The sequence below is a fragment of the Aythya fuligula genome, chromosome 4, assembly GCF_009819795.1.
Source record: "Aythya fuligula isolate bAytFul2 chromosome 4, bAytFul2.pri, whole genome shotgun sequence".
Taxonomy (NCBI): Eukaryota; Metazoa; Chordata; class Aves; order Anseriformes; family Anatidae; genus Aythya; species Aythya fuligula.
In genome coordinates, this window is record NC_045562.1 from 58,916,038 (window position 1) to 59,060,216 (window position 144,179).

At 37.8% G+C, this 144,179-nt stretch overlaps 2 protein-coding genes across 2 annotated transcripts; one reads left to right on the forward strand and one right to left on the reverse strand.

The window, feature by feature from the left end:
• Positions 1-20,990: 20,990 nt before the first annotated feature.
• On the forward strand, positions 20,991-74,101 carry ADGRA3 (adhesion G protein-coupled receptor A3). The gene is made up of 19 exons (XM_032186922.1): positions 20,991-21,286; positions 35,038-35,109; positions 42,797-42,868; positions 44,229-44,300; positions 45,231-45,302; positions 46,537-46,697; positions 48,078-48,291; positions 49,165-49,329; positions 55,868-56,069; positions 59,000-59,149; positions 61,737-61,898; positions 62,165-62,368; positions 62,700-62,913; positions 63,061-63,269; positions 67,602-67,726; positions 68,245-68,368; positions 69,235-69,380; positions 72,229-72,324; positions 72,520-74,101. The coding sequence occupies exons 1-19, from the start codon at positions 20,991-20,993 to the stop codon at positions 73,757-73,759; spliced, it is 3,996 nt and encodes a 1,331-aa protein (XP_032042813.1). The 3' UTR covers positions 73,760-74,101.
• A 23,872-nt stretch (positions 74,102-97,973) lies between these two features.
• On the reverse strand, positions 97,974-111,136 carry LOC116488922 (DNA primase large subunit-like). Its single transcript, XM_032186924.1, has 2 exons — positions 110,538-111,136; positions 97,974-98,130 (listed from the first exon to the last, which is right to left on the reverse strand). The coding sequence occupies exons 1-2, from the start codon at positions 111,134-111,136 to the stop codon at positions 97,974-97,976; spliced, it is 756 nt and encodes a 251-aa protein (XP_032042815.1).
• Positions 111,137-144,179: the final 33,043 nt, after the last annotated feature.

The following is a 144,179-nucleotide window of genomic DNA, read 5'->3' on the forward strand; positions in this document are numbered from 1 at the left end:
GGGACCCCACAGCACAGGGGACGAGAGTGACCGAGAAGGAGCGGCAGAGAAGAAGTGCTGTAGACTGACCATAACCCCCATTCCCCGTTCCCCTGCGCCGCTCGGGGGGAGGAGGTGGAAAAGGGTGGATGGGGGGGGAAGGTGCTTTTGTTTTTTTTTTTTCCTTTGTTTTCTCACTTCTCTCGCTTGTTAGTTGTAGGCAATAAATCTTACTATCTCCTTATGCCGAGTCTGTTTTGCCCGTTACAATAATTATTGCGTGATTTTCTCATCCTTATCTCAATCCTTGAGCCCTTTTCACATATTTTCTCCCCATTCCTCTTTGAGGAGGGGGAGTGAGAGAGCGGCTGTGGTGGAGCTCGGCTGCCCACTCGAGCGGAACCACGACACCTACATTCCTGATCTTAGCGCCTGTTGGTTTTTTTGAAACAACCTTTGGCAGCAGTAGGAAAATGGCAGGGAATGTTTTGTTTGGCCTCTGAACTCTAGAGTGGAGCCTGCTCAGTCTCTGCAGCACTGGCCCAATCCAGGTAATTCAAAGAAGCTGAGAAGGGCTGAGGCATTCTCAAAGTGGACTGAATCTTTGGCAAATTATACAATCAAACTCTAACAAGCTCTCCACTGGGCTTCTGTAAAGAGTTTTTCTTCCAAGGCTTATACTGGTTCCAAATTTTAATAAATATAGCCAGATATGGCAAGATGCTTATAGTAATATGCATTTGTGTCCAAATTTCAACTTCCTCCTTCAGTGTCTGGAGATGCTAAAGTAACCTTGCTTTCTTCCTGTGAAAATCTCATGTTTCAGACACCTCTGATCTACACCAGGACAAATTTGAGACCAGAAAGAAAAAGGCAAGTGCACTTATACACCAAAACAATGAATAGGTGCAAGATAGAGCTGTTAGCTGAAATATTTGCAAGAAAAGAGTCCAGTTCTTACATTGCCCCAGTAAAGTTAACATTAGAACTAGATGAGTGTCCTAATAATCAGCATGTGTTTTCTATCCTACATTGAACTTGAATTCCCCCCCCTTTTTTTTTTTTTTCTTATTGACAAAAAGCACACCACGATGCTACATTCTGACAAAATATATCACAGTTCTACTGGTTCCAACAGTAAAAAAGTCATAATCATTGCTACTTTTTAAAATCTTTTTTTTCCAATTTTACTGTTTTCTTCCTTTTATACATACCATTGTAGAATTCCTCAGAGTGCAGTGAAAAAATGCAAATTCTATCACGGTTTTGACAAGTACATTACAAAAAAAAAAATCCCATTTCAGACTCTATAAGGGAAGAAACAGCCTCTATGATCAAAATCAGCACAAGCTTTCCATTGGAAGTTGGATGAGGTCTTAGCTTTCACCAAAATGTGCTGTATGCATTCAGGTTAACTAAATTTAAGGAGAAGAAAATATGACACATGATGGTATCCAAATTTTTTCTACCCACAAAACATTTTTTTTTTCACACGGCTGTAGCTGATATTTTAAAAGCTATTTTCTCAGTCTTCTTTTAACCTGGCTGCACTGCCACTATTGCAATGGGTTGTTAAATGGGTATTGCAAAGAGGATTGGGATTTTTTCTTTCACTCTCTCCCTCCCAATCAAGATTAGCCAACTCCTAGTCAACATATGCTATATATAATATTTCTTAGGGCTTTCTAAAAACTGCAGGTTGTGTATACTCAAAAAATCAGTATTTCTCTTGCAGTTCCAGCATAAAGTCTTGGACTGATGCCTAGAACAGACCCAAGATGTGTATCTCTCAGCATGCTCTGTCATGTGCTATTGGTTATAAAGCTTGCAATTGTTATACAGCTGGAGTAGTGCCTTAAGCATACCTTTACCTTTCAAGGAGAAGGTTCAAACAAAACAAAACTTTTGTTCTCCCAGGAAAGTTCAATGAGAATGTCAGCATGACAAAGCAAGCTGGGAATATTTTCTTAAGAGAAGATCTTGTGATTAGTATAACTTTTGTTTCTGGCAATATCTAGCTATTTGCTACAGACATTACTTTATGTAGGCATTGGTTTATTCTCTTCCTAAATTCTTATTTTTTATTTAAAAGGGGGTGACATGCATTTTTGAACTTTTTTTGGGTATTTTTTCCTTCCATGTGATGAATTTTCCAATAAGAAGAGTTCCCAGATGGAACGAGAACACAGTAAGTTGGGAATAACATTGTCAAAAGGCAAAGTACTGTAAAACAAAAACAAAACAACACCAGTTGTTTACAATACAGTAAACAATTCCCAGTGCAAAAAGATTCCAGTGCTGTTATGCTCAGAGGTTCTTTCTCTATGCCTGAAAAGGTGCTATGAAGGAGAATAGAGTCCCTAGAGAAAAGATAAATGATTTCTTAAAATCCATATAAAAGCTCAATATCAGGATTAGGAAAACATTTAGATCTTTCATCAAGCAAATGTCCTTTTCAGGGGACAATACCTACCTCTACATTCTCGCCTCTACTGTAAAATTATTATCTCTCACTATGCACATTTCTGAAATGTTAGGAAAATGTGCAGATATATGTTTTGTTCTACCATACACAATTAGAAAAATGGAAATCTGGAAGTTTTTTGTTAGATTTAATTAAAGTAAGTTACTGTGCTGCTTTGTCCTGGAAAGCACATGTGTAGAAATGCTCAACAGAATATGAAGCTCAGAATAGCCCTTCCAAAATAGACATTAACAGAGCTTTATAACTTAGATGTTAAAATTTCAGAAAGAAGACCTTAAACTCAATATCACGTACCCCAGCTCTCCCGTACTGAATATTTTGTATGCAGTAACTTCTATGTACTGCCAAGTGGATGCTGAAACGTATCTTTTCATCCGTAACTTTGCAATGGCAAGTCTTCTGTACTAAATTTACTTTGCATTTTAAAAGTTAAAAAGTTGAATGATTGCCTATTAAATTCAATACTACCATATCTCAGCTCCTGTGGAGAAGTAAATCTTAAAGGCTTGTGTTCAGTATACAACCAATTCAAACACGAACACTGTAAATGATGTTAGAGATTACCTTTTTATCATTCAAATTTCTCCTGTGAATCTGTCAGGGAAAGAGGTGGTTTTATAAAAGAAATAATTAGAATTGCCTTTGAAGTGAGTTGTGATCACAATCTAATAAGAAGGTAGATAAGTATTTGACAGTAGGACTAGAATTTTAACAGATGCAGCAAATCTATCTGCAAACAATAGCTTTTTCATTGGACAGCATCAGAAAACTGCTATGCTTTTCTGTTGTGGTTTCTCTCTGCTGTTGTCCACCTATCACTTTAAAATTTATCCCCTTAACAATCATTAAAACTCGAATACAAACTCTTCTCAAACTATGTTTGTGTATACATAGTGTAGATATTCATCACTATGATAAATGAAGGGAAGTTTCTGTTGAAAGCTGGAAATAGCCCAATTTTTTATTTATTTATTTATTTTTATTTTTTTTTAAGCTATTTGAGCCTAAATCAAAGAAATCTATGGAATAATGCCATTACTCAACCCACTGCAACCTTCCATGAGATCACTTCTGCCACTCGCTTTTTCAGGCACAATGCCTCTTATAATTCTTTGACCACTGTGGAGTCTCTCCTAGGTGCTTATTTCCTAAGCGAAGTCACTGCATCACTTAGTGAGATAAATGTTTGTGTGCACTTATTCTGAAACATGAACCTCTCCAAGAGGAGAGGAAGTAATTCAAGTTTCTAAATAATGGCAAACACATAATTTTCATTAGTTTCTTGAAGTTCTATTTCTTTCTGCACATGGTCCATACTAATGAAAAATAAAAATAGCTTGGATAATCTGTATAACTCTATCAAATAGGAATAGACTGTTAACAAAGCACTGAAAAGAACATGGTTAAACTAAGTACATGCCAAGCTAAATTTCAGTCTTCAGATATGCTCAAAATTGTGCAGGCAAAAACACAATCCTTCACAAGAAAAAAAGGAAACAGTTACATGACATATGATCACAAAGCTGGATGAAATGAATTTTGTCAAAACTTAAAATAGTAAGTGACCAGGATAAAACTGACCTTTGGTCAGTAATCATATCTAACAAATTTCAGCTGTAAAGGTGAAAGCTTGGCAAAGTTATAAATAACCGAAAAGGACAGAAAGAAAACATTACGAAAATTACAGCTGTCGATATGGTCTCTATCTGGAATACTATTACTGGTAGTTTTTCAATATAGCACAGACAGCAGAGTAAGGTGATCTATGGAAAAACAATCTGTCATTAATTAAGAGGAAATGAAGACTGTAGCAGGGATGAGATCATGGACCATCCAGAAAACCAACCACTGAAAAAAAAAAAAAAAAAAAAGGAAAAATAAAGGTCTGTTTTAGCCAACTTCAGTGTTTTACTGAATTGACCTTTGAACCACTAAGTCATCAGTTTCCAAATATCCAGTTTCACTGGCAAATTACTCAGCAGAATATGACATGATCAATGATCTGAAAGTTTTCAGCTGGTTGTATTGATCAAACATATAAACAAAACACAACTGTCAGCTGCTCCGAGTTCACTACTGATTAAGTGATGTTTAAAACAATTAATGAATAAATGCTTGAACACAGAAGAAAAAAGCCTAAGTGATATAAAGGGGTAAAGATGTTTATTGCTCACTTAATTAATAATTTGCTTTATAATTGATTTTTTTAATCATTTGACTGACAAACCTTAGGGTTTGAACTATAATTACTAGCTACCTACAATTACTCATTTTTAGATTTCCATTATACACACCTAAAGTTCAGAAAGCAGAATCACTGTGGCTGCCAAACTCTCTTCTAAATATTGGTGACAAAAAATAAATCTCAGACAATGCCAATTATTACAAGAATGTGAAGGTTGATTACTTCTTGTACGAAAAGGCACATAAGTAAATGCTGTGGAACGCTGAGGCAGGGCTTGGGCACACAAAGGAATTATCGTAAACTAATGAGCTTCCAGGTGTCGGCCGAGCTTGGGTAACTAACGATATTCACACTCCTAGCCTGAAGCAAATCTGAAGCAAAACACATTAGATTAATCTTCAGGGAGAGCACCCTCTGTTAGCAAAACCACCAACCCCAAACAAGAGTCTAGTTTGCAATGATGCACTACCTCATGAAGAACATCTACCTGATTCTCCCTTGTCCTGATCTGACAATAGGAATGATTGAAATTTTAATTTGGGATTTAATTTTCCTTAGACATCAATAGAGTGATCCAAGACTCAGTTCTATCTTGCCTTTGCAGAGGAAGAGCCGATAAAACAAGGGCTACTATAAAAGAGAGACCTGGAATCAAATTCCACATTGGTCTCACTAGAAAACTGAATTTATGTCTTTCTTAGACAGATAAGATGGGAGACAATCTAGCTGTTAGAAAATAAGGACCTGAGTTAAAGAAAATGGAGGGGGAGAGAATCTACCGTGGAAAGAATGCTGTTTAAAGAAAGGGTGAAAACTGAAAGATTAGCTTACTGTTACTCTAGTTTTATCTCTTGTAAGTACATTTTTTAATTCTTTAAATCAAAGTTCTTCTGCTTTATGTCTGCTGCTATTATTTCCCTGGAATTTAAAGTGCCTGTTTTGTTCGGCAAGTGGCTGTTAGAAATCTCGGGCTATTAAAAGATGGTGCCAATGTTAACTATTACATGAAGGATTAAATCTTAACTAAGTAGTATTAAAAAGTGACTGTATAAACCTTTAGGTTATTGGTACTTCCAAGATTTTTCAAAGAAAAGAAGACCAATATGAAGGATTAATAGTTAAGGTTATGCAAAATCCACTTAATCAGCATGGCTAATTTTAGCTTAAACTAAAGCTGCTGGCAACTCTATGCATTTTGCTTTGGGGCTTTACTTTTGAAGAGAGGGATGGATGCATTTTTGAGGTAAATCTATTTTAACTATTTAATTGCAGAAAAGGTGATTTTAATAGCATTTGCATGTAGGAAAGGAATCTGTAAGATCCTAAAATAAGCATTATATTTTTCACATTTTTATAATATATTGGTTGTAGAATAGGTAAGTTTTATAAACAATACAGTCATCAACATGGGCATTAATTATAAAGATAGAATTGTTATAGGTTAATATATCATATATAATATATATATATATTATATTAGATATAATATGTAATAAATAATAATAATAAATATCTAATGACATTATGTGTGTGTGTGTGTGTGTGTTATATATATCTGATATTAAATACCCGATTCAGAAAAGAGCCTAGGAAAATTGGAGCACACTCTGAAGATATGAATATAATGACTTGCCAGGCTATCTGGGGTGCAAATACTGAAGGTGGGTGTGTTTCACTGACAAATGCTACCTAAGCAAGACAGATCATGTACAGAGCATTGGCTCAAGCACTCCAAGCATTTTAAGCCAAAAAGATGAATTTACTAAGACTTACAGGTCTTTTGTCCACCTCCAAAATCACAAAGGATTAGATTATTCAATGCGAAGTGGTTATGATATGGTTATGCTCTTAGTCAAAATACAGTGATATGAGTGCTAAGTTTCCTAACCACTGAGAGTCAGACAAAATCTGGCTGCATTTCAGATTAGTAGGGTAAAATGTGGAGAAAGAAGGGGGATGGGTATTTGGTGGGATTACATAGGGCTTCTTCATGTGGCTAAAGTAGGTAAGATTGGTAAAGTATGACTTGATTTACAATGAAGTTACTGCAATTGGAGCCGTGAGTGAAATCCAGCCATGCTATTATTTATAGACCTAATGTAATTATGTTGAAATGTATGTCTAGATCCTAGTGCACTTATACAGTATAATTTATTTTGAAGTCTTTTTAGGCACCTTCAGATTTTTTTTTTCCTGTGTCATGAATAAATTAATTGTAATTCATAGAGCTTCACCTCCCTATGCCTGCTGTCATGCCCTGAGAAGGTCATCCCAACTTTCCATCTCTCTTAGGTTTTTCACTACTGTTATTTTTTTCACTGAAACCTGTTTATCAGTTAGGAGCATAAGGGGTGATATACTGGACTGAAATCAATGCATACAGCATTGTGTGTGTGGAAGTGCTTTAGAAGATACTTCAGAAGGACTGTGAACCCCCACTGAGCTAATGAACTTTCTCTCAGTCTAAACTAATGCTTGGAGAACGCTTAGGCCCTGTGGACCAAAGCTGAAAATTGTATGTAATTAGGTCTCCTCACCATGTGTAAAATTAGGTAAAGTCAATAACAGAAATAATAGAACCACTTCAAGAAAATGGGGAATCTCAACAGCATGTCAGGAGTGATGTTCTTCCTTCTTGCAGTAAATCTACGCTGTTTATGTTAAATCTATGCAGGTTATGTTTAACTCAGTCTGTCTGCTTACAGAGGTTAGAGTTTCAGCTAACTGAAGTGCTGTTAGTCATGATGCTGTACCAGCAATAGTGCTTACCAATCTACTAAGGATTTGCATAAACACTTAGATGGCAAGCCTGGACTGATTTTGGTGTTGGCCATTTAGCCATAGACATACAGCTATTCGCAGCTTTGTTATGGGTTGCCTCTGCTATAGATAGTATGTGTGAGAGCTAGTGTTCTGTTTTTTGTTTTGTTTTAAGTGCAGCATAGATATTTTGAGAGTCTTGCATGTCTTGGATATATGTCCCACACGAGGATCAAATCATGGCTGTTAGAAACTCCTTCTTCCAGATTGCAAATGGAATATACTCAATGAAACAGATATGTATATTGTAGTATTTCCCTTGGCTAAATATCATTCAGTATTACAGTTCCGCCTGTTTAGAATCTTCCTGCTCCTGACACCTGTTCTTAGTCAGATATGGCCTTCGATTTTTGGTTTAGACCATTGTGTAATGGATCACTGTGCAATACTCTTTACTGCACCTCAGAAGAAACTGTACCTCTTTGATGGAAAAAAATATTGGTGGAGATTTGTGAGAGGTGTCTTTGAAAGACGAGGAGTGGCTGAGGGAGCTGGGCTTGTTCAGCCTGGAGAAAAGGAGGCTCAGGGGCGACCTTATTGCTCTCTACAGGTACCTTAAAGGAGGCTGTAGTGAGGTGGGGGTTGGTCTGTTCTCCCATGTGCCTGGTGACAGGACGAGGGGGAATGGGCTAAAGTTGTGCCAGGGGAGTTTTAGGTTAGATGTTAGGAAGAACTTCTTTACCAAAAGGGTTGTTAGACATTGGAATGGGCTGGCCAGGGAAGTGGTGGAGTCACTAGCCCTGGAGGTCTTTAAAAGATGTTTAGATGTAGAGCTTAGGGATATGGTTTAGTGGGGACTGTTAGTGTTAGGTCAGAGGTTGGACTCGATGATCTTGAGGTCTCTTCCAACCTAGAAATTCTGTGATTCTGTGAAAATAAATTATGCTGATGGCTCACTTAAGAATCTTCAGATTCTGGCCTCTCCATTTCTCACTGTAAACTGGCACTTGGAGAATAGTAATTATGAGCAATGAGAATTTGAGCCTGATTTTTTTTTTTTACTAGAAGCATTCAGAAAGAACATACCTATAACCATCTTAATACCATCTTCTTTTAAATTCTTACATATGCTTAAGTGTCAAATGCATTTCTATGGGGTTAAAACAATTAAAACAATTTAAAGCTCTTGGAGAACTATTTATCTCTGTGTGTTTGTACATACACAGTTACACTACAGATTCTCATTTAAAAAGGAAAAATGTACCCTTCTAAATCTTCTAGGAATCATTCTTTAAAATATATTTTGAGTTACAGTCTCTTACCAGACCTCCTGAAGTGAGATGCTGTATGGTTCTTTTAAGTAAAAATATTGTTACTTAAGAATAAATCTGTCTAGGCATGCTATAACAAATTACTTTAATTCTAGAATAGAAAGTCAAGTATTTAAATACATTATAATTTATAAGGAAGAACAGTAAATTTAAGAGTACAGAGGTTTACACAATCTCTACCTTGTGTTAGCTGCTTCAAACCATCAGTGTGTAAAGCAAGATGGTAAATAGCTGTCATGTCAATATACATTAAAATAAGCACTACTGAAGTCTGTATGGACAGACAAAATCATCTGTTAACATTTAATTTTGTTAAATTTGCTTCTTCTTGTGTAAAACACTTTTTTTAAAATTGTATCTCCTTATTCTCTGTGCTCTGGATTCTTCTAGTTTTTTTCTGGATTCTTCACCTTTTGCACATGATGTCTCCTTTCAACACTACATTTCTATTCTAATATCTAAAATACATTTGTTGTCTTCTATTGTTAGAGCTGATTAGTGCACACTCTGTTCAGGTTTGTGCTACCCTTCTTACTTGGGAAGATTGTTTCATAAGAATCTCGAAAACTAACCTGATAATCATTCTTTAAGATTTCTTAAAAAAAAAAAAAAAAAAAAAAAAAAAAAGTTTATTTCCCTTAAAAGCTATGAAAAATCTTGACAATGTTGATGAAGCTGATGTGCTTGCTACAATTGCTGTCTATAAAGCTTACAAAGAATTCTCACTGATATCTTGGGCTCTCGCATGTCTAGCAAATGTTGTCTCCCGTCACATCTCAGTGATCAGCTTTTGGGACAAGAACAAGATTTTGTTCTATTTTCCAAAATATTCTCTTGCGTGTCAAAATGCGTAGGCAGCTAACTACCAACAGTGTGCCTATTTACTGTGGTAAAACAAATGAATAAACATACGAATTTTTATTATGTCTTCTATAAAGAAGACAGAGCAAAAGTTATCAGAGATGTGATGCTACTAGACATTTTTCTCACTCAGTCACAACAACAAGGCATAAACATTTCATGAATCATGCAATTTTTAGATGGACAGAAATATCAGTCAACAGAAGCCACGTCAATAAATAAATTTGAGATAATCCTGCAGTAATCAAAGCTCTATTTAGATATGCTCTGGAGTATTTAATATGTCTAAATAAAGAAACTCAGCTGTGTAGCAGAAAAACGATGCTGATGTAAGCTATTTGGTGCTGGCATGGAACCAAAATGGATGACATTTCTGCTGTTCTGCTCAGTTTCTTTATTTAGGTGTTTCTTACACTAGATGCTGCTTTATGATAGTTTTCTTCCCCCACCCCCCTCCTTTTTTTTTTTTTTTTTTTTTTTTTTCTTAAAAAAGGCAAGCAAAACACCCTTCACGTCTAAATTGATCTATGTAGGATGTCTGATAATCTAAAATGTTTTTGATCACTTCCTGGCTACCAGCGCAACTGTTCATTAAGATTCTCAGTGTTAGATTTATTTACCTGTGTAGTCAATTTATGGTGGTTCAACCTAATCTAATTTTATTTGGCTTCTTTCTAAGAATGCAATGAGCAACCATTATCAGTGTCTTACTAATATTAAGAAGTTCTGTGTCTACCACTTTTCCTTTATGCATTCATTATTCCATCAAAGAAACCAATTAGTTTGTTTTCACTTGATTTGTGCTTTTTACAAATGTGTTACCAATTTATCACTGTATTTTCTTCAAGCTGTTTACATACTGATTGCTCTTGCTTTGCTAATTGTTTTAGTTATTTGTCAGGTATTGAAGTCAAATTTAGTGGCCTATAATTCTTCATCTTTCCTTATCCCTCACTTATTCTCTTTAAAATTTTAATATAAATTTAACTCCCATCCCCCTTGGTCTCCAGAGGCAAAGAAATAAGTGGAGACAGATTTTAAATTAAACAGTAAACACTAAGTAAGACTTGACTAATAAAACCTAGTTTGAGCAATAAATGACTTCAGTGGGCAAAGGAGAAAGTTGTACAGAAATTGGATGAGAGGAATGGATTCTGTCTTTGGCCTACAAGGCCATACCCTCTCTTGTTGCCCATACTTGTTCTCCATAACTGTGCGTATCTGCAGCAAGGTAAAATGTTGGCACTGCCGTCTGCATATTATTTTTGGATCATGAATCAACAAATTAAAGATCACTGCTCTAGCCAAACTAGAGCTAAGGCTACAACATCAGTGTTACAGCACTACAGGAAGAAATAGCATGGCAAGAGCCAGAAATGATGTAATATTTGGCTTTATATGAGAAAGAAAAATTAAGTCCTATCAAGACAAGAAAATAGGTACTGTTTGAAAAGGGCAGAGTAATATAAAATATCTGGTTCTTAAGTAGCTGAGGACTGATTCACAAAGACATTTATTTCTTAAATCTCATCAGCTCTTTGGATGTTGGCCTTAAACTCAATGTTCAGCTGCAAACAGCTAAACATTTTAAAGGATAGTAAATCTGTCTATTATTCCTTTAGCTAACACAATTTAACTCTTTTTAAACACTCCCTGTTTTCACAGACTGGACAAGATTATGAGGCCTGTGCTCTTTCAAGGCAGTTACTGTCATCAGCTCCCTCAATATTCAGCTTTCAAGGAAAAGAGTTCACAGGATAATCACGACATGAGAGAGAACTATGGAAGAGCCCTTACCAATGCTATTTTATTTCTGCAGCGAATTTTAAGATCTATTAAGTTTCTATTAGATTTGAAGCTAGCCAGCAACGGGCACATCTGACATGCAGTGGGTGCAAAAACTACAACGCAGCATTGCAGACTTACAGGAACACAGCCTGGCTGCAAGATGCTGCACAATAGGAACTAATGGACAAATACAGTTCAAAACTACAAATTTCGTATTTGGAAGTCTTGTAAAAAATAACACACTTGATTTTGAGTCATCACTGTGACCATGAAGAATGTCATACATCTATGAAGGATGCAATTTTTTTTGCAGTGCTCAATTAACTTGTGGCTGAGACTCCAAGGAGAGTCTGCTAAACACAGCTCTTACTCAGAGATGTTCGCTTTAATGTGTCTTGTAAAGCTGAGTGAATTTCAGGGAACAGAAGTGATAGTACTGTTGTGACAATATTCAGAGCATAATGACTTGTACAAATTTTTAATCTGGAAAAGTATAGCAAAAGTCAACACAGGATTTAATTGTTCAACAGAGAAAAATTATAATTTACCATCTGCCATTTTTAAGTACACCTCTTAAATGTATTTGAGCTTTTTCTTTCTTGACACAAAGTTTGAACAATTCAGGTAACTTCATAGATGTAATTTCTCTCCGAGAACTATAACACCATACCAAACAGCATTCTGGTTTAAAAGAAATCGGTGCTATACATTTACATTAGGATATATGTTATCTGGGTTAAACGTTCAATAATTAATACACCTAAAGTCTCCTTATGATGAGATGTTTCTCATGTGTCTCATTACAGATTTAGTTCTGGTACTATGAAAAATGTTAACGTTAAGTCTGGAAAAAGTAACGATGCATGATAGTGATGGATAATATGTACAGGGTAATAATACAATTTCCTTAGGATTGTAGCACAGCAACTTGCATGGGACTTAGATCAGGTTGTTTGGGACCTTATCCCATTCTTTACAGCACAGAAGTCGGTCCTGCTTTGAGCTGGAGTTCAACCAAATGACCAAAAGAGGTCCTTTCCAACCTAAATTACACCATGGTTGTAATCTGAAAATTGCAGGTTTCAAGTGGGAACTGTATTGGGAGGAAGAGCTGGAGCACTGTTCTGTTGTGCTTGTGGTTTGCCTGTTAGATGTTATAGCACCAATGCAACAGAACTCTCAGACATAAAAAGCTTTATTTCAGAAATAAGGAGTCTTTCATGCAAAAACAGCATGCACTCTGGAAGCAGCCTGCTGTGCTCTTTCTATTTAAAAATTTACATGCATCTTCATATTGCCACATACACAGATATACACAGGTATTCTACCTAGACAGGACAAAGAACTCAAAGCAGATCTACAAAACCAAAGACTGCTCAGTGGGCTCCTGAACAGATTCTCAAAGGACAGTGGCAGGAAAACAAAACTCAGGCAGTGGAAAGATAGAAGGAATGATGACAAAGAAGTCATATGGCCTTGATGAGACTAGTATTGGAATACCATATATAGTTTTGGTGACTGTGTTTTTTGTAAGATATGTTGAGTAACTGTAGTAGAGAGTGAATAAAAGATCTACAAAAGGGCTGGCAAGCCTTTTGTACGGCAGAGACTGGCTTTAAAAAGACTGAGAGGTGATATAATCATGGTGTATGTATAGGATAATGAGAATAAAATACAGGATGCTGAATAATGCCTTTATAGTTACACAATCTTCTAAAAATAGCAAAAATGCAGTTCAAACTTCATTTGTTTCCTATTCCAGAATGTTTTCTATAAAACTGAAGGTGAATGCATTCTGAAGAGAAGCAATGGATTTGCTAGCTCTGGATGTTCTCAGAAATATTTTTTCTAGAGAGCTTGATTTCGATATAATTTACTGAGGTCAGTACAGGCTTTTGATGGTTTCTTGTAGTATATGTTAGGTAGCATGACTCAACAGTTCTTTCTGGCATTTGTTTTAATGAATCTTGTCCCTTTCTCCAATGACACAACCTGGTTCACAGATCAAAACACTCTGATGCCAGTTATTGCTCATTGCTATGCAGTCTTTATCAAATAATAATAATAAAAAAATCTAAAGTCTAAATCTAGCATTATGCTAGCTTCTCACATTTGTTATTCATAAGATTGCAAGAGATACAGTTACTATTAAATCAATTCTGTGGTGATCTTGATTCATTTAGAGAAGAAATGTATTCTGTAAATTTTCAGTCTTACATCTCGTCCTGAGAGATGGTCATTTTGTAAACTCACAATGTGCAAATCCCACAGCTGAATTTTTACTCAACGATTTTAATGAACTGCTGAATGTCAGTTCTTGCAGGCAAAAGGGTTTACCTTTCCTAAACAAACACGTGATATTTTATTATCTTCAGGTAATGCTAATGACACTGAAAGGAAATGGGAGAGAATCTTTAATATTGCTATTAGAGAAGCTTGGTAGAACGTGATTCACAGATATTCAGAGCACCTAGTAACTATATTCTAAATGAAACAAGTTTACTCAGTCTTTAAGACTAATTTTAATGAAAAAATATGAAACAAAGATCAGATCTGCTGGGAAAATAGGTAACCTTTTAAATTAATGTTCCCTGAGCCACAATTAATTTAGATTTAATAGGACAGTTAATGTATGTTATTTGAATACTGATTATTAAACATTCACAAAGGATTAAAAGTTATGTAATAGATTCATAACTGTGAAATTGATATGGACCTATTGCATAGCCATAATACTCTGCAAATATGTTTGAGTATGTAGTTGCTATTTATTTAATATATATTAACTGTTTTATGAAGTCTAAATTAAATACTTAAATCTCAATTGAAAATGTTTCTGGGAAATACAAAAGAGAATGTGGGATATGTTTAATGTGCTGTGTTTATCTAGATAAAATCCCGTTGCTTCAGAAACAACAAAAACTTGAGTAGTCTGTGGGGCCTGCTTGAGTAAAAAGTTTTCAATGGATAGTTTCACTGCTGAAATGCCTATGAAAGTAAGTAGACGTCAGGATGATGAAGTATCCAAAATGCAGGATCCAGAAATTTTGCTAATGTTGACATCAAAATCCTTTGTTTTCCCAATCTCCTTCCTCCTCAAGAAGCAAACCTATAATGATGTATTAATTGCTGTTTATTATGCTTCCTATTGCTTCATTTTTGATGGCTTGTGGTTGCTTAACAGAAGTAAAAGTAATCCTATGGATAAAACGTAGTGAGATAAAAGACCGCTACAAGTCTTACTGCAGATTTCTTGGATGTTTTTATTGTAATTGAAGGTGGCACAAAGATCACTTCTCTAATGACAGGAGCGCTAGCTCTGCGACCAGACAAGCATGCTATACCTACTGCTGTGGCTCCACCTGCTGAAAGGTATGGGTTTGAGTTCAGAAGGAGTACCACGGTAAAACACATTGCATCTCCTATCCACTCACTGTTTTTTTTGCATCTCTGCATGGTACTGTGTCTACGTAGCATATAGGGTGTAGATGTATCTTGATTACTTGACAAGAACACAGCCTCTGTTTCAAAGGCAACTTGTACCTCTTGCCACCAACAGGCCTGTGACTCCTGCCTGCTCCATCAGCTGCATCTCAATGTAGGTACACCTCCGAGCCCAGATGTGTGGCTGGGCTGGCACAGTCCTGTAGGACATTGTCTGAGTTACAGTCCCATGTCAGTAATGGTACTCTGAAATCACTTGCCTCCTTTGGCCAGCATAGCCTTTTTTATTCCAACTACCATATGAACCTTTCTCTTTTTTTTTTTTTTTCTTCAGAGTTTTCTGCCTCAGTTTGAGGCACTTTGCAGGGGAAGAAAAAGAATCTCTTGCTTCAGGCACCATTACACAGCCAATAAAGTTGGGACTTTTCTAGAGTTAATGTTCTATAAAATCTAAGGTGATAAGATTTGGGAATGCAGGAAATTCTTCAAAGTATTCATGTCAAGGAAGTTTAACTTCTGAACCATTTGAATGCTTAAGCATCAGACAGCTTTTCTTTCGTATGCATTGTTCACACAACAGTGCAAATCCCCATCTATCTGGCTAGATATAATCACTACCATCTTGGAATACCATTTCCTTCTTTTCAGCCATAAGCACTGATGTGTTAGTAATGAAGTAGTTCAGCTTGTATTTTCCCTGCTAATTCTACTCCCTCCCCTAAATCTGTGTCTTTGGATCCTACTTACATTATAACATCTTTTAGAGTATTTAATGAAATATGATGAGGAATAGAAGGAAAACTACTTTATTTCCATTTTTATTAGTAGTTATTGCTTAGAAGTCTATTAATGCTGAGTAATGTGCCTAACAGATGCTAATCTTTTCAGAAGGGGTTAAAGTGAGTTACACATTTTAGCAACATTTTCAGTGTAAGGTCTTACAAGAACCATATTTACTTCTTCCCCTTTCACGCAGATATATATTTCTATAACTTTTTATTGAAAATTCACATTGGATATATAAAAATCTAAGAGGTTTCAAAGTTACATGAAACATTTATTTGGAGGCCAAATACTAAAGAAGTGGTGATTGGATTGCATGTCAATAAGAAACCTGGCACAATATATTTTACACATTTCTGTGCGGTGTGCATTGCTTTCAAAAATTTACCAATGAGACTGTATTTCATAGTCAGTCTTCCACCTACAATTATAGACTAGAACAGCAGAGGAGGAATGAGATCCCTGCATGAGTCTGCTGAATCCACATGATACTTTTTTTCCCCTTTGCTTAAGGCAAAGAAAAATCAAGCATGGAAATCTTCCGGGCCGACTGTTCTTTCTGCAGAAGTGCATCTGGTGATATTTCAGGTTTTAACATACAAAATTTCACTGTCTAATTCTGGCTTAATTTGGGATTTACTGAAAACCAAAACCAGAGACTTCTAAATAAACAACTTAGAGAGCAGTCTCCTTTTAAGCATTTCCAAAAAGTTTTCCATAAGAAGTTCACAAACTAAGCCAACTAATGTTTGGGGTTCTGCCAAAGCATTCTTGAAATACTCACATCTACTTAAAGGAACAACCAGGTAAAGGGAAGTAGTGTTCCTCCTCAGTTTTCCCCACTGAGTCTGAAAACTATAATTTCACCCAGTTATTTCACCCAGTTATACTACTGATACTGAAGATCCTGACCCTTGAATACAGCAGTGCCCAAGCTTGTTGTGTGCAACATGACAAACGTCAGCTACGCATCTGGGAATGCCTGTGTTTGTCACAAACCAACAGCAGAGCTCGGATTAAGTAAGTGAACTGACAGAGGCAGAGATGTAATACTACAACCTACAGTTGTGCAAGATGTACTTGTATAAAGGTGACTCTGTGCCTGCTTGGATTTAGTGGTTAATAGCAAGCCAGTGTGTGCCAGCAGTTATCATCACCTCTGTCTACTTGGAATAGCAAATAACCACAGTATTGCAGACATAGCTAAGAGCAACCAAATGCTTCCTCTTCCTTGGTGATTGCTGTAGCAAACAAAACATATGTCCCAATCCATTAAGGAAAGAGATGAAATGTGGTAGGTAGAAGACTCCAAGGCAGTGAGAACTAGGGGCAGTATGATGGTCCCTTGTGAGGAAAATTAGGGAACAATCATTTTGATGAAGGTGATGATAGCTCAAGAAAAATGTGGAGGGATGTGAAATCTGAACTGATAAAAGCAATGGACAGAAGTAAGCAAAGTAAAGAATCAGAATGAAAGACAGACAAAAAATCACTTAAGAGCTCCTATTTATCTCTCTACCCTGAGGACACATGAAGGATTTGAAGTGCTGCCAAAACTATCTTTGTTTACACATAAATGCTGATAAGAATTTCCTTCATCCTCCCCTATTTCCCACCCCCTTCTTCCTAATTTCTTGGATACAAAAATTTTGTAATTAGTAAACTAGAATGAACAGAGAAAAAAATAATTTTGAAAATTGAATGTGTTAGTGGTAAATTTTATGAAGGGAAGGAAAACAGCAAAAAAGGACAAAGGATACTCGTTTGCAAACTGGAAACAAAAAACATTTTTAAAAGTTCAAGTCTCACCTCAAGTAAGGCATTACCAACACTGGCATAGGATTGCAGGACTGAGGGAAAGAGAGGTTAGGGTTTTTTTGTTTGTTTGTTTGTTTTAATCCATTGTTTAAGAAAAAGAAGTATAGACTGCAGAAAGAGAGAGTATTTTTGAGTAGTTGCTACTCCTACTATGTCCTGTAAATTTTGGGTACAGTTTTCCATCTTTTTTGCAGCCACATCACCTACTATAGCCTTCCCCTACAGATCTTGTCTTTCTTTAAGGTATATATTCTGGCTTACTTTACTGCTAAGACAGGAGGTTGTGCTCCCTTTGCTAGTGTTCTTGTCTTGTTCCGACACTGGTAATCTGTTAGTTTTTCCCTGAGCTGATTCAACTCCACAACCTGTCAGAAAACAAAAAACAAACAAAAAAAAGAGAGAGAAAAAAGAGGGAAAAAGAGGGTAGGTTAATTGTTGAGTTGAATGGGTCTATTGTACAATCAGATTACTACCACAGGTAGGCCAAGAGACAGGGTATATAACCTAAAAAGTAGAACGGTTGTGGGAAATCTAGGAGGAACAGGACTTTCTGGTTTTTGAAGCAGCTGCAGAACATAGTTTCATCCTTATAGCTTTAGACCACCACAACTACAATACAGGTAGTGATCTAATGAATGTGAAAAAAAAAATTACATTTCAAAAGAACAAAAAACAAAACAAACCTTGAAATATGTTAAGTGATTCCTGTGAGACACATGTTTTGGATTAAAAGCTTTTCTGAGTCAACGTAAAAAATACTTTTTCAAATCTTTAGCAGAAAATAGAAGTTGCAGTTTTTGCACAATGGAGGAAAGATGAAGGTAAAAAGCACAAGCCTTCAAGAACAGCCTTTTGCTTAAAGCTTTCAAGCCTTTTGAAAACAGGTGAGGAACAATATAATTTGGAATTAGATTCATTGCAGAAGCAGAGTAACTAAGAGAAGACAACAAAATAAAAATCAACAAATCACTCTGAGGTTTCAATAATACCAGTTTAAACAGAGGCATCGCTTAAGATGGTAGGTGCTTTGCAGCTGGGAAATATAGTTAGAGACCTTAGTAGGGGTGATCTCAGAGAAGTGGTGAGAACAGCAGATTGTTGAGAAATACCGAGGTCAAGAAACATGTGTATCTATAAAATACAAGGAATGAAAGTGGACAGGACATTAATATGAAAAGTAGTGGTGAGAATTTGTCTCTTCAGGATTATGGGAAAATCAAGAGTTAAAATGGTCTGTGACTGCAGTCACCAGAAGAAATAGTTCCTCGTCACCACTTCCGTCATCACCTCTGTGTTATGTGACAATGTTGATCACCTCCCTGATGCAACTGGAGACTAATGTGGTCTAAACAACACATTACCACAAATGCAAGGCAAGGAAGAAGAATAAGTAGCTGCAGAAAAAAAATGGGAATGTTCCCTTCAGTAGCACTGAAGTGCAATCTTGATTAGCAACACTGAAACTGAGGTGATGCTAAGCCAAAAAGCTCTGGTGGTGCCAATGGTTTGAAGTGACATATTCTGCCAGAAGAAGCAGCTCTGTGCCCTGTCTCCATGTTGACCTTCACATGTTGTGTTTCAGCCAGCTTTATGTAGCTGTGCTGTGAACCACACTGTGGAACTGACATAGGTGAAGGTAGGAAGAAAGTAGAAAACATGAAGAGCTGCTTAACTCCAGACCAATTCTTGGGCCATGTTTTGATACAGTAAATCCAGATATAAAACTGCTGGTGCCAGATCAAAAATAATGGGGCTCCATGATACAAAGCACTGATCCAACAGAAATTCACTTTCCAGTTTGAATTTGTTTAAAACAAAGCCCCAAACTGAAGAATTGACTTTATACTGCTGAGCTGTATGCTGATCAGATATATATTTTCTTATGGGTGCCACAATAGCATCATAAGAGCACAGACATTGTCATTTTGTATTTCGTGTCCTGACCTAATTTGGGTCAAGTATAATTGTGACTTCGCATCTCATCCAGATCAGGCTGGTCCTGCTGAGTGACTCTGTGACTAATATTAAAGTTCAAGGAACAATGGTCTCTTTGTACTCTGGTCAACAATTCCATTAAGTGAGACAGGCTCCATTTTGATTTGTCGGAGTCCATAAAACAGAGGAGAGAAAGCATGGTGATAGATAAAGAGTATCCACAACACGCCCAAGTAATTTTGATGCTGTTCTTGAAACCTTGGTCCACCTGCCACAATCCACAACTCCAGTAGTCCACCTGTATCTTTTATTAGGTTGCATCTAACACTGGGCTGCAACCTGAGGTGTTCCAGATCATTTCAAGGAAACAGTATGTTAAAGATTTTCTTAGCCTCATTTTGGAAGCTGTTAGTGCCAATCCTTAGCATCGAATTTCTGTGTAACAATAGGTATTTTGAAGGGTGTTACTTGCCAGTGCTCTTCCGTAAGGATGTGGCTTTGTGAGTTCTTAGTTAGGGACCAACAACTTCCCATGGGTTCTGGAAAGTCTTCCTTAAACTTCTAAAGTAGGTGCTGCCAGTTCTTGTAATTTGATTGCAAGTTAGGTGGCAGTTATTTTACTAGTCTCACACATGCTGGAGGCAAAGAACATACTGAGAACTTCTACTGTCATCGGCACAAAGGTGTTTGGGTCTGGCCAGCCTGGCTGCTTAGAAAACTGCAAAAATGACCCAACGACACCCAGAAAAGCAGTCCCAAGAGTATAATGAAAAGACTCATATTACAGGTAACATGTTTTTGTTTGTTTAACATGTAAGTTTAATGATATTGAAATGACTTTTTCCATCTTCTGGCTCGTTGGCCGTGAAGTGGGAATAACAGTTGCTTGTTTTTACAGGGATGACCTGAGGAGGACAGATGAATTACGAGTGCAAGACGCCATGGCAACAAAGGCCATTTAGCACCTATGCACAGGATGACCCTTTTTCCATGAGGCACGACTGGAAACATCCCCTTGTGGACAACCGATGATTCAGAGCAGGGGACTGAGAGATGAGGCACACATGCAACCCAACGAGAGGAACGGCGCCCACAGAGCACCACCACGCCCCAGAGTGCTGGGAGGGGGGCACTCCCCCAGACTGGGCGCTGGCAGGAGGAAGGCCCCGACGACAGGCAGTGCCCCCACAGCGGCAGAAGGGTGGCCGGGGGTTCCCCGGGGAGGCACCACGGCTCTCCCCAGTCCCCGGGGCAGCAGCACCTCCCCGCCCCGGCCCCCTCAGCCGGCGAGGCGCAGGCGCGCTGGAGGCCGCCCAGGCGGCGGCGCTTGCGCGGTCAGGCCGAGGCCCGGCGGGGGGCTCCGGCCGCGGGGTTCCGACACCGGCGGAAGGCGGCGCTGCTGCCGCCGCCGCCGCTCGGAGCCCGCCCGGCCCCGACACAAAGACGAGGGCGGGTGCGGCAGCGGCGGCGGCTCCTGCCCGCCCGCGGCCCCCCCCAACACTCCCCGGCGCCACATGGCGGCAGCGCCCCCGCGGAGCTAGGCCACGGCGAGGCGCGGCGCCCAGCTCGCTGCTCTCCCCCCGGCTCCTGCGGGAGGAGCGGGGCCCTGAGCGCCCCCGCCATGCTGCCCCCGGGCCGCCGCGCAGCCTGCCGCCCGCCTCGGCCCCACCGCCACCGGCGGCCGGCCCGGCTGCTGGCCGCGCTGCTGCTGCTGCTGCTCCCGGCGGCGCTGGGGGGCGGCGGCGGCGGCGGCACGGCGCTGCCCACGGGCTGTAAGTACGACGGGCGCCCCAAGAGCGCCGGGAAGGCGGCCGTGGCGGCGGGCGGCGGCCCCGTGGAGGTGAAGGTGGTGTGCAGCAACCTGCAGCTCGCCCGGGTGCTGCCTCCCGAGGCGCTGCCCAACCGCACGGTCACGCTGTGAGTACGGGCGGTGGCGGGGGGGGGAGGACCGGACCGGGGAGGGGGAAAGGGATCCGTGCTGGGGCTGCCCGGGGACTCCGGCGTCGCTTTATCCCGCGAAGTCGCCTTTAAACTTCTAAAGAGCGCCCTGGTGTATTTCTTTCTGTGTTTTGGACTTTCTCTCAGGGGAAAGCCAGCCTCGGAGTGCCGTGCCGTGAGGTAGCTGTGTCCACCGGGCGTGAGCCGCTCGGTGCGTGGCAGGCAAGGAGCTTGGCGGTAGCAAATATTGTCACGCAGCCAAAGGGACTTAGTTTGTCTCTTAGGAAAACGTCAGTTTACTTTCAGGTAACAGTAGGCGTGTTGTTTTTACCTGGACTTAATCCTGGCTCGTCCGTTTGAATAACAAGTTCAAACTGGGTGTGCAGCTTACTCCAGAGCAAGAAGTGTATTGCTGCTCGCCTAAAGAGCACGCACATGCAAACGAAGCATTTGCAAGTTGTTTTTTTCTTCTCCTTGAGATGTTCACAGGTCTATGTAGCAAAGAAGATATGCAGCAATACTGAATCTTATCAGTGGATGGCCCAAAAAGTGCAACCTGTGTTCATTTTATTAGGGAGCCACTGCGATTTTGGGGGTGCAACAAAGTAGCATGCAAAGAAGGTTATGAAAAGAAACTCTATTATGAGGTCTAGCTTAAGATACTTATTATTTGACAGGAAATCACAGGTTTGAAAGATCTAGAGATAATTGGAGTTTATTATACTTCTGTTATGAGAATAACAGTTTGCCTTGTCTTTGTGAACTTTGGCAGCACTGAACACGAAGGAAGGGCTTCTTTGGGAAGTTACAGTGAGATGTATATGCCAGTCCCGTGAACGTGGACCTATGAGAAAGGGGGAAAAACAAAAAAGGGAGATGATTGAGGCCAAACTAGTTGTGCTCAGCTTGTCAGTATGCAAGGGCTCAGAGAATATTTCTAAATGACCTGTGAGAACTGACCAGAAATATTGATGTGTGAAGTTTCTGAAGTAGACAAGAAAGCAAAAGGTGGAAGGTGACAGCTGTTTGATCAACAAACTCATTTTAGTCTTTGTTAGCTGGAAGTGCTTTGCAGATGATTAACTCTTGAGCATATAGTATTCACACAAAAAAAGATAAAAGTATTTGTTAGTCTGGGTGATATGCTGAAGTTGGCAGTGGGGATCTTTTGATTCAAAAAGTTTGGAGTCACAGCTGTGATTGCAGTGAAAGACAAGCAGATATCAAACACAGCAGCCTTGCTGTGAATGGACCTTTGTTCATAATTGTAGTCACAGAAGAATTTGGAAGAATGGCTCATCTTTCATCTTGATTCTTCATACTCCTTCATTATCTAGAGTGTATCTAGAGCATATCTACATACAGTAATTAGTTGTTTTCACTTTTAACTGGCCTTTGAAGATTATGATAACTTCTGAAACATTTTTTCTCTTAAATTCTCTTAAACTTTTAATAGACTTAGCAAGAACATGCTTTTCCATTGTTTACTCTAGTAAGTATCATAACTATGTTGATACAATCAATGTGAACACATACTTTGAAATTTTACTTAAATATAAGGCAAAGGTTATTAAACCAATACACTTTTCTAAGAGACTGGACACAGTAAGTGTTGTGGTTTGGGATCTTTCAAGTTTGTTCACTTCTGAGGAGTGACTTTCCGTATCATTTTCCTGAATCAGTGTTAACCTGGTTAGAAGATTTTGGTAGTTTATGAGGTGGGTTGCCATGTGCCATTTCACTACCATGTGGATCAACTGGGTTAATTGTTATGTAATTGTTTGCCAAAATTTCTTGTCTTTTTTTTTTTTTCCTCCAAGCTGATACTTAGAACTGCAATACTTGGTGGGAAAGGTTGTCTGATTAGAGTCAAACTGCCCTAAGTTATCTTGAATCTTGATTCTTGTGGGATCCTTCTATTAAGATAACTACTAGTTCTATTATAGCTTTTTGGATTAGTGGATTGCTGTAGAGATAAGTAGCTGAAAATAGGTTACTGTTGTGTAGATCAGCTGCGATTTAATTCAGTTAATTTCCTTTTATGTTGACTCTTAATTTGCAGAAAGCAATCTTAAATATAAAGACTTTATAAAAAGTTTTATAATTTATTATGCTTCTGGAAGTGAGCTAGGAAGGACTCAAATTTAGTAATTATATTCTTCTTGGAGATCCTGGTTCCATCTTCATCACTGCTCAAACTCTTATTAGACACTCAGTAGATGAGCTGCTGTGCATTTAGCATGTATATTTCTGTATTTTTCCTCCAGTGAAATATTTTTGAGGATAAAACTCACTAAAAAGTAGGGACAGAAGAAAAATAGTGGAAATAAGGATAAATGAGTAGCATCTGAGGATGTTGGCTAGGCTTTTGTAGTTGGCGGTTAACACTGGTGTTGGTAAGTTTGGCAAGGTCACTTAAATCATGAAATGCTTGACGTTTGTTTGCCACAAAAGCTTTCATTGCTTGTAATTTAGGTCTGTACTAGTTACGGTTGGTTAGAATATTTAGTTACAATTCAGGAAGAAATATCCTAACTTGATGTCAATTAATAAAGGACAAAGTAATTTTGCTTTATGTTTGAAGAAGGAAAGCAACCACTGAAGGAAGAACCATAAAGTATGGAGAGGTGTGTACATGAGACTAAGTAGTGTTTAGGATTTAAAGCTGTACTGTAAATTGAGATTCCTTTAGAATCTAATTAGAATTAGCTAGTGCTTTATTGAGCAGTAACTCAAATTCAGTATGGAATTTGACCTCTAGTTATGGTTATAGTTAGTCCCTAAGGAAGGGGCTGAGTATTTTGTAGCCTTATACAATAAAAAATGATTGGGATGCAAATGAAGGGTGGTGTACCTACTCTAAAATCCAGAGATGGCTTTGACCTCTGTAGTTTAACCGGCCAGATGAGATGCTTTTGGTGTGAAGATAATATAACTGGGTGAATGTAGCTATGTGCTTTTGTCTGCTGTGTTTCTCTAGATACTGAAGTCACTGCCATGATTCACATTTAAGTAAGGAGCACGCTATATTCACATGTACTCATGAGATAAGATAACTATTGCTGTGCTTCCTTTGATGCAAGCTCAAATGATGATCTCATAGCTTGTTCTGTGAAAGAGAATGTGTAATCCCACTGAAGACACGCCAGTGAAGTCATAATCCTTGTTGTTGAGAATTTTGGTTACTGGTTACATATAGGTTATGTTATAGGAATATAAATAAACAGAGGAAAAGCATGTGTGCTCAGTAAAGAAGTGTTACTGAAATAGGAATCTTACTGGTCTGCAACTTTGCTTACCCACATACTCTGATAGGAACATGAGTATCAGTGTTGGCACTTACAAGCATTAAGGTTTACAAGCCAGAACATTAGTCTGGATTTGCGTTCAGAACAGTCCAAAGATATGGCTAATTGGATTGCTGTTGAGAAACATCTTAAAACGTCACACTTTTTGCCCAGCTTCTAAATATAACCATATTGAACTGTATCCATTAAGCGTCTGAAAGGTGTATTTTTTTGGCCTTTCGGGTACTTCCAAAGCCTTTCAATTTTTGTAACACAAGTTCTTATACTCCCAGATTTTCAAAGCAAAAGGTCATTCATATCACAAGGAGTCATTCCTATCACGGTGCGTGATGGCATTGTAATTCCATTAATTATGTGTAGTTACATGAGTAATTTTTTCCTACTTGCAGTAAAAGGACTTCCAAGTTTTAAAAATAAATACATTAGTATTATGTAGTGACTTTATATTCAGAATTTTTATACTCCTTTTTTTTTGAGGCATTGTCTAATGCTTTGCTAAACTGTTTTATTTCATTTGCTTTACTTAGTTGGGCATTTCTTTAGTATGTGTTAGAAAAAGATGTTCATAACCCAAAAATTGACAAACAGGAAATACAGGCATAGTAAGTGTATTCTGTGGAAATATGGCTCTTTTGAATTATTTTTGAATTAATAATTTCTGTTATTAATTTGAATGGTTCTCTTGACAGCTAATCCCTCTTTTGTTGAAGTATCTGCCAGGGACTTCTAAATACTCTGTACTAATAACTGATAACTTTTTTTTTTTTTTTTGAAGACACAAAGGGCTAATAACTCCTACGGAAACGTATCTTAACATTTTCTTCAGTTGGTGGGTACATGGACTGTGCAAAAATGTTTTCCTCAAGAACATGTGGCAGAACAGAGACAGTACAGTGCTTGAGAACTGTTGTATCCACAGTTGAGTCATTTGCAAGTACTTGTGCATGCCCACCTACCAGTGGCATCCAACCTGTAAAAATCGGTAGTGATGCTTCATTTTCTGTTAGACTTTTATTCTGATAGACCTCTTCAGTATTCAGCTGTTGTTTTGTGTACATCTTTGTTGAGAAGATAGCAATCCACGTTCAAAATAAAATTAACATTTTGCTGTATACCATGTTTCAAAACTGATTTATTATTGTGCAGTTGTTATTATTAGACATTGAATATATACAATATACTTTTATGACCACGTATGCCTATATGTTTGTAAGAGCATTGCAAAAAAACAAAGGTCACAATTTGAACAGCTTTTTCATCTAATTTGTAGTATTTTGTTCTGCCTAAATAACTACTGAACTTCAGAAGGCATCATCATGTAATTATGTGCACACTAGGACACCCACTCAGTTTTGCATAGTGTGTTGTTGTTTATTATGTAGTAGTAATGTCTTCAACATAGATGGTGGGTTGTAATTGGTAATAATCTTCATGTGAAAATGATTATTATTACTACTGATTTTTTTTGAGATTCTTACATACAAATGTGTTTGAATTGTTTTAGGTGACTTTCAAACAGAGGTCATTGTACTTTTAAATAAATACAAATACACGAAGTACTTAGAAATATGGCTTTTTATCATAAATACAACTGTAGTCAATTGTTACACGTCTGAGGCTCAGAGTTTGAGAGCAACACGTTGGTTACTGCTGAGTTTAAAAAGAAAAAAGGACAGGTAAGTTATGCAAAATTCTGCAGAGCAAATTTAAAATTTTGTAATGAGACCAAATTCAATTTTTTGATTTCTGGAGCAAAAGTATTTATACAGAATTGCCCAGAACCTTTTATTGCCCATGAGGTTATCCATGAAAGCAACATCTTTTATATGTTCCATAACCTTTCAGTGAATGTTAGATGTTCATTGTGTTGTGCAGTGTTTAACCTCAAGAAGTGGTATTTTTATCTTAAGGATTAATACTTTTGTATTCTTTTATTGTGGACTTTATTGATCAGTAGTATGCCTGGTTTTGCTGGTTCTGCAAATCTGCAAAACCGTAGAACTTTACATTTGAAAGTTAAATGAATATAAATAGGTGTTGTACTGCATTGTTGAATGAAGAATGAACAACTGCATGTCTTGTTCCTTCTTGCTTGCAGTTTGTTCATGTTTCAAACATTAGTGTTGCAATTTTAAATAAATATGGAGATGTAAGATTCAATTTATTTAGTCTTTATCTTGACTGTTATAGTCTCTATAATTTTAAATCTATACGGTTTAAGTGCTTTCATTGTGCTAATAGTTAATCCGTGGAGATTAAAACCAGTTGAGCATTTCTTCTCATTATTAATAAAATTTATTATTAAATTTTAAATTTAAGAACTTCAGAGAAGATAAGTATGTTTTCATTATATTTTGCTTTCTGTGGTGAAATAATTGACGAATTCAAAAAAATACTAAGTTGTAAAATCAGAGAGAAATCATCTGTTAAATATCTGAAATCTTTAACAGCAAATAAGTGAGAGAAATTTATTTTCACCCTTGGATTTCACTGTGCGGCTGTTTAGCAGTGAAAGCTACCATGTCTTGCTGCTCCTAGAGTGCTGCAGTGGCCATTAATTGCTGTTTCCATGCATTGCCCTGTTGTGGCTCCTCCAGTGATGTCCAGTGCTCAGCGTGGTGCTGCCCTGCAGGTACCCACACAGCCCCAGAGTGAAGGGGAAGGAAGGGCTGTAGGAACAGAGGCAGATAGCTATGGCTGGCAGCTGGGGAGGACCTGAGGTGGCAGGACAGGGGGAGTTCATTGGGATGGATTTGCTCATTATGGAGATGGAAAATCAGAAAGACTTCGGAGGGAAAGAAAGTAGAATAAGTTAATGTTCTGAAGTGGAGGATACAACTGGTTACTGAAAGTGAGCAAGAATTTTGGGAAATTTAGCAGATACAGAGGAAATCTGGGTAGGATTAGTAACAGGTTGCCAGTAGGATGTGGATCATACAGCAGCATCTCACAAAACTCTTATGGTATTGTCCTCATGATGTATTTCCATCTGAGGAGATGAATGTAGACTTTTTCTGTTAGAAAAGAAAGCTCATGAGTTAACACTTGTTTTTAAAGAACAGGTTTTACCATGAAACCTAGCATCAGGCAGGTTTTGTAAGTTGTGCTCTGATTTCTAAATCGTCCTGTAAGATATCTGGAGGATCTTAGCCCATCTAATAATACCTCAGTCTTGTTTTAGGGTGACAGCCTCACCTGTTGACAGGCATTTACGTGAACCCTCAAAACTGTGCCGACGGTCATGTTAAAGCTGCCTGCTTCTGCGAGCCGGCATTCCAGCTCCATGCTGCAGACTGGGGGGTCCCTTTCCTGCTCCTCTCCCTGCTTTTGGCCTGGGGATGGTGTGGTGTGAGGGAGAGGAGAGCGGGATCTCCTTGCTGCTAGCAGGCAGTGACACCCCCATTCAGCTGCCTCTCGGGCACAGGCCGGGCCGCGCTGGGGTCTTCCTCACTGCTGTGCTGTGTGTCCAGCTCCATGTGGAGTCAGTTCGGGGAGCTAAACTATCCAAAAGCTGCCGACTTCTGCAGCGTTAGGATATAAATTTTTGTGGAAATGTGTCTTCGTGTGTTAGGAGTTGACAGGAAGTACTTGCTAACGTGTCTAGACAAATCATGTCTAGACAAAGCACTTTCTTATCAGGTAATATGTGCGTGCTGGAAATATAAATACATGACTGTGGGCTTGACGGCATGGGCTATAATTACTGCTTCTGCGATAGGGCGTACAGAACATATTGCCTGTAACAGCTTAAGCTGGTTAAGGGTCTGGCTAGACTTGTGTGTCTGCAGTATTTCCCATGAAGCGAGCTCTTCTCGTGCATGTTTTTGTGGAGCTTGGAAGTGTAGGGTATGCTTGCACTAAACTGCAAGGGAGAATCCTAAAAAGTGTATAGCTGCTGGGTAAGAAGTGGAAAAGCTAGGAAAAGGGAGAGGAATAAGACAAGAGGCCACAGAAAAAGCCAGTCATCTCTTAAACTGATGCGGTTGCTACAGATATGGGGAGGGGAGGAGAGAATTTGGAGGAAACTGGGAACATTGTGGTCACAAGGGTTAGGTTGCCAGTACTTTTGGTTAGCTTTAGGACTGGAAATGTGGAGTGTTTGGAAAAAAAAATAGATGTCACTGTGTTCTCTTGAACCTTTTTTCCATCTTATCCTAGGTTGAAAAACTGAAGTACTAGAAAGAGAGGTTTGGTTGTTAAGCTTATAATTTCACAAGCATTTCTCTTCATGGTAGTGTGATTTTTCAGCAATATTGTTTCTCATTATTGCATTCTGCTTTGTCCCTCATTGCTTCCTTTTCCCAATATCTCTTTCATTTAGCATTTTTGATTAGAAAATTAATTGAGGTAGTCCAGTGATGGGCACTGTATTTCATTGGAAATCAAGAATAATGCCCTTAAAGATGATAAAGACTGTGGCAGCACACTGAGTATCAGGAAGAAGTCTTGAATAGCATTGCAGAAAATGAGCATCATTCCTTTTGTAAATTAATGATACAGGGATTGTGCAGAAAAAAAAAATAATTGGTCTGTCATTACATTGTATAAAGTTAGTATGTTTCTGGTTTTAAAAAAAAAAGGAAAGATAGATACAGGTGTAATTCCTCACTAGTAACCTCATTAGTTTTGTTTACAATGTTAATATTGCCTAACGTGCATAATAGTGAGATAGAACAGATCTTTTTACCTGTTACAAACCTGTATTTTTGGAATACAAAAACATTTGGAAATGTTTCATTGCTAAATTTCCTCATATTTTTATATATTGGAAAACGCTCTCTCCTTTAGTAAAGGCTTTAGAAAGATTCACCATTCTATTTCTGTATAATAGTTTGTAGAATGTTTTCATTTCAGGGATTACTTTTAAGCAAGTACTGTTCAAGTTCTGCTCAGTGTATTACTTAATGTTTCTTTACCTTTGACACCAGTAATTCGCTAGAAGGCAAAGTACTAACTGTGCAAAATTCAGTTTTTATGTCCTTGTTAAATCATAGTTTCTACAAGATAAACTTTGATAAATATATTTATTTTTGCACATTCACTGCTTTCAGCAGAAAGCATTTTTCTTGGTTGTACCAATGGTTATTTTAGTCCATTTTTTGCTGGTGGTCACTTTTCCTAGTCCTTAAGAATATACAGCCATCACTGTGAAATGATCAGATCTATTTTCTGCTTCCTAGCTCACTGCTGAGCTCTCCTAAATTTTGTTCTGGAAGCTACTTAAGTGTTCAGCTACAAGTTACTGTCTCCCAGTCTTGATACTTCTTGGAGGCTATTTTGACTATTTTGTAATAGCGTTAATGGATGTTAATGTGTAATTTAGTAATACCCCATTAAAGGGATTCATTTGTGAAGTTTGGAGATGTATTCTAAATTCCTGATTAGTTGACTTCTGTCATAATAATGGTTGTTTTATTGCTGACAAGCCAAAATTGTTTTACAGCACAAAACCTTTTTCACTTAGTGTTTTATTACCTCATTATAAAGGTAAATATAAGCCTTTTTTTTTTTAAATTTTCTTCTCTGTCATAAAGACATGGCTGATTACATCACATTTAATGGCTGCTGTTAAGTAATTGCATAAAGTAGATCCACATCTCAGTTTGTGTTCTTACGCAAGGGTTGGACAATGGAAAATCAAAATGCATTTCTTCCAAGCAGGTACTGTTGATCCTTTAAAAACAAAACAAAAAACACGCCCCAAATCTAAACCAGAAAAAAAACAACCCAACCAACAGGAAAACAATGAGTCTAAACTGGAACTTATGAGATGTATGGCGTAGCAGTGACACTGGCTTATGGAAACCAGCATCATTTATGTGTCAGGTCACTTCTTAAAGAAGAGTTGAACAAGATGGGGTTGAGTGGAGTGTGCACTCATGCTCATTTTCCCACTCACTTTCTTAATGATGTGCAGGTTCGGGTATTTTTGCCTCTTAGGAAGAATTATGGTCTTAAACTAATAAATTAAAATTATTATTGATCACAAAATAATCGTCTGTGTCTAAGTGGTACATAATAGCTCATTTCACTGCACATTAATGGACAGGAATTGTAAAATTGGATATAAAATATCTACTTTGAGGTGAATGCTTTATTGTGTTTTGTCGTCTTATGCTACATCCCTAAACACTTCTAATAACATATAGACTAAATATATTAATAGCAAGTTTAAGCTGCATTTTTTAAAGATTACACTTACAACATTAAGTGTGATGAAATGTCTTACGTTATATGGAGTGTTATAAAATCTATCATTTATTGTACTAAACCTTTATGGTTAAGCAACTAACAGCCTCTGCAGGAAAAAATACTAAATCAGACGGACTATAATTTGTACATCACACTCTAGAGAGAAATTTACCTAGTGAACAGATATTCAGAGGCTTCTACTTCAGGCCTTTTTGTTTTATAGGCAATGTCAGAAAACTGATTATTTATTTACAGAATTGTAATTTTTTATTTCATTTAAATTTAGTTCAGTCAGTTATACCTACTTCTGAAGAGGTTTCTGCTCCTCTTTGAGTAGCTATTTTTTTTCTGGAAAAAGTACAGGTTAAATCAATATTTCATGAAATGAAGTCAGTTATAACTAAAACAAAAAAGATTTCTGTGCCACTGAAGATGGTAGTTTGTTTGCTTGTGTTTTCACTTCAATGTTTTATATCTGACCTTCAGGTTTTTTCTTTGCATTTTATTTGTAAACCTGTTTTTTTTTTTTTTTTTTTTTTTAAGCTGCTGTTATACCTTATGCTCAGTTTGCATTAAGTAATAATTAGTTTTTTATAAGCTCCTTCATTCATTTATTTTTATTCCGTTTTTTTCTGCATTTTCCTGGAATCAGGAAAAATGTTGAAATAAAGATGTACTTCCTGTAGATTTAGCTAGATGGTTTGAGGTTTGTAAAAATGAGTCCTGTACTGTCTAGGTTGAACCCCTACTCTCTTTTAATAGAAGTAAAAGTAGTTTCAAAGGTTTTAGGGTATGTGCTTTTAACACTTCAGTTAAGTATTAATAGTTTTGCCGGCATTCTCTGTTGAAGATAGATTTAAAAAAATAAATTCATTTTACTATTAAAATGTCTGCATTCTGCCTTGCCAAATTTCAGCCTTTCAAATGTGTGCTCTGTTTTTCTGTTCTGCGTTGGATCTTCCTTGAAATACCTGCTGATCTCTGAAAAGATTACCCTTGTTTCCTTGATTTGTTTGTCTGTCTTTAAAAAAACTCTCTGTGGTTTCATTTGTTTGGTCAACTAGATTATCATAGATGCAGCCAAGGATAATTTTCCTTTTTCTGGAACTGTATTTTTGCAAGAGCAGACTTTCTTAGCTGACACTCTAGTGAATATTACAGACATAGACAAACATACCAGCATATTTTTGGTATACTTGTAAAAGTAAATATTTTTCTTATCCTTTCACCTTTCCACTGTTCCTCTGATCAGTTTCCACACAGGACTGGCTGACTGTGTAGAGCACTATGTTGATCACAGTTCTGCAATTAACATGTAATTGTTCATGTAATTGACATGACACCTTGAAAGTTCCCTGGGGTGTTTGTGCAGTTTAACATTGCTTATGGAGCAGTGGGCACCGGGGTTGGCTTTGGATGAGCTGCTGAAATACGTGGTATGGGTGGAAGAGCAGGAAAAAGAACGGGATCTCCTTTTAGCATCAGAACTGTTACCTTGGTTGAATGATTCAATATTAACTTCAAGAGTTTTCAAACCTTCTGCCTGTCAGATTGGGAATGGAAAGATTTTCACAAAAATTGTTCAGCTGTCTCAATTCTCTGCATGTGTGTGATCGAGAGAGATTGACTCAAAGCCAAAGCTTTGAGATGAAAATTGCCTTCACTGTTTGTCTAAACCATAGACGCTTGAGGCAATCATTGAGAAACCCAGAGAAGAAAACTGCTTAATGTAATATATGGCTGTGTCAAAAAGGTGCTGTTTTCATAGACGGTATTTCTGTATTTTAGTTTTGTCTTATTCATGATGAGCTTTGAAGTACTAATGCTTGTCATTGGATAATAAATTTTATGCATTGGAGGAAAGGTGTGTGTGTTTGTTTTTACTGCTACTATAAAGGATATCTGAAAGATGTAGCAGACTGGAAAAAAAAATCTCCTAGTGGCAGTCGTTAATGCTGAAGTAGTGTGATCCAGTCTGAAGATATAATTGGTGTAAGTGAAGAAGGGCATGGACATGCTGGATCTGCGAGACACGTTTGATAGAGGATCTGACAGAAATTGAAGTGACTGTAGCAGAAGTTATGGAACAAGCTGACAGCGAATAAATTTACAGGATGAGCTGGTTTTCACTGGAGAGCTTTTTAGAAGAACTTGGGGATGAAAAAGTCAAATGATGAATGTCTGAAGTCTTGCTCAGAATGAACTTGATTTCTGAAGGCTGGAGGGTGGCAAATACACTGCTGATTTTAGAAGTGCACCAGGAGTTTTGTGGAACTACATGCTTCCAAGTCTGATGTTTGCACTGAACAGTAGAAGTAATGTTTGTTGGAAAAAGTGAGAGATGTACACTTTGGAAAACTTGTATCTGCTGTAAGTCAATGATCAGTCCTCTCAATGGAGTGGGATCTTACAGACCTGTGATGTATGGTGTTAATGACCTGTAAATGAGGGTTTTGGGTTGTGACAATTTGAGAATGAGGGTAAATCGAAGAATTTCGGAAGAAGTCTATGAAACTACTAACTGGGCAACAAAATGGCAGAAGCAGCACATTAGAGAAGTGAGAATTGTGCTGGGAACAACAATGACAACAATTCTGTCTTCATATGTGAGATGATGGACACTGAGCTGACCAGAAAACTTCAGTTTTCAGTACAAGTAGTGAAGGCAGATCAGATGTTATGAATTGTTAAGAAAACCATAGGAAACAATAAAACAGCATCCTTATATCACCGTCTGAATCTGTGACTTGTCCATGTGTTGAATACCGCTTCTGTTTTGGTACTTTAGTCTCAAAATTTTTTGAGTTTAATGAAGCTGGAGGGAGCTCAGAAAAAGTTAAGAAGGCAAAAATTTACCTTTTGTGTGAAAAGTAATTAGTGAAAATGAGTCTTCCACCTGGCAAGAGACAATCTAAGATTCTACAAAATTGTGGGTGGTAAAGAGAGGGTAGACGGGGAGTTTCAATATAAAAAGCAGGGAGCACCAGCTGAAGGTGGTAGGAGCTGTGATCCAAACAAATGAGATGAGGGGTTCTTTATGCAACAGTTGTGCGCTGTGAAACTTTCTGCTCGGGAGTGTTGTGGATGCCAACATTCATAAATGGTTTCAAAAAGAAAACAGGAAAATTTAGTGACTTGGATATAGAAAGCAGGACCTTCTAAGTAAGGAAGCCTTCAAGGAGTTTCTTAGCTTAAGGATAAGTTGCATCTGCAGATGGCTACTGGAGACAGGACACTTGACTAGATGGAGCTTAATAGAATCATACAGTCAGGTTGGCAAAGACCTCCAAGATCATCCAGTCCAAACATTAACCTAGCAGTGCTTACCGCTAAACAATGTCTCTAAGCACCACATCTACATGTCTTTTGAATACCTCCAGGGATGGTGACTTTACCGCTTCCCTGGGCAGCCTGTTCCAATGCTTCACAACCATTTAAATGAAGAAATTTTTCCTAATGTCCAGCCTGAACCTAGCCTGGTGCAACTTAAGGCCATTTCCTCGTCTCCTACTGTTTGTTGCTTAGGAGAAGAGACAGACTCTGACCCCCGCTGCAGCCTCCTTTGAAGTAGTTGTAGAGTGATAAGGTCTCCCTGAACCTCCTATTGAACAGGAGTTCAATAGCCCTTGATCCAGTTATTTGTATGGAAGAGAAAACATGCAGTGATCTGGTTCTTCAAGGGAAGAAGTAATGGATAGGCACAATGCTTGCTGACTTCTTTTAAAGGTGTTTTAAAAGAATTACATTAGGTAGAAAGCTGAGTATGTGAGGGACTGCTGGGAGATTAGGTACAAAAAAAGGAAATGAACAAGTCCTGTGTCATCTGGAAAACCAAAATGGGTGCAACAGAACATCATGCTGAGTGTGTAAGCTTGTTGTTTTTTTAATACTGCACTTTCTATTACACCAGTTACAGCATTTCATTATGGTGATCCATAATGGTGTTTTTGGTGTTACAGTGATTTGTATGGTGTTTTTTCTTTCATACATTATGACATAAGCTTGCATGTTACTTAGAGCGCTTAACATAAAAATAAAACACTTCCTTTTTCCTGTGTGATATTTGGGCAGTGCTGTTATATGCATTTTAGATAATAGCTAGGTATTGTACTTCGGTGTAAAGACTGCTAAGTAGAAAGGTTGTTTAGAAGTCTTAGCACCAGAAGTGTAAGCTGTAGCAAATAATGTTGCTATTAAATATGTAATATATTGTTCTGTTCTTGTTTACAGGATTCTGAGTAACAATAAAATAACAGAGTTGAAGAATGGTTCCTTTTCTGGATTAAACCTTCTTGAAAGATTGTAAGTACTTCTTCAAAATTCGATTTCACTTAAAAAAAAAATAAATAAAAATTAATTGTATACTGTTTATTTCATTAATACTGCTGTAACAAGATATGTTCCCATTGTATTTTGATACAACTTTGTGATTGCAGAGTTAACATAGTTGAGTATTTTCTTTATGAAAATGAATTTTATGTAACAGCCTAAAGGGTGCTTAGTAAAAGCTGTAACTCTCAAACTAGGTGCAAGTGAAGAAAATGCAAAGTCAGCAAAACAACCAACTCCTTCCCTCCCTCCCCCCCCATCAGAACTCCAGCAAACAAAAACTTTCCTACTTTTTAAAGGGCGGTAATGAAATGTGACATTTTACAGGAAAGCTGTAGCTCATAACCCGATTTGGGTGAGATTAGGGCATTTCCAGTGGGAAGTTCACTGGAACACTATGATGGACTGGACTTGCTTTCTTGTTGGCCTTATAATATGAAAACTTAGGTTGTAGAGAAAGCTGTTTAATTTCTTTTCTTATGAAGTGTCAAGCCCTCTATCAAACAACTTCAAAGTATTTGTCTAGGGGAAATAAGTATATGACAGCCTCTAAAAGAGGCTGTATGCACTGTAGGTTTGTTACTGACATACATGTTAACAGTTTTGCATGTTACTTTACAGTCCCTGTATATACCAAATATATGGGGAAAAATGGGAGCGAGCCTGATGGGAGTAACCTCTTTGACACCTTTCGCTTCCTGTTTTCACTTTCCCTTTCAGATGATGTATTGCCTATGGGATAAGAAGCATTACAGCTTCTGTTACAGTCAGCTTTTTTTCCGGCTGGTAGAAGGTCAGGATTGGCAGGTTGATCTACCTGGGAGCAAGCAGAAACTTTAGAGATAGGGATTTTTCTAGGCCATTTGACTGGGAAGGTAGCCAGTTTCATAATAATCTTGCAACATCTAGGAAGAGTTCCAAAGGACTTCTGGCTTCAGGGGATTAAAAGAATTTTATTCATCCTCTGAAGCTTGAAGGCTGCAATCCCAGTCACCTGGCCTAAATAAATTCAAATGCTACCACTGTTCATCCCCCACAACCTAGGAGAAAGATCTGTCTCCTGCACTGACAGATGAGCTCTATTGTAGAAATAAGCCTTTGTGCCAAAGAAGCAAGGTTATCAGCAGGGACGGCATTCTGGATCTTTACACATTATTTTGGCATCATTGCTCTAGGTAATAAAAGCATCTGCTGACAGTTGTTAGTTGTTGAAACTCATTACAATTTTCAGACAGGAAATACTTGAAACTCTAATTAGTTTGAGGTGATCGTTTACATTTGCTCTATGAATCCAAATCTTAATTTCATTTAATATAATAACCCAGCTTTCTTCCATTTAATGCCTTTTGTTTGTAAGGATTTTTAGGTTATTTTTATATCTCTTTTCAAGAAAAGGAAAAGAAAGCAATACGTAATCCATCATGTTTTGAACGTTTAAAGTGATCTGGAATAGGCAGTATTTAGATGGTATGGTGATGTAATTTGAATGAGATAACACACTGTGCGTACTAGTGTAGGAATTAATACACCAACAAATGATTATTGAGGGTAAGGTGTCTTCATCGTAAAGGAAGGGATAACTGGCATGACACACTAGTCCTTAATGACCACTCTTTCTTGTGTGTGTGAAAGACCTGATGAGGGGGAAAAAAAAGTATTTAATAACAAAAAATAAACTTTTCTGCTTTAAATATTGCTAAGACATGCATCTAACTTTAGGACAGAGAGTAATTGTATAACTGAAACAATTTTTCAAACTTAAATTAATAGTCATTCTCTTGAGACTATATAGCAGACTCATCCTGGGGAAACTGAACCTGACAAGGTACCCTTGCCCAGAGGAACCATGAGTCTCCTGTGAGCTTTTCATCATTATTTTTAGCAGTCCAAATGAGTGTATTGTACTGCAGTTGGTGTTTGAACAATTTGAAATAACACCTGTATTTTGAATTTCTCAACTTGGAAGTTTAGCCACTGCCGTATTCTGGAAGGGTATCAAGGCATCATTATGTAACCGTAGTTCTTAATTCTGTCTTCTGTGAACTAGACAATACTTGTTTACTCGTAAGCTCTGCTTCTAAAATTATTGCAAACAGTTTGAAGAAACAAGATTTATACATTTGTTTGAATTTATTCTGTAACCCCTTACGTGCTAACCTGGATTTAGGAATGATAATTTGAGAAAATAATGGAGAGCATTTCTCACGCAGGTCTGTGCCTCTCGAATGTGCAAAATAAAAGATTCACTGCAAGTTTAAAATAATTTATTTTTTTCTACCTGAAATGTTTGAAATAAGAAAGACTTACCCCCTATTGATCATCCATTTGGAAACATCTATTGGCAATAGTTCACCGTTATATTGGATTTCCTTCTTGATTTCCTTTTGTATATGTGATATTTTAATGCTATTGTTATAGGGGTTGTATACTTGGCCATGATACCTTCCTTGTGATGAAAACAAGATATACAATTGTTCTCCTTTAAAAACTTCAGTTTTTATATTAGCTTTTGCCAACTCACAAGATGAAACAGTCTGACAGTCTGTTTTCTGTGTTCTTTCAAGGAAATTAAAAGATAATTTAGTATAATACTACATAATAACATTCTTGCCATTACATTGATATTGAAAGCTTTCTAAAATGTGGGAAATGTAATGGAGAATGACTAAAAAAGATTAATGGCTGCTCTTGTGAAAGAGAATATTTTGATTTGTGTTGGAATTATGAATATATGTGTACTGCATCCTCCAAAAATTTTCGTTAGATGTTACCTTAGTAGTAACAGAGTTCTGATGTGTGTGCATGTGTGACAGGGAAAGTAAGGAGGCCACAAAGTTTGACTGCCTATGTGCTGCTGCTTTGCCGAAGAGGGAGTACACTTAGAGTGGTGTTTGTCTGTGGCCTTCAGCCCTTCTGGCAGAAAGTGGAGTGCTCAAATGTCTGCTTCTTTCAGACATAACAGAAACACCCTCCCAATTCTCTAACAGTGCTTCTCTATTCAAACTGTGAAGCTGTTCTCAGGGCTCTTGTTCTGTCCTAAGAAATCGTGGATTTCAGTTTTTCCCACTGGACTCTTCCTCTTAATATAAAAACTTATAGAAGTTCAGATGAGGAAAATTCTATTCAGTGACCTAGAAAGAGTAGAAACAGGAGGAAATATTTACTTTTGGTAGTAAAGTTTGTCCTGTTTTGAAAGGAGAATGTAATTACAACTATGCCAGTATTTGCTAATGTAATCCAGTGCTGAGAACGCTTCCAGATATGTTTGTTTTAATTTTCTTGTTTGTGTTGGGCTGTGCCCATTGTCATATGCGTGAACACGTTACTGGTTGATGTAAGTACTACTTTGACCTTCCCTCAGTTAACTGTCATCTCAAATTAAGAATTTTAAATAATTTCTTCTCACTTTCCAATGAGGGAATTGTCATTTTATTAAGACTGTTGTCTTCCAGGGTGGAAAAGATACAATTTCATTGAATAACTTAATATTACTATAAGACACTGAAATAAATCCTCTTACTTTTTCCAAAATGATTTTTGAGTAAGCGTGAGAAGGCTACAGAACATTTTTTTTGAAGTTATGTAGAGAGAGATTACCAAAATAAGAGCTTTATTTAACTGAAGGATGGAATGTTTGTTGGGAGCTTTTTGGACAGTAGCATTTTCTGATTTTAGTTCCTGTTGTGATAGTGCTGCAGAGCATATACAAAGAGGGACTTGTGTTCTTCTAGTAGTGGAACTGATTTTTATTATATTTTGAAGTCTTCTTAAAAGTGATCGATGTGTGTTTCTTGTTTGAATGACACTGAGCAGAGAAGTGGTTTTATGGATATTCAGAAACTTGTTTTCTGCTCAGACATTAGGTCTGTTTTCAGTTTTGGGAGCCACATTTCTTTTTGTTCTAGGAGAAGACTGGGAGTTAGGCTAACAAAATGGTATTTGTTTGCCCTATCCTTGCAGTGCTTCAGAGAGAATTTTTGAAAGATTAGTGGTACGAGAGAAAATGTTCCTTTAGTCTCTGAAAAGCCAGTGCTCCAGAATTGAATAGTTTGGAATGTTCTGAACTGTGGGAAATGGCACAGAAATTGAAGGAAAGGGAAAAATAGGGCATCTGGTCTGGGCTCTAGCTTTTGTGTATACCCTATAAAACTGTGGGAGGGAGAGGTTGGCTTTATGTAATGATTAACCTATTTTTATAACTTCATACTTTGTCCTTTCTCCCCATTTTCTTTTTGAAAAGGCATTTTATATAGTAGGGGTGGGGTCCCTGTAAGCTAATCTCTCTTACATTAATTTTCAAGCTCTATTAAAAAAAAAGATTACTCAATAGTAGTGGAGAGCTAGATGTATACATGCCAGTAGGTACATATATGCATCATTTGTGCCTGCAGGATGCTTAAGTAACTGCTTAAACAATCTTTGTGTCCTGAGACAGAAAAGGATAAGTTTGCAAATAGGGTGTATTTATGCACAAGTAATTTTTAGATACTTATGCACATGTTTTTTTGACAATTGGCTAATGGAATACAATTCTAAATTTTAATGAAATAGAAGGATTTTTTTTTAATGGCAAACCACAGTTAAATCCAAGTATATTTTTTCATTTCTATTTTTGTTATATTAGCCAAGTAACACTAGGGTTGATTGTTAGGCATCAACATTTTTGCTTGTTGAGAAGTTGGTATTTGCCTGCTTAATCGTGGATTTGTGGGGAAAAAAAGACCGATTGAACATAAGAAAATCCTTTTTAATGAGAATGATTAAACACTGGAAGAGGTTGCATGATAAGACAGTAAAATCTCCATCCTTTCAGGTTTTCAGGACTTGACTGGATATCATAGTGGAGCAGTTCATCTGACTCAGTTGTGCTTTTAGCCAGACTGTATGACCTCTAGCGATCCCTGCAAACTAAAGTTTTCCTATGATCCTAATCCCAGTTAGTCACCTCTCCTGACAAATACACGAGCATCCTCATCTGCGGTGTTCTGTAGATTTAAGAAAAATTATTTTTTTTAAAATATAGCTTCTCAGTGCAAGATTGCTCATCTGCCTGGCTTGTGGTTTTTGTTGTTTTTCAGCAGTATTTCTAATTACTAGATGGAAGATGTAGTTACTGTAAAATAAAAGGTGTGCCAATGAGATAGAGCTTGAAGTTGTAATACTACCCTAACTGAAACCCTTCTAGTGGATTTCTGTGTTTTTAAATGAACTTTTATTTGAACAAATTAATACCTATCACTATATCCTGTTGGTTAAGCTTTGCCAAAGAAAAAATAATTAAAATCAGTGAATAAGATGATTACATTCCATTTGCTAAAAATCAGTAGTTCTGTTGGCAGATATTAAAAGCGGTAAGAATAAAACAAAACCCTTAAAAGCCAAACACAACTTTCTAATGAGATCATCTTCCCCACCCTACCCCTTTGATGAGGATGTGACCAGTCTGTCAGTTTGGCCACAGCTGCCACTTCTTGAAGCTGTCCCAGATCCCGGAGTCCTGGCAGCTGCACCACCTGGGCATCAACATCTCATCCTATTTTAGGAGAGCTGCCAGACATGTCAGTACTGTGTTAATTTGTGCTCTTTAAATGTCTCTTACGTTTCACAGTTTTCATCTGCTAATGCTTTTTGAGAGCTGAACACATAACTAGTCTTCCAAATGATTGCCTCTGGGAGTGGGAAAAATCCCAAAATGCAGACTCCCCAACTGTTGTTGCAGGTTGAGAAAAAGCTATCGCTTTGGGTATTTGGGATGTTGTTTTTTTTGTTTGCTTTAAAATATTTTAATATAGTTGTTGATTAATGCTTTGCTATCTTATTTAAAAAATATGGAGCATCAATTGAATGAGTTCTATGAAAACATGACAATTGTTGGCATTTCTTTTCTAAAAAAAAAATGTTAATTCTGATTTAATTATCCCTCTGGAACTTGTTTTAAGACCTATTAAGAGGAGGAAAAAAAATACTATGTATAAATCAGACTGGTCACTTTTTATAAAACTAATCTGAAACAGATTTTGGAAGTAATAAAACTCTTATAATTCTGAAGCTACATTGTTGTGGGTTGGTTTGTTTGTTTTTCCACTGAAGTGTGGAATTTAAGTAAGAGATGTATCAGAGAGTACAATTTGAATTAAAGTAATGAAATTAAAGATAATCTAAACTAGTGGATTTCCAAGGCATGCTGCCGAGGTTTTTTCTCCCCAAGTGGGAGTTGTATGATTTCAAATTAAAGCTTTAAATATGAAAAGATACTATCATTTTTCTTCATTGTCCAAAGACTGATGGTAAATAAGTGATGACTAATATTTCATATTCTCAGATTTGTCACAGTATCGGGACTGGATTTATCAGCCTTCTGAAAGAGGCTTAGAAACATCAGATTTTCAGATTCCTAATACTGCCTTGGATGCTGCTGGCAGTCCCTGCTCCACACAGGGCAGGAAAATAAAGTTGAAATAAGAGAGCAGAATATACACAATATACACACATCGTTTGATTTAAAACTAACTGGTGATACTGCAAGGTAGATTTGAAGTATTTCAACTATTTAAAACATTTATTAGGTATGGCAGTGAGGCCTGATCCATGTGCCCTGGCATTGTCTGTTGTACCGTGTCTGACTAATCTGGCTGCAGGAAATGCTATTGTGAAATCTCGGGATGAACTTGTATTTTCATTCATGCATATCTCTGTGATGGTAGATGTAATCCTCTTGTACTGTTCTTTTTTTTTGGCAGAACTATTAATGTTCTAAGAGCTTTTTTTTTCCTACCCCAGCTAACTAAAACATTAGTTTTAATTGGAATTACTAATTTTGTTTTCAAATGTGAATCTTTCCTGCATTACCAAATGAGTGAAAACTTTTCCATGTCACAATAAATGCCTGAGAAATTTCAGTAATAATACAGTACAAATATTAGATGAGCAAGAAGATAAAAATATTTTTAGCAGTGATAAAGTTTGTTCAAAACTCTGTAGCTACTGGCAGACGCTACTTGTGATCTTTCAAACTAAGCCATATCTGCAGGATATCTTAATTCAGGAATTGAAACTATTGTACAAGGACATCACTTGTACAGTTAATAAAGCTGTTTAATGACATAGACACTTTAATTCCCTACAGTCTCCTGTTCTAGAAATGAAAGATTTAAAAATTCGTGCTCTGAGTCTTTTCGCCGTCTTTAAGTGGGATTTTTAGCCAAAGTGGAAACTTTCAGTGGTCTGGTATATTTTTACGATCTTGTTTTGCTGCTTTGGTTGCTTTGGTAGATGTTGGGCAATACTAAAGCATTAAAATGCAGGTAGGCTGAAGAAAATAATACTGAACTAGAATGTATTGTACTATATAATGAGCAAATGTAATACATCTTGAGCAGGTATAACTTATTTGGACAGTATGATAAAATGTCTTTGACTGTACCTTTTCATGTGCTAAGAATCAATAGAATATTTAAAGCAACATATATGCTGTTTGTATTCCTCTTTCTAATTAAAATACAGGTTTGCAAATTTCAAAAGACGTGAAATACTACAAATGTGTTGTATGGGGTTTTGGGGTAGTTTGCAAAGTAGCTAAGACAAGCTAGGTGTATCTTCATGCATTTAGTTCTATATTTAATGGGTAGTTTTTGATTAATGTTTTAATTTTTCTATACAGGGACCTTAAAAACAACCTTATTAGTACTATAGATCCAGGAGCTTTTCTGGGACTTTCATCTCTGAAAAGACTGTAAGTAGCTGGTCTTCCCCCCCAGTTTATGGGGGTGAAATAAAAATAAAAACAAACACACAAAATTATTCTATCTTTTTTTGTTTGTCTGTTAGAAGGCGGATATATATCACAGTCACAGAGTTGTAGGGGTTGGTAGGGATCTCTGAAGATTATGTGTGTGTAACTATATAGTTTTGCTGTCTAATACGCACATTTACGTCTATATGTAAATATAAAACAGTCTGCTTTCAGTCTAAAAGAGCTGCTGCTTCAGTCTTCAGACTGAAGAACATCTACTGCCCGTGGCTTGGCAGTCTCACTTGATCTTACTGGCAGTCTCTCTTGTATTATTCCTTTCTTTTAGTATTTCAGTGACTTGAGACAACACTGGGTTGTTCACTCAGAGCTTTGATGCCATCAAGTGTTGCTTTATTAAATGTTAAACTCCCTGTGATTTTTTTTTTTTTTTTTTTTGGGTCATAGTGGAACACAAAGTCCCTTGCTATTAATATTACGCTGAAGTTACTATGCTGTTAATGCCGCTTTACTGAAGGCTGTGCCAACATTTCCATTAACGCATTTTTCAGGGATCTATACCTTGGCTGTAAAAATTCTGTCTTAGATGAAACTTGAAAAACAGGATATTGGTGTGACAGCTTTTTTTTTTTTTAACTCTGTTATTTCAAAATATCTGGGACGGCTTTTAAGTCATGGAAGTCCTAGTAATTCTATTTTTCACAGGCCTTTGCTCAGCGTGCAACTGTGCTCTTAAATTTTCATTGTGTTTATGTATGTTTGTTACTGTTCAGGTGATCTGGCTCAGTGAAAAGGAGATTTTGTTGCCAATTGCACTTTCAAGAACCTCAAAAATAAAGCTGAAGGGCCAATTCTGGAACTTGCAAGCTTAATTTTTATTCCTTATTAAGATTTACCTCGTAAATTATGTAATGTTTATGTATTAATATAAATATTGAAATATTCATACCTGTATACAGTAAATAAACTGGTGTAGATTCCTTTGGCAGGCTAAAAAAAAATCAGTGAAGTAGCTCATGAATATACCACACAAATGCAAAAATATGCTTCGTAGTGATATAAGCCAAGCCTGTTCTGAGGGGACTTATGTTAAAGGTTAGGCTTATTTTACTGTATATAGGCAAACCATTATTGAGATAGAAATGGGGTAAGGAGTGTGTGTGCATACCAATGCACACAATATAACAATACATTTTGATTTTTGCTGAAAAAGACTAAATGTATATATGGTACATTCCATTACTCATGAATCTTAGTTTAATTACTTCAGTTTGCAGACTTGTATGTCATTTTGAAATGAAATAGTTTATTCTGATTTTTGCTTTTTTTTTCCTATTGATAGAGACCTAACTAATAACAGAATAGGCTGCCTGAATGCAGACATATTTAGAGGACTCGTAAATCTTATTAGACTGTAAGTATAATTTTGTTGTGTATTATTTCACTTAAGTATTTTTCTCATGTAAGTTAACATTCTGTGTTTTAAAGGGACTAGTTTGTTTTAAGTGTGTGCATGAAAGACATGCCCTGTTTGTGGTCAGTAGCAAGCTTAAGATAAAAAGAAAAGGGCAGGGCAGGGGACAACTAGTGGATACTAGTATGTACTCTGCCTGCTTTGCAATTGTTTTCCAGTTCCTTTACTGGAAAAGTAAAGGAACTGTTTTTTTACTTTTCCAGTTCCTTATACTGGGGGGAAAAAGAGTAGCAGATTGTACAGAATATTTTCTGTAGAAATGTATGTCAGGCTTACACAACCCTGCTTTCTTACCTTAGCATCAGTATGGTTGTGTTTTGCTGCCTTTTTTGCATATTTTGTAAATATTCTTCATTTATTTTAATAAAATAACATCTAAGATTACAGAATGTTTCTTTGTCTTAGCTATTTGTTTCTTACAAACTTTCGCTGTCTTTGGGGGAGAAAAAAAAGGGATGTTTTTGAAGTATCATTGAATTTTTACTATATAATTTTTTTTTTTTTTTTTTTTTTTTTTACAGCATGGTAGTGATGTCAATTCAGTTAAAACAATGAAGTTATTTTAAAAATTCTGGAAGTGTATACTGAATACATGCTAATTGTTTTTAATAAAGTATATGCTACCAAACCTTGTACCCAATCTTAAAAATTCCTCAGCTAAGAAGTATCGGGGAACAGTTTATCTGGGGATTTTTGCTATGCTTTCAAACTTGATACAATTCTTAGTCTTATGAACTATGGCAGCGTGCCATAATAGTTACTTATAGGTTTTAAAAAATAATGCTGTGTTGAAGAGGGATCTTCTTTGTAAGTAAGTTTCACATTAATCTCTCGAGCATGAATTGAAATCATTTTACTTTTATTTCTCAGAAATCTTTCTGGAAATCTGTTTTCTACACTTACACAGGGAACATTTGATCACCTTGGTTCACTAAAGTCTCTGTAAGTATTGCATCTAATTTTAAAATTATCATTTGTGTTTTAAAAAACAATTACATTATTAAAACATGCCTCAGTGTTTTCTTGGAATGGCCTTTTGTGTGAAACAAAAATAGTTGAATCCAAAACTTCCACAGTTTTCCAGATTTTGGTTGAGATTTTTACATTAATGTGAGTGCTTTCACTTGCTAATACTTCAGTTTCTATTTTACTTTTAAATATCATAATAGTACTTTTTAAAGCTTGAATTGAGTGTATAGGAAATGTGCATACTAACATACAATATAAACACACGATACTCTGTGTTTATAGAAAAACCTTCAAAATGTTCAATGTGTTACAAAGGTCTGAGAGAATAACACTATAGCAGCTTCTGGACTTCTGAAGTTTTACTCCGTATGTATGATTCATACATAAATACTTCATATTAAATAGGATCATACATTTATTTAAAACGTATATCTGGAGAAATGCCTATGAAAAAAGACCAAACGGAGTTTCACAAGAGTGTTGGTTTAGTGTTTGAAGTGTTCAGCCTATGATGTGCTATCCTCAAGACATTTGCAAAAATAGAAATAAATTGTTTTTAATAGAGGATAAAACAGTGTAGGCACAATGATCCGTTTTGATCCATTTTAACTATTTCTAAAGAGACTAATTGTTTTTTACTTTGAGTACAACAGACACCTATGGGGGATTTGGTATATTGTTTTAGTAGAAAGCATTAAGCTCTACGGAGATTTTTATGAATCAATGGAAAGCCTTATGTGATTTGCATATAAAGCAGAATAAAACTATCGTTAAAATTGTGTGAGTGGTGGCTCTCGTAATCGAAATAAATGAGGATGCTTTTTATATTTTTGTTGATTTTAATGTTAAAGCATTTGATTGCTAAATAAACCTTTTGTCGATGAAGCGTGCTCTTAAGTCGTGGTGATGCATATTCAGGCACATTATTTAAAAATTACTAGAAATTATTTCATACGCAAGTATTAGATGTTATCTGTATTTACTGAGAGGATTACATTTCTTGAGGATTGTTTACTTTTGACATGACACCAGAGCTTGCAGAGTACCTTCCAATATGTGGTAGTAGGCCAGGCGGCTGTGTTGTGGGGTTTGGTCATCTGTTGACAGCGTGTCTGCGCCTGCGAGAGGCATCTACAGCTGTTCTGTAAAGCTTTCAGGCCTCTGAGTGTCTCATTTCATCATTGTGAATACTCATTTTGCGTTGCAGAGAATTTCAGACTGATTATCTTCTTTGTGATTGTAACATACTCTGGATGCATCAGTGGCTAAAAGAAAGAAATATAACTGTACGTGAAACTAAATGTGCATATCCCAAATCACTGCAGTCACAGACGGTGACGGGTGTTAAGCAGGAGCTTCTGACCTGCGGTAAGCACTTCTGACAACTGACACTTATTAACACAGTAGCAAATGCATTAGAAAATATTAGTGAACAGGCTTTTTTAGTTTTATTTCCTTGAAATAAAGCACTTGTATGGAATGTGGTAATAGTGATTTGTTTTTAAAGACTTGGTTTTATTCCTTGTCCAGTGTTATTTGCTTTTTGGAAATAAGTTTTTGATTACAGATATTAGTATGTAGAAATTAAGGATGAGTGGCGATGCCTGGAGATAAACTCCTTTTCCTTCTAATACTTGTTTTAAGTGATTTTTACCTAAACTTCACAAGAGGAATCAGAAACTGTTATTATTTTTTCCCCAGTCTAGTTATCTGCCTTCTCATATACACAAATATTTCCAAGCCAAAGTCTGAAGTTAAAAGGTCTTCATCTTATCACTGATTTTATTTTCTGGTATTTTATATATATTTTTAATTTTGTTGTTGTTTAGTTTCCAATGCAAATAAATAAAATTGGGGTAGGGAGAGTCAGTGTAATAATTTTCTGATTGGTTATGTGATTAAGATGCATACAAGAAAAACTTGTGAGAAAGTAGCTTTATTTAAGAAGAAGGGGGAATACCACTACACTGGGTTGTTCTTAAAGCTTTCTCTTATTAGAGAAGGACCAGAGTGCACACTGAACTACTCAGATTATTTTTTTGACGGGTTCAGGAAATGCTTGGCAGTCTTCTGTGCCTAACAGTAGATCTGCCTCAAATAACCTTTCAGGGTATGTCCTATGGCTTTAGGAAAGGAGGAAAAAACCATTGTATTACCTATAAATTACAGTCTGCTTGCCAATAGTGTTTCAGAATAACTGAGATGTTTATAGAAGTGGCTTGCTTTTCTTTGTCAGACTTCTGCTAGAGAAGCGCATGGGTAGATCTGGCATAAGCATCAATTGTGCTCTGCCAGTGGAAGAGGATATCCTGAGAAGAGGACAAACAGATGAGAAGAGGAATATCAACTTCATAAGCATAGTATTATATATATGATTTTCAAATATTAATGTTGAAAAATTTTAAAGAAATAAAATGCATAGGGATATTCTTCTTTCAGATTTATATTCATTCACGTGGATGTAGGATAGCAAATGACTTCAGGAATGTACTACATTAAAGGAATACTTTTTTTTTTTGAAAAAGGATATAGTTTGAATTTCTGATGCATCAGATGTGGCTCTTTGCATATAAATTTTGCAAATTGTAGCTTCCAGTGCGATTGAATCAATAATTGATATTGATGAATTATTATTATTGATTGTTAATGAATTATTATTATTATTGATAATGAATTTGTCTCGTTTTCTGAAGAATGCTTATAAAACATTTCTGGTGTTAATTATGCTTTTATTTCTTGAATTTCTAGAGCCTCCTCTTGAGTTACCATCTTTCTATATGACTCCATCTCACCGCCAGGTTGTTTTTGAAGGAGATAGTCTACCCTTCCAATGTATGGCTTCGTATATTGATCAAGACATGCAAGTCTTGTGGTACCAAGACGGAAAGATAGTGGAAACTGATGAATCCCAGGGTATTTTTGTTGAAAAAAACATGATTCATAACTGCTCACTGATTGCAAGGTAAATCACTATGGAGAAAGTGTATTCCCCTACCTCCCTTCTACCCCTCAGCCCCCCAGCAGTTTCTTGCTGGGTACGTAGAGAAACATCCTTGCAGGGACATAGTAACAGTTAAATCAGGTAATTTAAGATATCATGTATGATATTTCTAACTACTTAGGAGGGAGCTCTAGAGATCGCGTAGCTGACACGTGTACACACGCACGCACACACACACACACACATGGATTTAACATTGCATTTCACATAAGACAGCTTCGTGGTACGATACACTTGTAATTTTACCATCCTAAGACTGCAAGAATGGGGTTTTTAAGTGAACTCATGAATTGTTCCCTCTTCCTTTGGACTACACCACAACTGGTAATACGGAAGTTCTCCATCAGATCTGTATCATTTATTCCACCTACAACAGATCACTGTAGACAGTGATTTTTCACTGTCTACAAAGTGATTATATATTAAGTAATCATATTAGTAAATAAGGGTGTTAACTTTATCACAAATTATGCATTTGGAATATTATTTTAGTTTGGCATTTCTGCAACAACTATTAAAAATTTGTTTTAAGAACAGTGGTAATAATTAATGGAATTCAGTCTTCTCATCTCTTCTTTCAAAAGTCAAGGAACTTTTTCTAATGGCCATTTTCTTTCTTCACTGCCTTGTCGTAATTGAGAGCTAGAAGAATAGAAAACATTTCTTTGTTAATCACAGTGCACTTATAGCTGTGATCTTACAAGATTACTCACAGTTCTGTGTAACTGGTTGTTTCTTCCACTGTCTTTCTGTACTTGCTTAATCCTTTTGATAAAACTTACGGGAATCTTGTTGCAAGACTGGGGTTTTTGTTTGTTTATTTTGTCTTCCCAGTGCACTGACAATCTCAAACATTCAGGCTGGCTCCACAGGAAACTGGGGTTGCCACGTACAAACCAGACGTGGGAATAATACGAGGACAGTAGACATTGTGGTATTAGAAAGCTCTGCGCAATACTGCCCTCCAGAGAGGGTTGTGAACAATAAAGGAGATTTCAGGTTGGTAACATCACTTTTTCTCAGAAAAAGTCTGTTTACTTCTGTTTTTAACTCAAACATTATTGCTTTAAAGGCACCTAAATTAAATGGATGTTCATTTGTAAGTGATAAATTTTTAGCGGTTCATGGTTAGCATGTGTTGAAAGAAATGCACACAACTGGAATACTAAACTTTTGAGCTTGTAAACTCACATCTTTGTAATAAATGGAAATTAAACTATGATATCATGATATATACAATTTAAATTATTAGAATAGATTAAAACTTTTAAAATGAGCTGTAAGTTAGAGTTAGAATGCATACTGATGGATTGGGTTTTCCACCAGGTTGTCATTCTGGTTTTTAAAAACTTTTCCTGCTTTCATACGACAAAATAACTGTATAAGAAACAGTCTTGTGTTTTTTTTTCCCTGAATATTCAAGTGAATATTCAGAATGTTGCTTCTTTTTTATGATTGTTGGGATTGTAGTGCTAGTTCTGATATTCCATTGTGTTGGATATTGCAGATTATGTTGTCTTTTTGTTCTTACCTCTTCACCTGTTTTCCCTTTTCTGATCTTTCTGCTGCTGGTCACTCTAACAACACGTTACTCCTGGAGGTGCCAGCTGTAACAGATAGCTTCTGTATAGATTCTCTGTATGTAAGGTAATTCCCTTTATAATACTCTCTGTTGTACCTCCCTACAGTAGCTCCTGCTGAGAATTAGTGTATGTCATAGCATATATTTTCACTACAGGTTGTAGGGTTTCTTAACGTTGTGATAACTGCTTTTCATTTATGTTCCTTTATGCTGCTTGGCTATGTTGATCTGTTTACATTAATAAACTTTCTTCCTTTCCCTGTGTACATTAGGGCTCTTTAAAGTTGTCTTTATGTAGAAATAATCTAAGGCCATTAACATTTTAAGAAATTAAAAGCAAGTTAAAGCATGTTGCTGAGACGTAGTTTATGGGGGAAGAGAAGACATGCTTTCAAGTACAAAAGGCCTTCTCCAGTTCTAGCAAAAATTCAGGTAAAGCCCCAGCTGAGAACATTTGTGTTGAGTTCATCTTCTTGTTCATCAGCTGGACGTTTTTGAGGAGAAAGGTAGTGGCCATCTGGGTACTAGGGAACTGTTAATGGGGAAGAAACATTAAGATCAACTTGCTGCACAGAGGCAATTTGGAATTACTGAAGAGTTTCACTTTCACGTTATAATGAATTATTTATGTAGGAAACAGTGTGAATATCTTCCTTTTACACTGTAGTGGTTCCTACTGCAGGGATGAGCGCTACATTAGCAAATGAGAACTTCCTGCTCAAGATAAAAGGTGAAGAAAGTCAAACAGATGCATGCTGTATTCATCAAAGAACATACACATCTATTTAAATCACTTACGCTTTTTTTATGATGCAAGTGTGAATTGTTCTTCTTTGATTTGCCATTAGAGGTGAAAACAGATGGTAAAGGCTTTTTTCAAAGTGTTTTCCATTAAATTAACCTGTGCAGTTCAATGACTGTTGAGTGTAATAGGATTTACCCCCTCTGGAATTCAGTGGAAAGAAATAAAGGAAAGAAATAAGATTTCAGGGAATGTTCAGCTTATCAAAAGCTTCACTGTGTCTGAGTTCACTATAACAGTCTTCCATTTGTAGTTTAGGTAGAGTAATAATAAAGAGTAATTTTTCACCTTTGAGACCATATGGAAATATGGCTTTGACTAGTGAGAAAATGGTTCTGAGCAGATGGCTGTAAATGATCCTAGGTGAATTTGATTTTATAGTTTTTTAGTTGGAACTGGCTAGTCATTTTAGCTGAGAAGCTGCTTCAGAATTGGCAACTAGATTTTTATCCTTTCAAAGATAGGAGAGTGAAGTGTCGTGACGGAGAGTGTTTGTCTTTAGTTGGTGCAGTAATGATGGTTTAGCATGAGTTCATAAGGATTAGGTAAAAGCTGTCTCCATCATGGGAATCGTTTTTGTTGTGTTTTTTAATATAAGTATTCTTTTAAGTCTTAGCAGACATCCCAGAATACATTACAATCCATGAATGAATAGAAAATATAATTTGTATGTTAAAATATAACGTATTGCTTCTGCTTCGGTAAATCCTTCAAGTGTTGTTTGGCATAACTTTCTGCTGGTAGTTGATAGAATTCTGTCATAAATGTAAGAATTATCCTTTTGAAAACTGTTACAAGGTTAAATTAATCTTAAAAATGTAATAGTTATGTTGAATTTAGAAAATTATTAGATATAATAATAAAAAATATTCGACTACTTGCAAGCTAATGAAATTACGGTATCAAAACCCATTGTTACTAAAAGTTATTGTTCAAAGAAATGTTTTCAAAACAGCATTAAAAATAAGTATGAAAGAAAGAATGCTTCTATAACCTCATGGTCTGGCTTTTTCTTTCTGAAATTTAAATTACAGTGTATAAATATAAATGAATCCTATTTTTCCCCACAGCTGTCTACTCATGTATATATGATAGATTTTGAGCACATAATTATAAACAGTGATGAAGTAAGAGTTAATACAGTCCAAATGTTCACTTCTGCTAGCATCGGTTAAAGTGTGGAAGACATTCAAGCGTAGGCTCCCAAGAAATGAAGAATGCAGCCAAAGTTACACAGCCTTTGTTCCATGATGAGAATTTCATATCGCTGTTCACCTTTTGAACCCTGCTTCAGGGAAGAGCAGAGTACCTCATCTCATGCACGTACTGGGGAGGGAAACAGTTTATGGCTGAGAACAGTTAAGATTAACATTCACTAAGGAAAAATGGGGAACTAGGGAAGCGTAGCTACAGCTGGAGTCAGTTCCCCTATCTGATTCACTGCTGGGCTACAGAGAAACTTACACCTGCACATGGAGTACTGGGACCAGGAGAGGGAAAAGGGCAAGGGACTTGAGTTCCCCAGAAGGTGCTTTTAGTGACTGTGTTTATTTCTATTGGTTTTGCATATGGGAAGTTATGGCAGGAAGCTTGGGAGTTTAAACTGGACATAAACAGTAGGCCGTTTAAGTGGAAAGCTTTCTAAATCATTAGATACATAATGTATGAGCTTTATTAGCAAATTGTTTCTGTAAATGATTAAATTTGCTAGAAAAGTAGTAGTGGCTATATGACTTTCTGATGTTGCCAGTCTTCTTTTGAGAAGATTGTGGTAAAAGACGATAAAATGCTCTGTAGGGAGATGAATGAAAAGTAAATGCAGTAGGAATAAAGGAATGGTGACAAAAAGGAAAGAGATGCATAAAAAAATAAGGGGAGTATAGAGATGTACAAAGAGAAAAGAGACAAACCATCTTGTGATCATCTAATAATCTTTGTTGAATTAAGGAATTAGTGTTACACTGAAACTCATTCTTCCCATTTAACAGCTGCGGAAGTTCCAGAAGCTATATATAGCTTACCAATGATACTTGCTTAGAAATGTGATATTTAAATGTAATAATTAAAACTGTTGCTGGAAAAAAAAAAAAAAAAAAAAAGCTTTTTATTTTAATCCTGCTGTTTCACTTTTTTCTTTTTTTTTTTTTCCCCTAATGTTCTGAGTAGTGAGCAAAGGAATTGAACATGCCATTTTTCGATTAAAATATTTTCCTGATCTTCTTGGAGGTCATGTCACACAACATCTGGTAGGACCGCAGAGTTCAAGTTAGTATAACACCACGCGGCGCTCAGTCTGTAATGCAGCGTATTCAGTCAAAACTGAGGCAGCCACACTTCAACTTAAAAGCCTTTGGAAAAATACAACTTCTAGAAAATTGTGTGTAAAGAGACATAGATATACCTTTAAAAGTGCTGGCATTGATGTAGAAACCTAATCTTAAAAAAAAAAAAATAAAATTGTTTTTGTCAAGGAAATAGCATTTTGAAATTTTGATATCGGTATTTCTGGAAACCCGAATCTTTGCTTTCTGGAAGCTGTGTTTTGGATGTATTCCCCAAAGTGTTCGTGGGCCTGCATGTCGTCCAGTATCTGTTAACTGATTCTTCAGTTGTCTTTTAGCTGCTTGTTTTCTGTTTACTTCATCCTCTGAAGGCTTTTTGTATCCATAAGAAGTAGGAGCTTAGAAATAACTCAACTTTTTAGTTGTTTTTCCCCAAATCCACACAGATTGGGCTGTTTTGATTTGCCCATGCAGGAATTTCAGTGATTTGGAAATATTTATCATGTATAGTATATATTGTACTCCCTTACTCACTTCCCAGCAGATCTGTAACTTGCTCTGTCCACGATCAGTTGTCCAGACATGATCCAACACCATTAATTCTGTTAGCTTACAAGGATGCACATAATGTTGCTCTAAGTTTGCAACTGGGATTGCAGCACTTAACAGAGGCTGCTGTGATTTTCATAAGAAAGGTTTTGTCCTTTCTGCTGGCTTTCCCTCTCTACAGGAGATAAGATAAATAATTACAGAATCTATACCTACTTTTTGAAATTGTTTACATTGTGTAAAATACCAGTACATAATTGCTGGCATTTTAAATCTCTGCTTTTTTTTCATCTTCTTTTTAACATCCTCTATTGCCATTAATTCTGGTATAAGTTTTCCTTCCTGATATAGGTTGAATAATGACCCTTTTGTTAATTTCTTGAAGTGGCCCTTGAGGCATGTGTACTAGGCTGAATGAGGCTATACTACAAGACCCAAATAATCACCTTTCTTCTCATCTAGTACTCAGATATTATGGCGATGGTCATATGAAGTCTCCGTATCTTATCTCAATTATGTCACTGCAGTATGGCAAATTGATTTGTAATGCCAAGCTGTTAGAAATGCACAAAAATTTAAGCCTGTATTTCCTTTTTTGGTTTATTGTAATTATATTGTCTAATCTTTTCCATTAGATTCCTTACTGACTTTTGATTTTTTGTGGTGATGCCGTGACTCATGCATTTTAAGGATTCTGTCATTTTAAGCTATCATTTTGTTAGTTGCTTGTTTTGACCAAACCGAAGTAATCTCTGCCAAAATGCCTGCAATGCTTTTCTTCTGCTGCTGAAGGTGCTTGGAGTTGACTAGAAGTTCACAGGAATTTGAGAAAGAGAGGACTTTCAGGATACTGGAGATGGTTAATGTATTGCATCATGTAAGACAATTTGATCATAAACCATTCCCTGGAATTGTTGTTTATCACAGAGTACTCTGATACTAGAACTCAACTTCTATGTTTTGTTAATATTATTTACATTTTAATTCCCTGAAATGGAACGATTTTTAAGGTATTTACTCCAGTCTCCTTCAAATGCAGAAATTTGTATTTTTTTCAAATTTAGGTAATTTGTTCTGCAAATCTGTTAATTTAGATAATAGCAGTGATTAATTGGCCGTTTACTGACATACAGTCCAGAGATATGAAGAAAAAATAACTTTTTTCCAGTTTTTGGATACAACTGCTGTGTGTAAAGATAATAGAAATTCTTAAGACTGAGAAGTGTGTTGGTTCTTCAGGCTCTTCAAAGAGCTTGCTTTGGCTTGACTTGATTATGGTACAGAAAGCCCGGGGTGATGGAATGAAGCTTTCTTTTGCTGTTGGTTTTAGTTGTACCGTATATGTTAGCTTGTGAGATTTGAGATACCTGGCTTTTTGTATTGTAGGTATATGTGGTTTTGCTTTCAATTTTAAGCATTAGTGTTCTGAATGTAAGCAATATTTTATTCATATCTTACTGGGGAGAGGGCAGGAAGCATGGCAGACTGGCTGGCATTTCTTGTCCTTGCCTTTCTCAGTGTTGCAGCTTAATCCAATTGTAGTTTCTTTATATTCTTATATCTCTTTTGAAACAGTTCTTAGGTTTTGAATGTGTATTGCAATTTAACTTTGTGTTTATTCTTACTCATTTTTACCTGTGTATATGAATCTATAGATATACAGTAAAATTACAGAAGAGAAAATGGAGAATATTCAGGTTTCCTTAATCTTAGTTCTCTGTCACTTTAGTTAAAGGAATCCTGTCCTATTTAACATTATCAACATTTCCCTCTCATGTTAATTTCTATGTGGTATATGTTTGGTTGCAAAATCAGTCAGTGGTAGTACTACTACCACTGTTTCAGAATTAGTTTGAAAGTTGTTTTCTGCAGTTTAGTGTTAATACGAATGAAGTCACTGATGAAGTTAGTGATGCATGTGAACAGGACAAGTAGAAAATTTCAGCGCTTGCTACTGTATTTTTAACAACTATTTATATAGCTTTAATACAGTTTTTTTCATGAAATAGGCTTGTTTTCTTTTAGAAGAAAATCTGTAAACTGTTCCTAGCAATTGTATGAGCACCTTTTTCACTCCACCTGCAACCTTATGAAAGAATGAAGAAAAGCTTGCAGGCATTAGTACTCATTTTGTTAATAGTGCTCAAATATGAACAGCTTGAAAGGACTGAAGGCGAGCCAAGGTGGCCCTTTAAATAGTTTAGAGATGCTTAGTTTTGAGTGTCTCTTTATTTCATGTTGTAGTGCTTAATCCTTTTATTTACTTGTCATGTAAATTTGTCTTTTTTTTTTTTTTTTTGGTTTTTGCTTCTGACTCCCCAGGTGGCCTAGAACATTGGCAGGCATCACAGCCTACCTGCTGTGTACACGTTATTCTGCTGGCAGTGGGATATATCCTGGCAACTCACAAGATGAGAGAAGAGCTTGGCGCAGATGTGACAGGGGAGGATACTGGGCAGAGGAGGACTATTCTAGGTGCCAATATGCAAACGATGTGACTCGAGTTCTTTATATGTTCAATCAGGTAATTTGTTTGTATCTATGAAATCAAATTCTTTAATGAAAACAAAAACTCAGAACCCTACTTTTCCGTTTCTTTTACATAGGTAAAACTGGTGGGTCTTGGTTGAATTATGAAAAAAGAATGACTCTGAGTATGCAAGAACTCATAGGTTTATGTTAAGAGCTTGATCTATTTTGGATGCCCCAAGTTTGAGAGCATGAGGAAATTCTATTCCTTAGTGTGCTTGTGTAAAGCTTAGAGAGGCTGAATGGTACGTGTCTTGAATATATTTGTCAGCTGGATGCCCTATTCTGCCTATGTTCTGTAAGGAAACAAGGCAGGTTCAATTTGTAACAGAACAGCTATTTTCATTATAATAATCATAGAGTGGCCAAATGCTGCTCAGCCTCTGTTGCAGTAAGCCTGTAATAGTTTTTTGTGGTTAATGAGAGTTTACGAGTAAAAGTAGCAATTATTGCCTAGGCCTCTATAATCTGATTGTATTTACTAAAAAAAAAAAAAAAAATAGTGTAGCTTTGAAACAATATTTTTCTGCTCAAGCTACTTTTGAGGCTTATCTCTAGCTAATGCATGCTTCTGGTACATCACTGCAAAACAGTGTATGTAAACCCTGTGTGTATAGGTACTAGGGAACATCAACACAGTGCCTAGGGTCAGATCAGTAGCACCTGTGCAACAGAGGGGAATAGGGAGGTCTGAGAAATTTAGTTATTTGTAATACAACTATACCTCTTGAGTTGATGATATTGGTAGCACAGGCCGTGGTGCTTGTCTAACCTCAGGGAGGGATTACCGCATTTCATCAATTCACAACATTTCCTTGTGTGAGCTCATATTCCTTTAGAGAAAACTGTGCATCAGAAGCACCGCACCCTCTATACGGGAGTTAAGATCTAAACCAGTATGTGTTCTCTGGATGTCTTTGACTTACATGTATGGTGAGTGCTTTATGTCCAGAGGCTTGGACTAAATCTAGCCTGAAGTAAAAGCATTGAACTGCATATTGTGTAGATTGGTAGCTGCTGACTCGCTCCCTCTGTATACTTAACAGCACCAACTTACTAGCATTTACCTTTCTGCTCTGGTTCCCTGGGGATCAGTGAACACTTGTGTACGATGAGTGGGAGGGAGAGAAAGGGAGAAAACTGCCTGTTGTGGCCCAGGTTGAACTTGGGTCGACATAACTGTGTGTAGCGCTCCCTTACATTCCTAGCACGGGAGGTGTATGCTGTGGCTGAGGGTTAAAGGGGGGGAGTGCTCAATAAGTGGTTAATAGGTGAGAGGTGATGCCGGGGATCCCATTATTGTCCCATTGTGGGACACAGTAAGGTCAAGTATTTGCTTATTAAAACCTTTGATGTAGATGGGTTGCATTTTTCCTCACTTAAGAATTCACATTTTCCAGCAGGGCCTGTAACAGCCCGGTACTACTGACTGCATGCTGCAGCATCAATTTATTGCTGCAATTGCTCAGAAGCCTGGATGATTTCAACCTGTTGTAGCTGTTTTGTTAGCCAATGTTTTTCAGGTTGTAAAAGAACGTTGCCAATTTAGTGTTAGGAAATTTAAAATGCGTTTGATCCTTCTTAAAAATATGGGAACAGGTTGAAATAAAGCTTTCCATTTTTTTTCTTTAAAGAGAGGAGTGGCATGTTTTGATTTTGGGGGTTATTTTCTACTCATTAGAGCCTTCCTCTCTTTATGTGTAGTAGGTCTGGAAGTCTTTCTAGCAGTATTCTGCACAGAAGTTTATTGTCTCTTTGAGACTAACATTAAATGTAATAATGATATTATAAGCATCATTAGAGTCTTTGTATACAAAGTAGTTGATGAGCTGTTTTGAACATTAGAACTCTGCCAAGTAATTTAAGTCAAATAGAGGCATATATTTTAAATGGCAGGAAACCTTTGTGGCATAATAAACATTTTTATTTTTATATAAATTTGTATATAAAGGTATAGTTCTTGGTGAAAAGAAATAAATGTTTAAAGTTCAAAAAAACCCCTCACAAAATATCTGAATTTGAAAATTTACATTGTTCAGTGTCTGTTATGACATGGAATTCTGAGTCATTTAAATTGTAAATGGTGTTTTGGAAAAAAGAATCTTCCTTTAGTTGCATTGAATTCTATGTATGTGAGCTAAGACCTGCAGGGACTAACATATAGCCATGTTTACATGGCAGATTGCAAATTCAGTAGGGCAGACTGTATGTCCAGACTCCAAATAATGGAAAGAAGAGAGGTCTCTACTTTAGATCATCGTGGATAGACAGCATCTGAATACAAGCAGATTACATTTTACACAGTGTTCCACTGTCCTGTGTGAAATTTATCATTTTGGGGCCCTTCTACGTCAGGTGTGTTGGAGTTGTGTACTGTTTAGTGGTAAATATTTTTTTTAGCCTGTCCTTGTTTCAGGAATGAAGTGATCAGATTTGTTATACAGAGGATCTGCCTTGGGTTTGTTGTTTATGCGTGTTCAGTTCCAAACACTTCCAGTAATTACAGAATCAAGAGTGAGTGCTACAGCAGTGGTGTGTTGGAATTTCTTTTGGCTTCTCTTACTATAAAATGCTGTATTTTTAGAAACTTTACATTACTCAGGCTCTCATGCAAAGCAAAATAAGCATTTAACAATAAAGTCTCTTTTGCTGTTCATGGTGCAACATCTACTTTCCAAGACAACCGGACAAAAAAGGTCTTACGGCTGCAGATAATGTTGGTTCTTTGGCTTATTTTCAAATGTGGTGTTGCTATCAGATATACTGGTAGTTCTGGCTAGTTCAAACACTGTTTGAAGTCTCCCATGATCCCTGTGGGATTTGTTAGCCTCTTTGGCAAATGCTGGTTTTTTAATTGCTGAAGTGTTTCCTCTCTATAGTACTTAAACCTTTCACTTTTTTCAAATGTTTTTCTTCTTTATGTAGATGCCTCTCAACCTCACTAATGCAGTTGCAACAGCAAGACAGCTCTTGGCTTACACTGTTGAAGCAGCAAATTTTTCTGATAAGATGGATGTTATTTTTGTGGCTGAAATGATAGAGAAATTTGGAAGATTTGCGGAAAAATATAAAGAGGTAACTGGATAACTTGTCGTCGCTTTAAAGATAACCACAGTGTTGGTCCTAAAGTATTCTGAGCAGTGAAGCCTTTTCAACAGTAGATGCAGGCACTGAGTTAGTGGTTTATTAGATGCTATTCCATGTTTTTGTTTGTTTAGTAGGTCCCTGAAGTTGCTGACCCATGGTCACAGACTTTGCATTGGCGCTGAGATCATCCAGCATTCACTGGACCTGTAATGTGAGTAACACCTCTGGTCAGCACTGGAGCAGGGAGATAGGTACAGTAAGTCTGTTTTTATTTAATATGGAGTGGGTCACACAGGTTTTCATTGGCATGTTCTTATCTAAAAAGATAAATAATGAAAGCCTCAGAGATCCTCTCAATAATGAATAAAACAAGACTTATCTTCTCCCCTTCCACTGTGTCAGGATGTCTTTATTCAGTATTGAGCTGTATCTCTAAGGTTTTCAGTATTCCTGTATCTTGCAGGATATAAGATAAAACATGAAAATAAAATCTTAGAGAACGCTCGTTGTCGGGGAGAAAAATGTGAGTGGTTAAACAGTCCCACCAGTGGGCAGGAACTCTCTGTTTCACTGCTGAACAGAGGTTATGTTGATCTCACTGTACAGTGCATGTTGGGCAATTGTAGACCACAATGCCTTGGTTTTAAATTTGTACACAAAAAAGCATCCAAATTTCCCCCTCCACCCTCAGCAAACCATAAATGCCAGCTGTAAATTCTTTGCAGAACTCTTGGAGAATTTTCAGTCTACAACTTGTTTTTACTATCATAGGTTGGATTTTTTTTGTGTATTTTGGAATTACATAAGTAGTTCATAAGCAGTTCATTAAATAGCTAGTTTTCTTTCGAGCTGAAAGTAGAAACATTTTTTAGATTGCTGCCTCATTTGTTACATTATAAGGGTATTCTTTTCTCAGCTGTGATTTATTGTCTGTGAGGTGACACAATCTGACATTGTTTTGCCATTTTTGAAGGTAATAGTTGATATGAAAATGTCCTAAGTTAAATTCATTGGCAATTTCAGACTTGCCTTTGATGTATTTTTATCTTAATTGGTTTGATTTGAAATCAACCTTGATGATATGTTAAAAAAGAGTGCAATTTCATTTAATACTCATTATTAGTTAATAAAATTCTTGTTGGCCTTACTCTACAAAACTCTTAGCTATGAATGATACTGTATAGACTTACACCATCTCATTTTCAGTTCTTTAGTTTGCATTACGGTGGCTATTCTGAAATACAAACATTGTACATTATAAAATGCTTCATTTAATAGCTTTTTGATGTGAAAAGAAGAAAAATTGAAGATGTTCAGAAACTTCTCGGTAGATTGTCTTAGGTTAAAATGCAGTTTTAACCTTAACATTTAACCTTTAACATTTTAGGTTAAAATGCAGAAACTTAGGCATACCTTGATAAAGTGAAAGAATAATGTTTAATGTATGGAACGTGAAATAACTTGAGCCCTATGACTTTAGGATCTTAACACTGATAATTTATTGTAACAACTCCATCTATTGATGTATTAAACATGATAACACCTTTCAAGTAATAAGTAATAATAAGCATCTTACGTTAATATAATTTTGATTTGTTCTTGAAAATTTAACAAAAAGCGCTGTAGCCTGCAAGTTTTGCTTGATGCTCTTTGTTAGCTGTGGAATGTTTACTGACTGTAGCTTCTGTCCCTAACTGTGTTCTCGACTTACTAATGATATTCCTTCAAAAAAAACAACGCCACAATCTGGATCAAAAGGAGATTACTTCCCAACCCCACCACCCTGTCAGTTTAGGCACTGTGAATTACATTTCATTCAGTTTGGTTAGAATTACATGCACCTTCACTTTTGGTGCAATATTTGCCACTTTCTTAAATGCGGTGAAAATCCAGTGTAGGCCAATATAGGTACTTGATAATTTTGGCACAGTTGTGGTCTAAGTGAAGGAATTCCCTTCATTGGTTTGTATTTCTGTTATGTAGAAGGCCAGGTAGGGAGTGCGAGCATCCACTTTAACAGTGTAATTGGTGGTTTGAAGTCAACTCTGGTACCTTTCTAAATTTCTTGAATAGCCTGTGACGTAAAACAGTCCACAAAGAACTGAAAGTAGGCAAGGAAGGAATCAAAGAAAAGGCAGACATAACAAAAGGAAGAGAGGCAGAAGGATTGTGTGCTAATTCTTCCTCTGTTACTCTTTTCTTGACATGCACACTGTACTATTGCTGATTCATAGTTATTTATTTTAGGTTTAAATTTGATTATAAATTGTTCTTTAGAATAACTTGAAAAGTAGAAGTTGGAGTATTACGCCTTTTTCTCTTACTGAAATACTTGTATTTCTCATGGTTTTGTTCTGTAGTTCTAATGCAGTTACACAAATTACTTTGGTACAGTATTCTGATGGGGGTAAATGTCTATGTATTTCAGTATGTCAACTTGACAAGCAGTGATTGAAATAAGGACAACCAATTCCTTTTTCTTATGTTGACAAGTAGCATTGTATCTTCTGGTAATGATCCTGCTTGATGCACGTTATCAAAGATATAAAATAACCTTATTTCTTTTCCCTGCTAGCTTGGTGACGTGATGGTGGATATAGCAAGTAACATTATGTTAGCTGATGAACGTGTTCTGTGGATGGCACAAAGGGAAGCAAAGGCTTGCACTAGAATTGTACAGTGTCTACAGAAAATTGCTATGTACCGGCTTGCAAATGGGGCTCAAGTTTATTCAACTGTAAGTACAAATTTCTTTAGAAGACATGTTGCTGGCTCGTAAGTTTCAATAGCTTTTTATTTTTCCTTGCTTAATAGCTTTTGGCATTATCTTAATCTCTGCTGTTTCTGTAGGAAGAGGAGAAGTATTCTGAATTCCCTGCCAGATATACAGAAGTAGTTTTTGTTTTGTTTTTGTATACTGTTATGACAGAGAATCCCTTAAAGATTATTTGTTATTCTTCCTGTAGCGTGTAACATTTTTTATTTGATTTTTTTTTGTCTCAGTATTCTCCAAATATTGCTCTTGAGGCTTATGTAATAAAGGCTGCTGGTTTCACTGGGATGACGTGCACCGTATTTCAAAAAGTGGCTACATCAGACCGTACAGGACTCAGTGATTATGGGAGAAGAGATCCAGATGGAAATCTAGATAAGCAACTAAGCTTTAAATGCAACGTTTCAAATACACTGTCAAGCCTGGCTTTAAAGGTTGTATACTCACTGTTTTCCCACTCTTTGTAATAATATCATAAATATGAATCACTTGGAAAGCAAGCTTACATTATGAATTTCTGATGTTAAAGTAGCATTCTTATGTAATCCAGAATGACACTGACAAGGGATGATTAAAGTGACACAGGATAATACAGTTTGCTTATGGGATAATTTCTTAATGGACTTAGTTTTTAATGAGTAGGTGTGGTTTCCCTTATTAAAACATCTTAAGTGGAAAGATGCTCTCAGGCTGTTTGTAGGTATAGGTATTAAATGCTCCCTAGTGCATAATAATTCGTATTTATTTTAATCTGTTTATTTCTAGAATACAATCGTGGAGGCTTCTATCCAGTTGCCAGCTTCCCTTTTCACCCAGAAGCAAAAAAGAGAAATCAGACCAGCAGATGAATCTGTCTACAAGCTTCAGCTTATTGCATTTCGCAATGGAAAGCTTTTTCCAGCAACAGGAAATTCAACAAATCTGGCTGATGATGGGAAACGTCGTACAGTTGTAACACCAGTTATTCTTACCAGGATAGGTTTGTTTTTTATTATTACACTTTTATGATCTTTAAAAATAAGAAGCTTTTCTTAACTCATTTCTGTCAAGTAGCATATTTAAATTTTTTTTTTTTGCGTTTGACGTACTGAGAAATTCATGTGCAAATACATTTATTTTGTAACAGATGGTTTAAACCTAGCCAGTCACCACATTCCTATAAATGTGACACTGCGGCGCATTGCGCATGGAGCAGATGCTGTTGCAGCTCAGTGGGACTTTGATCTACTGAACGGACAAGGGGGCTGGAAGTCTGATGGCTGTCGCATTCTTCTGTCTGATGAAAATATTACTACCATTCAGTGCTACTCCCTCAGCAACTATGCAGTTTTAATGGTATGGCACTTAGAATTACATATTTCTGGAACTTAAAAGCACTGGAACTACAGTCCTGTTTTTTGTTTCTGCATTAAAGTAAGCATTCCCATGTCTGTTTTCACAGAAAACTAGACATAAGAAATGTTCAATTGTTACTTCTTTTAATACAGATTTTGATGTGAAATGAGATTTAAGTGGAAAACTGTCAAAGTGGAATTAATTGCATAGTATGATGGAGAAAAAATAATTTTCACACGAAAAGAACTATGCTATAGGAAGCAATTCTAACGAACCATTTAATTAGATGTTTTTATGAACTTCAGTCTTAACAATGGCAGTTTAAAATAACAGCGTTGGAGAAAAATTGCATCTGTTAGATAAAATTTGTTTGCTTTGTCTGTTAATAGGAATGCTTCCCTTTTTTTTTTTTTTTTTTCGCTATTATCTATAATTAGGGTTAGCTATCTTACTGTAAATTAGCTATTCATTCACTAGTATTAGTGAATGGAACAGTATTAGCTAATCTGGTTCGTTAATGGAATAAATGAATTGAAAAGGTTAAAAAAATAAATAAATCAAAACACTATATAAAATACTGTTCCTTTAAGAAACACCTAAAACTATATATCTCAACATTAGTCTTCATGTAATGCTTCCAATAAAATGGTTAACCAGTTGTAAAATATGATATACTGGGGGGGGGGGGGAAGGGAGGGAAAGAGGGAGGTGCCTTCTCATGCACTTTAGTTAGAAGTAGAATTTCTTCTTTGTTCCTGGAGTGCTTCGTTTCAAAAGCTTCCAGTTTACAGTGATTGATACCCTGCTTATCAGTCATCACCACATGTAAAATGATACCTTAAAAATGGTTGACCAGTAGGAAACAGGGTGGAACTTGCTATGTGTAAATTTGGTGTGGGTTTTCTTTTGTTGTAGTTAATGTGCTGTTTGAAATTATATATGTATGTTTATGTAATCATACTCAGAAGAAAGAGCATTTCTTGATGATCAGTGCATGAGAAGTTGCAGTTTTTGTTGTTTTCCAACTCAGATTGATAATTCATCCTGTTAAGAGAATTGAATAATAGAATAACGAACAGCTAAATAGAAATAAGCAAAATTATGTTATGGCATCATGCCAAATCTTATCAGATTTTTACCTCTGAAGGTACTGTTTTAAATGACTTCAAACCGTTATAATCCCTTAGCTCCCTTTTTAAATATTTTTAATATATAATTCTTCCCTTAACATATATGTTCTTTAGAATTGAATTCATCTGTATGTGTAGTATACATGTGAAGAGAGATTATACTTTAAATTGGTCACATTTCTGCCATCTGGAGGAAGAAAAATGAAGGGCATACTCAATCTGCAGCTGTAAATGACTTTCTGTATTAACACATGGTACGATTACATCAATAACTATATTGTGAGGCATATAGAAAATTGTTGACTGCCAGAAGTTGGAAAGGAGGATGGGGCAGCTTTCTTGCTTTTCTACCAGTGGCTCTTTGAGCAAGCATTCCTGTTCCATACTCAAAACTGGTATTCCTTAAATATTTAGCTACTTCCAAAAGTGTTAGGTTGAGACAGGAGAGGAGTCAGTAGGTGGAGGATGAGGGAGAGTAACTCTCATCTATATTTCTTATAATTTGGTGCAAAACATCTGGCTAAGTAGCTGCTGAAGAAGGTTTTCATACTTCCTATGTGTTATTTAACTAAAAGTTAAAAATAAAGTTATGTTATTTTGAATTCAGTTTTAGAAGCTTGGCTTTGAATTCAGCAGTTATCATTAACATAAAATGATATGAACAGAAGTGGCAACCAAGGATCTGAATGCAGCGTCCATCATTATGGCTACTGGCTAATAAAGAGTGAAATAACACTGGTTATTCTTTCTTCTGCGCATATATACACTAAAATAAAAGGTTCAATATAGTGGCCTGTCTGTATACATTTCAGAACATAATGTAAAGTCTTCTCTGATAAGGAATGCCATGACCAAGTGTCCAGTTTCCTAATCTAGTGATCTAGGAACATACAGCTATAAAACTTTGTATTTATTTGGAAATAATTTTAACTACTGCTTAATAATGGCACAGGTAACCAGGAGGCTCAGCAGTTCTCCTACAGTTCTTGTTCTCCAGCACCCAGCAACTGTGGGTGCCACTGCCTTTGTTTGTGCTTGTAACAGCAGTGGGTAGTTAAGGATCTCCAGCTGGATTTTAATTGGGCTGTGGGTAGTGTTCTGATCAGACTATGCTGCCTGCCTGAGGTGCAATATCTTATGACTGTTCCTAAAGTGTTTTCATCCAGGTGCTCAGGAAAACCAAATACATAAAAAATCAAACTGACAATCTAACTAAATTAGTTTGAAATGAGGTTAGTGAGTTAGCAACAATAAATTTATTTTCTGATAAAACAGTAATTGAAGGAGTAGTGAAGATATTGCTGATTCTAATTTTAAGCCTTGATTCAAGAGCTCTTTCCCTGACCATTAAACCAGATTACCTATTGTAACCTTAAAAACAGATTATATATCACTGATTTTTCTTAAAATAAATTAAAGCTTCCTTCTAATGTTTTACAGGTTTTTTTTGTGAATGCTGAATTTATTCTCCCTTCCATCAGCATGCATTTGAACTTCACTCAAACTTCTAGAAGTTGTATAATTCTCACAATATCTGAGAAAAGTTCCTGTATCTTGGCCCATCTGAAAGTAAAATATATATATATTTTTTTCACTGAACTTAGTTTTATTTTGTGCTGGAAGGTACTGAAGTTTTTTTCATTACCATTATGGAAACAGAATCCTAGTAAATCGTTTCAACATGAGTGGAAACTTACCTAACTGCATCCAAATCAAATGAGTATTTTTTGCTTTTCTTGTTCATAAGTGAAAATGTCACTCCTGAGATGTTATTTAAAATATTGTCATGCTTTAACAGTTCAAGATTCCATTCCATACTTATTCCTTGAGGAATATTTTGACCAGTGGGTTCACCAAGCTTGAATGATGCTAAGGAGATGCTTAAATCTTGAGTTATCAGCTATCTATTCAGTCAAACAGTACTCATGAAGTAACAGTCTGATAGGAACCTCTGGATGTCAGTGGGTCCAATTACTGCTTAAAGCTGGATCAGCTTCGAAGTTGAATTATGTTGCTCCAGGGTCATATTCAGTCAAGCTTTTTTTTTTATTATTATTTGCAAGGATAGCAGTTGTACAGCCTCACTGGGCAGTCTGGGTCTAGTATTTGACCACTGTCATCAGAATTTGTTTCCTACATCTAATTAGAATTTTCCATGCTGCCAACAATGTCCATTGCTCCTCACAGTTTCACTGAACTCCAAGTAGTTTGACTCTGTTTTCTTTTTCCCAGTAGATGGTTCAATATAATAATGAGATTTCTCATTATAATGATTAGTCCAGTGTAGGAGTAATGATTTATCTCATCTTCTTTCTCTTAGAGGTGAACTAATCCAGCTTTCTCAGCCTTATATATTGTGTGCTTCACCCTGTTAATCATCCCAGTGATGCTTTGTTAGACATGCATTATCCAGTGTGTCGGTGTCTGTCTTATACTGGGGAGTCTTAAACTGTATATACCTCTGCAGAGGTGGTCTTGCAGCGCTAAACAGAGGGGAGTAATTGCTTTCATTCACTTGCTTGCTATATTTTTACTAGTACAGTGAAGTGTGGGCTTGGGCTGTAGGGTGTGCTGCTGACTCGTGTTCAGATTCTGTCTTACCAGCACCCTTAGGTTCTTCTTTTGCTTTCTATTCAGTCCAACACCCAGTCTGTTCTTTAGCATGTGTGGCATTATTCTATCCAAGACGCAGAACTCTCACATGTTCTTTTGTTGAAATTCGTGGCATTTTATCAGCCTGTTCTGATGGCTTTTCAGTAACCATTTGAATATTGTCCAATCTACTGATCATTCTCCCCACTTCAGCATTATCTGCAAACTTGCTGAGGGCACTTTCTGTTCCGTTCTCTGAGTTGTTGCAGATTTCAATCATCACTGAAACACAGGATTGTTCTACGTGCTATACAAAGTTATACACATCTTAAAAACAAGAAAGTTGTGTTCTGTCTAAGCTGATAACTTGTCTGTATATAAAGACATACACGAAGTTGAAGTGTGTTATAAAACATAACTGCATTTATAACATCCAGCCAGAATAACGGGTATTGGTAGAAGAAAGATAACCTTAAATAATGGGGGTAGGCTTCAGGGGTATAGTATTATATCTAGAAGGTTCCTGTTTCTTATATTGTCTCCTCTCCCATTCCCACCCGCAAAATAAGGAGATAAGATGGACTAACGTTACTTTTGGTTTTGTTGCCAGGACTTGACAGGAGCTGAATTATATACACAGCCAGCTGATCTTTTGCATCCAGTAATTTATGCCACTGCCATGGTTTTGCTAATGTGCCTGATGATGATCATAGTCAGCTACATATACCATCACAGGTATGAATCAAAATCACTAGAGACTAAAAAAATTACTTTCAAAGTTCTTAGGATCCTTTTCTTTCTTATATGAATGTGATATAGTAATTTGCATTCATATTTTTTCCTGTAAAATTTGTTGATGCAGACTAACACTTAAGCAAGTAGCTATTTCGTATGTTCTTTAGTATGATAATTTAACCCATAACCGTGTATCTCTTTGTCATTTTTCCTTCATGATGCAAGAAGAGACCACTCAAAAATGACAGTGAAATTTAACAAAATGTTTAGCTTTTGACATTTCTGTTAATGTCAGTGAAAGCTTGAAGCCTAAAATTTCTTGAATCAGATCCCAAATACTTGTATAAGCCCGGGTTAATAGGAGGGTGTTTTAAATTCTTGTAATGAAGATTAGAGATTATATTTGAAGTCAAACAATCATTAACGTTAATTATATCTCATTTAACATAAACGTATCTTGCTGGTTTCTGAAAGACAATAATGCAGCTGAACTTTATTTTATTTGTTTTTCTTAACAGTGTGATCAGGATCAGTGTAAAAAGCTGGCACATGCTAGTTAACCTAAGTTTTCATATTTTCCTGACATGCGTGATGTTTATTGGAGGCATAACTCAGACCAGGAACGCAAGCATTTGCCAAGCAGTAAGTAAACACAACAGCACAAAAAATAAGTTACAGTTATTTCCAGAAAACAATGTTAAAATACTGAATTTTAACTCTTCCATCATTTGGGAGGCAAAGCTGAGCTTTTATGTAAGTATGAAGGTTTGCTATTTTTAGCTCTTATTTATTATAACTGAATATTTGGAATTGTACTTAAGATCATTTGAAAATACTAGTTTTACCAGTTTCATACTATAGGGGTATTCATATATATATATATATATATCCCCTTGCCTCCTACAGTGCAGTACAGGTATTTTCATCAGAATGTAACATTTTGATAAAGAATCAATTTTTTTCTATCTTAAAACTTCTCTTATTTTGACCCATGCATGCGGATAGAACTAGGTCATTATTTGAAAACCAAAAAGTACTTCAGAAGTGCTTGGGGTTTCTTTAGCCAGAAACGCTATCACAAAAATGTTTTTTACCTTGTAGCTTTATATATGAGACTCATTTGTTACAGAATTATTATAGAGAGCTGTAGGTGACATTTACAGACCACACAAAAGGTGATTTCTGCAAATATAAAAGTATTTATTTTTACTGCCTCAGTATAACTTAAAGGTACTGAGAAGTATTTAAAGTGAAAGACCTGTTCTTTCCATAAACAAACAGCTTTATTGGGACTCCTCTTTTATAATGATTTATTCTTCAGCGATTGAGCCATCTATCATTCAGTTGCTGTGTTTAAATGTAATGCAGTTGCTTCTTGATGAAGCAACTGTATGTAAAGTCAGGTTTTATGCAAATTGCATGGTAAATGGTTATCTTGTAACTTTGTAAAATGGGAATGTTTAGGGGTTTGTTTCTATTTTTCTTTTTCTTTTTTTTTTTTTTTTAAGGTTGGGATAATTCTCCATTATTCCACTCTTGCAACAGTATTGTGGCTGGGAGTGACATCTCGTAATATTTACAAGCAAGTAACCAAAAAAGCAAAAAGATGTCAAGATCCTGATGAGCCGCCGCCTCCACCCAGACCAATGCTGAGGTGAGCCTTGTTTGTTTCTGCAACTCTGTGTACTAGGTCACCTTGCTCATACTCTGACCAGAAATTTTAACAGGTTGATACTGTTCTTTTGCAAGTGCTTTTCCTATAAGATTTTTCCTTTCAAGTTTACAAAGTTATTTCCAGATTTCTCTGCTCCTCGTTAATGAGGATGAAGTGCAGGATGGTTGGTCTCAGCATGTTACGGTTATGATGATGTATTTCTGATTTGTAAATTAACAAATTGGTACTGGTTTAACATCACTCCTGGGGCTTTGATTAGGAGTTCAGATAAGAACACTTCCCATTAAGTTATCATAGGGGAAAGAATGTGGAGAACTGTGTTACCAGACAATTAATAACCACTATAATTCAAGTAAACATAGTTTAATATGGTTTTCCGAAAAATTGCTGACAAGTCATTTCAAAAAATGTCAGGCACTGTCAAATGAAAATAGTATTCTTTGTAAAGCAATCCTCTTTACAATTTGTATTTCTAAAATCACTGAAATGCAAAAAAAAATAATCTGTAAAATTCCCCTTATGAAATACTTTTAGTAGTAAACATTCATATAATTTGTACATATACCTTACTGTTTCTCCAGATACTAATTAAAGACTGCTGAGCTGGAATTCTCCACAAGGTGGCAGACATTGATTAACTTTGATTAGTTACATAGCAAATATTTATTTTAAGGTACAGAAAGTGCAGAAAATCAGAAATACTCTTCTGAATATCAACTAAAATTTGCAGTACTATGTACAAGCATATATAAATATTAAATACATGAGTCAGAAAGTAGAATGCTAGTATTTATATTACTAAGCACTCCCTTTGCTTTATTTAATTTATTCATTGTTTTTGTTTTCAGAAAAATAATCTGTTCCATTCAGTGTAGGATATCATGATCACCAACTGTTTGCCTTCCAGCAGGATACTGCATGGCTATTTTAACATCTGTGTAATTTTATTTCATTTTCCATCCCCTATTATTTGTCATGCTGGTCTTGCTTTGGAAAAATTTACAGTAACGTTACCAGCCTTGGAGGCTCAGCTTTGTGTAAATATAAACATGCACATACCTTTTCATATCTGGGCACCTCCTCTGTGATAATGACAGTAACTCTGGAGAGAGTATAAGAACTGAGCAAGCATACTTAATAAATTCTCAGGTTATTCTGTCTCTGCAGATCAAAGATTTCCTTAATCAATGTGTGATGTCTTTATGTGGGACAGCCATAGAAGGATTTAAATTTTTTTCATTGAGTTGCCTGTTAAGCTCCTGCTCAAAGCAAACCTACCCATTAATGGCATATGGCAGAGTTCTGTATAAGAGTTTCTTGCTTGTATGGAACCAGTCGCTGTCTTTACTCAGGCCCCCTGTTTCTTGAACCGAAAGAGACAAAACCAACTAATTCACTCTTTGCCACCATACTGCTGAGATTCTTCCTCCGATGTACCTTTTCACATTCACAAAGGGTATTTTGAAATGGATGTAGAAAAGCCGTAGTAGGTGTAAATAGGTATATAGTTTTCTCCTCATTTGCCATATCCAAATTATTCTGCTTTGCACTCTTTGGGTTTAAAGAATTCCACTCTGCACTTGATAGGAAACCATTATGCTTACACGTGGATCTTCAGTTCCTGTCGGTGTCTTATGAGGGTGGACTTAATAGCTATTAGCCTTCCTTCCATACTAGCACAGATAAGCTTTGTTCTTTATTTTGGAAAATTCATTGCATGCAAGATAATTTTTGTTGATCTTCTCTATTCTGTGTGTTAATGTGGCTTTATACAGTTCATAAACAAGATGAAAAAGACTTCAAAACTGATTCAGTGTTTCGTAAAACACTCTAGACCAGAGAGGGGTTCTTATGTGGTTCACAGATGCCATGTTGCAAAGATAGTACATCACTTGCACTGGGTGGAATTTCTTAATTGTTCAGAACTTTATGCCAAGTACATTGCATTGCATTGCCATGCCAAGCAGGAGGGTGTGAAAAAAAAAATGAGTCTCCTAGCTGCCAGTCACAAGCAGGAAATGGAGTTTGTCATGCAGAAACGGTAGTTTGTTGACATGTCAACCAAGACAAAAGGAAACAGTTTCAAATTATTTTTACTTAAAAGGATTGCTTTTAAAAGAAATTCAAGATCTTAATCATAGTATTCTTCATGGAAAGCAAAATATGGTAGTACCAATACTGGGCATGAATGTTCTACATATAGTGAATTTTTCTGGTTTTGTGTTTCTGTTACTGTTGTAACACGTTGTATATCCATGCCATTAGATTTTTGATGTAACTGAAGGAGAAATTGTAGCACAGCGTGCTATTGATTGGAGTGATTGTTGGTAATTAGTGATTTGATTAGTTAGATCCTCTAACAACATATGCCCTCATCCTTGTGAAAGCATACAGTTTTCAGTACAACTGCACAAGGAAACAGGAAGTAAGATCAGAGTTCTTTTTTAAAAAAAATAAAAATAAAAATCTTCAGGAATAAGACAGAGAACACTTATTTCATTCTAAGTTTCCATATTCTCTTGTAACAATTTATAGCTTCTGTCATCTTTTGCTTCTTCCCTCTAACTTCATATACCTTGTCTATTCAGTGCTGTGGAGGGAAGTGAGAAACTGAGAGAAAGGTGGTTTACACAGAAGAAAAAAAAAACGTAGTGAGGAAGACATGGAAGAATTGCTTTTACTGGAGTCCAAAACCAACTCACCCCACTTTTTTCTTTAAAAAATTGCATATTTCCAGAATTCTGGAAATTCCTTTTCCCTATGGTGACCAAATAAAATCCATTGCCATTACGCAGCCAAGTGTTCATATATTGTTTTTACTTCTTAGGTTCTACCTTATTGGTGGAGGGATCCCAATCATAGTTTGTGGAATAACAGCAGCAGCAAACATCCGAAATTATGGCAGCAGACCTAATGCACCTTAGTAAGTACTGTATAACTGAGAGCTCTGTCGTAATGTTTCACAGTCTTGCTTTTCTAAATACTACTTGCAATTAATTCTGATAGTTCCAATAAATGTAACGCAGCCGAGGTCACTTCACTTTCCGTTTTGAACTAATAAAGCATAAATAACTTGTGAGAAGGTGTTCATCCTGATTTTTGTTTGTTTCTTTTCCAGTTGCTGGATGGCTTGGGAACCTAGCTTAGGAGCATTTTATGGACCAGCTAGCTTTATCATTTTCATAAACTGCATGTATTTCCTCAGCATATTCATACAACTAAAACGGCACCCTGAACGTAAATATGAACTTAAGGAACCAGTTGAGGAACAGCAGCGTCTCGCCACCAACGAACATGGGGAACTGGCTCACCAAGATTCGTTGTCAGTGTCACTAGTTTCTGCATCTGCTTTGGAGAACGAGCACAGTTTTCAAGCACAGCTTCTGGGAGTGGGCCTTACTTTGCTTCTATATGTTGCTCTGTGGATTTTTGGAGCTCTGTCAGTTTCCCTGTATTATCCTATGGACCTGATTTTTAGCTGTTTTTTTGGGGCAACTTGTTTAAGCCTTAGTGCTTTTCTTATGGTGCACCATTGTGTTAATAGGGAAGATGTCAGGCATGCATGGATAACAACGTGCTGCCCTGGAAGGAGTACGTACTCGGTGCAAGTGAATGTTCAGCCCTCCAGTTCCAGCGGAACCAATGGAGAGGCCCCCAAGTGCACCAACAGCAGTGCAGAATCTTCATGCACAAATAAAAGTGCATCGAGCCTGAAAAATTCTTCTCAAGGTTGCAAACTAACAAATTTACAAGCTGCTGCAGCTCAGTGCCACCCTACTTCTCTTCCACTGAACACAGGTCCTCAGCTTGATAACAGTCTCACTGAGCATTCAGTGGATAACGATATCAAAATGCATGTAGCTCCATTAGAGGTACAATTTCGGACAAATGGACACCCAAGCCGGCATCATAAGAACAGAAGCAAGGGACATCGTGCTAGCAGGCTTGCAGTATTGAGGGAATATGCATATGATGTTCCTACCAGTGTGGAAGGAAGCGTGCAAAATGGCTTACCGAAAAGTCGACAAAGCAACAGTGAAGGGCATTCAAGGAGCCGAAGAGCTTATTTGGCATATAGAGAACGACAGTATAACCAATCCCAGCAAGACAGTAGTGATGCTTGCAGTACGCTTCCAAAAAGTGGCAGAAATACTGAAAAAACAGTTACCAACAACAAAAAAGATATTCTGAGGAAGCCAATAGTGGTTGAACTTGAAAACCAGCAAAAATCTTATGGCCTAAATTTAGCCATTCAGAATGGACCACTTAAAAGCAGTGGACAGGATGGACCCTTGCTCACTGCAGACAGTACTGGTAATATTAGAACTGGCTTATGGAAACATGAAACTACTGTGTAGCATTACAATTTGTGGGACAAATCCATGTGAACTGTGATTACACATTCCTTAAAGCTATTAACACTTTTAAAGACTGTTTACAAACTCTAGGTACTTTATGCAGGGATGGAACAAGGATAATCTGCCAAGCAAAAGATTGTATGCATTACCTTCACTGTTCTTACAAGGACAAACTTCTGGTGTTTTTGTGATTTTTTTTTTTGAAGTATCAATCTTGTTAAGAGATGCAGAATGGAACTTTGTACATTTTTTATTTTTTACCTGTAACCCTGCAGATGTGTCCACAACACATTTCAAGTTTGTATTTAAATGTATAATAAATAAATAGTATTTTCCCCAGCAGCCTAATGTTGCACTTACTTGTTTTTCAATTACAGATTATTAGACTCAATGTCATCTTGATTTTACTCAAGAAGTAACAAGTGTGGCAGTTTCAGTCACCAAAGAAAATACTTCGTGTCTGAAATAGACAATGCAAATAGCTTAATTACATCAGTCCTACAGTTTGTTTAAAATGCAATTCTAATTTATAGAGGTTTTTCTAGTTTACAGGCAACTTCTTTACTCCAAAATCACTGTCTTGTTGTGATACATAAGTTAGTTATATTTTCAGATGGTTGTGGCTGACTTCAATACGTATTTACACAGGGCTGTAGTATACTTGTCCTGGTAATGTATTTGGAAAATACAGTTTTTCCCTCATAATTACTTGGCTGGGGTTTTCTGTTTTTTAATTTGATTTAATCATTTGTAACTGAGAAGGAAGGGGTGCATGTGTGTAAATTTTCAAAAGGGACGTTTTCCATGCAAACAATCATTTTGTCAATGTATGATAAGACTGGAAGGTGCAAGTATTTTACATTCTTCTGAATGAGGAGCTCACTGTATTGTTATTTGCTTGTGGGTAATGCGAAGGAATGGGTTATCAAAATGCCTTAAATGCTAATTACTAATTTTCAATTTCTGTAGGTTAAGAAATGTCAGGTGCTGGGGTGGTGTGGGAGGGGACAATTGCTTTTCATGGAGTTTTCATTTTTGTTAAGATGTATTCCATTTTGACAGTTCTGTATTAACACCGTGCTGCTTACTGAAACTCTGTCTTGTGTTGTATTGCTGCTTTTTCACATCCCTGAGCAAACAAAGATCAGTGGGAGTTTTTTGCTCACTGTTTCTAGATTTTAAAGTGTTTGTTTCTAAATCTTAAATCAATAGCATAGATACTGGTGAGAAATTGTCCTTATAGTTCAAGATTCGCTTATAAAACATGAAGAAAGTTTGTGCTGTAACAAACATCTTGTGAATTTTTAATTCTTGCTTTCCAAAACAGAGGGACCTGTTGTGTTGTGGGAGTTTGTTTCTTCATTTGAATTTGGTTTATACCTTCTCTGGTTCCAAGATTGGTTGGATGGTTGAATATGAACATGTGGGGAGATGGGGGAGGAAGTGAAGGGGTGGTATCTATGAATATAAAATTTGTTTCATATGGAAAATCTAACTTTTGAAAGTGATGGGGTTAACAAGATCTGCAAATATGACAAACTTTTGTACCTGTAATATTAACCTACCAATGCCACCTCGCATCTGAACTCACCTCCATACAAGTAGATAAAAAGTGTCAGTAGACTGCGGTCCTGAAGTAAGGAGCTGAGGAAATCAGCTTGATATTCACTGTTATGCCTAGTGTTTGCTAACCTAGCACTTTTAATAAAGGCCTTGCAGAACTGGCACTGCTGACCAGGCTTCTATGCTGACTGCAGTCGTGGCTACCAGCATATCATGGACCAAACCCGGTGTCGAGTGGAGAACGTCCCTATGCACTCAAAAGACAGCAGCTAAAAGGTCGGTGCAGAGATACGGCTTCACAGATCTCTGAAAGTGTGCTTTATATGCAGTCAAGCAGATGACTGGTGTGACTTCAGTTTAAAAATTAAAATAAAATTTTCATCACTGCGGCAGTCTGCAATGAGGATGGTTCTCCTTGAAAATTAACCAAAATCAAACCCCAAAATGCACATTTTTTATGTACAAATGAATACTTAGCTGAACACATCATCTTCTCTGAATTCAGCACTTAGTATAATGGTGCTTATAAATCTTGCATTCTCTGAGCTCTAGCACAGTAGATGAGGCAGGACTTAAGATTAAGTGAGATCAAATTGTGGAGAAATTTTGTAGTCTATCAGATGAAGATTGTTGAAAATTTGCGCTTCATTTGCACTACTTGGCTATAGTAAAAGTTTAGTACACACCTTTCAGTGGGGCATCACTAAAAAGCCTCAAATTCAATAGTTAAAAATCCAATAGTTAACTTTCATGAATGCAAGAAAATACGAAATGTTAAAATAACAAATAGAGGAATGTAAGAGTCTAGAGATTTCCAGAGAACATGCTTCTCATAAAATGCATGAAGACACAAAAAGACAAACATTTATATAAAAGAAAACCTGTTGTTAAATGTAAACTTCTGTTTTTGTTTACAGGAGGAGGACTTCAGCCCATTGCCAAAGCCTAAGGGATAGGTGTGTAGCATCTGTGTAATTCTTGATGTAATGAGCTATATTTTGTATAATACATAGGTAACGTTTACTTCCACTGACATCCACGTAAATTCTGTTCACTGGCTGATCTCTTTCCCTCAAATTCAGATGTTCCCCCTGCATCATTTTCACTCATCTCTGCTGAGATACAAAAGAATTGTGTTAAACTGCATGCTGCAGTCCTCCGCACCCTTCTTCCTATCTCATTAAGGTATCCAGCAACTTCACAGACTGTGGCAATTTCCCTTTAAGCCACAAATGAGTGAGTTTTTCCTCTATCAGAGTCTAACTCTGAGGAGCAGAAAGGTGCAGTATGCAGAAACTTAATTTCCTCTATTAGCTAACTGGTCACAACTGATGAAACAGAAATTTGTATGACAGTTTTCCTCCTAGGGAGGAGGGATCCCTAGCAACATCCAGAGCTACTGAGCAAGTTATTTAAAATTAGAATAAATACTGATGTGCCATGCAGCCAATCATTAGCAGACTTATTTATAGAGGTGGTAGAACGTGCAACTTCTGCATGTTCCCACGGAAGCTATAATACATGATGAACTTGTTTATTCTGTTGACACTTAAGAGCACTTACCCAAATCAGACCACAGTTTAATCTTCAGCTCTGATGGGCTGAAGATGTGCTACTATTATGAATTTTCATGTAAAACTGTACTTGGAATTTAAGCATTTGTTAGTAACTACAAGGCAAAGAATGCAGAGGAAAAGAGTTTGATGTAAAACCAGAAAAGGATAGTTAAAAGACTGTTTTTTTACTAACTATGGTTGTACATACCAAAATACCTATTCCCAGACCATTACAGTTTCAGTATCTGGTTAAAAAATTGATGCAATCACTCCCACCTGGTTCCTTCCTCTTGTGGATAATGAAGAACCTAGTAGGTTGTCCTAGGATGCTACCAGGCTGGTGTGACATGGAATTGCCCAGTACTGAAAGATGATCTGGATATGGGAGCCCATCACCAGTGTAAAAAATTCCTGACAATGACTTACATTACTTTAACCTATGTATCACATCACTGAAGTTTTCTCAGCCTTGTGGACATTGCAAAGGAGCTTTAAAAAATCCTGACGTACAGTTGAAATGGTTTTATGTCACCAGTTTTGGAGAAATGGATCTTTCAATTTTAAATGAGGTAAGGTGCACAAGCGAACCTTGGGGGTAGAAGACTCAGTATGAGCTTTTTCTATTGCAAGATTCAAGAGCTTTCCTAGTACCTTCAGTAGTTGTCAGTGAAGTGAACTCTGTTGCCTCCATCTTTTTGATGAAAGTGTTTTGTAGTTTGAATTTTCTCATCCTTTTTTTTTTTTTTTTTATGCAGGTTTCTGTCATCAGATTTTTCAACACTAAGGTATCCAATCAGTTATATCTATTAAATAGATCAACTAAACAGGTGTGATTTCCCCTTCCCTGGTACATCTGCTACCTTACCTTTCCTGTTCCTGAATCTAGGAACCACTAAATAAAGGCAGCTTAGTTCTTGATCATTAATTTTGTAATGAACTCTTAAGTAGCCTCATGTATACAGAAATGCTCATGAGGAATCTGAGATTTTCCTAATCCTGTGATCCTGTCCAATATTTCAGATAAAGGAAATAGAACAGTTTTAATCCAATAATTGTCAAAAAGGGAAAAAAAAAAAAAAAAAAACAGCAAAAAAAAACACCTCCCTGTACAAGGAAACCAAATAAATTTCTCATGCAGATCTAAAAAGGAAGGAGAGCAAAATTTTACTACTACTTACTAGGTAAAAATATGTTTACTGGCAAAGATGAAGCTGCTTCTTGCACTGAGGTGCCCTTAGGCTGCACAGTGTTTAGACATGTTAATGATGTTGGAGTATAATGGATGAGATCTGATGTACTAATTCAGCTCCTACTTGCCTATTTTGGAAGGTTTTGTCTGAAAGCAAGCAAGCAGACCCAGGAGTACCCCTAAAAATGACCTGGAGTGAAGTTACATGTTAGAAATACCACAGCAATTAATGACCAAAGCTATCCGAGGGCTGATCTTCGTTTGTTCCCAAGACATCTTGTTTTGGAACAATGTAATTACTGTAGTCCTATGACTGGGGTAAATTATTTTCTACCTTCTACCAAACAGCTGGTAATCAACTTGAATAGGCACCTGATTTGTTTTGTTGCCCCCACCTTGCTCCTCCGTGAAGCTATCAGGTAACAGCTGTTAACTCCGCAAGTTAGTGGCTCAGCTTCTGCAATGCACGTCAAGTACCTTTCCTCTCCTAACATTGTCCGTCTAATTTTCTTGCTTCCCAAAACACTTTTATAGATAGGTACCTTGATGGGCAAAACGCCCAAAAGCCAGTCTTTCCCCCCCCAGGAATCCTGGCTTCTGCTGCAGGCTGGTTTAACTTCATCAAGAAGTGTTTTGTAAAGTTTCATTCAACAGTACTGAGATTGAAATGGAGATGTTACATTTCTACAAGGCCGCAGGCTTTCTTCTGTGAGATAATGACTGTTCACCTAAGATAAGGTGACAGACTCCGTGGTAGCGTGATGCCATGATTAGTCTGGATCAGAAATTTGGAAGATCGTTTGGAGGTCTCTAAGACCTGCTCTGTAATTCCTGTTAATTTCCCTAGGTATTCTGCTTTTCACCAAGTGTCATTATAGCGTTGTCTTCTCGAGAGAGTGCTAAAGCAACTTTCTTAATGCACAGGAGGAAGATTAACAAAATAAGCCCAAATCTTTTATGTCTGAAAACACACTACAGAGAAATTCTAAATTTATGCCTGCATAACTTTAAAAAGACTGTTTAGTGTAACTTTATTTAAAAGATAAACAACAACAACAAAAAAAAGACATACAAACTAGCTTAAGGCAAGTACCTTTTTTTTTTTTTTTTTTTTGAAAATGTGTTGCTAGACAGCTGATTAAATCACCTGCTGAAAAGACCAAAGTTGCTGTTAGGCTGTATTTTTACATTGTCGAGTCTTTCTGTTTTTTTACAGAATAGGTGTCCATAAGCACAAAGTGCCTGTTAGTGCTCACACACTTGTCCCCTGTGTTCTCATCCCGCTGTTAGCATGGCACGTTCTGTACAGACAAAAATTGAAGGTGCTTCAGAGCTGCTAGTACTGTGTGCCTGCTGGTAATGAGGCCTCAACTCCTCCTTTCCTGGGTGTAGAATCCCAGTGAATTTAGATTCACTCTTGCAATGATCAAATCTATCCCCTGTAAGCCATAGATACCTGCTATCTGTAAGCTATTACTCATAGTTCTAGATACATAGGTTTTGGAGAGGAAAGAATTCAATCAATAATACTGGCAAAATGTTTAGTTCTTATGTACAACCCTTATTTTAAGGAAACTTGCTGTTTAACCAATAAAATCTGACCTTTAATCATGCAAACACTCCCTTCTCCACAAGGTCAAAATTAAAATTGGTATGCTTCAAGTTACAAGTTTTGCTAGATTTCCTTTGTTTGGATTTAAGCAAAGTGTTTATCAGCAGTATTCCAACCTAATCCAGTTGATAGTGGAGAGTCAAAAATGCCCTAGAACTGTGTCCTACATATTCGTGGAAAAGAAAGCAGGAGGCAAAGGAATGTAAAGAGAGATGAAATGAGAATGATAATGGAAGAAGAAAATGTGAAAGAAAAGGCACTTCTTACAAAGATTTTTTGTTTAAGCTGTAGCATGGGGGCTGGTGGGTGCCAATAGACTTGGACCCTACTCATGGCTGCTGCTGCCTCTCAGAGCTTCCCAAGGGGCTGTGAATGTTAAAATAACAAAGGGCCTGAAAGTATAGCCTAGGGAAACTTGAGTAAGAGGGATAGAGTTGAAAAAGATACAAATATATTGTAATGCTGCTAGTGACAAGCCATTTGCATCAGACAGAGGCAAAAGTAAATGAATGGGACTTCTGTAATCACAACCATAAGGAAGTGGCATAATAAGAAATGATCTGAAGTAACAATATAAGTAATAGCAGAATGGTAAGGACCCACCAGAAGCCTGTCACAATAGACTGGTTCAGTTATGGAGAGAGTGTTGCTATAGATTTCAATGGAGTGAAAACTTTCAAAGTTGCTTGCAGTCACGTTAAAATGGAAAAAGTTCCAAATTGAGAGCACACTTAACATCATCTCCAGAAATAAAAGCCTGCTTCTGCTGTAGTGCTGCCAGTGAAAACAAAAAGCGCAGTGCAGCTGTGTTAAGAAACAGATAAAGCAGAAAATGGGTAATACTGCACTCAAAATAATAAACCCATGTATTTATAACTTCTAATGTGTATTAGAAAACTGTACGTGCTTTCTGCTCCTTCTGTTGTTTTTAGCTCCTCAAAATCCTACACTGCCAACTCCTGATGGACACCTATTCTGAACCTGATGCAAGAGAAAAAAAATAAAGGTTTCAAAAAAAAATCATCTCTTTCCTAAACCCCAAAGTCTTTGCTTGTGCGTTCTTCTAGAAATCCTATTAGAACAACATGGTACATGTACACAACGATGTTTGCATTATTTTGGGGGTAGTCTATTAAATTGCTCTGCTGCTTTCATTGATCTTCTATGGAGTGAACAACAATCTCCAAGAACTTAAAATGTCCAGTTATGAAACCCAGATACAGAAAACACGAGCTTGCTTGCCCAGCTCTGACCAATGTAATCATTGCATTAAGGCAGCTGATTTATGGTAAGTGACGTTTGGCTCTTGCATGTGTATTTTATGTCTTAAGAATGGAACCAGAGAATTAAATAAATTAAGGTGATTCATAATCAATAAAAATCAGCATTCCTTAAGCATGTACAAAAACACTGAAGTTAAAGTTGTAGGGATACAGATAACAGCTGGCCTTGGAATTAAAGCTTAAGTTTGCTTCCCACGTTAATACAAAGGCAACACAATGCAGAAATGCCCCTCACATGCTATTCCTCTATTATTAGATAGTCAGGAAAACCAAAGTAATCACTCAATTTTATATTGTATTTTTGGTATACCGCCCCTGTACTAAGGAGCCAGTCTAACATTTAATGTGTTATGTCTGATTCTGTACTGCATGGGAAGCTAATCAAAGCATAGCAGGCTCTAAGGTCCCCCCAGCAAAGCTTTTGGACTCTAGGCCATGGCTAAATGTATTTGTGAGGAGCAGGAGAAGTTAATGCACCAAATGATCCTTCTGAGGGGCTTATGTGTCAGTTTATTGTAAGCTGTAAATTGCTTTTGGAGATGAAAGACGTTCGTCTCTGCTATTAACTATAACATAATGACGCTTAATGATTCTGAAATTGTTTCAAAGCCAGGGACAGGAACGTGCTCAATTCAATGCAACCCAGCACTCCCAAAAGAGCACGTTACTGAAATACCGTTCAATCTCAGAATAGGAATGTGTGGACACAATAACAAAACCCTTGCTATAATATACATGCCAAAACAAATTTATTCATCTCGAGTTTTCATGGTCACTTTCACACAAATATAGCATTCTTTAAGATTTGTTGTGTTAAATGTAGACAAACAGTGATGAGGTACCAGGAAACACCAAGAAATGATGAAACCTTTACATAGGCAATGCCAGGAGAAGAGTGGAATTCAACCTACATGCATCTCACGTAGAAGAGGCATTTTTATATTCTGTTTAGGGATTACTTGTTGATTAAAGTACTAATCACACCAAGTAATGCCATCACTAAATCTGTGCAGTTAGACAATTATGGCAAGTTTTACTGCACAAACCTCATTCGCTATTGAGATATAAACGATATATAACTGAGATTAACATGCCAGAAGCATGAAAACAGGAGGTTCAAGTATTCATTGCATGAGTAACTTCAAAAAACAATTTTGCAACATAACCTCATGAATGCAAAAGTTGTGTATGTGTTCACCATACCAACCTCAGTTGCCAACTTCATACATGCCACAGACTTCAGTGGTTTCCCAGGGCCAACAGTGGTGAAAGCTTAGTCAGTAGTGCTTAAAAGCGACTGAAACTTAAGCTACGAAATTCTTTAGTTAATTCAGGCCATTCTAGAATTTTACTGATTTTGTAGGATACATTGCAAATGAAAGCAAGGGTTATGTGTCTATGTGAAATGTATCACCCTCTTGCAGGTATCCCCAGTTTCTTATGGATATTTTCAGATCCCAGGTGACTTTAGGAACTAAAAACATTACTTGCACAGGTTTTTGCTTCTAACTCAAAATACACACTGTACACTGTACCCATCCTTTATTATGTTTAGAATATTTTTAAGAAGTAGTCATGGTTTTGTTCATTCCTGCTGCCTCTTTTTTTCTTTTTATTTTCCCCTACTTTTTTTTTTTTCATATTATAAATTTTCCTATATTGGCAAATGCCCATTTTTTCCCCCAGAAGATAGTGCTGAAGGCTGTAGTACAAGGTGTGCGTGTTTCCATACTGCAGTGTAAACTACTTCCACATGTGATGTATTGCATGCAGCTGAGCCCGAGGAACTTGCAGCCAATATGCAAATAATTCCTAGAGCACAGCCCTTTATTGTGCCCCAATAGCCCTACTGCACCAACCACCATCACTCAATCTTTGCATAACTCATGGGCAGCCTTGGTGGCAAGGGGAGCTTGGGCTCACCCCAAAATTATTTAGCTTTGTCTTCCTACCACTGTGATGCCGTTTAAAGAGCAGTTTTTTCTCTCATCTCAGAGCTAATCCTTAAAAATATTGTAAAACTTCAGATTCATCTCGATAACAGACAGGGTAAGTTCCACCCAAAATTAGATTCTTTGCTAAATTAAAATCTTTTTATACCTCTCATCTGTAAACAATTAACAAAATGCAAATCCTATTACTTGCCTAGGCAAACACAACAATAAGGAGAGAAACTTAATTTACCTTGGCAAAACTGAATTTTCTCTCACCTCCAATCCATACCCAAGAAGACAAAAGTATGATCTCATGCTGTTATAGTCTTGAATTGAATTGCTCCAAGAAAAGAGCTGGCACTGAGCAAGCTGTACCACGGTATTAGGTCACAGTCCTTGAATTGAAGTAAAACAGCAGCAGTTAACTCACCATTTTCAAAATTTTGCCTCAAATTTATTAGTTTATTGATTAGTCTGGGGCTTTCATTTTAATTTCCTGTTCATTTTAATTTTCCTGATAACAGCAATGGCAATTCTAGGATTTATTAACATTATAAAAAATGTTTTGAAAGAAACTGTGATGGATTCATTCATTAAAACTGCTGGAGTTTTACTTGTTGTGGAAATCAGGGTGGTAATGGTTTGCATTACAAATGTATGAAGTAGCACAAAAATTCCTATGAATTTGTACCTCATCGCACTGCAATAATAATAAAAAAGCAAATTAATGAGCTTTCTGCATCTAGGCTAATGACTGGAATATTCTCCAAGCAAATTAATGTTATGCTCCTTCTGTTTGAGCTCTTTGAGCTCACTGCAGGCAAAGTTCACCAGCAAGTTACAACCCTGGGTCCTTCCCTGCTTTCTGTGAGTCTTTTGGCAATGGGCTGCTAGTGTCCTGAGAAGGTTTTGCAGACTGGCATAGAATCAGATCAACCTTCAGAAATGTCCTTTGTCAGCCACTGCAGCGGGCATGTTACAGTGGTGCCCCTTCTCAGGCAGCTAGTCCTTTGTTCCATATAACTGTCTCATTTGAGTACCAAAGCATGGGAAGGTCTTGCCTTGACCCTCCCCTTTAGAAAAACTTGGAATAAAGAAAGAATCTTAGACAGCATTTTCCAACCAAAGGTATTTACATGGTGTGCAAGAAAGAGTGAAATTATGTTTGCTATCAGTGACACAACAGCCCTTTGGGTCCCTCAATATGAACCAGCTCCCTGATATACCAATTGTCTTGCATGCAAAATAAAATAAGACAAAAATCAAATCAAATAATAGGAAATTAGATCTCTGCCCCCAAAACTTACCTGTACAATTCCTAGAGATCATCATGCAAACTTGCAGTTAGTTTCAATGCCAACGGAATCGCTTCATGAACCAACTTTCATGGCTGATGGAGATGAAGTTGATAGAGTTATCCTGTCTGTGCCAGTCTGTATCAAGGTCTCTTTTATGCAATTGTGATGCATCAGATGCTTTATTTTACAAAACAGTCAACAGAAAGTAGTGATTGAAGCCTTCTCATCAGACAGAGATCAGGACTTGCTTGCTGGAATAGACTACTTGCTGCTGCCTGCTGCAGAAATTTAGAGATGCTTTTGAACAGTTAATATCACCACATCATAAAAATCAGGTTTTCTACTTGTGTGATTAGCAGCAGCAGACACTCTGTCTTATTCTCTGCCATTGTCAATGCTCTCACCTTGCTCCCCAGGAAGGCCCTCTCCAGGAAGCAGACCTTGTTCACTGGTGGTTTGTTCAGAAGAAACTCACAAAATTTGGTACTTTTCACACAAAAAAATCTTGACTGTTTCCAAAAGGCTCTTTCTCCTGTTGGTTTCCATTGTATTTTGTACACCACAACAGCTATCAACTTGTAACGAACCCATAGTACCCTGGAAGCAGCATCAGAACAGAGAATTGAGTACCTTCCTCACTGCTCCTTTATGTTTTCCGGCCCTCAGCTTTCCTTTTGTGAGGTAGGTTATTACTACTGCCTTTTTGTCCTAAGGATCATTGAAGAAAATAACTGCATTACAGGCAATTTCAGCTTTTGCTTTTTTCAAAGCTTGTGAGGAACAGAGCCAGATTTTAATTTCAAATCCAGTAACCAGAATATTGGTCAAAAGTGTCCTGAAAGTAAGTGTGAACGTGATGCATTAATATATTAAGGTATTTTGTATTGCTGGGAGATACCTTCAAAACGCCTTCAAAACAGTGTAAAGCTGATGATGAATCACATGAATAAATGTACAGAACTAACATTTACTGACACTTTGAATATTTTGGGGTTGATCTCATATCTAAACATGATTTTAAATACATGTATTTTGCTACAAAAACTTTGGCATTGCCTTGTAAAGCCAGCTGGATATATAATCTGTTAATTTAATTACTGAAACATGAAGTCCAGAAGAAAAATGGAAAGATTCGGAATTGCACAGGTCTCATAAAACTGGAAAGAGTAATAAAAAATTGAAAAAATGAATAGTTTTATAGCCTTTTTAATGTTGCAAATCCAAACATAATTTTATGATAGTGGCAAACTCTAAGTGATGAGATGTGAAAGAGAAAAGTAGATCGTAAGTTCCTAGTAGATAGTTAAAATGGGTACTGCCAACCAGAATTTCACTCAGAATTTAGGTTCTAGATGAGGTTTTATTAAGCACTAAAGAGGAGAGTTAGATTAAGTGTTTCCATGACAACTGTGTTCAAGTTTCAGGAGTTTTTTTATGTAAATAGAACTTCTTTCCAAATCTAACCAAGGCAGTTTTGACTTAGTGCTGTCACTCCAGGGACACAGTGACATTAGCTAAGTGGCATGGTTGCATGTTCGCCAGTTCAGGTGTACATGTGCAAGAAAGTAAGTAATTAGAAGCTATTTTCATTCACAAGCAAGGTAAAATGCCCAGATCTCCTCAGTTGTCCTAAAATGACATATAGACACATTCACATTTAAGAAAAGTGCTAAAGGAGTAGCATTTGAAAACAGCAAATACAATAACATAGGCTTATAGGGCACATCCACATTACAAAACCATAGAATCACAGAACTATAGAATCACGGAATGGTTTGGGTTGGAAGGGACCTTAAAGATAACCCAGTTCCAACTCCCTTGCCATGGGCAGGGACACCTCCCACTACATCAGGTTGCTCAAAGCCCCATCCGGCCTGGCCTTGAACGCCTGCAGGGATGGGGCATCCACGGCTTCTTGGGGCAACCTGGTCCATTGCCTCAGCACCCTCATAGGAAAGAATTTCTTCCGAATGCCTAATCTAAACCTACCATCTTAGTTTAAAGCCATTCCCCCTTGTTCTATCACTACACTCCCTGACAAGAGTCCCTCCCCAGCTTTCCTGTAGTCCCCTTCAGGTACTGGAACTCTGTTTGCAAGCAGTGGGACCATCAAACTTCAGTACAAGTGCATGGCTGTTGAGGATATGGCAAAATGTCCATGTCTTTCTCCCTTTCATGATAAATGTGACTGACAAGGCCAGAGAAGAGGCCTAATATGCTTAACTAAGCAGGTTACTTGCAACAAGCAGGTAGCATCAGGGAAAGCACTTTCTGCAGGCACAGAAGTAGTTTGAGGGAGATAACCTGTACATATTCTGTAGCCTTTCATATCAGGCAAGTTGCATGCAAGCAACCAAAGCAATTTCTCATCTGAGAGGGATAAAAATGTCTGTCTTTATCCTTTCTGCTCTCATAAACTGCTCTTATAATTTTCTGTATCATAAACCTCCCTTCTTTTTAGAAAAGCAGAAGATAAAAGATACATTTGGGGCACATTATTTTCAGAAAAATATCTACCTTCATGTATTTCAGTTTGTATGAGCCATTCTTCTTGGCCTGCCCTGGTAATTTCAGGTTTTTCCATACAAGTGTTTGCTAGACAAGCTCGCCTTGTACTCTAGCAGGTTTGTATTCAAAACACCCACACACTTTTACCAGGCAATAATTCCCTAAGGTTTCACTAATTACCTCCTCTTTGCAGTCTGCATCATTATATCAGCCAACTGAGCAATTCTTCCTTTTGCATCACACTTACATAGAAAAGTGAGAGGTCAGTGCATTAAATTTAATGACACTCATTTTTGCTTGCTTGTTATTTTTTTCTTTTTTTCTTTTTTTTTTTTTTTTTCCCCCCACACATCTTTACAAGAACAGATAAGCAAATGATCACAAATGTAACTTCTGTGTTTATATATGTATAAACATCCAGCTGGATGGATTACAACCAAGCTGCTTCCCAGGACGATAAAAAAAAAAAAAAAAAAAAAAGGAATTATTCCCACCAACGTACAACTGTAGGGGGTGAGATAGAGGAAAGGGCTAACACATGTTGATACTGACTTTGGTGAGCTCCTAATACAAAAGAGAGAAGCAAGATGTGTAGGCTTTGGGGCAGTATTATAAATATATTTATATTCCATGATATCAGTTTAATCTACCTTTCTTACCCACTTTTCATAAATGAGACTGAAGTAACTTTAAATATAGAAGGTTTAAGTTCCTGTATTCAGCAAGGTAGGTGATCCGTGGAATATTGTCCACTGGAAAATTTTAATGACAAACTGAAAAACACACAGAAAAAGATTAAGCAGATGTTAAAGTACTTTGAATCCTCCCACGTGGATGAAGTGCTTGATGTCAGGGTTTCAGTAAGCCTACTGAATTTCAGAAGTGCACATTGAAGCACACGGTTCAATAGCAGCATATCTGTGGCACTCAAACAATTGCAGTCCATATTAAAATCATATTCAGAACAACAGCAGGTATTATCAGGAGAGAAAATACATGTAGAACTGTGCAAGATACAGCAAAACAGAATCTTAGCGAAAGCTCCTGAAATGCTGGTCGTTACATATGTAAAGTCTTCAGCATAGGCTTGTTGAAAATGTTTGAGCCTTTCAGATAAGCCTGACCTCGATTTAGAATGAAATTGGGTTGTTAGGGAAGCCAAACTAGAGAAACAGAAAACAAACAAAAAGTATCTTTAGACTGGTTTCTGTAGGCAGTGCATCTATACAGTTATGCTCTGTTTTTCCTTTTCAAAACCTTTCCAAAACCTTTTTGACACTCCTAGCTGTTTTAGCTCTACTTAAAAAATGGGTGCATACCTCAGAAGATGGTGCATTTTTGTGTTTTGTGGGTATAGAGAAGATCAACCAACATAATGCTGATACTGAGGACAAACTAACACTCTAGCTAAATGTGGAAGTATCCCAACTACCTAAAAGCCTATTCCATTCTGTAGCTGGACTAATACAAGTCCAATGAGACACAAAGTGTGTTTAAGCTTTGCCACACAGACAACCACTTGTTTTTCAAGGTTACAGCAAAATTCTGCCATATCATACATTTATTTTTTACGAACTGGCACACATCTGTTGAGACCAACAGGTTGCAGGGTGCAGGGGATCATTATTGTTCAAGGCACTGTAAGCACATCAAGTCATGTCAGCTGAGTGACAAAATCCTGCCCCAAATCAAAGTTATCAGAAAACAAAACAAAGCCTCCCCCACTCCTCCCATATATCCCTAAAAAAAAATCACACAGGGTACCAATTGCACCAACAAATATTTCTGCATGATCCAATGAAACTTGAACTACCCACCTTTGTCTAATTAAAATGTATATGAAATCAGAAGAAAGAACTGATGGCCATGGCTAATGTATTGGCAAGAAGAAGAAAAAGGGCAAAGGGAGTCATAAATGTGCCACTTCGGGCAAATAGTTGGGCTGAGACACGCTGAAGCATATGTTCCACTGGAATTAATAAAAGCAAGCTGGCAGATGTGAAATTGCAGAGCTGGAGAAAGGAGTTAAAGCACAGAGTGAGCACTTTTCCACTGAGCTTCTGAAGCAGATCACAATCCTGGTTTGTTTCAGTGGAAGGTGACTTTAAATCATTCTCTGCAATGATTTCAATTGCATTTTCATGGATATAGTGAATGAGAGTATCCTGTTCCCCAATTCCGTACATTTCTTTTGCTCTGCCTCTTTCTAATTTCCATTTCTGTATGCAGAATTCTCCAGGTTTAAGCTTTCAGAATGCACTTTAAGACAAAAAGAAAAGATGTTTCAGTATTGAAATCTCTTTCTTATAATTTAATCTATATATAGACAGGCTTCTAAATCAAATTCTGTTGTGCAACTCACTGCAACACTTCTCCTTAAGTCAATTTTGTTGAATTCAGACACTTGTCATGATGATGAACCACTGAGTAATGGTTAAATCTGTAGTCTCCAGCTGTTAATTTCAGGAAGAAAATGCAGAATATATAATGTCAAAAATACAGAAAAGAATCTGGAATGAGTGCTTGTTCTGTTCATTACTTTCACAAGACTCCTACACAATAAATTCTTGGTATGTGTGAAGAAGTCATCTTCAGCATATGTCATTCAATAGCCTTTTAGAACTGCCTCATAATCAGTAAATGTGAGATTGAAAGCTAATGCCATGTATTTTAGCATAGTAACTGTCTAACAGCTTCACTTGTAATAGGATTGACAGAAATTGCCATATCCAGATAAATCAGAAAGGACCAGACAAGCCCCACTAGCCACAATTATACTTGAGGAACAGTGATAAAGTGCTACTCTCCTCACCACACATGAACCCTGGAGATGAAGATGACAGATGATATGAAGATGGCAGGAGGGCTGAAACTAGATGATCTTCAAGGTCCCTTCCAACTCAACCCGCTCTATGATTCTTTATCTTTCTACTGCCAATCCCTAAGATGTGGCCAGAACTGAGAATGACCAAACGAAGTAAATTGGAAAAAAAAAAAAAGCAAACAAATGTGAAGCTGATATGAAAGGCAGAAGGTAGCAAGTGACTTCAAGCTGCACTGTGAGAAAGCTGGTGACATTCAGTCACCAACACTTGATGCACTTGACTTAACAGTATCCTAATTTTTGATGTTAACTTTACCTACTTGCAGTATTTTGAATAAGGATGATTTAGTCTTTGGAAATCCTGTTTATTACAAAGATCAAACTATACGGAATACTTCAGTCAAGTAAAATTGAATAGCTTTGTGGGAACAGAGGGGAGTAAGAAGGAAATGGGGAACACCATGAGCTGTGAACCTATAAACTTTGGTAAATTTGAATGGGTATGTTACTTAGTTGTCTATCCTTTATTTAAACATGTAATTTGGTTTTATATTTACAGAGATTTAAAGGGTCATAGGAGCAATACAGGCTAAATAAAATTGGACTAGATGCTGTGAAACACAAAAGACAGAATTTAAGTCACTAATGGATTAGATAGATAGGAATATTTTTCTGCTTAGAAAAAAAAAAAAATGATTTTTTTCCAACCTGCCATCTGACCTTTGATAATTCTTCATGAATCATAAAAGGGCATTTAACTTCATCTCTGAAAAACAAGCCAGAGTCTCAATGCACCTTTTGCTAAGTAACTATTTGAAAGGAAGTGAACTGGTGAGGTCTGCTGTCCTGAGCCCTGTTCTTATAAACCCTTATGCTGAGCATTTCTTAACTCAGTCAATTTTCTTTTCTATGAGACTAGGAGAGAGTGTGAGTCACTACCAATAATTCCTAGAGTTAATTCGTTTGAGAACATCTTTGTTCCTGCAGACAGTAAGCTTGGGAATCACATACAAGAGGATGTGTCCCACAGGCCCTCTACTGCTGAGATGGAAAAATAAAATCCAAGTTAAAATAAAATAAAAAGATAATTCAGATATTTTGTGAAGAGAACAAAGTATACGAGCTCTTTGCAGCATGATTAAAGTTTTTGTTTGTTTTTAACTGGAAAGCCTTATACAAAAGCAGGTCTTCAATTTTTCAAGGAGTAAGGAGGTTGCCATGTGGCTGATTTACTCTTAATTTCACCAGTCCCACTACTCTGAAATCCACAGTATACCTTCCTAATAGCCAAGGATTTTGGTACACATAAGGACTTGCTCCTTCTTCTTTTCTTATCCTCCATTCCTTTTCAGCTACAGCTTCAATAACGAATTGCACTACTTGGAATTTCCTTAAATGCCTTGCTGTTGTATCAGTCCATACCTAAGACTCATTAAGATCCAAATAGTAAGTGTTTTTATGCTGGGATGTCGAAAAATCTGTGTCCCCAGCCTACACAGCATTTGCAGCAGGCAGGCTGAACAGGGATCACAGTACTGGAAGTCATATTTAGAAGAGCTGACTGGCAGGGAAGCAAGGCTAGGTTTGGGGCATACCCACAGGCTGAGGAGTTTGTGTCACCTGGCAAGAGAGTGTCAGCAGCCAGTGAGAGAAGACCGCTTCTCCTCCCTGTGGCTGAAGCTGAAGCAAAAAGAACCTAAGATCCACCAAGTGCAAAGAGCTGAGGAGAAAATACATGACGGTGCACAGTATAACAAGCATTTATAATTGCAATGCTGTTTGGAAGAGCAATCAGCCAGGGTTCTGCTATCATCACTGTTTTCAGGACCTCTGTATGAGTTACGTGCATGCGCAGCTCTCACTGGCATCACCATCCCTGCTGGTGAGCATGCTCCGAGCAGCAGGAGGAGGGGCCCTGTGCATCACCAGGTGCTCCAACACAACAGCATGGGAGGCCTGCCTGCAGACTGACATGAGAGGTGGGGAACGGCTTGCGCTCAAAGGCTGAGGCTTAGAGCACCAAGGATTCTGAACAAGAGTCTGAATCCCCCAGACAGACCTGGAAAATTAACCTGTGCCTCCTAACCAGATGAAGCACTTGAGTAACTTTGTAAATAGATAGAAAAGAAGGAAACACTCCCTATCGCAGTCCTCTCCTCACCCCAAAACACTCCCAGCAGGCTTTTCTTTGAGATAAGCGAGCATCCATACATTCCTTGGAGCAACTGTTTCTGAGGACAGAGATTTTCCCAGGCACACCTGTATCTAGCACCTCAATTCTGCAGAAGGAAGGCATTTCAGCTACCACCGTGTTCATATTCCTCATTTTGAAAGCTCTAGAAGCTGCCTCTGACAGGGAAAGAACAAAGTTGAGGTTGTTTTTCCTTTTTAACAACGTGCAGAAGCGTGCATGTGGGCAGGGAGTATGAAGACAGGGAAATAGTTCAAGGGATGTGACTGAGCTGGGGTAGCTGAGACCATGTATGGGAACAAGACTGGCACAGATATCAGAAACACCAGGATGATCTCTCTAATTCAGCTCAAAAAAAAGCTTGCTTTTTCCTAACACAGAGCAGAAAAAGGCAGTTTTAGGAAACTTCAGTCAAGAGGAGATTAAGAACAAAAAAATACAAAGCCTCAGTTTATAATACAGTTATTACCAGTAAAGGCAGGTCTTAGGTAAAGAATATTTGCCTCTTTGTTGGTTACTACAGGAACACACTGATTGAGGAAAAGGCACTGAAGCCACTTTAGCCTGGTGTGTAGCCCATTCTGATAGATTTGTTCATGTTGGGTTTTTGTTACATGAATACAATTCACTCCCCAATAAATGGAGTATTTTATTGACTGGATTATATCTATGCTAGGTTTTGTTGTTGTTTTTTAAAGACAAATCTGTCAGAGGTTTATTTTGCTTTGATTTTTACCTTACCCAGAATCTATAGCTGGAGTGTTAGCAGACAAGGTGAATCCTAGCTTGTAAGCCAGACGTAAACAAAAAAGCCATTAGATTTACCCAGCTTTTGAAGTACATGCTGTATAATGAACACATTGGAAATGAAACCCATCATTGCTTCAGAAACAAAGATGATTACATCCCCTGATTGTCCCGAGCTTTACAAAGTACACAAGACAATCACATGTAATTGGTATAAATTGAACATCCTGAACTGCCTGGAGCCTAAATTGAGAAAATGGAGAACAAGACCGAAGACCTATAAAGTGGTAATGTTTTCATGAATAGAACACTGAATTTGTATTGTATGCTTCAGTTTTAATTCCAAAACTTATTAAAGTTTTCTCCTGCTGGTTGAGACATACTTTTATCCAAGCTCTGAACACACGACATTGTTTATGATCAGCTTCTGAAATGTGGTGGTCCTATTCATACATGAAATGTCACCAGTATTTGCCTGTGATGTTTAAAGGTAGGTGTTAATAGTAATATGTAAAGGGTGGAGCAGAGGTTTGATTCTTAAATTTAAAAACACCTGTACTAAAGAGAAACACACTATTTTGCTGTCAGACAACAAGGGGACCTTATACCCTTGTTTCAGAGGGTCATTTTCCATTTCCTGCTGCTGTTATATTTTCCTGCAAAACAGACTAGCTGTTATTACTAATAATGTGGTCTAATAAAAGAAAAATTAGAAAAGCATTCTTCAGTAATTGTTCCTCCTATTCCGGTTTCAATTCTATTGGTTGTTCTGTCTAAAGACTGAAAACAGTATTTTCCCCATTACTCTTAATTACCATTTCTCCAGCTGTATGTATACAATAAGTAGCACACAAATCTGACGGGATGCTAGCCAGACAGAGGATTCCGAGGAGGTGGGGGAAGGAAATAGTGTATAAGGATACAGGTCCTAAAGATGTTGCAGCTTACTACAAGCATCTGCCGTAGTGGCATCTGTTTCCAATTCATGTGATGCTGATGTGATCACACTGCTGGAAACTTCTCACACTTGGATTATCACCCCGTGGCTGCAACCAGAAGCAAGACAGTTTGTCATGCAATTGCCGATGCAGTCCTTTCAGCAACTGGTAATCTAGTGTCTATTCACTGTCATCATAATTTTATTATTATTTTAATATTGTTTTATTTTTTTCCAGGAGATGCAACTACAACATTTCTTATGTGTACACAGATCTGCCTCAGTTTATTGTGAAGTAACTAAACTACTGAAAAGGAGATTTTGGAAAGAAATTCAGAAGAAATTTAGGACAGAAATAAAGACCCACTGAGAGTGACCCAGTGTAATTAAGTGATGACATCTTTAGGGTCTATATGATTTTCAGCCAGTCCTAACCTACATGTACCTAGCAAATGTGTCCGTCTTTCCTGCTTAATGTATTTGTTGGAATATCAAAACAAAAACTGTGCAATGCACAGTGTCCAAATTAGGAGACTCTGAAACTGTTGTTTCATAGCATTTTTAGAGGTCATTTGCTGTTCCTGTAGTTTCAGAGGTGCTCTAAATTGTACATAGTGAGTTCACTATGAAAGAAGACAGTTGCACCATGGCTGAAAGACAGAATAGTTTAGAGGTACCTTTTAGAATCTTTGAAGTTCACAGAGTTGATTTGCAGGTTTAGTTGCATTTATTCACCCAGGAATTCCACTAGCCTGAATAACACAGTAAATTTTGGGGGGAAAATTTCAGCTTCCAGACAGTTAAGCATTAAAGTTACATGCTCTCTACCAATATAGTAAGATTAGTGTATGTTGTCACTTTCTGCATTACATGGGCACAGAATTCCATTACTAGGAAGAAAACGATTTCTGTTCAGAGCAACAAGGACCTTGATTAACAGAGCACACGTTGTAATTTTAAAAAGTCTCAGAGGAGAGTGAAGAGATTTCTGTACTGGAACCTGATTAAATATTATATCATTTTTATGAATTCCAAATACTATTTAGCGATCACAGGTGGGAAGATTAGTTTCAGTTGGAAAGCAATAAGATTGTTTTATGACATTATATTTTGTTAGCCATTAAAGTTTATTAAAGATACCATAAGCTACGCTACTCCTCCATTTGCGATTTATGGTGGATATGCCACAAGAATACAGTAGAGCAGGAAAGTATGTTGTCTAAAGTAAACAACCTATAAATGGGTAAAGGCCATGCAGAAATAACTAATGATCCTGCTTGCTGCTGAACATCTCTCTCAACATTTCTGTGGGGGCAATATTTGATAATATAGTTCCAAAAACGTAGTTCCTGGAAGATAATGTAAGAAACTCTTACTACTTCTACCAATTAATCTGTGGGTAATGCAGTTTCTCTTTTTGCAATCACTGTATTACCGCACTGAGCATAAAACCAAAATTCCTAAACCTTTCTCAGTACTGATATGTGTATGTCTTGTTAGGATCTACATAGATTAGATGTTTTCCCACATATTTTACACCCCATCCTGCAGAATCCTACAGATATGAATCTAACATACTGGAATAAAACCCATAAGACTCTCTTCCTTCCCTTCACAAGATGACCTAAGTCACAAAAGAGTCCTTTTGTACAGCGAGGGACAGTACAAAACGCTAAGGATGTGGCAAACATTATTCAATCTTCCATGTCCACAGCAAAAAAAACCTTACATTTATTGTTTTCTGGCCCATTAGGTTAATGAGTGCTCCATCTCCCCTATGTTGAGGCAATCAAGTTTTGAAAAGCAAATCTAAAAAAAAAAAAAAAAGAAAAGTATTGAAAAAAAAGAAAGAGAGAGCTCCTGATCCAGAGCTTATTTGTTTTGCTTTCCCTGCTGATTTTTGTAGATTTGGTCCTCAAAAAATTTGTTCATTTCATGCATAGTATGAAGCCAACTCAGAACTTATTCTGTGAGATAGTTATTTAAGGTACAATGATGTAGGCCTCGATTATAGTAAGTTCTTCTTAAAATGGGCCTTTTTTTTTTTTTTTAAAGATTTTGTTTGTTTGTTTGTTTTTATTGTGGTTTAAATACCTCAATATTAAATATCCTAACTCCCACCTGAATATTTGAGATTACATATATTAACTCTATTTAAAGTAATCTCTGCCTCATAATATAGTTTTGGTCTATGCTAGTAAGACTTTTACAATCTAGATGAAGACAGACTTTGTTCCTTTCAGCCCCTAATTGCTAACAGATAGCTAAGTCTTCACCAGGTTATTTTCATCAACTATCAGTCTGATAAGGATCTGGTGTTTCTTGGGTACAACTTATTTAATTACAAAGCATACACATTGTATCTTCATTCCCAGATCAACATTCTGTGGAGCTTTCTGAACAGAAAGAAAGCCTACGCTCATCTGATTCTTACTGGAGAAACCATCTCTCATCCCTGTAATTCACAAGCAGAAAAGCTGAGGATCACAGAAGCACATCCTAAAACCATGCAGGCAAGTTTCTGTCAAAAACATAGATGAGCTGAAACAAAAACATGTTTATATTTCAGCTTCCATGCATCACAAGTTACTACAACTTTTTGAATTTTTCTCCTTGAGGCTTGAAGTTGTGTATCTTTTCTGCCCACCCTCTGCCCAACTGCATAGCAGTTGTCTGTTGTTTCTTGTCTGTTTTTATTGCAAGCTCTCTAGAAGAAGGCTCTGGTGCAGAGAGAAATCTGTTGAAGGAATGATTTTGGTTACTACTGCAATATATTTAACTATCATAAGTTGTATTGACAAAAATGCTGACACTAGCCTGAGAAAGGAGAGACATGGGGCACAGTGACTCTATGTTAATTAAAACTGTTTTACTTAAAAGAGCAATAACTTATCAGAAGGAGCAATTTGTTACTCTCGGCCAGTTTCCAAGGTGTGTCATGAAAGACTATAGTTAATTTGTTTTTATTTTTATTTTTTAAGATAATTAAACTCATAAGATACAAGTGTCTATTCTCATATCAATGGGCCTTTCTCAATGTTGCAATATATAAATATATATATATACACACATATATATATATATATATATATATTTTATATAAAAAGCACTTGGCTTCTAAAGCATGGAAAAAAAAAAAAGGAGTGCTGGAGACCAAACCATACCAAGGAAGCTTAAATGAGCAAAAAAGTACTGAGAAGCAACCTGCAAAGTTTTTTACTCCTGTGCCTGTCTTCCCTCTCTTCTACAAATTCTCTTCCCTTTCTTTTATTTCCACACCCAGAAAACAGTGCAAGTGATTTACAAATAAGTGAAAAATGTCAATAGATCTGCAAATAAGCAAAAAATGCATGATGGATGAGGGTGGACAGAATTCCCTTACTTACCTTGTCTAGTGTTGGGAAGGCCAAAAGAAAAACGTATTTTTACAACTTTAGGAAAGACCTAATGTTAAGGTCTTCATATTACTATACATTTCACATATGTTTCATTATCTCAGAAGTCACCCCTTCCTCGCTGTTTTATTTGCCTGGAATACACTGTACATCAGAAATGAGATTACTGAATTTGGATGTCCTTTTCTACATCTTTTTGTATGTGTTAGTCTAGGATTTTTATAATCAGAGGGATGTACAAGTTGAGTATCTGTGTTAATATATATGAAGGATACTATATACCTGATCAAAATATTTGGAGCAAGCCACACTAGAAATGGGGAAGTCAATATCTATGTAATGAGGTTAGCAGGAAGTTCAGAATTTCCTAAATTAACCCAGGTAACCACAACCCCAAGGGACATTTTCAGTCTTAGTCAGTATTGCCATTCATCAATTTTCCAGATTTCTGTATTTATTACTCTTCAAAAAAAAAAAAATAAAAAAAATAAAAATGATGGAGCCAAGAGCAAAAAGAAGCACTCCATCTTCCAGTTTATTTAACACAGAATTTGCTTAACGTACGTTTTTGTGACTTACAGGTCACAGAAAAGTTGAATTTTCTTTCTTATTTACTTGTTCATCAATTAAAAAAGAAGAATTAGGAATTAGGTGTCAAACCTACAAATTGTGTTAGGCAACACTATGGGTAACTGAAGTATGTTGAACTAGGCGCATATCCAGTCAAATCAATGAAGCAAGGCTGAGACAAATTCTGGATGGCACCATGTCCTCCCCAGAAAAATGTTTCAACACATTTCAAAACAAAGGATGTGAGCCAAAAAAGTAAGTACCCATCTGGTATTTACCTGCAATTCTGCAGAACAACTTGCCAGAGGACCAAGTTATGTTCTGCTTGATCAAAAGCACATAACACCCCAGCAAACTTCTACATCCCTGCCTTCTCTTGTCCCTGTGCAATCTCCTCCCTTCCTCCCCACGCAGTTAGACATCTATGGTAGCATAAAAATTGTTACAGAGCTAAAAACATTTGGAGACAAAACCCAGAGCACACAGTTATCCCAAAGAGTTGAAGAGTTCTCCATAACAATCAGATCTGCCAAAGTAGCTTCCATTTCTGCCTGCAAAAATCACATCTCCCAGCACATAGTCAGTTGATTATACCAAATTTGCTATTTTACTGCACGTGGAAATCTGGATTTCCATTAAGAGTAAAGACAGCTGCCTGCTTGTCTGGTTTCTCCCAGTTCATGCCCACATCTCTTGTGCTGTTGGACCCTCCTTTCCTCTGCAGCACTCCATCTGCCCCTTCATACAGGTCTTTGATTTGCCATCTGTTAGGTTATTACATGAAAGGAGGCTGTACTTGCTCTTCATTGAAAGGACTGTTAGCAGATACACTTCAGCCAGCACTGGAGACACATCCAAGGCATGCTGGCACCTCTTTCAACCTGTTCTGTCTCACTCAAACTCCATTTTGCAGCTATAGTACCCGACGTAGTTTAGCTAACCAGCATTTCCCATCCTATCAGCAAACATCTGCTCTCTTTAAAGTACCACAGTATTCTCTGTGCTGTTCACTCCTCAGAAAACCAATTGGAAACCTGGAGGCATGTCTCACAAGTAGTTTTTCTTAATTCTTTAACAGTGAAAAGACGCTGTTCTGAGTAACTACAGTGTGTGAGTACATGAAGAGAAACTTGTAGTAGTGAGCAGAACTAGAGTGGGTGGTATGGAGAAGCATTTCTCAATGTTCCCAAAATGAATCAAGCTTCTCTGAAACTCTGGATAATACATCTAATCAGCTTGCTGTATGAGGTGAGTCTCTACATGTAGACTCCTCCAATAAATCAAGGTAGCCGAACACAACAGGAGAACATAAAAGTTATCTGTCATTCCCGACACTTTACAGAGCTTCTGTCTTAACACTCAACCATTCATTTAGCCTCCTCCAAGTCTACTTCAAAATTTGCATCACTGCATGAAAATTTGTACTTGTGATTTACTGGCTTAAAAATAAATGTGTTGATGCACAAAGCAATGAAAAATAACATCTCAGGTGTGTGATATATTATATCCCATCTTCAGCATATTTTCTGAAGGTTAGGTTACCTTCTTGTCTTCATACATGTGACAGATATAAATACAGAAGGAAAAAAATATGAAGCACAGTAAGAAACAAAGACAGAACTATTGATGAATTAAATTATTGCACTTTGGATTTATCAAATGGACCAATGTTCATATAATCACAAAATATCCTGAGTTGGAAGGGATCCACAAGGATCATGGAGTCCAACAAAGGCTCCACAAAGGACCACCCAAAAATCAGACCCTGTGTCTGAGAGTCAGGCCTCTGCCAGGCTCAGTGCTGTGACTGCTGCCCTGGGGAGCCTGTCCCAGTGTCCAACCACCCTTTGGTTGAAGAACCTTTTCCTAACACCCAGCCTGACCCTCTCCTGTCCCAGCTCAATGCCATTCCCTCAGGTCCTGTCGCTGTCCCCAGAGAGCAGAGCTCAGCGCCTGCCCCTCCGCTCCCCTCATGAGGGAGCTGCAGGCTGCCATGAGGCCTCCGCTCAGCCTGCTCTGCTCTGCTCTGGGCTGAGCAAACCAGGGGACCTCAGCTGCTCCTCATACATCTTCCCTTCATACATATTCTGTGCCCTTCAACATGTAGTTGTAGCCCTCTTTTGGACATTCTCCAATGTTTTTATATTCTTCTTATACTGTGGTGCCCCAAACTGCATACAGTACTCAAGGTGAGGTCACACCAGCGCAGAGCAGAGCAGGACAATCCCTTCCCTCAACCGGCTGGCAATGCTGTGCTTGATGCACCCCAGGATACAGTTGGCCCTGTTGGCTGCCAGGGCACAATATTGATTCATACTCAATTTGCCATTAACCAAACCCACCACATCCCTTTCTGCAGGGCTGCTCTCCATCCTCTTGTCCCCCAGTCTGTATGCATAGCCACGGTTACCCCATCCCAGGTGCAGAATCCAGCACTTGCACGTTACATTTCATACAATCGGGGCCCAAACCTCTATTTTGTCAAGATCTCTCTTCAAGGCCTCTCTACCCTCGAAAGAGTCAACAGCTCCTCTCAATTTAGTATGATCTGCAAACCTAGTATGAATTCAAATCCTGCATCCAGACCATTTATAAAAAAAGCACTGAATAGAAATGGCCTTAAAATGGAGCCCTGTGGACACCCCCTAGTGACTGGCTGCCAGCCTGATGTAACCCTATTTGCTATAAACCTTTGAGTTCAACCCATTAGCTCATTGTTCACCTATCTTATTATGCACTTGTATAGCTGTATGCTGAATGTTTTGTCTATCAGATTACCGTGAGAATGATATAAATGTCCTCATTATACATAGACTGTGATCTAGACCTCATGACAACACATTCAAACATCACAAGAAGGGAAGAACTGTGCCTAATATCTAATTTGAAATATTTTAAGTATTTGCCATCTACTTTGGATATGTGATGAAGCCTAATAGTGTACCTACAGCTCATCATGTAGTTACACGTAAACTTTTTAAATAAGGGAGGCAGAGTATAATTTCAAGGCATTAGTCTCTTTGCTCTCCCTCTGTCTCATTTGTCTCTCTCCAGAGGCTTTTGTGTTTAGGGCTCCTCTGCACTCCTCCTACAATGGACCTACATTCAGAATTATACAAGGAATTAAGTCAAATATTATTTCTGGTGCACATTTCACTCTGTAAGCTACATATACTCAATAATTCATTCACTGTTAAAGCTTGCAATAATGATGTAAGGCATATGAAAAGCTTTTGACCTTTATGATTAAAAACTTCAATGACAGATAGGTTTTGATTAAGTGAAAAACTTCATAAAGTCATCAGTTATATGTCCAAGGACAGAAAGTTCCCAGCATCAACAGAAAAATTCTTGCAGTTAATACTCAGACTCAGGAGGCCTTTGCTCAATTACAGTACTGACAGAGTATTCCTGTTTGATCACAGCACAAGGCATTTGGGATAATTCTCAGAAGTAATTAGGCTTTGCAGTGTCTAGGGTCATGCATCAGTGTCAAGTTTAGAACTGAGATTTCATGATCAATCCACAGCCTGAGCAAGGCATCTAAGGAAAGGACCTTCATGAACAGGGAGGATTAAAACACAGAAAGGACTTGGGCATGTTAGCTATGCCAGAAGGGTGTTTTCATTTTAAACAACAAAGTATAACAAAAGGCAGGTATTTTTCAGGTTTTCAGGATAAAGGTAACTGAGTGGCAAGAAAAGTAGAGGATGACCTTCAGACTAACTGTTTTGTTGTATGATGCCAGAGAAATTTATCTCAGATATGCCTATTCATGACATGTTGGTGCCTGCAGTTCAAATGCCTTGCTTGGCTGCTGGTTTGAGAAATCAGTAACACCCTAAAGGACAGAATGCACAATTTCAGGGCTGATTCAAAACCTCATAAAGTCAACAAAATCTTTCCACAGACTTCAGTTAATGCTTGATTAGCAACATAACTGTCAAGAGCATCAAGTCTTGTTCACTATTACGTGTTTAAGTAATACTTTCCAAAGGCTGTTGATAACAGTGGAGGTGTCCCGATCTGGATATATTCAGTAACTGTAGAAATACCACATAGGTCATGCTAACCTAACTACAGTAATTGACAAACATCCATTGCTACTACTTAGTTGGATTAACAAAGAATGAATATCCACCACTTATAATGGTTTGCATCATGGCTTCCTTTGATGATCCATATCATCTAATTGTTACCATTTGTTTATTGGATCCAACAGGGAAATTCAGTTGCAAAGATTTAGTGGACAGGCATGTCTGACTTTTGGAAAAACTGTGGTGAACTTTAGTCAAATTGCAGAACCAGAAGCAGCAGTGATTACCCAAGACATTTAGCCTACATGATAGAACTTTTCTTAACATGAAACAACAAAAACAAAACAGTTTTTCTTGAAAACCAGACATGATTTTTCCTCTCACTATTAAGTAATATTCAAAGTATTTTTTTTTTAATGACCTTATAGGTATATTCATTTTCACATTACTCAATGAGCCATTAGCTAGCTAAACTCTTAAATGCTTATTGCATGCATTTGTAAGTTGAGATAAAAATGCTGTACCAGCTGGTATCACTCTCAACTGCACAGGTACTGGTTTTCTAGTGAAAAGAAAATACTCTAACCTGCTGCACATTAATATGCAAGCACTAGTTCATCTTTTTAAAAATTGTCTGTCAAATAGCTTTTCTCACAAGTTCTCCAGTGAGTATTTCTTTTAAAGTGTCAAGTCCTTCTGTTCTATGTAATCTTCCCTGCATTCCTTAGTATTCAACTTTATTTTGAAGGGAACTTTATAAAGTAGTATTCTGGTAGCCAACAAACCTCTTTCCTTTGTGTAGTCATTTTTTTTCTTTGACATTTTAAACAAACACTTTTCCCATTGGAGCCAATATAGTCAAAAAAAGTGCAAGTTGGAAGCAAGTTCTCTTATAATGATCTATTTTGTTGATGAAACACTTTTCCAATATATCTTTCAAGTTATTCTCAGGCATAGATATTCATGAGATCAGTTTGGCTTGCAGACTATTTATGCTAGCTGATAAACAAGAAGAGCGGGGAAAAAAAACAGTGTGATTGCCATATCCCAGACTGAGTCTGCAGATTAGCAGTTACAGAACAGCATGCATCTAAATGCGGGCTGAAATTTGAACAATGAACATGGAGGTTATACAAGTCATTTGGTCAAAATAAATAAATTCCAAATGCTCCCTGTTTATTCACTCACAGCATTAGTGACTCCAAGGTAAAGAATACCAATAAAATTTTAGATATATGGGAGTATAAGAGGAAAAGGGCAGACCTCTAAACAAGTAAGGTATAGAGTTTGATAAAAAAGTATCCAGATAAAATGGGTAACTTCAACTCCTTAGTAGAGGTTCACTTCATGGTTGCTTTAACCAGCAGAACTCAGGATAATTGCCACTTCTCAAATGCCAATGGTCATCCTTCATATTTCAGTGAAATGCTAGCTATTTCACTTAATGTCTAGCTGGATAGCTACCATTAGATCTCTGTTAGAGATTTGACTATGAAAAGCCATTATTTTTAGATACAGATTTTTATATATATTTTTTTTAATTTAGCATAAAAGTGAGCTTTAGTACCTTCCTCACCTGCTCCTATATCCTATATCCTATTTCCACCCTCCATGAAGCATGTCATTAACAAGCTCTCATAAACAATGCAGTACACCTTTTGCCATTTATAAAGCTGTTCCCAAACAGAAACATTTTTAGAAACACGTTGTTAAATATGATTGTTGGTTTTCTTTGCATACCTGACTGAAAAGATGTTGCTTTTCCCTATAGGAAAAAAATACTCAAGTCTTTCTGACCAGACTCAGTTTATTTTCCACCAGCTATAGTTAAAACATTTTAGTTTACTGTTCTGCAGGTGTGCATCCCTTTCCCATCACTGAGCTCATAAATTACTTCCAGTCTCATCTTTCCTGTTTCTACATACCCGTCCTTTTGCAGGTAGCTTCTCTCCCCTCTCATTATCTGTGTATGTGACAGGAAAGCCCTGGCATTTCTTCCCTCTTTCTAGCACTATCATCTTGTAGGCAAGCACTTTATCAAGTAACAGTTTTCTCATTCAGTGCCCCTTCAACATTTTTCTTTTCCTACAAACATCCTGTTTGGAGGCAAAATAAATTATTACAGTAAATACTGATATTTATATAGCACGAATTCACTGAGACAGGTATAGCAATGACTGCATCTACAGAGACACCTCAAGAATAAACTAAGCTCACATATCTGTAAAGGTAGCAAGTCACTGTACTGGCTTTAGGTGGCAAAGTATTGGTAGGAGGGGCACTGCAGAGGTGGCCTTTTTGAGCAGAGCCCAGCAGCTGCCCCATGTTAGATAGGAGCGAGCTCCAGCCAGCTCCAAAAGGCACCCGCCACTGCCCAAAGCCAAGCCAATAAGTGATGTTGTTTGTGCCTCTGTGAGAACCGATTTAAGAAAGGGAATACAACTGCTGCAAAACAGGAGCTGGGAGAGGAGTGAGGAACAGCCCTGCAGACCAGGGTCAGAGGAGAAGGAGGGCAGGAGGTGCTCCAGGCACTTGGGGAGAAGTTCCCCTGCGGCCTGTGGAGAGGCCCTTGGTTGAGCAGGCTGTCCCCCTGCAGCCCATGGGTTCCACATGGAGCAGATCTCCACGCTGCAGCCCGTGGAGGAGCCCCCAGTGGAGCAGGTGGACGTGGCCTGGAGGAGGCTGCGGCCCATGGAGAGCCCCCGCAGGAACAGGTCCCGGGCCAGAGCTGCAGTCCCACACTGGAGCAGGGGCAGAAAGTGACCATGAAGGAGCAGCAGAGATGAAGTGTCATGGTCTGACTGTATCCCCCATTCCCTGTTTCCCTGCACCACTGAGGGTGAGGAGATAGAGGAGGGTGGATGGAGGAAGGTATTTTTAGTTAGCTTTTAGTTTTGTGCTGTTCTACTAGTGATAGGCAATAAATTATATTAATCTTTCTACACTGAGTCTGTTTTGCCCATGACAATAATTGTAATAGGCAAAACATCTCTGTTCTTATTGCAACCCTTGAGCCTTTTCCATCATATCTTCTCCCCCTTTTCCTTTGAGAAGGGGGAGAGAGAGAGTGGTTGTGGTGGAGTTCAGATGCCCACCAGGGTAAAACCACCACAGTCACTCACACTTGTCTATATCATATCCCAGAGAACTGCCATGGAAATTTCAGATTTAAGCTCAATACAAAACCAAGATGCATCCTGCTTTTTCCTAAGGCCTAAGTTCCCGTTCATTAAATCTCCAATGGAAAGAATCTTTCATAGTACTTTGCTACTGCATTACAAAATTTCTTTCAGTGTTGGGGTCTTTGCAGATGGTTAAGTCAAAGGTCTTAAGTCAAAGACATATTTGCCAAAATTTATTTCATCTTCTAAAACCTTTTTTTTTTTTTTAAATCTTGTATTATTTTCAAAAATTAGAACAGCTAAGCAATTCTAAAATATACTTTGCCATTAATGTAATTGCTTTCAGCCATATTTCTTGGGCATTTTGTATTTGACGGAAGGAAGAAATCATGCCAATTTATTTTATGCAAACAGTGAACTTGATGAACTCAGCCTATTACATGATAGCCTTGATCAATTTGTACCAGAAAGGAAGTGAATCACAAGTTTTATCTGGAATGAATTATCAAAGAAAAAAGATAAAATGTTGACATTAATCTTTATCACTGTAAATAGTGTAGTCAATACTTACTGATCTTAGATTGTGTTACAGGTTATGACAATGCTACGGAGACATTGTTAACTACAAAGGACATAAGGTGGGGGTGTTTTTCAATTTATTTCATTGGTAGGGCACCACACCTCTCAGAACACCATACGGAAAGTAGCATACCTCAGAACCTCATGGCATATGATGAGTTCCAGACAGATTGCAGGCAAAATGCATCTAGTAATTTTCATCCTCCTCCTCCAACCACCCACGAGTCATTTACTGCCTGGTTTTCTCTCTCTCAAGTTCACTGCAGTAGTGAGGTGGGGCACAATAACTGAACAGCTAGTCTTAAGACCTCACAACCCACAGAGAATCTAACTAGCTACTATGCACATCCCTCCTGAAGTCAGAAACAGGCCATATTCTGTAACAAATAAATAAATAAATAAAATAAAATAAAATAAAATAAAATAAAACAAATTCTTTCTTCATTCTTTGCCAGATGGTTTTCAGCCCCCTCAGCTGCATCCTTACTTGGCCTCTGTATCTTAGAGTTCATTTCACACACCAGCTAACCAGAGGGAAAGTTCAATAACATTCACCTTTCAATGTACCCCCCTGGCACAGTAAGACCAATTCCTGCTGGCACCTTATTTTTGGGTTTCCCTTCAGTTCTCAGCCAATTCCAACTCATGCCTGTTAATTACAAAACACACCTCTCAAGTTCTTTTTCTAGTTAAATGAGTTGGCACACATGAAAGGTATCTTTATTAATTCAGAGCTCATTTCCCCTGCCAATTCCTGACTTAAATACAATTTTTTAAGCTTCCTTCCTCCTTTACTTTTAAGAATTTTCTGTCACACTGCTTTTCAAAATGAACTTAAACGAAAGGGAAGTTTGTTACCCTTCTCTTCCTGCTGCATTTTCTGTGCTGATTTAGAAAGGCTCAGCCACGTTCACAATTCTTACCCTGCTCTGAGTAGTACAAAAGATATACCTCTCCTGACTTTTGTCCTTCTGTCAGGAACTTTTAGCACTTTGTCAACATGGAAGACACTGATGTTATGACCAGCTTTATGGCTTCTGCATTCTGCAAAGTTCCTACGAGCCCATTGTTCTCATCAATCTGCCACATTTTCTTGCATGGTATCTTGGTTACCATATTTCCTTGTGCTGCCATTTTCTGCTTGCAGCTCCCAAACAACACTTTTCCTTCTATTTCTTGAGCACCTCTTCACAAAGTTTGTTTTAATAGCTGCCATCTTTTCCCCAATTCACACTGAAGTTATCACAGAATGGCTTGAATTGGAAGAGACCTTAAAGATCATCTAATTCGATCCCCCCTGTGATAGACAAGGGCACCTTCTGGCAGATCAGGTTGTTCAAAGCCCCATCCAGCCTTGCTTTGAACACTTCCAGGGATGGGGCATCCACAGCTTCTCTGACCAACCTGGTCCAGTGGCTCACCACAATCATAGGAAAGAATTTATTCTGTATATCAAATCTAAACCTACCCTCTTTTATTTAAAGCCAGTATCCCTTGTCCTATTACTCCACTCCCGGACAAAGAGTCCCTCCCCATCTTTCCTGTAGGCCCCCTTTAGGTACTGGAAAGCCACTTCAAGGTCTCCCCAGAGCCTTCTCTTCTTCAGGCTGAACAACCCCAAGTCACTTAGCCTGTCTTCATAGAGGTGCTCCAGCCCTCTGATCATCTTCATGGCCCTCCTCTGGACTTGTTTTAATACTTCATTGTCCTTCTTGTGCAGGGGGCCCCAGACCTGAACACAGCACTCCAGGTGGGGTCTCAAAAGAGCAAAAAGGGGAAGAGGGGTGGAGGGAAAAAATCACTTCCCTCACCCTGTTGGCCATGCAGCCCAGAATATGGTTGGCTTTATGGGCTCCAAACACACATTGCCAGCTCATATTAAGTTTCTCATCAACCAACACCCCCAGGACCTTCTCAGGGCGGTTAGGTGGCAAAACTGCAGGACCTTGCAAATTGCAGCCTTATCTATGTTGTTCCACATGTTCCACATGACGTTTTCCAGCTAAGGCTTTAGCCTTTCAGCAGTGTAACGTAGAATCATAGAATCATTCAGGTTGGAAAAGACCTCTAAGATCACCTGGTCCAACCATCCCCTTACTGCCAATGCCACCCACTAAACCATGTCCCTAAGCACCATGTTCAAACTTTCCTTGAACAACCCCAGGGACGATGCCTACCATGATCCCCAATACCTTTTCTGAAAACATCACTTCCAGCCATCTGTCTTCCAGCATCTACTAGTACATGAGATTTCTCCTCTCCAGTTACAGGTCTCAGCATTTGCTTTTGCTGAACTGCACAATGTTCCTGTCAGCTCTTTTCTCCAGCCTGTTATACTGAGTTGATTTAATTTCATAATGGTTAAAATTTATTGTTGCTGAAGAGTCACTGCAAAACACATGAATTGCTTAACATGGTTTAAAGCTCTCTCTTAAGTACAAGAAGATGTCTTAAATGGGCTTCTAACATTTTACTGTTATTTTATAAGATACATGAACATGGAGTCTTGCATGATATATATTTGACCTTTCACAAAACGGAAAAGTTCCAAAATATGATTTCTCTCAGGGACAGCCCTTTGAGTGTTCTGAGCAATAGAATTATCAGAGCTATTTTTTTAGCTCTACTTTTCATGAAGGAGAAAAAGTTTTTTCTCATAGCTTCCTTAAAAAGGTCTATCTAGGAAGTGTAGTAGACAGTACTTCTATGTGTAGGTTCTGACATTCAGTGCTTATAATCATTCCATTTGAAGGATCTCATTAACAAAGTTTACCTAACTTTAGGATTTAATGAATAGGCTTTTAAAAGGCTTTGATAGGGTCTTTCTCCACATTTTTCTCTCTGAATTGGAGAGGTATGGATTTGAAGGATGGACTGTTAGGTGGATAAAGAATTGGTCGGCTAGTTGCAGCCAAAGGGTTGTGCCCAGCAGTTCTATGTCTGGGTGGAGGCTGGTCACAAGTGGTGCCCCTCAGGAGTCAGTCTTGGGACTGGTGCTCTTCAGCATCTTTATCAATGACAAAGATGACGGAATTGACTGCACCCTCAGCAAGTTTGCAGATGACACCAAGCTGAGTGGTGCAATCGATACAATAGAGAGAAGGGATGCCATCCAGAGGTACCTGGACAGGCTGGAGAAGTTGGCCCTAATGAGGTTCAACAAGGCCAAGTGCAAGGTGTTGCACTTGGGCTGGGGCAATACCAGGTATTTATATAGACTGGGCAAAGAACTTGAGAGCAGCCCTGTGGAGAAGGACTCGGGAGTCCTGATGGACGAGAAGCTGGACATGAGCCGGCAGTGCATGCTTGCAGCCTGCAAGGCTAACTATGTCCTGGGCTGCATTAAAAAAGGGATGGCCAGCAGGGAGAGGGAGGTGATTGTCCCCCTCTGCTCTGCTCTTGTGAGACCCCACCTGGAGTCCCGTGTGCAGGCCTGGGGCCCCTAGCACAAGAAGGATGTGGAGTTCTTGGAACAGGTCCAGAGGAGGGCCACTAAGATGATCAGAGGGCTGGAGCACCTCTCCTGTGAAGAAAGGTTGAGGGAATTAGCTTGGAGAAGAGAAAGCTACAGGGAGATCTCATTGCGGCCATCTAGTATTTGAAGACAGTGTATATGCAGGAGGGGAAATGCCTGTTTATATGTGTTGATAGTGATAGGACAAGGGGGAATGGTTTTAAACTAAGACGGGAGATTTAGGAGGAAGTTTTTCACTCAGAGGGTGGTGAGGCACTGGAACAGGTTGTCCAGAGAGGTTGTGGATGCCTCATCCATGGAGGCATTCAAGGCCAGGATGGTGCGGCTCTGGGCAGCCTGCTCTAGTGGTCGGCAACCCTGCCCAGAGCAGTGGGGGTTGAAACTAGATGATCTTTAAGGTCCTTTTTAACCCAGGCAATTCTATGATTCTATGATATGATTCTTTTCATACTTGTTATGAAAAAACACTTTTACTCTATGTCCATTTTATTTTTGTTTTCAGAAAAGCCTTAAAAGCTGTACAACACATTTTTACCTTTCTTATGGCCTGCTGTTGTCCTTGCAATAAGTTAAAGATTATTTGTTTTGAGAGTATATTGCAGACTGTATTCAAAACCTGAGACACTGTTTTGCTAGCTGCTCTATAAAACCAATAGAACACCATACTAAAGTTTTTTCATTCTGTAATGAAGACGGAGAAGAGAAAAATGCTTAACCTTTATGAATTGCCATGGTGTTTCCTTGCATCTTTCTGTGACTCCTAAGATGTATCATGGTGGTCACATCCTCGGTTGATCTAAATAATTTTTTTGTTCCATGCTTGATCAGTTCACAGAATCACAGAATCACAGAATTTCTAGGTTGGAAGAGACCTCAAGATCATCGAGTCCAACCTCTGACCTAACGCTAGCAGTCCCCACTAAACCATTTCCCTAAGCTCTACATCTAAACGTCTTTTGAAGACTTCCAGGGATGGTGACTCCACCACTTCCCTGGGCAGCCTGTTCCAATGCCTCACAACCCTCTCAGTAATGAAGTTCTTCCTAACATCTAACCTAAAACTCCCCTGGCGCAACTTAAGCCCATTCCCCCTCGTCCTGTCACCAGGCACATGGGAGAACAGACCAACCCCCACCTCTCTACAGCCTCCTTTAAGGTATCTGTAGAGAGCAATAAGGTCGCCCCTGAGCCTCCTCTTCTCCAGGCTGAACAAGCCCAGCTCCCTCAGCCGCTCCTCGTAGGACTTGTTCTCCAGGCCCCTCACCAGCTTCGTTGCCCTTCTCTGCACCCGCTCAAGCACCTCGATGTCCTTCTTGTAGCGAGGGGCCCAAAACTGAACACAGTACTCGAGGTGCGGCCTCACCAGAGCTGAGTACAGGGGGACGATCACCTCCCTAGCCCTGCTGGTCACACTGTTTCTGATACAAGCCAGGATGCTGTTGGCCTTCTTGGCCACCTGAGCACACTGCTGGCTCATATTCAGCCGACTATCCACCATCACTCCCAGGTCCTTCTCTGCCTGGCAGCTCTCCAACCACTCATCTCCCAGCCTGTAGCTCTGCTTGGGGTTATTGCGCCCCAGGTGCAGGACCCGGCACTTGGCCTTGTTGAACTTCATGCAGTTGACCTCAGCCCATCGGTGCAGCCTATCCAGATCCTCCTGCAGAGCCTTCCTACCCTCAAGCAGATCGACACACGCACCTAACTTGGTGTCATCTGCAAACTTACTGAGGGTGCACTCGATGCCCTCGTCCAGATCATCAATGAAGATATTAAAGAGGACCGGCCCCAGCACCAAGCCCTGGGGGACGCCACTAGTGACTGGCCTCCAACTGGACTTAACTCCATTCACCACGACTCTTTGGGCCCGGCTATCCAGCCAGTTTCTAACCCAACGAAGCGTGCGCCAGTCCAAGCCAAGAGCAGCCAGTTTCTTGAGGAGAATATCTTTAATAAACACTCTTCTGGCTCTGAATAGATCAACAGCATCTGAAAGTCCAACCTTATAGAACATTTGTTCTTTTACTTTAGTTATAGTGAAGCCAGGGGTTGATGTAGACAGTTCATTTGCCAATTCATTTTTCAGGTCTTCACTAATAGTTTCAAATTGTAAGTTAACATGCTCCAGGAATTTCTGCCTTAAACTTTCGGTCAGTTCATTGAAGCGGTATCGAAAGAGATCCATTTCTTGTTGAAGAAACCAACACCTGAGTTCCTCGGACTTACAATAAGCAAGGCGTAGTATGAAATGAGAGATATGGTCCTTTCTTCTTGCATCATAATCATCCTCAGCCAAAGCCCTGTAGGGAAACTTCAGTCTGCGGAACTCAGCCTCCAGCTTCATTTTGTACAAATCGCTACTTCTTACATGGCTCACACCAAGGTTTTCGACTACTTTAAGCAGCCTCAGGCGGTCGACGGCGAAGCTCTCAAACTCGGCAAGGGAGATGCTCTCGGTGGGGGGCTCCTGGTAGAACTGCAGGCTGTGTGGGTACGGGTCCCGCCGGTCCCCAGCCAGCCGTGTGTGCCGCTGCGGAGCCCTGCTGCTGAACTCCATCCCCGCCAGCCGGCAAGCCTGCTCCTGCTCCGGCCCCGCCGTGTTCCGGCTTCCCTCTCACCGCCCGCCCTGCCCCAGTTGAGTGAAAGCATTTTGCACCATCTGAGAAAGTGGTCCTTTTTATAATTTATATACTTATAGAGTATTTATTTTTTATTTTAAATAATAGGAAACAAACAAACAAAATTACCTTATGCACTGTGCTATTCATACGTGGACAGAACAATAAGATTGGCCAACTATACGACTACCCACCTGCAGTCTGTCATCTGCATTTGTTCCAAAATACATCACACAGCCACCATCTGTCAGTCATGTACTGGGTCTGACTGCAATGGAGTTAACTTTCCCCACAGCGGCCCATAGCTCTGCATGGCAAGCTCTGCATTTGTAGCTAGGATAGCACTGGTATCACACCAGTGTTTTGTCTATTGCTGAGCAGTGCCGGCACCAAGACTCTCTCCAACTCCCCCAGAAAACAGTAGGCTGGGGGTGGGAAAGAGATGGGGAGGTAACATCACCAGGGCAGCTAACCTAAGGAATATTCTATACCACATGGTGTCACACTCAGCAATAAAAGGTGGGAAAGGGAAAGGAGTGGGGGGCTCTCATTATGAAGATGTCTGTCCTCCCAGACAGCCACTACAAGTATTGAGACTCTGCTTTAGGGATGTGGCTGAGAATCACTCGTGCATTAGAAGTAGAGAATAATTTTCTCTCTATCTTTCCTTCTGCACAGCCTTTTCTGGTTATTTTTTCCTCTTTCTTTTTCATTTAATTAAATTATCCTTCTTTCAACCCATAAGCCTTTGTCTTTCCCATTATACTTTCTCCCCCACCTCTCTTCTCTTTGAGGAGGGGGAGTGAGAGAGGGGCTGTGGAGTTTAGCTGTCCATCAGGGTGAAACTACCACAGCAATTTATGTATTTTCCAATATTGAAGAATGCATTTTGTGCCATGTTGTGAAAGGCCAACAAAAGTTATTAGATATTGGTTAGCATTGCAAACAAATTTAATTTTCTTTTTTTTTTTTTTTTAATCTGTTATGCAACAGACTTTAATAAATAGTCGGGAATTGGTTGATGATTTGGCATACGAACAAGCTTATGCTTTATTCAATTAATTCAGTAATTTTGTAATTTTTATGTTTTATTTTTTGCTTTACCAAAATGCCCAATATTTCATTATTTTTTTTCCCATTTGGTTATTAAAGAAGCTTAACACAGAGACCTTTCCAGGACTAAAGGACTAAAGGCCTACATTTTAGATTTATAAAAGCTGCTAGGGCCCATATTAAGGATGAGAACAGCTCATTACCTATGAGTAGCCAAGGGGAGAATCAGGAAATGAAGAGAACCTAATAGTACTTCTATAATACAGAAGGAATTAAGAGGTAAATGAAAAGCAGAGGGAATTCTTTGTCTAACAGACTTCAGCAAGTTTCCAGTCTCTGGTTAAAATTGAGAATAATAGTACATACAGGTACAGACTCTTTAAAGAGAGTGCATACAAATGTAAGGATAGAACCAGCCTCCAACCTGAAGACTGTTAATGAAAGTCAGAAAGCATCACAGGCCTGGTATATCACCCTTTCTTTTTTAGATGCAAGAGAACAGGGAAGCAGAAGATTTGCTGTGCCTCTTTTAATCCTTAATACGTAGAAGCATGTTAATGATTCCATAGAGTTACTTACAGTAGCAGTCCAACTATCAAATCTTCAATGATCATCTGACAGTTAGATTGCTCTTACCTTCTTTTGTGCTTAAATATGGCAATGAAATTGGGCTTAATAAAGTATCTCCCAGCCAATACTTTTCCTAACTTGAAAACTGTCATGTGCTTGGTATAACAAATAACACTCAGCGCTCCAGTTTACTCCATAAGACCCATGTATACCAGAACATCAATATTTAATCACAGCATAGAGTAGCTTACAATGTAGCGGTCTTAAATTTTCCAGGTATTAATTTTTAAGTGTTTATATCAGACTAACACATTGCTCAGGTCCACAGAACAGGTAGTGATCCAGGACTCATTTGTTTGCCCATCAGCATCACTCATGCTTTCCCAATGGCTGCTGCCTTTGAAAGAAACTACATGTATTAATTTTTCTTGGACTTAGAGAAGAATGTATGCTAGAGGCATACAGATATAGATAAAAATGTACTTAACATTAATTGTTCTTTTGTATGACATAATTTAAAAATATTGATTGCAGCCTATAATTGAATATTTGCATCTTCTTATGTATAATAAGAGTCTTATTTAGGAAGTGATGTTTTATTCTCTTGCAGGAATGTTAGGTAAAGAAAAATATTCAGACTTGTGTTCTTTTTCTTTCTGAAATGTCTCTGTATGCTGATGGAGAATTAAGATCACAAGAATATGCTTGTAAATACATTTACATAATAAATAATCAAAACCTTTGGATAGTTGAGGTCTGACTCACTGCTCTTTCTTTACTGATATTCCACTTCATTTTCAGTATTCACATAATTTGCATACTAGCCTGAAGATGTGTAGCAAAGAAACTGTCTTTGAATGATCTAGAATTTGTATCATAATTATAATTCACTCGATTTTGCATTTTAAATTACCTACTTTACCAATTCTGGAATGTTAAGTCACTTTATATCTAGAAGCATGTTCTCATTTTACATTTGATGACCTATGATTTCTGACAGTAAGGCATTTCTTTGATTGAGATAGCATACAGGTAGAATGAATAAATATATAGTATAAATATGGAGGTTTTACTATGCTGAAATTAAATTTCTGGATCAAAAATCTGTAAGCTTTATTTCATATTGAGAAGTGGAAGAACACTATCATATTTATTATTTTAACAGTCCAACAGTTGGAAATATAGGAAATTAAAACTAGATAATTGAAAATAAATTCATGGCTAAAATAATCTAATACTTAATCCAGTGACACTGCATAAGTAAATTGTCCACTGAAGCTTGAGTCTATGTCCTGTAAATTCCTATAAAACCTAACTATAATCTTAATACCTTTTAGAATATGTATTAAAGTGGGGATTGTAAGCTCTTTGGGACCAGAAAATAGAAGTGCAAGCTTAAGAAAAAAACAAAACAAACAACAAAAAAAAAAAAAAAAAAAAAAAACAAAATCAAAACTTCCCTTTGGAATCTCTCTTTCTAATTTTGTGGAAATCAGTATAATGCAGGTGAGATTTTTCCACTCTGGTATTTTATTTTACTTTTTCCAAATTCCTATGAATTTATGACTATACTTCTTTTTACCCTATTTAAACTGTTACCTATTTTAATTGCAGAATTACAGAATAGTTGAGGTCAGAAGGGACCTCTGGAGGTCATCTTGTCCAACCCCACATCCTTGATAAACTTTTAGGATCAGTGACATTCTGGCAATAAATTCCACAGAGTAGTTCTGAATCACACTTTAAAAGCATTTCTATTTATCAAGCTGAAAAGCATTTTTTGGTTTTGTTTACTTTTATTTCACAGTACAGTCCATAATTCACCAATGAGAAAACAGAAAAACAAAATGCCATAGATGACAGTCTCAAAAGATAAATACAGATCAAATTCTAACTACACAACAAACTCAAAAAATTTGCATATTTTCCACAGCTTTAATGTTTACAAGGTGAAAGGGGCAGGTTTGTTCCCTCTAGATCTTTGAATTTAAAAATATGGATATTCTAATTCAATAGAGATATGGTCAGTAAAATACTGTATCAGATTCAGGTAATAGACTCTGCATCATCATTTAGATTAACACATGCATATTATCAAAAGGTGACATAAATATTAGTGAATCTGACTTACATAATGCATGCTATAATGACATTTTAAATTAATATATAATAACATATATAATAGATTATATAGTATATAATTATACTAGTATATATAATACATGTGTAATAGCTTAATTATGTAAGTTTATTTTAATCACATAGTATTAACATGCTATGCAATTATCATATATGCTATATAATTTGTACGTAATTGCTGCAACTAAATGTAGTTGATGGTAGGGAAAGGGAAAGTGTAAAGCTTGTTACACTGCTTAGAATAATGCATGTCACAACCAGCTGCTGACAGTTAAGTTCTGCTGCACTTTCTTATTCTAAGAAATTGAGTATTACTTGTATTACATTTATTACTTTTCATGCTACCAACAGTTGTGAAGGCACTTTGGAACTGTTGATTCAGTACCATTTATAAGGTATTTGTCTTTTTGGTAGCACAGACTTTTTCAGATCAATAAAATATGAAGATAAATGGTGATAAATGAATAGTTTTTTAATTCCCTTTAAATCTAGCTTTATTATCACACTTACTTATCGTTAGTTCTTCAGAGCACAAAGAAGCTGCCTCATCCTTCATATCCATTGAAGGCTATACTCCTTTGCAGGCCAAAACACACCAATACCAGATTTCTTATTAAAGAGATTATCACAGAGACACTGTTTTATCTGGCAAATGAATCATAGACCTAAAAATTTAGAGTGTTATTACTCTTACTAGAAAATCCATTTAATCCATGTGCTTCTGTTTTTCTGTCAATAGAAAGGGCATTCATTTTGTCTCTCACAGCTAGATACAAAGCTTAATCAATGGCTAAAATATTCTGCCAGTGTTTAGTTCTTGCTTGAATCACTGAAGCCTCACCATTTTTTTTCCAAAAAACAGGAATTTAGATTTGACACTTGGGTCCTGAAATGGTTTGGAAAAAAATATGTTTAAGCCATCCATTGGTAACCCATCATTTTTACTTTAGATGGATTTTTTTTTTTTTTACTTACAGAAAAAGTATCCCCAGCTTATACGTACAGAACTGGTTAGAAAATTAGGTAGTAGCATCTGTATAAATATACACTAATATTATCCTCTTCCCTGTCAATAAGAGGATATGCAGGCAGATTAATTCTTAGTTTTAATTATATTTTTATTTCATTGAAGTTTAGTCTTTTTTTTTCCTGCTGTTTTTGTACCTCATTAGTCATGATCAAAGTGTATTCCTCTTAATAGTGCCTTAATGTGATGCTTTGATCACATTCTCTGACTAATTTGAAAGCCCGTTAACTAAATTACAACAGAGCCTGGTGCATTTGAAGTTTTTGGATCCCTTTTCCTGAGGCCATTTTACTCCAACAAACTTGGGGTATTTAAATGAGTTTCCCAGGAGCCTAGCTGCTCTGGACTTCTGCTGTAATTGACAGAAACACCTTCAGTGAAAAGTGAATCAAGAATCTTGAGAAGATGATTTGGCACTTCTATGGTCCAAGCATTTCTCAGGTGATCTATTGATGAGAAAAGATGTTAATGGGAACCTGTATCTGAAGCTAGGAAACCTATTTAAAAGTTCCTAGCAATAACTAGGATAAGTTTGGTTTGTATAACAAGAATTTGGCCATGATCCTTGTCTTCCTTACAAGGGACTATTTTAATTCTTATTTATGGCTATCAACCAACAATGAAATACATTCATCCATGAGCTATAAGAGCACCTCTCTGTAGGCTCAAGAATAAACACCTTAAGCATAGGTCTTATATATATATGTATATAATAAATATGTCTTGCACTTCCATACACAGTGTATTCTACCAGTTTCAACTATTTATATGCTTTCTTCCTTAAAGCCATCTTTAAGGCTTAAGCCACCTTGCTAGCAGAAATCTTTTATCCAAAGGAGAGGATGCAGCCCAAAATTTTGCCACAAAAATTTACTCAAATCAATGTTATCCCATATAAGTAGTTCGGTTGTTAACTTGTTTCTACCTCTGAAAAGTGTTTGGTGAGGGATCTATCAAATATGGGCATATGATGGGCAGGACAATGAGCATAGACACAACAAGGCCACATAATTGAGTACCACATATTCAGGAATCAGTAACTGCTTCATACGATGGAACAAAAAAGTTTGGTAGGCAGTTAGGAACCCCCACAGGAAAAGAATGTCAAAATCCTCATTAGTTAGAAGTTGATTTATATTCCCTCTGTGATAGCTCAGTGGTAAATAATTCCTAAGCAATGTTACATGTTGTTTTTTGCTATCCTAGAGCCATATTCCAAAAGATGTCATTCATCTCATTGCTATTAATAGTCCACATACTGAGTATTAGGTGAATTAAGGCATAGTAGTCGTTAATTTACAAAACTTAAAGGCAAGAATCTTTGCAGTGTATCGTATTAACTTCCACGCTAAAAAAACGGTGTGCAGTCAGTTCAAGTTAAATCCTGTGACACTACTCCATGCAAAGCCATGCCATACACTTCATCAGAAGCAACCCAATCCTGCAACACAGACAGTATATGGGAAGCAGGGAACGTATCCTTTGAACCAGCATTTTTTTGTGTGTGTATGTCCAGGCAACAATTTCTTGGACATTCCCTGCTTATTTCATCTTGTTGGCCTCTGGGGCTGAAAATATCTAGAATTAGGGCTACCAGCCTTGCTGAGAAGCTATACGAGCACAGATGCAAGACGAATAAGTTGACAGCAGTGCTGTGCATCTTCTGACTGAATGGGATCACTCAAAACAAAACTGGAGATATGACAGCCTGTAAAAGTTCCATCTACACAGTGATCATGTTTCCATAACCCAAAATACTGTTTAAAAAAGCAGTAAGCAATCAAAATAAAACTTGTAAAATATGGGACCATAGTGTTTAAGCAAACTTTTTCCTATAATTCTTGGAATGTGCTCCTTACCCTGTAGTTTTGTACCTTGCAGTGAGATTTGATTCTCATCAGGACAGTCTTTGCATCTCTTTCCTATTCAGTGAATATATATTTATTGTTCATTTGTGTAGCTGCTCAGACACTCACAATTAGCACTTTCATTTTCTGCCAGTTGTTTGGTCACATCTAATCATTCTGAAAGGTACAGAAAATCTTTTTGAAAAATCATTGAGTTTTCAAAAATGCATCCTGACAATTTTATTTGGCTTTATAATTTATTGTGCTCATTTTCCTACCCCTGGCAATGAATTCTAACACTTATTGCCATACAAACCTCAGCTGCCTCTTATTCAGCTGATATATGCTCCACATAAAGATGCCACTGAGTCTGAAATGTCTTTACTAAGGCAAAGGGTGGTAGGTTCACAGAGATAGGACCTGGTCTGTCTCTGTTGGATGAAATTATACTCTGCTTGGGCAAAGTCTTCCATTCCCAACACTGAAGCTTGCTCCTGACTATAGCATTAAGTCTTAATCCTAACAAAAGGTCAAATTTTAACTTGTGAAAATCCAATTGTATTTTTTGTAACCATTTAGAGTTAAAAAAAAAAATAAATAGAAAAATCGAAAGCACCTTAGACTTTGTTAGTGTGATCTTAACACAGCTCAGGAGGAAATTAGAAGATGCCACAAGTTCAAGCACAGACGTCAAAACAGCCCATTTAGACATTATTTCACTGGTTTATTTGATGATATTGGATGCTTGTGAAGGAAAGGTAGAATCTCCAAAGACAAATAATGTAAATCAGTCTTCTCGCTGCTGACCTAGCCAGGATGCACAAGCAGATGTGTTGTCTTTCTTGGCAAACCATCTTTGGCAGGCTGACACATACTCAGAGAAGGCAGGAATCAGAGCAAGGGCAAACTGTCAGAAAGCAGAAAAGCTGAAGTTTTACAGCACAGAAACAAGAGAACTCCTGCAACAGCTTATGAAATGTTGGGTGCCTCTCAGGCTGGCAAAGAGTTCAGAGGAGGATGTAGAGAAGCTGTGAACCACAGGAACACTGCAGAAGGAAGAATTGAGAACTGCTAACGAGTCAGCAGATGTGGTAGCTGAATTCTGACAGATTCACATTTTACATAAAGGAAGCTAAGGTAAGATAGAGGCAAGCCTCAAAGCTTGTGGGACACAGGACTTGGAGCTAGCCCAGGCTTTAAAAAAAAATAATAAAAATAATGCTTTGGGCAGTGAGTTAACCCAGATCAAGAGATGCAATTGCTCTCCTACAAGCCTTTATTGTTAGATCTGCTGCAGTTTGTACACTACCTACTCCTCAAGGAAGTTCTGCCACAAGAATCTGTATGTTTATATGTCTCTGGGGAGAATATGTGCTATCAACCAAGACAAAACAGAATCTGATTCTGAAAAAAAGATCTTTAAAAGGAGTGGACAAGCCCTACCTTCAAATTGTCTTTACCAGAATTTTCCCTGAAGAGCACAGGAGAAAGGGATTTTACTCCATACTGTTACGGAACCTCTGCAGCAAGGATACATACTCACCTGCCTACCCACTCTGCATTGTATCCAAGTGATTTTCTAGCAGCAGCTGAATCAATTCAGTGCTTTCCAGGTTTACTGAATATCTCAAATAGTTTGGACTATGTCATGGGAAACCTATTGTCTATTTCAGGTCATTCTCCCAGGCTTATATCTTCTCTATAATGAACTACTTCATGGTAAAGAGGCTGTTAATCTTCCAGCATAAAATTCTCCCTGTACACAAATAAAGGTTTTGAAAATGAACTTAATAATTAAATAATAACTTTTCTGACTATATATCATTTTGTCTTTGCTTTCACATAAATCTAAGTGAAAGAATAACATGAAATTAAGTAATCATTACAAAAATTTACCTTTGATTTTGCATAGTTTTGATATAAATTTGTATTCTATCTCCATGTATTTAAAATATAAGGAAACACCAACTTGGTCCTATTTCAACAGTGGTCCCAGTTCAGGTTCACTTCTACATGTATTCAGCTGCACAGACAGCAAAAGTGGCATAGTAGTTTTTGACAATAGTATTCTAAAGCACAGAGAGGAGATGCAACAGAACTGGGAATTTATCTCAGACATAAGCAAGTACGAAATTCAGTAAGATATTAAATCAAATCAGCAACAGAAATGACCGTTTTTCATTTAGACTCTGAAACTGAGGTGAAGTACTCTGAAGAGATAGATAATGAGATGACTCAAACATCTGACAAATGTCAGTGGGCTCAGGTGTGCTTTGTATTGAACTTGCTGGTCTTAATACAGCAAATATGAGCATTTATAAATATATTCAAAGTTTCACCAGCTCACCAGCAAGTAAACAAATAAAAATAGCTCATTGATTTACAGATATGTCAGGGTTTTTAAAAAGGGAAATTTGAGTAGCTGGGTGATAGAATGGTTTCTGCGGTAGCTACCACATTAAGCATTTTTTTTTTTTTTTTTCCCAGCCTAGCTTAATTATCTTGTTAAAGAGGTTGTTGGCGTATTTTGCAGCAGCACCAAGTCTGACAAAATCTGACACGAGTTAAAATTGCATATTCTTCTGTCTCAGTCCTTGGAAATGATGTGAGGAATAATAGGTTTACCCAGGTTTTAGTTGCTAGAGGGGAAGCCAACATACATGTGGATGGGAAGCTTGTGTGTTCCTCCCAGAGCATACTTGTCCATAAACTGCTCCCCAGGCCATCACATCTCTGGCACAGGTGACTGCCAACAGGCATTTTAATGTAGCTGAGTAGTGAGCTAGATCATGCAATGTTGCCTGAGTTGCTCAGGTTGTATGACGAGTGTCCTTGCCAGCAGGTAATAGCAGACTGCAGCAACTGGGTAGTGTGTTTCTCCTGTAGACTCACCAGTGCACGTGGACCCAAGGGAGGTGCAGTGTCACATACAGCTTAGCATCACCTATCTTTGCTGCTCACAGGCTCCCTGCACCAGGTGCAGCTCATAGTGGGAAACAAGCCACTTTGCTCCGTGGTGAATGTGCTGTGTAGTGGTGTCTGAGGGGAAAGAAAATCTTCCAGTCTCTCACTGACACACAGAATGAGAGTTAAGAGGACTGATGACCACTGACCTGTTTTAGTTCGGTTACAGTAAATCGTAACTTGAAGCACAGACAATGCAGAAAGGCTCCATCAGTGGAGAAAGGCAGGGAAGTTTGTGTTTTGATGGGGCACCTCATCTACCGTGAGCTGTTAAGAACGTATTCCCCATGATAAAGGGTATGCTTATGTCTCCAAACCTAGATCTTTTAAAGCCCAGATTGCAGATGCTCTCAGTTTTCAATCATGACATCACTGGGTTCCTGTGTATACATATTTTTGATCTTTTAAGTCTATCACATCTATTACCAATATATTATTTCAACTGTTCACTGGGAAAAGGTCTGGAGATACAGCCAAATATTAGCATGTGAAATGACAATATATTAATATCTAAAGTCTGTTGACTCTTAATACTTCCACTAAATTAATTCTCAGAGCACCTAAATGACTGACAAGAAGATTTTGCTTCATCGTGGAAATTTTGTTCCAAATTGAATATATTGCTTGCACCTAACTCTGCCAGGATTTCCTTTAATTCCCCACATTTTTGCTTTTTCTAGAGGATCATTGGTTATCTATACCTAACTGCAGACAAAGGACAGCAAGGAGGAGAATGTGTCTTCTACTCGGTCTTTCATCCCTGTTCTTACCTTTCTACCAAAAGAGTAGGGAGAATGGAAAGAGTTGGAATGTAAGGGCTTACATTTCTTTTCTGTCTGTGGAAGCAGAAATGCAAGTTTCAGAAGAATGCTGCAACAATTAAACCAAATAGTTATACAGAACTAATATTGGACAAGGAGGAGGGCAGAAATTAAATCTCTTAGCATAGCCATCTGGAATTAGGAGATACTGATTTCAGTGAATACTCTAATGGATGTCTTTATTTTCAGCTTTCCTAGCAGCTAGCTGAGGTGACTTCTTGTTCACCTGAATGTCCACTGTGATTTGTGCTTGCTGCATCCCAAACTTCCCCTGTGTTTTGGAGAGAGCTTTATAAAATTCATGGAGCTAAGCACATGCAAATTCCTTATAAAATATAGAAGAGCTGTAGGCACTTTAGGAGGGATTAGAGGGAGAAGAGGATTAGCCACTTTTCTGAGCAGGAAACCTCCAAAAAAAAGCCGTTTAAGGATTGAAATCAAACAAGTGTTCAAGGTAGAGTGGCATTTTAAATACCACTGCTGCTGGAACAGGGCACATTTGCTCTAATCTATTCTTTCTCCAGATATCTAACTCATAACTTGAACTCTGCCAGGAACCCAAAAAACAGCTGCTGCTAAACCTGAGATTTTAGCTGTTAGGATTTGTCTGGTTTGTTTTGTGGGGAGAGTGTCAGTTATTTTGTGGTTTTCAGTTTTTTGTTTGTTTGTTTGTTTTTTGCTATTAAAGCACTAACATGCTTTAAGGTGATAAGTTATTTATTTATAATGGTTAATTAAGAGGTTTGCAAAACAATTATGCTGAACGTTAGTCTGGAGAGAAAAGAAAGTATTAAAACAGAAATGACCACAATATATGTTAATAATAAAAAAATATTAAATATAGGAATTGCAAATTGGATGTGAAAGTAGGACCTCCTTTGCATCGTTCACAAATAAAAATAATTTGAAATTAATGAAAGACATTTTATTTTCTGGTTCTGAAAGACAAAAACAAGATAAACTGTACAGATGCAAGAAGTACAGGTCTGTAAGTTATTTTATTGCAAATCAATTGATTTTGTGGGGAAATCTGGATGCTGAAAAGGCCATTGGCACTGTCTTAATTTAATTCAGTGAGAAGCCTTCACCAGTTCCAGAAAAATACTTCCCAAGTATTGGTCACTTAAAATTAAAAGGAATGATGCCAAAAACATGTCATATTATAATAAAGCATAAAACAGACAGTATTTTTATTCTTTTTATGTCTATATTCAAATATCTATTAAGTATATTGTGATTTAACTATGGATGCCCATTAAGGATACTTGTAAATGGTGCTATCATTGCAGTTTGCATTCGAAAAATATCAGACAAGACAGACATCAATTCAGATTTAAATTAATATATACATGCAAAGGAACTAGCTCAGTAGGTCTCTTTTTATATATAAAAAGACTGTTTTGGCATCAGGAAATATAAGGGACCATCTCTGAATTGTTAGTTATTTTACTGATTTGTATTTTGACAGATTTTAAAATGTATTTGCTGGTGGCTACACCTGTCAGAAGAAATGAGCAGAGAGACTTTGGACTTAGTTTTACTTAATTCAATCCTGAAGTCCTAAAAATTTCCACTGCCCTGCCATCTAATCCTCAAAATGCCCTCTGTATAACAGTTTAGGGGTTAGAGCTTCTTCCTTTAAATTACACAAATGGTTTTGTATTCAGAAACCAGAACTGGAGAATCTGTTCTTCAAGGTGAAAAATGCTGCAGCCTAATGTCACAAGAAGGTTCTCATCTATGCTTAATGAATCTTTTGTCTTCCTGCCTTTGGCACAGTTTCATAGAAAGCACAGAAAACCCGTGCGGTTTGAGAGTCTGGGTGTTCTTCCAGGACAGAGGTTTTAAAACTCTTCAAGCAGAGGATGGAAACACGAGCTTCCTACTTCCTGAATATGTGGTTCCTGTACTAGTTTACTGTACAAACCTACATTTTAAAACTAACTCACTCTTTGCTTTACCAAAAAAAAAAGTGTGCTAACACATTTACAGATTGCGGCATCTAGATCTTGACTGGATAGATAGAATTCCCTGCAACTTTGACTGTACCACACCAAAGACAGACTTTTAGAAAGATTTTGGCTAGCTGTAAGCAACTGCCAGCTAAGTAAGTTGAATTTGTTGAACTTTTAGCTCTGCATACTGAACAAAACTCTCTTTTCAAGGCTCTGTGTCTTAGCCATGTGGGTATCTATGGGGTATCTAAGGATAGCCCTCTGTATTCTTTGTTGGTTTTGGCACAAGTTAAAGACCTAATTTGAAAACCTAATCCTTTATGATATAATATTTTATTATAATATAGATACATTATAAATAATATATAATTATATATAAATATATATAAAATATATAATTAATAATTATTATATAATAATTAATAAAACATATAACATATAACATATACCGCCACTTGCCGACATGATTGGCTCCGGGGCAGACGCGTTCTGCAGCAGAGCGGGGGATCGGACAGGCAGGGCTAATTTTTCCGGCACCGAACCCACTCGAGGGAGCCGCCAAGACCCGGCAGCCCTCTCGAGGGAGGTGAATGAGGCAAGAACGAGGCGTAGGTGGAGCCAGCAGCGACCCCTCCCCGGCCATTCAAAAGCTGCCACTAGGGAGCGCGAGTGACCAGGACGGGCAAACAGGGCGTGGCACATCAAAAGGGTGAGGCGCAGCAGTTAGCGCGGCAATTCACAAAGGCAGGGTGAGCAGGAAGGGCAGAGCGTTCCCCCCTGCCTATATGAATACCTCTAACGGCGGTCTACTGCTAGCTCAGCTGCAATGGTGTACACCAGGCACAGTGTGCTCTCCAGGAAGTCTGTACACACCCAGACCGAATGCCCACTCAAAACTGCGGCAGTTAAGGTCTCCTGGTGCAGGGAGTGCCTGAGCCTGTTGCTACCACCTGCGGGGGGCAAAGAGACTGTGCATGAGGTGCGAGCAGGTGGACGACCTGGTCTGCCTTGTGGCAGAACTCAAGGAGGAGGTCGAGAGGTTGAGGGATATCAGGGAGTATGAGCAGGAAATAGACTTGTGGAGCAACTCCCTGCATGGCCTGAAGGACAGGTGCCGGGGTGAGACACCCCAAATGGGGGTGGACCCCCTGCCCTGCTGCTGTTGGGCAGAGGCAGGGGACCTAGGGGTTGAGGAGGAATGGAGACAGGTCCCTGCTGGACATCGCAGGCGATGCCCCCCTGTACCGGCCCCACCTTCCCACGTGCCGTTATGCAACAGGTTTGAGGCCCTGGAGCTTGAGAGACCTGTAGCTGAGGAAGAGGTAGAAAGTCTACCCAGGAGAATGCCTAGGGCGAGGAAGTCGACTCCACGCCTCAGGACTGCCTCCACCAGGACAGAAAGAAGGGTGATTGTTGTGGGCGACTCCCTTCTCAGGGGAACAGAGGGACCTATTTCTTGTCCTGACCCTACCCATAGGGAAGTCTGCTGCCTTCCTGGGGCCATGGTCAGGGACATTGCCAGAAAGCTTCCCAACCTGGTTCACCCCTCTGACTATTATCCTCTTCTAATAGTCCAGGCTGGCGGTGATGACATTGAAGAGAGAAGCCTGAAGACCATCAAACAGGACTTCAGGGGACTGGGATGGTTAGTGGATGGAGCGGGAATACAGGTGGTGTTTTTGTCCATCCCTACAGTGGCAGGGAGGGGTACAGAGAGGACACGGAAAGCCCACCCGATAAACACGTGGCTCAGAGGCTGGTGCCAACACAGAAATTTTGTTTTTTTGACCATGGGGCACTTTACTTGGCACCCGGCCTGATGGCCACAGATGGGTCCCTGTCTCTAAGGGGAAAACAGATCCTAGGCCAGGAGCTGGCGGGGCTCATTGAGAGGGCTTTAAACTAGGTGAGAAGGGGGACAGGGCTGAAACAAGGCTTGTTAGAGCTGTGCCAGGGGTAACAATGGCAAGGCTGGGAGAGAAGGCAATGGCCCAGCTGAAGTGCATCTACACTAATACACGCAGCATGGATAACAAACAGGAGGAGCTGGAAGCCATCATGCGGCTGGCAGGCTATGACTTGGTTGCCATTGCGGAAACGTGGTGGGACCACTCTCATGACTGGAGTGCTGCAATGTCTGGCTATAGGCTCTTCAGAAGGGACAGGCAGCATGGAAGGGGTGGTGGTGTGGCTCTCTATATAAGAGAGAGTTTTGATGTCGTGGAACTAGAGGCTGAGAATGATAAGGTTGAGTCCCTATGGATTAGGATCAGCAGGAAGGCCAACAAGGGAAGCATCCTGGTGGGGGTCTGTTATAGACCACCGAACCAGGATGAGGAGACTGATGAGGAGTTCTACAGGCAGCTGGCAAAAGTTGCAAAATCGTCAGTGCTTGTTCTCGTGGGGGACTTCAACTTCCCAGATGTATCCTGGAAGCACAACACAGCCCAGAGAAAGCAGTCTAGGAGGTTTCTGGAGAGTGTGGAAGATAGCTTCCTGACACAGCTGGTTAGTGAGCCTACCAGGGGAGGTGCCCCGCTAGACCTTCTCTTCACAAACAGAGAAGGACTGGTGGGAGATGTGGTGGCTGGAAACTGTCTTGGGCAGAGTGACTATGAAATGGTAGAGTTCTCCATTCTCAGAGAAGCCAGGAAGGGGACCAGTAAAACTGCTGTATTGGACTTCCGGAGGGCTGACTTTGAACTGCTCAGGACACTGGTTGGAAGAGTCCCTTGGGAGGCGGTTCTGAAGGGCAGAGTAGTCCAGGAAGGCTGGGCGCTCTTCAAGAAGGAAATCTTAATGGCGCAGGAGTGGTCTGTCCCCACATGCCCAAAGACGAGCCGGCCCGGAAGAAGACCGGCCTGGCTGAACACAGAATTGTGGCTTGAGCTTAGGAGGAAAAAGAGGGTTTACAATCTTTGGAAAAGAGGGTGGGCCACTCGGGAGGACTATAAGGATGTTGTGAGGCTGTACAGGGACAAAATTAAAAAGGCCAAAGCTCATCTGGAGGTCAATCTGGCTACTGCCGTCAAAGACAATAAAAAATGTTTTTACAAATACATCAATGCAAAATGGAGGACTAAGGAGAATCTCCAGCCTTTACTGGATGCAGGGGGGAACTTAGTTACAAAAGATGAGGAAAAGGCGGAGGTGCTTAATGCCTTCTTTGCCTCAGTCTTTAGCGGCAAAACCCGTTACTTTCTGGATACCCAGTACCCTGAACTGATGGAAGGGGATGGGGAGCAGAATATGGCCTTCACTATCCATGAGGAAATGGTTGGTGACCTGCTATGGCACTTGGATGTACGCAAGTCGATGGGGCAGGATGGGATCCACTCGAGGGTACTGAGAGAACTGGCAGAGGAGCTGGCCAAGCCGCTTACCATCATTTATCAGCAGTCCTGGCTATCGGGGGAGGTCCCAGTCAACTGGCGACTAGCAAACGTGACGCCCATCTACAAGAAGGGCCGGAGGGCAGACCCGCGAAACTATAGGCCTGTCAGTTTGACCTCAGTGCCAGGGAAACTCATGGAGCAGATTATCTTGAGTGTCATCATGCGGCACTTGCAGGGCAACCAGCTGATCAAGCCCAGTCAGCATGGGTTTATGAAAGGCAGGTCCTTCTTGACGAACCTGATCTCTTTCTATGACAAAGTGACATGCTTGGTGGATGAGGGAAAGGCTGTGGATGTGGTCTACCTTGACTTCAGCAAGGCTTTTGACACCGTCTCCCACAGCATTCTCCTCAAGAAACTGGCTGCTCTTGGCTTGGACTGGCGCACGCTTCGTTGGGTTAGAAACTGGCTGGATAGCCGGGCCCAAAGAGTCGTGGTGAATGGAGTCAAATCCAGTTGGAGGCCAGTCACTAGTGGCGTCCCCCAGGGCTCGGTGCTGGGGCCGGTCCTCTTTAATATCTTCATCGATGATCTGGATGAGGGCACCAAGTGCACCCTCAGTGAGTTTGCAGATGACACCAAGTTAGGTGTGTGTGTCGATCTGCTTGAGGGTAGGAAGGCTCTGCAGGAGGATCTGGATAGGCTGCACCGATGGGCTGAGGTCAACATCATGAAGCTCAACAAGGCCAAGTACCGGGTCCTGCACCTGGGGCGCAACAACCCCAAGCAGAGCTACAGGCTGGGAGGTGAGTGGTTGGAAAGCTGCCTGGCAGAGAAGGACCTGGGAGTATTGGTGGATAGTCAGCTGAATATGAGCCAGCAGTGTGCTCAGGTGGCCAAGAAGGCCAACGGCATCCTGGCTTGTATAAGAAGCAGCATGGCCAGCAGGGCTAGGGAAGTGATTGTCCCCCTGTACTCGGCTCTAATGAGGCCGCACCTCGAGTACTGTGTTCAGTTTTGGGCCCCTCGCTACAAGAAGGACAGAGAGGTGCTCAAGAGAGTCCAGAGAAGGGCGATGAAGCTGGTGAGGGGTCTGGAGAACAAGTCCTACGAGGAGTGGCTGAGGGTGCTGGGGTTGTTCAGAGGTTGTTTCCCTGAAAAAGGAGGCTCAGGGGCGACCTTATCGCTCTTTATAAGTACATTAAAGGAGGCTGTAGCAAGGTGGGGGTTGGTCTATTCTCCCACGTGCCTGGTGACAAGACGAGGGGGAACAGGCTAACGTTGTGCCAAGGGAGTTTTAGATTGGATATTAGGAAGAACATCTTTACTGAGAGGGTTGTGAGGCATTGGAATGGGCTGCCCAGGGAAGTGGTGGAGTCACCATCCCTGGAGGACTTTAAAAGACATTTAGATGTTGAACTTAGTGATATGGTCTAGTGGAGGAATTGTTAGTGTTAGGTTAGAGGTTGGACTCGATCTTGAGGTCTCTTCCAACCTAGACAATTCTGTGATTCTCTGATTCTGTGATATTTAATATAAATATATTTGGTTACATTGATTTTAACAAAAAACTGTGAAAGTACCAGTTGACACAATACTATACAAATAAATCATCAAATAGCATAAAGTCTACTTGAATTACTCAAATAACTTGTTTATCAATCATTAAAACTAGCATTATGCTTCCCAAGCAATATGATGGAAATTAAGATCAAAACAATATAGGATAAATTTAATTTCAGCATTTGTTTAGACCTAGATAGTGGTTTTGATATTAAACCAATCAAACCTATTCCTAAAATTGAATATACCGAATATAATACTAAATTGGTGTTTACATTGAACAGTTTTGCTTCATTGTGACTCTAATATTGTATAAATTTTAATTTTAATTAGATATATTTACCTACTTTTACCTACAATTTTACCTACAATCATTTTCTATCATTGACTTTTATTTAGGTAATAGTCAATATTCACACTAACTGGGACTCAGACACTTAGTACACACAGAAAGATTTTGTCACTTGGATTCCTAAACTTTATTTCTGTCAAATACACAAGGAAAATTTATTTTACTTTATCTAAAATGCTAAAATGCTAAGAAACAGACACTCTGGCTCTGGTACTGTCCATACATTGAGCTGTCTTGGTATCACAAAGCCTGGAAACTCCAAGCTCTTCCTTGGTCTGTGAGATTGTCTTCTGAGATGCTACCAGATACATCAGCAAAATCTCTGTCAGAAAACTGATGGAGTTTTGGTAAATTCAGACATTTGGTATTTGCTGAATCCACAACTTCTGGTAAAACTCCTCATCAATCTTACTTGTTTGCTGCTGTTTCTCATCATGTAAATTTACTACCTAACTCAGCTCTGTGCTTAGTCATCCCTATATTAATTTGTTGTCTAACTGTTTAGAAACATATGTAACATCTAAAAAAAAATGGCTATTATAGTTTCATACTTGTGTTCCCTGGATATATCTTCTGTATGTTTTTCATAAGGCTTTCTTTACTTGTCACTTTAAACCCGTTCTGATTCTGCTTTTCAGTATCTGTAGTAAACTGCAATATTGGCAAATACAGGTTCATAATTCACAAATGAGGTCTATCCTGCCATCACTGGAAGCTTTGACAGCAAAACTAGACAAAAAGCTGGAGAAACAAAGAGCTTCAGATCTTAGCTTTACGTCAAGAACATTATAAAGAGCAATTTATACTGTATAGCATTTTGTAAGTACATTGTTCCTTATATTAGGATGTTCTGTTTGTAAAATACGAAACCTAAAGGAAAATCAAAGAATGTGATCTATTTCAATTAGCCATTAAAAAAAAAATAAATAGTGTCTTACAAGTGTTGCAGGAAGCATGGCCGAAAGCACGACAGACACCAGTAGAGTCAGATCATGCTCCATTTTATTGCCCGAATAGCCTAACTTTTATAGAGAACTTAACAGGGGTGGACAGTGTTTCACACAAGATTATTGGTCAAAAGCACTCAGACAAACAGCTACAAGAAAACAACCCCACCTGCAAGAAAACAACCCCCTTGTGATTAGCAGTCACATAGACCTTGTCCTTGAGGCCAGCTACTGGTAACAATATTTTCCTGAATTCCTCAATTGGGCGATGTTGGAACACTGTCATGGGAACTTCTCATAGTTGCCCTGGTAGCTTGGTTTGCTCAGCTACAGCAAGCCATGGGATTTTTGCTGTTTCAAGAAATCCCTCAACATATAAGGATTGCCATCATCTGTCACAAGAAAAAATCCAACATTTTGGTGAACTCATTTGAAGTGCTCTGTCAATGATTTGCCAAATGTATTCAGGTTTTCATCAAAATTCCAAGTTTGTGCACAAATATGACAGAAGATACAATCACATACTGTTTCTGACTGTTATACTTTAGAGATGCAGAGATCAAAATAGATTATTCAATCCAGATTATTAGTTCAAATATCCTGAATAATAATGATAATTTCATGATCTAATTATAAATGCTCAAGAGAAGGAGGATCATTTAAATGTCCATGGCATAAGAAGCATGAAGATACTCTCACTATAAAAAGCAATTCTACCATTTCTTTCTTTTATTCTAGGCTATCCTTTAGCTCTAACTTGCATGTCTTCACAGCCAAATTTTTCAGGCCATAAATCCAATTTAGTACTGGCTATATTTTATACTGGCTATATTTCTGAACATTACCCCCAGGACAAACTGTTTCTTTTTTTAACCGTGAGGAAAAACAAGCCACAAACATTTGACAGAAAACTTCTCTTCCCTTGAGATACATATGGATAAGACATGAAAGTCCTACAGATTGTGTTATACAGAGGTCTCTAAAAATACTTGTAAAAGTTTCTTCTGATTTTAAACTCTAGGCAGGTACTCCATTTTGGAAGAGAGAGAAAAAAATCCCATTTATTTTAAAATCTTTAGTTATAGAATTCTGGGCTTGCCATTATAAAGACTTATCTGTTTGTGCACTGTGGGCCTCCACTTCAATACACTAGCAGGCTTATGTTTAACAGAATAAAGTTTGGAAGGTTAATGTTCATAAAGGTTATAAAGGAGGAAATAAAAACTTCAACAGTGAGTAAAAGTTTTCAAAGGTTTTGTTTATTGGCTTAATAAAATCCCAAATTACGCCAAAGAATCAGATGATCATATTTACTGAAGGATCCTTTCCCACTTACTACATTTTAACTACCACTGGGGTAAAATCGAATGACAGCTTAAGAACATATCACAGCATTATATAAGAGAAGAAAATTAATCTTTAGAATGTATATTATAGAATTTATATTTATACTGAAAGCTTGCCATATGGAATCTCATTCCTAGTAACAAAATCCTATTACAGGACCCAGCTAACAGAACATTGTTTCAGATCTCAGCTACCCATCATCTAGGTGAAAACAGATGAATCTGGCCAAGATTCACAGGTTACCCAGAGAGCTGGTAGAGTCACCCTCCTTGGAGATCTTCAAAAACCTCCTTGACATGGTCCTGGACAGCCTACTTGAGCAGGGGCTTGGGACCTGCTGGCCTCCAGAGGTCCCTGCCAACCTCAGCCATTCTGTGATTCTGTGTAGCAGAGGCTGGTGAAGACATATTACCCATCACTTTGATTCTCTTTTCTGGATTCTGAGACAATACTACATAACATCAATGGTATTGGTATTTTGCAATGCAGTGGGCCCTGGGACTGGGCAGTATTATCCAGATGGCTGACCTGGCCTTCATGTTCAAGAAATAGGTGCCAAGAATCACAGAATCATCTAGGTTGGAAGAGACATCCAAGAGGTCTCACCTAGTCCAACCTATGACCTAACGCTAACAAGTCCTCCACTAAACCATATCACTAAGTGCTACATCTAAATGTCTTTTAAAGACCTCCAGGGATGGTGACTCAACCACTTTCCTGGGCAGCCTATTCCAATGCCTAACAACCCTTTCAGTAAAGATGTTCTTCCTGATATCCAATCTAAACCTCCCTTGGTGCAACTTTAGCCCATTCCCCCTCGTCCTGTCACCAGACACATGGGAGAATAGACCAAACCCCACCTTGCTACAGCCTCCTTTTAGGTACCTGTAGAGAGCGATAAGAAATAGAGAGACTGCAACTGAAAAATTTAGATCTTTGTAGAATTATAGAATGGTTTGGGTTGGAAGATACCTTAAAGATCATCTAATTCCAACCCTCCTGCCATGGGTAAGGATGACACCCACTAGATCAGGTTGCCCAGAGTCCTATCCAACCTGGCCTTGAACACCTACAGGGATGGGGCACCCACAACTGCTCTGGGAAACCTGTTCTTAACTCTCTGAGGGCAAGAAGGATCTGGTTTTGTGAAGAAGTTAGCATCTAACATTGTCCACTTCATGTAAATTCCCAGTATTTAGGGAACATCACTTTTTATCCAGTTACAGTTTAACATCTGCCCTGGGAGACTGCAAAAACTTCAGTCTTGGAAGTTTTCAGGACTTGGCTAGGCAAAAGTATTGCTGACCTGAGCAAGTATTGGTGATGGTTCTACTTCAAGTGGGCTAGAAGTTTGTTTCATCTAAGATCCCTAGGGTTCTATGAGGTTACTATATTTTTATGCAGACATCACAGGGAAAACTCTTGTCACCACTGAATTCAATGGCAATTCTTTCGATTACTAAACAAGAGCAAGATTTCACTCTGAGAAAAAAAGTATCTACTACTGTTGTAATGGACTTCCAGAGTATCTAAAATGCATACATTTGTTTTTATATTTGATTGTCCTGGCTGTGAGTAGAAGTCATCCTGATATAAGTAAGTTATGTTGATGAAACAAAAATAAATTCCTAGCAAAATATAAAGGGATAAGAAATCAAAGTTATTTTTCATGATTTAATTTGATAATTTAATTTTCATTCCATTGGATGTAATTGTCTACTTAATCTTCCACAAATTGTATGTTGATACTCAACAAATTAAACCCTAATACATCAGCATAAAACCAACTGAAGTACAAAACCTGCTAGTGGAAATAGGTATCAGATCAGTTCTGATTTTCTGTGTTGTGGTATATCTCCCTTCATTAGTAAAATGATATGACTATCTTTGTAGCTGATAAAGCATTTTAATTGATTTTTAGCACTTTTTCTTAGCATTCATTTCTGGCAGATTCACTCCATTTTTCATTATACAAATTGACGTGCAATTAAACTATGGCCTGAGGAGAAAAAAAAAAAAAAAAGATGAATCAATAATATTGATATTTTATGCAGAACTTGAAGCTAAGGATTTTAATAGAATTAAAAATATGCTTGGTAAGGTTAGTGCAGAAAGTGTGGACAGTGTGAACGTTAAAATCAAAAGTCTATAAAGGTCATTGTGAATAGGGTGTATGCTTACAGGGTATTTTAGTAAATTCCTCCTAAGCAGATATTTACTGTATGTTACAAAGTAAATGTACACATACTTTTTCTGATTTTCCACAATGTAGCCACAAACCCATACATTCCAAGGTCAGACAGAAGCCTCCTGTATTGCACAGTCATCACAGAGTTTTATTTCAATACCTCTGCAATGAATCCAATCATTCATAGTTACATTTCTATGGCTTTCTATCAGATGGGTAACCTGCTCAGCCTTATTTCAAAAAAAAAAATGGAACTATAGAATTACAGTGTATGCATACACAATTAAATACAAGTATATGTAGCTTGGGTGAGTCTGAGCAATAACAGTAACACGCTCTGGAAGAAACTGGTAGGGAATATGCAAATTTAGATAACCACATCTGTGCCTTTCACTTGCCTCAGAGAGAAAGCATTCACCAGACTATTCAATATCCCTTGTGCTTAAGCATCCATGGCAACAAAATGGGACATCCTACCTGTTACTCAGATGGCTCTGAAAACCTGGGGTACCTGGGAATACCGTGGAGTGCAGGGATACATGAATATGATGTGAGTGTTGAGGTGACCCACAATTTCAATTGTTATGACCTGTGGACACTTTCATATTACCTAATAATAAAATGAAGAAAAGGATAAATTGTGTGTGGTGTATGGTCCTCCAGAGGTGTTTGAAAGGCCTATTTGAATAAGGATAGGCAAGAGTGTTAATCTTATTTCTTGCACAGACCTGTAGCATGAGTCACAGTTTGCATCCCTCATTTGCAGTCTTTCAAATGGTACCCTCTGTTTCCTACATTATAATTATAAAGCAGCTTTTAGTAGAAAATATCTAACTATGGAACTGGATCATGGAGCTGAAGAGAACAATCACATCATTCGGCCTAAAAATATTTTAAAGCAAGCAGTTTCCTATTATACAGTAAGGCATTTATAATATGATTTAGCAGAGTAATTGAACCTTGTAGAGGATTCCCTGACACAGACATCAGCTACTTTTGTTCTAGCTTGAACAATTATATAAGCTGTGTCCCACTGTGATGGGTTGAGCCCGGCCAACAGCCAAGCACCTACACAGCCCCTTGCTCACTCTCCTCTCATGTGGCACAGGGAGAAAGTAGAAGGAAGGCTGGAAGACTTGTGGATTAAGTCAATTTAGCCAATATTGATCAGTTGTCCTCTCCCAACTTCTTGCCCACTGGCAGCCTAGTCACTGGGGGCAAGGTCAGAGGGTGAAAATGAGAAAACCTCCAGGCTGTGTAAGCATTGCTCAGCAATAGCCAAAACACTGGCATGTTATCAACAGTGATTTAGTTGCAAATGCAAAACCCCAGCATCACACAGCTGCTAAGAAAAAAATTAACTCCATCCCAACCAGATCCAGTACACTACCCATATGAAAAATCAGGAGTGATTTCTCCCAGAAAATCTTGGCAAGAAACTAGACTTGCCTGGGGAGCATGGAGCTTACAGACAGGAGAGATTGTGTATTAAGTTGAGAAGAAGGCACTTAGAGTAGCTCTATCTGCATCATGGCATCTGGTCAACAGCCAGAAGAACCTCAGGCCCCTGAAAACATTGCAATACTGTTCTGTTTTGCTGCATTTTGAAAGTGTTTTTAAAATACTTGAGAACTGTTAAAAAAACACATGCACTTCTTCAACTGTTGCCATGCTTTGAAGTCTGATCCTTGTCCTCAGTTCAGCCTGAACTCAATGGCAAAGTGCTGTGGAGTTTAATGATTTCAGTGTCTCACTATTTATATTTGCTATTTGATATGCTCCATCTGTTTTGTTTCTGTCAAGCCAGTCATGTTATATGTTTGATAAATATTTATAAATACAAGTTATTAAACTGAATCCATTTGGAAATAGAGTATGGATCAGTAATATTCAGTGCTGCTTTTGTATATGGATATAATTACACTGAGGTTGCTTATAATATGTGTATAAAATCACAGAAGAAACCCTGGGCCCTGGGAAATGGCAGCATTTCTTATAACATCCCTTATCTTATAATATCCCTTATCACTTATTATACTTAAGAACTTCAGAAGCAGCCTGAAATTTTCTCTTCCATAAGCATCTGGTTCTATACTATTTTAATTTACTATCACTCTTTCCATTTATTTTCTACTTTTCTGAATAATACATCCCTTTCAATGCTTGCATTGCAGACATGACTTGTATAATAAGCACTGCCCTGTTACTCTCACGAGTCACTTACACTTTCTTAATAAGTTTATGTGGTTCCCAAATTCTACTGCCAAAAATGCTTGCTATTGCTAGAAATATTTATTTTTTTAACTTTACCTAGACTTCTACCAAACTTTGGCACAGTTCCATTTTACTTTCTGTATAATTTCACCAATACTATTTCCTTGTTCTATCTGATGGTAAATTCTTATTTTTCAAGTAATTATGTGTTAAAATGAACCAGAATGATAAAATGTATCTTTTCCAAAGTGTTAACAAGTACTGCAGGAAAACAGCATTAAATTAACAGCTTGTACAGTAAATAGCAGTATTGGTTTGCCCTTCTGTATTATTGCAGTAAGAAAAAAAAAAAAAAGGATATTTCTGTTTTTTGTTGTTGTTGTTTGGCATTGCTATTTCCAGTTCCTTTTCATTTTTACTTTGAATGAGTCATCTTAAGGCAAATTAACTTCTGCCCTGCACTGCAGGAGGCAATTTTAACATGGCAGCCTAATGGGGACAAATTATACATGATCAAAATGTGGAAAAAAAAAAAAAAAGATGCTCTATTTCCACATTCTAGCCTCTCTTGGGCTATGCTTGTGCTAGGGCAAGAGAACTTCTGCTTCAAAAGCCATTTCTCAAGAATGTTGATATGTCTTTCAGCTATTAAACATTATGTAAAAGAGATATGCATTTTGTCAGTCTTTTCTGCTCAACATAGGAGTAAACACCTGAGACTCAATTACTGTAGCTGCGGTTGCAGGTATTGAAAAGCACACCTCATGACAGTTCTCTTTCATAGATATGGTCTAAGCTGCTCCTGAACTATATTTGTCATTTTAGTAATTCAGCAAATTAAGATTTCATGACCTGGATGAACAACTTTTGACTGTGAGGCTGTACCTCCTGTGAGCTATGAAGTTTCCATTTTCTACTGCTATGTATTTTTGCTTTTGCTTATAAGCTGCGAACAGTAACTGAGATCACTAAACAAAATGCTGCTCTTTGCCCAATGAATGGGATTTGAATAAGCCATAAACAACAGTATTCCATTAATCCTTTCTTTTCTCTTCATTGGAACCCCTAATTCTTATTATTTTGCTGTCACTCATTCTTACATTTTCACATGTTGCAGAAAAATTAGTTAGTTTGGGATTTTATACAGTTTTAAAATCTGATATTTTTTAACACTTATTTCCCCTTGTTTTCTGATCATTACAAGTTGAAGAACAAATGAGGAAATCTTTGAAACTAAATGGTTGCTTACAAATGTTCTCCTTATACTATAACTGAACCTGATAAATTTGAATATATTTATTGCTTTGAACCATCAGTAATATTCAGGGTTGGTGGTAACTGAAGTGGTTTTTAGGGTTTTTACTCAAAGTTTCTTTTTTTTTTTCTTTCTTTCCCTACTTGCCTAGTAGATCAGGAAGCTAATATAATGATCATGAAGGGTGATTTCTGAATTGAGAATTGTGCATATTTATGAGTTACTGAGAAACAGCCATCATATTCGAGAATGACTAGTAAATAACTTTACTAATGTCAGACAAGTAAGGCTTACACATTAGTTCTCTGTCTATCATTTCTTGATTAACTTAAATCTGCTGACCAATTTCAGCCAAACATGGCAGAGGACTAAAGCTTTTTAAATGTTCCTGCAGAATTCTTGAGAGTTGTCTGGTCTGTAAAAGAGATTCACACTGGAGTGAGGGGCAAGCTACACATGCCACCAAATCTCATCAGCCACTAGAGAGTCTCTATGGGATAAAGTTGTTATACATACCTCATCTATGGAAAAAAGCTTCAGGTGGATGTTATGCTCAGACAAGAGACATGATCTGTGGCAAAACAAGTTCCTTCAGTTGTGCTGCTTGGGAACTACTTTAGTGTGCCTGTTAAAAATCACAAACGTATGAAGACTATGGTTGATATAAAATGTTAATTTTTCTTCTCCAGGGTTATGGGCAATATACAATGATGACTTTTCTGGTCCTTTTACTTCCACTGACAACTTCCAAATTTTAATTGCAAGAAAGGATTAATCCCTTTTTCTTTTCTGAGACATGTAAGAGAAGATTTGGCTTTCATAAGTATGAGTGGACACAGTGCTGTTGTTGCCAAGTGTCTCTTCCCAACTCTTCTGTTTATATCCTGTTTGTTCCCATGCACCTTTTTTCACTTCACTACACTGTTTCTGGCAATTGGGTAACTCTCAAAACACAGATGTGTGTTTCTCAGGTATTAATCAGTTGTAGGAGGTCCCTACTGCTGGTTCACATGATAAACAGAAGACCAAATTCATCCTATGCGTGCACATACTGGAATGCAACAAGTTCCACAGAGTTGTAATGTTTGACTAGCAAATTCAACGTAGAAGGTGTCAAAAGAAATTAGCAGAGCATTTGGGTTTTCTGGTAGGTCTGAAAACTGTGAAGTCAACATTGTACAACAACACAGGAAATGATTTTAAAGAAAGGAACTTCATTTAGAAAATGTATCTTTCCTGGGTATATTGCAAGATTTTACTAAAAACTGAAAATTTGCACTTTTCTTTAATAAAAAAAATAGGCAAAGTGTTGATATTTTTCACAGAAAATGTGTCAACTAAAATGATTTTTGTAGGACAATTTTTTCTGTTTTCTGACAAACTAGTCAGCAATGACATGGCACAAAAAAGAAAAGATTCCAAAAATACCTTATATTCAGCTGAAAGGATGAACAGAGATTTGACTTGATATATCTTTGCAAATGTGTGTGGGTGGGAATTAATAATTGGACCAATTTCTTTTCAGTCCTCCTATAACTCATTTGACTTAATTTGATTCTACAACGAAAGGTTTTTGCCTGCTTCTATGTAATTTTTAAGTATTTGTATCATATCAAAGCTCTCTGAATGTCTATATTCTGGCATCTACTGATTAAGTACTTTTTAATTTGGTTTTGAACAAAGGAAGATTAATTACAGCTCTTGCATTAATTCTTTCATAGAGTTCTGGTACCTTAGGGAAAATGTACAGATCTACTGAAACATCTTGCTTATGAGTGTGAACAGCTCAATCTATTATTTTACAGAAAATATTTCAAAATATTATGTCCTTTATTAACACCAGAAATATAACCAATTTTTGTGAACTATACATGGATTAAACAATACTTGTAACCAGGTGCAGGAAAAATAGCCACTAACCTTTTTTTTCATGATTCTAAACTGGTTAACATACACCACATTGTCACATTTTACTGCACCATTGTGAAGAATGACCTAGTTCTATCTTTTTTTTTTTTTTTTCAGTATATTTTTTGTTGTAAGATTAGAAATTAGGAGTTTTTTTTTGCAATAATGTAAATTACATTTTTCCCACTTTGTGCTCTGTGATTGCCAGAATGAAGTTTTCTGTAGCATTTGAAAAAAAATGATAATAACATTTATTGAAAATCCATCTTGTGCTATGTAAGCTTTTCAAAAAATAATGTTCAATTCTACACATGAAAAAATTATGACTTTTCTAATTTTTAGTGTTTCTAATATTTCCATGGCTAATATATCTGCTACACAGTGAATGAATGGAAGTTTTCAAACAACTAAGCCTGTACAAACAACATTATCTTTCTAAGTCATTGGCTTTTACATATGAAGTATGATCTCATACTAACAGTGCAAACTGGTCTTAAAATATTCATAAAAGGTCAAAACAAAATTATTATTGTGTAGACATACTAATTCTTCTTGCTCTGTACACAAATGAACATTCTGATGGAAGCTAAATTTATGGGCCATATCCAGTCCAATGCAAAGTTAGAAGAGCTTTTTCTTGGGCAAAATAGGAACAGGACACTAGCTCTTATGATTCATCTTAGATTAGAATGAATTTCCTTAAGTGCCTTATGCTACTGGAGGAAGTATGGCCTTATGTGTAGTATTAAATTCATAAAAAATGAGTTGTGTGGCTGTGCCACAGGTTTAATGGCCACTCCCTCAACTCCACACATAGGTGAGGCAAAGAGAAGAATCAATATTTTTCAATTTAAAAAAGAAATATATAAGCTTTTTTTTCACTCACAGAAAAAAAAAAAAAATCTGAAACATGCTGCCATGTTTTAACATTTTAACAGAGAAAATCAAGCTCTAGCTGACATATAACCCAGAGCAAAGTATGTTATTTTTATGAATCAATGAACAAACTCTTCAGGAAACATCCAGGTTTAGATTATGGTTTGGTGTTTGTGATTAAGGAGCACCTGGGGGAAAAGGGGGCAACACAAAGAAAATGTTTCAGATTTTTGATAAATCATTGTCCCATAAGCTTAAAGACTTTTATCTCAAGAAACTGAAATCTCAGTGCTTTTGCATTTGAGGTTTCAAATCCAAGAACACCTACTGAAATTCTAGAGGGTTTGATGCAAATATTACCATTGATGAAATGATCTTAGTTCAAGCCCTAAATGAGAGCCCCTGTGGATCAAGAGACATATTTAAAATTGTCTTGCACTTGCTTCTAGGAGACACAGATTATTGTTGTTGTTACTAATTAAATGCAATACTAACTTGTCATATTTTTGTAACATATGAAAAGAAGTATTTCTTATTTTGGTTAATGAGAACTAAAATTCCTTGGTGTTTTCTGATATTAATTTCTAAATCTACTCAGAAAATATAGGCATTGAGGATATAGGTTTCCACCTTGATGTATGTTCTGAAAATAAAAACCTGGCTACAACTAAAAAACAGCTGAGAAATTTTAAGAGATCCATGTTTCTGCACAAGAAGTAATGCCAAGCTGGCATCTCTTTTCTGAAAATTGCAGAATGAGTTGTATAATAACTTGGAAAGGGTGGAGGAAAATGTTGGATCAGTTATAGAGTATTACTACAGAAACTGGGTAAATGAGGGTTATAGACAGAAAATTCAGCAAAATCTTTCTGAATGTTCATGATTCTCCTCAGAAGATTAGTAGCAGAAATCTTTTTATTTAATTATTTATTTTCTAAGTAGTATTTCTAAATTATGTAAATCAAAAAGCTGGAAAGAATGAAAATCAGTGTCTGCATTCTGCTCTTCCTTGGTTTTCCTAATAAGAAATATATATGCTTCTATATATATATATATGTATGTTATATATGTGTAACATATATATATGTATGTTATATGAAATATATATATATTGAATATATATATTCATGTATGAATATATGTTTAAACCACAAGATTGCTAAACTCTTCAGTAATCAAAGAGTTAACACTATCTGTTGTTCTTGGCTTCAAAGTCAGAAAAGGGTTAGGTAGATTTAGGAAGTTTAGAGACATTATCCTCTTAGCCTGTTTGGTTGCATGCCTAGGAAAATCTCATTACAAAGGACACATTCAGTTCTCCTATGAAAGTTTATCTTCGCATAGATGGGAGTCAGCAGTGTTATTCTGAATTTTATAATGAAGTTACAGAATTCAATGGATCCAGCAAAGCCAAACTGGGATTGTAAACCAGTTTGTTGTTTGCTTACGTAATTTAAGAGCAAATCATTGGTAAATGCTGTTTTAGTAATACACAAATTATTTGGCTGAAATTAATAGGTGTTAATAATGTTTAAAATATTAACTGAAATTTAAAATGGTGCAACAGGTAGATAGAAAGTGGGAAGTTGTTTACTATCACCTATATGCAAATGGTTTTCATTTAATTTTCCAAACTTATTTGGAAAAATTAATGAACTAATTTGGAGAGATTTATTCTCTGAAGCATAATAATTTGCATTGCAATTCGGTTTGGAATAGTTGCTAATGTTTTTAGGATAGAATGGAATTAGTATTCTGGAATTAATTGGTTTTCTGTGTTATTGTTACTTAGAAATATTAAATTTATTTTTTCCTTCAGAATCTGATGGTTGCTAAGGAAACCACTTGTATTATATCTCTGGATATGGCATAGCCCTTAACTATAAAAAGAAAATAGGCAAATGTGTTTACGACTACCTTACTTCTAGTCAGAAAGAATCATGCATTTTAATCAGCAAGTGATTCTCATCTGTCTTAATTTCTGTATTTTAGTACAACAAACATTTAGACTGCACACAGCATTTCAGGAGGATTTATGCATAGTTTGTGTTTTTGTGTATATAAAGGTAACCTCAAGGTAAGAGTTCAATACTCAGAGTTCAATACCCAGTCTCTGTTTAGGTGACAGAGACTGGGTTGAGGTGTGGTTGAGAAACTATGGTGGGACACCCAGTTGGTACTGCATTTACCTATCGCCAAATGCTGTCATTTTCTCTTCAATCTGTCTTGCCTGAGTAGAGGTGCAGAACTCTGTTCTGTGGGAGGCACTACACTTTGTAAGGGAATTAAAATTGATTTGAACACTCACAGCCATCAAAGACCATCTGATACTTCATGTAAAACTACCTTTGAGGGCACAACGAAGTGATAGCTTGGATTAGCAATGTTTGCTTTATGGAGCGGGCCCATCTTTGGCAATCTATCTGCTGAATAACTAGGGGTTCAGATAAGACACTTGAGCAGCTGAAACAATTTGTCTTAGAGATGTCTGAATTTAGACAGGTGATATAGGTTATATTTATATAGGTTTAGATAGGTCATAGAAGGTGCTGGAGGAAGAAAGGGGAGATTTATTATTATTATTATAAATTGTTATAAATTTGCCAATGACTTGCAGGTATTCATTCAATAAAAGACTCTGAATAAAGATAAGATTGTTATGATCACAGTTAGGAATTCTGAAATTCTGACATGAGTATCCGAGTGACGTTGATGAGCTCGCTGCTGCCTGATGGCAAATACCAGGATGAGTGTAATGAATCTCATGATCTCAACATGATGCTCATGACAGTTGTCAGGGCCCTGAGGGCCCTACCAGCTCTGCCTGTCCCAGCCAGCCCCCCCAGGCCTCCTCCACCCTGCCCATGCCTCAGAACCCCATTTCAGCCCCCCAGGGCCATCAGCCCCTGCCCCAACAACACTTCAGTAAGGCTGGTCTCCATCTCCCCCCAGCCCAGGCCCTCCAGTGGGCTGATGCCCCAGCCTGGCCTCAGCCTCTCCCCATCCCCGGGGATGTGCCTGATGCCCAGAGCTATACCTGATGGAGGATCCCCTCATCCTGATCGCCCCACAGGCTGGCCTGGCCTTGGCCCTGTTGTTGCCACGGGCTTGCCTGATGATGTGAACTCCCGGTTGAACCAGGCCTCCATGCCTGCCTTGCTCAGGTCCTCCCAGCAGGGAGCCATTCCTGCGCTCAGCTGTTGGCCCTTGCTACTCCCTGCATGGTGCACACCTCCAAGTTGCTTCGCATGATATGCCTTCTTCTCACTGAAATCTCTTCAGCTGTGATCAAAAGGACAGTTTCCCTTGATCATAGTTAAAGCCTGAATCTAACCTCAGGCACAAACACGAGCAGGGTGGATCCAAAATGATGCAGTGCAAGAGGGGGGTGAGCAGCCCAGTAGAAAAGAGGCAGGTCCATGCTGTGCTCCGCAGAAGTCTTGCCTGGCTTCTCTGCAAGGTATCACTGAAGCTGTTTATCTAATGTTATATCTAAAAAGAGAAGTGTAAACAGTGCTGAGGGAAAGTAAGTGAAGAAGCTCCTTGCTATGTAGCAGCTTTGGCATAACAGCCTCAGGAAGGATTTGGGGCCCAAAATGCCTGCTTGAAGAAGAGGGCACGTCAGCCAGAGCACGCAGCAGTGGCATGGTGGCTGGTTTCCTAACTCAACTTGAGAACAGGCACCTGACATACTGGTGAGCAGGACACTGCCATTTGCCAATGTACATGGGCCTTATGACTGTGAATTTTTGTGAGGGACTGGTAGCAACCTGCAACATCACTGAGCACAGGGAATATCCTGTATAAAAGTGACAGACAGGATTCATTTCAATTAGGCAGACCCATTTCAATCCCTTCTGATCCCATTTAATTCTTAATATAATCAGGAACACAAAGAGAACACCTATAGTTCCTATCAGTCTCTGGGAATTAACTTTTCCTATGTTTTTCAGCCATTCCTGGTTAGCATGCTTATCTGAAAGGCTATATGTATGGTAAAATTAAAGGTACAACAAACTACAGAACTGCTTCAGTTGTTAAGCAGCCATAACACCAGAGGAAAGCAATAGTTTACCTAAGCCTGCTTTCCCAACTTCTCCTGATGCTTCAGAGAGTTGAAGGCAGTTTATTCCTTTGAAGAATAAAGTTAAAGCTGGAGTACAGTTACAGAAAATAGCTTCTGCAAAGCTAATGTAGCTGTTAAAGTGAATTTAATTAATTCAGATGGGCTAGAAGATATAATTTGGGAGATGCTACCTGCAGCTCTGACTCACTTCCCATTAATTTTCTAGGAGTCCTGGGTTTCCTACCCATCTGGAAACTATTATTTAGGATTATAGTTAGCCTTAAAATCCTGGAGACTAGAAGCTGTGACTTTGATAGGAGTTGAGCTAGGCCAGGCATATGAACAGCTAGTAGTTAGAGGATAACAAGAAAGCATTATTCTCAGTTTTCCAGGTGTTTAGATAATTTATTTTTTTCATTATTTATTTATTTATTTTTTTACAGATAAATGCAGGGGGCGGTTAAGTGTTTTGTTTGCTGCGAATGTGGCTTGTGGAGCAATTCTATTATAAAGTTGGCAAGCTCAAAGAGGTAAATGGTGGACTAAAACTGATTC

Bases quoted from the DNA above. Each gene is read 5' to 3' on its own strand.
- ADGRA3 (XM_032186922.1), top strand. From the start codon at position 20,991: ATGCTGCCCCCGGGCCGCCGCGCAGCCTGCCGCCCGCCTCGGCCCCAC. The intron at 35,110-42,796 runs GTAAGTACTTCT...TTTTCTATACAG, and splicing joins TTAAACCTTCTTGAAAGATT to GGACCTTAAAAACAACCTTA. The intron at 45,303-46,536 runs GTAAGTATTGCA...TTTGCGTTGCAG, and splicing joins CTTGGTTCACTAAAGTCTCT to AGAATTTCAGACTGATTATC.
- LOC116488922 (XM_032186924.1), bottom strand. From the start codon at position 111,136: ATGGAGTTCAGCAGCAGGGCTCCGCAGCGGCACACACGGCTGGCTGGG. The intron at 98,131-110,537 runs GTTTATTAAAGA...ATAACCTAACAG, and splicing joins CTATTCAGAGCCAGAAGAGT to ATGGCAAATCAAAGACCTGT.